Source organism: Rissa tridactyla, chromosome 3 (assembly GCF_028500815.1).
Source record: "Rissa tridactyla isolate bRisTri1 chromosome 3, bRisTri1.patW.cur.20221130, whole genome shotgun sequence".
NCBI lineage: Eukaryota > Metazoa > Chordata > Aves > Charadriiformes > Laridae > Rissa > Rissa tridactyla.
In genome coordinates, this window is record NC_071468.1 from 69226607 (window position 1) to 69370785 (window position 144179).

A 144179-nucleotide genomic window follows, 5' to 3' on the forward strand; every position below is an offset into this window, starting at 1 on the left:
TGAAGTAGCTGATTCTTTTTCTACTTCCAGTACAGCAGGGACCCATTGTCATATTGTTCCACATATATCACTGATTTCGGTGAGATTCGTCATAGAATTTACCCTGTGAGAGATTTTCTTCCACTTTTCTCTCTGAAGAGATTGACATAATTCAGACTTTGTTTTCTGGCTTAAAAGGTCTTGATCAAGTGGTAGCAGCTTAGTTGTTGCCTGAGAAAGGTCATTGTCTCTCCCTTCTCATGCTGGAATTAGAGACAGTTGGGTTTTGTTTGGTTTTTTTAAGAGGTCAGACAGAATCAAACAAAAGCCAAATTATTCAATTTTTGAAATACTTATGCGTTACTGTACACTGCAGATTACACCATTTTCACAATACAACAGTAAAAGGCATCAAATGCATTTATTACGTTTATGGCGTTACACTGACTGTTTTTTGTCCTCCAATGCAAAAGTGACACCATTCAATCTAGCGTCAGACTTCAGTGCATCTCTCCGTGCTTGTAGGGAGCGACCGCAGGCATTTTGCAGATAGAGATTAAGGCAGGATTCTACATGGTGCTGACTATCCTTAGCTCTTATTAAATTTCCATGGAAAATAAGGAGGAAAAACTGCTGAATAATTCACAAAATAATAATTCAGTCTAAGAACTGCAAAATACCAATGGAAATTGTTGGTATTACTCAGTTGTTGGTGTTAGTATTGTTGGTACTGAGGTATTACTGAGATCTTGAATAGCTGAGTACAGGTGTTTTCTATATGTTTAACAATTACAGGTACCAAATATAAAACCAAATTATTTTCCATTTGGGGGGCAAAAAACGGCGAAGAGGAAACCATAACTTTGAGATACTTTGAGATACTGAGATACTATATCTGGATGTCATATGCTGAAGGGACACATGCTTTTTTCAGAGGAGCCTGAGATCTTCAAAAGGGAAAGACTTTTGGGGCTGTACACACACAGTGTAACTGCATGTGCAACACCAGTGAGGGGAATAACATCATCCCTCCATTTCTTTGCTAACTTGTGGTCTCAAATTAAGGATGACTTTGAAAGAGACTTGCTGGAGAATGAATTGCAGGATCTCTACACACTTCAAGTCTTTCTTCAGTTTATATTTGTCTAGCCAGTCCTTCAATTCAATTGTTTAACTATATATTTATGTCAAGAAGTGTTTCCTTCTTCCAATATATGGAGCTATTGGAACTGCTGGCGCAGTAACATTTCACTTCAGTCTGCTTTAGATGACAGACCAAAAGGGCTTTTTCACATGGAGCATGGGACTGTGAAGGCTTAGTTGCTGTTTACCATCAAGGCATACTGGCTCACAGTGAAGAGAATCAGTCCATGGCAAAATAGATGAGGCTGGAAACGTAGAGAGTTAAAATCCACCATTTGACAGAGCTGTTGTACAGGCTGGCCAAGAGGCTACTATTTTAGAAAAAAGGGCTGAATTTAATTTAAAGAGAAGTATTTCAAGGGAGTGGGGGAGGAGGTTATGAAATTAATTTTAGTGAGCTAGGTTAGGCATGGGTTTGAAAATAACTATCTCATTGCCATGGAGGTTAGAGGAAATTAGGGACAATTGTCACAGAATCACAGAATAGTAGGGGTTGGAAGGGGCCTCTGGAGATCATCTAGTCCAACCCCCCCTGCCAGAGCAGGGTCACCTAGAGCAGGTTGCACAGGAACACGTCCAGGCGGGTTTTGAATGTCTCCAGAGACGGAGACTCCACCACCTCTCTGGGCAGCCTGGTACTCTTTATGTCTTCAGTTCTGTCTGTATTTACATGCCGCAAATGACCCTCAGAATGCATGCACAGCCCAGCCATTGTGGCTCTGCAAATAAATATCTTGCCCAAACCTGGGAGTCTTCCCCCACTCTATTACCAGATGATTTCCCATTACCATTCCACCTCAGCATCTTGAAATGAAATATATTAACGGTGCCTCTTTTGAAAGACATTTTCATTTTAGAAATGGGAAAATGCTCCTCAGGGAGACCAAGTAAATTCCTCGTGGTCAAAGTGAAAGGCGGCACAAAGCAGGCTCTTAACACTAATCACTGGTCGAACCTTCTTGTTGTTTTCAGGGATGGGCAGGTGTCATGGGCAAAACAGTCTCGACTCAGGGAATTTCAGTTAATTTAATGTATTGCCAATTAACATAAATTTATTGATTTGGGTATTGAGAAAAAAAAAATCTCCTGTGAAGATAACTAGACAAACACTCAGCAAAACACATTTCCTTCTCTTTCCCCAGACTCACTTTCAGTCCAACACCACACAGCACACTCAGTCCCCTTGGTGAGGCAATGAATGGTGCAGGAGGTTGGGGTCAGCACATAATGGTTTCTTTCTGCTACTGCTTGCTTCTTAGTCTTTCCCTCCAATTCTCCTCACTTCTTGTTTGCTCTACTCTGGTGTGGTTTCTTCCAGGGGCTGCAATCCCCTGGGAGTGTCCCCACTCTGGTGTGAGTTACCCACAGCTACCAGTGAGTCCCCGGCCTGGCATAGGTCACCCGTGGCCACAGTGCTTTGAGGGTCTCCTTGCCTCAGCATGGGTCAGGTCACCCACAGCTGCAGTACCTCAGACCAGAGAGGCCCTCAGAGAGTATCCTCCAGCACAGAGTATCTCCTCCCAGGAGTGCATCTCCATCAGTACCTCCAACAATGCTCCCTTCCACAAGTCCTCTCACGTGCCTCCTAGCTCTAATGACTACCACCCTTTCCTACATGCCTGGAGCATGTAAGAGCACCATGTGCTCCTCTGACTGACGACTCTGACCATGACTCTGGTATGCGGTGGGTGTGTTTACGTCAGTGCCAACCCACCACAGTAACTAAGTACTAATTCATAGAACCATACAAGCATAGGATAGCCCAGGTTGGAAGGGACCTCGTAAGATCATCTTGTCCAACCTTTCACGGGGAAGGGAGCCTAGACTAGGTTACCTAGCACCCTATCCAATCACATCTTGAAAACCTCCAGTGACATGGACTCTTACCACATTCCTGGGGAGTTCCAGTGATTAATTGCTCTCACTGTAAAAAATTTCTTTCTTACATCAAGATGAAACCTGTCCCAAAACCTCTCTCCTCTTCCTTCCTCAGTAAACAAGGAAATCATGTGTAGCAGAAGACAGGTCTGGGGCTGATGAGACAGTGGAAATAAGAAGCACTACATTAATTTTCTCACACTGGTGTGTCTACTTTGGGACAATATTTTCCTTTACACATGTTCCTGATTCATAAGATTCTATTAAGGGATCACAATTCTGCAAAATGGAATTTTCTTATGGGTCTAGCAGATGTTCTTAAGGTTTCTTCCAGGCTGTAAGGATGCATGAGATGTACTAGGAACACGCAAAATCATATGGAATGCATTCTATGTAATTTTTTTTACCTTTATGTGAGCCACAGTAACTGGAACTGGGTGTCACGCCAGGCCTGCAGCGGATGACAACAATTATAACCGATAAAAAGGGCTGAAGAGTTTGCTCATTAGTGATTTAATCTGACTTTGAAATCTCACATTTCCACTTTTACAAGCAGTTTTTCGTGATATTTCTAATGGTTCTGAAACTACTTTCCAAATTATCTTAATGGTCTGATGATAAAGTATTGAATAATTTCTCTTTTTTCCTACCATGACCTGTTTTTTCTCTAGCTGCAGCTAACAGAACGTAAGAACAAAGATACAAACCTCATGTGGTTTTTGAAGTTATGTTTCAATACTTATCATTGTATGAAACACGCTCTGTGATGGAATCACGTGCAGAAAATTATTTTCTTCTTAATAATATGAATGAAAAATGCCTGCCTGATTCTTCCGCAGCTCAGTTTTCCTTCAAACATCCTGACTTCCTCATAACAGGGATGTGCGGAACTGAACTTCACATCAGCTATCTGGCACTGATCACTGTGCTCCTATTGTCGGGAGAAAGTTAGTAGCTGCTCCCAACTCTGTAAATGATGCAGAGAGAATCTAGATCAAGATCTTTATCTGATGCCAACTGCCATCTCTGTAATAAAGTTCTGGTTAGCCACTGAGGTAATCTTTGATAAATATATGACAGTCAGTGACAGAGTATTATGAAAACTCACAGAGAGCATCTAGATTATTTAGAAGTGAAATAATTTTTTTTCTCCATTACTGAACAGATTTCCGACTGTACTATCCATGGAAAGTGTCTCTTCCCTTCCCTCTCAATTTTTTTCCCAGTTTGTCTGAGGTGGAAAGGGATAATGTACAATGAGTGAACAATGAGGCTGAGCAAGTGGCAAGGCACACCAGACAGTTCACCAGAATCCAATAAAACAGAGAGAGAGAATATGCAGGTTTGCTCAGACTTGAACTTACAGATGAAGTGATTGCATAGAAGCGAATTGTAATCTTCATTTGTAGTTTTGGGCCGGAAACTGGGAAGTTTATTGTAATATATTCCTGAAATACTCAGGGGCAACACGAGAAGCTTGGGAGACTTTTGGGAAGAAAACCTATCACCCACAAAAGCTGTCATTTTTGTCATCAGGCACCAAAGTGCCTATAATTCGTTGGAAAAGGGAAGCTCAGGAATCTTGCAGGGCTGTGGAAAATTGTATTAAAAATGTTTATACTGATATGAATGGAGAGTGAATGTGAATGGATAAGAGCAAAATACCAGTAGGATAAGGGCTAATAAAATGGTATGGGTTGCTGACACCTAAAGGTGGAAGATCTGAAATGGAGACAGTGACTAAATCCTGGGGACTCACAGAAGTTGGACAAGCTAGAGAGATAAATCAGTCATATCCTGAAGGGTGTGATAAGAAATATCCCCAAATCAGCACGTCCTAAGAAGAGCCCAGGAAGTGTGGGGAGGGGCTCCAAACCTGATGCCCCTCGTCCCCCATGTCATTGCAAGCGATCCCGGACGGGCTGCCTGGACATGGTGCCTTAGCGCCTGAATGCTCGGCCAACTGCTTACACGCACCCTGGTGTTTGTGGATATCACAGCGTGCTGGAATGAAATCAGTCTATTTTAAAATAAATTAATCTTTCCTTCCTATGAGCTGCTGCTATGTTGTTGTTACAGCGTTGAGAATCTTTCCTACAGGGCAAGTCGGTGGTCATTATGCTTTTAGGACTTTCTAAAGAATACGTATACCACAATAAGCAATTCAACATTCATTCATATAATTATAACTTGTGAGATTAAATACTCTATTTGTCAAAATAAAAGGTCATCTCTCATGTTAAAGTAACAAAGAAACCCAATATTTCTCACGGTGGGTTCATGCCATCTGGACACAGAGCTCTAGAGTGGTTCAGATGAACTGCAACCACCCGAGCTCAGAGTCAAATCCCTCATGGTATCTTTCAGCACCCGATGGCGTATGACTAAACTTAGATGTCTACATGTAGGAAGGCAATTAAAATGCCTAAACATGCAGATGTAGAACAATTTTAGGTGTCCCGGAAGACCTGATATACCCCCATGAGCTGGCATGTATGACAGAATCTGTGGGAGATCTGTGGAGTGTCATCTTGGGACAGGCAGAATACCCTAGGATATCTAAAATACTACCAGACATTTAAGTATTTGAATTATTCTATACGGAGAACATTCAGTTAACTACAGACAAACATCCAGACAAACCTGGGAGTTCCTTGTGGGTCTGAGACATCTTAATAGAGCAGAAGGGTGCAGTATAGCCCTGATGTCATGTCTGCACTGCTCTGGAGCAGCAGCTCCAGGACAGGTGAGACTCCTTGCGATACCTGAAGTGACAGAAAACTGAATCCTGCTCTGTGCAGCTAGAAGTGAGCTAAACGCCTGTAGGTTGAGTCACTGTTAAAGTGTACTTAACACCATGTTATGTTTGGAGACCTGTTGCATATTCATCAAGTCTGCTTGCCGTTGTTCATCCTTCTCTGCTACAATCACCGTGCTTTTAAAGGAAATTCTTGCCACCTCATGTAAACTGTAAGTGTCCTGGTTTATAAGTCAGGTTGCCACTAGGCTTTTGTTCAGACCAGCAATTAACCTTTTAACAGCTTCAAAAAGCAGATTTATACCCCCAAAGCTTCCTACCTCCTAGTAAATACCTTTCCACAGAAGTGGTGGCATAGACATGTCTCCTGACACGTTGAAACTACACACATCAGAAATGACACACTGGACAATCGATTTAACTCACGCAAATGAAAACTTTGTACAAGGCCGTTGACACAAGGATAAGGAAACAGACACAGCCCCAGCCTGTACCTTGAAATAGACTCCCAGGTAGCTGTAAGTTCCCCTACAGCTGTGGGCAGAGGGACACCAGCTGTGTCCTCCAGCCATCCTCTGTGAAACTTAGAAGTGCAATTTCTGATTCACAGGCTCATCAGCTGTTTCTTCTGGTTCACCTGGTCTGCTTTTGTAAACCCTTTGGAGCTCCTCTGTGTTGACCCAATGCATATGTTCTTCAATGACATTTTGTTCGGGTTTTCCATTTTTACAGAGAGCGTTGCCTGTGTCCCAAAGCACCACGCAAAGCATGGAGGCTGCCCCAGTAATACTGCAAGCACCAGGCATTTGTACCCTGTGACAAGATCCCTCCTGAGCCTCCAGGCTGAACAGTCTCAGCCTTCTCAGCCTTACCTCAAATAACAACCCCTCAGTCATCTTCATGGACCATTACTGGACTTGCTCCAGTATGTCCATGTTTGCCCAGAACTGGACCCAGCACTCCAGGTGCGGCCTCACCAGTGCTGAGCGGAGGAGAAGGATCACTTCCTTCAACCTGCTGGCACCGCTCTGCCTCATGCAGCCCAGGGCACCACTAGTAACCGGCCTCCAGCTGGGCTTCGTGCTGCTGAACACAGCTCTTTGAGCCCGGTAATTCAGACAGTTTTCAGTCCACCTCTCTGCCCATTCATCCAGTGATGTGCCAATCCTGTTGTACAACATATTTTTGAAAAATACCGCAAAATGATGCTTTATTGAGAAAGTCAGCTTTCTTAAGAAAGTTAATCATCATAATATAGATTCCTAGGGAATCTATATTATGATGATTAACATTTTAATGGACCAAAACCAATCTCTGACACAGCTAAAATAATCATGAGAGATCCAGTGTGACTTAATTTTAACTCAGCAGAACCGATGCAGTTACTTGTGTCTTTCTAGAATGCTTTCTTTGCATCCAAAAGGTAAGATGCTATCTTAAAAGCAAGGATACAATTTATTTTTTGCATGTAGCTCACAAGTGTAACTCTTGACTGGGACTGTTTAGCCTCTGTTGGATTAGAAAGCATTCATGTACGTATGTATGAACTGGGAAGCTGGTGCACAAGCTGTTGCTGAGAAGCATTTAATTCAACCTCTTAAAGGAGTTCTTTCTTTGAAGTGCTCTTGATACTGATGGAAGGCCTAGCACGTTTAATTATTGCTGTATTGCTGGATATAATGGACATTTCTGGGGCTTAAATCCTATACCTCCAGACCGAAATGGAAGTGCATCCTGCCATGAGACTGTGAGTGACTGAACCAACCTGAAAACATTCCTGGCTGTTTATTATCTGGATCGCCAAAACCAAACTGTAATTCTTTGACAAATAACTGTAACCAACAGGAAGAAAAAGATTATATATGAACTCTGGTTTATGTCTTTACTTATGCATTCATTTAGCATCATGATGCAAATATACGAATCACACTTCCCTGAAACATTAGATTTTCTAAGATTTCCCAACTTAGGCAAAACGCTTGAGATGATTGATTTTTCTAAAAAATTGAAAAAAATAAGATTTCTTTAACAGTACAAAGGATGCCTCTGCAGAATCAATCACAGAATCAGCAAACATCAGAATAAAGTCTCATTATTTTTTTTCTTTAAGAAAAAGGGAATAAGGAAGATCTGTCATCAATCCACCACGACGAGCAGAGTGCATTCAGAGAACTGAGTGCCCAGTTAGAGCAAGTTCAGCCTCCCTGAGGAGCACAACCCACAACTGAAAATAGAATGGATCTAGAATTGACTCACATACCCTCAAGATCCCAACTACCATAAACCAAATCACCGGCTACTGCTTGCTACCTGCTCTTGCACCATTGCTATTTTATAAAATATTTTCCATGTCAGGCCCAGCCATTTGCCATTTCAGAACCTCTCTTTTCTTTTTAGAAAGTGAAGTACTCCACAGCTGTTTGCTGTTCTGCACACTGCTTTAGCTTGCTAATGGTACACATAGAAGGAGACAAAATAACATCAACAAGAGGATTCAAGTTTTGGTTAACTGACAGCTTACCTGTAAAACATACCACTAATTTGGGATGCCAATACTCTGGGATAAAAGGCAGCTTGCTTATTAAAAATCTGCCACACATTCTGATGTCATCTTTTGCTTAATAATTAGTGGTTAGAAAGAGAACAAGTCTAGTGGTTCCCCATTTTTCACCCAATTTATAAGTAACATTAAAACACAGGCTACGTATTCCTTTTGGACACGTTGGTGTACTTTTGCATTTTTCTTAGAGCAAGTTCCACTTGTTAAGCCATGGTTTTATCCATGTGATAAAGCGACATCCTTGCTTGCTCTTTTGGCATTGCAAATTCTAAATTCAGTAAGAGTCAAGATGAGACATGAGATCAAACGGGAGGCTGTGTGATCTACAGAGCAAACTCCTCTCGGACGCCTGAAATTAAACACTCCATTACTCAGAGCGTTCCCACAAAAGCTTCCCGAGGCAGACGTGAAGAGCACTTTGCTGTTCAGTGCACTCTGCCTGTGCTCCAGCTTGGAGGGACAGGAGCCAGCCCGACACAGAGCCGGAGAGCCCAGCTGAGGGCAGAGCACGGGAGCTGGGATTCAGTGCTGTGTTATTGCAGGGACGCACGGCTCCTGCTGGGGACCTGGCTTGGCACTTGGGTGGAGATGAGACACCTCTGCCTGCAGAGCACTCTGCTGCCATTCCCCAGAGCATCTTCACTGCTGACAACAAAGCCTGCAGCAGCCCCTCCTCTTCCCCGCGCCCCCCCACCAAGTGCTGTGTTTTGGAGGATGACAGCACACTGCTGCTATCAATCATTCTCTTACAATGACTGGCTGAGATCTATACAAGGGAATTACACAAAAGAATGGTTGTAGGCTTTATAAAACTCAGGATATCTCCCTTGTCTCTGTCCCCAGTGTTCTTTGAAACGTTCCTTCCTTCCTTCTTTCCCTCCTTCCTACTTTAACAGAGGCACCCTTAAATATTTTCATCTTGATTAATCATTAAGGAGTGCCATTCTATCAAAAAACACAAATATCTTCACATTTGTATTTGGGATTCTAGCATCTAACACTGGAACAAACTGAGAGAGGGGTTTTGTGCACTTCTCCCTACTGCTGGAATCACTGGCCTTTCTCTCTCTGAGCACGTTCTCCTTTCCTGATGTTGGACAAGTTACTGCAGTCAAGCATATCCGGTATTAAAAAAATAATTTTGATACTTTTTTTCTGCATATAACTTCCTAAAATTTGGTCAAGATCTCACAAAACGCCCTTCAAATTTTCCTGCCCCTTTTTGGGAATCCAAGAGAGATATAAAAAGTATAACATTACGGGCTGTGGATGTAGAAAGATGCTGAGCATCCTGACTTTCAAGGAGCCTAGTAGAGTCTGCAAACGCTCCCCACTTCAATTTATCAGAATCCTAGACTCAGTTAACACTGATTTCAAACAAACAGTAGAGAATTAAGTCTTCATCTGTTACCAAAATATTGTGCTTATGTGGCTGAAGAGTAGATTTAAAGAAAGGAATTTAACAGTAATCATTTCCTTTTCTGATAAGCTGAATTCCGTCTCCTGTATCCACAGCAAAATGGAGAAATGTTTTCTGCATCAGATATTTCTCCTCAGATAAACATGAGGAGTCAATCCAAATAAATGCTTTGAGTTATTCAGTGATAGCAGGAAAAATACCTTTGACTGTAACATAAGGATTTTCTGTTCACTGTTATTCAGGTTGGTTTGCTGTTCTTTTAATTCCTGCCTGGCACAAATTATCTCCGTTTCCTTCTCAGAGATCAACTCATTTGCCTGTCTCTTCTCTTCAGCTGTATGATCTCATACACTAGAGGCTGCTTCTCATTAAAATAAATTTTTAAATAATGAAAAAGATTATTTTAATGGGAGCAAGTTTTTTTCTATTTTTTTTTGTTGTTGTTGAACAAAAAGGTCTTTTTTATCCCTATTTGATAAGCACACACTGACAAAATTACAAACATTTATGTAACAATTAACTAGGAAATTATATCTCATTTTACCCCACAGGTAGGTCAATTATTTCTTTAATCAAGTTATGCATATATTAAGTGTTATCTGTACCAAGGCTGGTACTAATTGAAATGATGCATGATTACTGCATAATTTAAAATCTCTTCAGATTGCAGAATTGGGTTTGGCCCAGCAAAGGACTTTGTTGTTGTTGTTGTTGTTATTTTACAGCCAAATTAATTGTGCTCTTTTAAATTCTGTATTTCATTTCTATTCATTTTGTCTTCCTACAGTTGTCTCTCTGCAGAATGCCTTTACCAGCGGCTGTCCCCAGTCAAGCCCATTCAATGGCCAGCAAGGACAAGTTAAGCAAGCCTAGTAACAATGCAGGCTACTGGTTCTGCTCCCATTTTATAGAATTAACATTTTTAAGGCACTACAAAGAAAGGACAATAACAAAAAACCCTGTACCAGCTTTTAAACTAAAATGAACATTACTTGCATGTTGATCGTCTGTAAATAAACTCAACCTCAGTACTTCAGACTGAAAAATACCGATGTTCATAACTATGATAACATTCAAGCTGAAACAATGATTGATTCCAATTTGGTGGAAACACAAGCATTTAAATGAGGTACTTTTCCTGAGAAAACCTCATGAATCTTTTCAAACAAGCTCAGTAAAATGTATTCAAAGATTTCTTTAGGCACCTTTCTAATAAGCAACTATGTAATTGCCCCCTTTTATTATCGAGACTGCTATGAATAAGCAGTACACCGTTTTACCACTTGATGGTGCCAAATGCTTTACACACTTAACCAAAGCTAAAAACACTTTAAAACCAGGTCACCTTTTGAAATACAGTTTAAGTTTAAGCCTGAATCGTATTTCATTTTCATAGGAAACATACATTTATCATTTGATATCATGGATATTTGAAGATTAGGTATTACCGTTCACCTGCTGTAACTTCAGCACTGAAAACTGTTCTAAACGTGTGTATCTGTGAGGGATTCATGTGGCTTCCCCCTCGCAAATCCCTACCCACTTGGTGTTTACACCCTGTAGGTAAGGACAACCAGGTGCGTACAGGTCCCTGATGTGCTCCTTTTGCTCATACACATCCCTGTCAGTGTGTCCTACCCCACAGTCACTTCCTTTCCAAAATCAACATCACGGCCTCACCATTCTCAAGACTCTCACTTATATTTGAGTACAGGATAAAATTAGCTTATCTGAGCAGGTTGACTCAGCAGTGGAATGAGATTGACTCTTCGTCCATGGCTTAGTATCACCATGAGCAGAGTTAGGCGAGAGCAAGCTCAAGAATTTTCAGGGGGCTCTTAGATTAGGTTAGCATGGTGTAATTGGTAGGATTGATTTGTTTTGGGACAGAGAGCAATACGAGGGCTTAGGGGCAATTCAGCATTAGAAGAGGAACAGTGTTGGTAATTAGAAAGGATGTGGGTCGGGATCCATGCTTAGGACTTAGGACTTGGGCATGGTGAAGAGCAATGATGGGGTGACAGAAGGAGCTTGTATTTACTTGTGTTAAGGAGGCTGGAGGCAGAATTTACAGGCAAGCTGACGTTCTGCTGTAGTGTGGCTGCTCTTTGGAGAAGTTACAGGAAGGAGACTGCCCAGGTGCTGCTTCTCCTAACCTTTTGCATATTGCACTTTTTAGGCCTTGGAGAAAAGGTGGCTTGCTCTGCTTCAGGATAGAATGAACGACATTATATGCCTTTAAAAAAATCACTGGAATGCTCCTAATCATCCCTCTAAGGGCTGACATGTGAGTTGCAGTAAGTATCCTGCACAGGTCTTCTTTTAAGCCCACAGAGAGTTTGTAGGCTGTATGCTTAACGAAGTCTGTAGATGCCTTCTGAGAGTATGGAATAATTCCCCAAAGACCTGGTGAATCTGACTGCGTGAAGTTTTATCATTCATCTCTTTGTTGTAGCATGCATGGGGCTCTTGTGCCTCAGAAAGACCACTGGGTCCATACCCTGCAGTGGAATCCATTCCTGCTCCCTGGAACATATGTCCAGCCTCCACCGACCTCCTGAGGCATCACCGGTGCTTGGTGTTTCTAGCCAAGGGAGGACAGATGCATGCTCCTGGTTCTTACAAAAGATGTTGAGCAACCGCATGCACAGTATGAGCATTTTGCCAGCCTTCAGCATGGAGTCAGGCAGGATGACATACGGATGCACGGGAACTCCAGAGCTGGAGAAGCAAAAGAGATTGCAGCCTGACGCCTTCTCAGACCAGGCCACACTGTCACCCTTCTGCCACAGCACCAGGGGAACAACCCAGTGGACAACCACCTCCTCCCTTTGCACACCAGCACACATGGCCTCGTTGGCTCCACTTTGTCTTCAGAGGCAGGGAATAAAATGCGCACCAAGGTAGATTTGTGAAGGGAAAATGTGAAAGTTATGCTGAGTGTGAGTGCAGAAGGGAAACAACATAAGGAGGGGAAGTGCAAAACGCACCTGTCTTGAGGACACCTTGAAGATATTAGGATGTTGTCTAGCTGCAATAGAGTTACACTGAGGTGCAGGCCTTGGTGTTGAGTGTGCACCACTCTGTGCACATGGGAAATTATCTACCAGTCCTGTGAAAGATGCCGTGTGACCTACTGCAATTTGGGAAGGGATTTAACTACGCTTTTTGATATCTGTGCTATGGTAGATGTGTCTCAGCCATGTGTCTGCAATCATATTTACTCCTGATTACCTTCTGATCAGGGTGGGATGTTGGTATCAGAAACCATGTTCAAAAATGCCAATACCGTGCATAACAAAGCATTCATTGGCACAGTTGTCTCGCTACTATTATGCACAGTGTCTATCTGCTACTTGTGTATTTTTAAACTGCTTCACAGAAGTGTAACCAAATCATATTAAACAGTCCCTGTCCTCAGCCACTGCCCCAACCCAAGAGCTTGAAGATACCAGCCTGTCAGAGCACAACTACCATCAAACTGCAAAATCACCCGGCTGGCTCCCCAGCTCCAACGTGCACACGAAGCACTTTTCAAGGCAGGTTTTTCTTGGAAAACACTTCTTGCTTCCAACTGCTCAGTTAGCTCCAGTTTTTCATCTGCTGTGCTGAAAGCAGCACATAGCATTGAAAAGCCCGACCTGAGGCTTTGCTACTCCGTCTTTTGTTTGAAAGAATGTTGCCATCTGTTCTGTGGAAGACCTCAACCCTTACTGCTTTCCTCCCAAATTCTCCCTTTTCGCACCCACCTGCTTCTCCGGGGTGGGATCCTTGGTCAGCATACATGCCTCAGCATAATTGCACGTACAGTTCAGTACAGCATTGGTGCCCACGCTGTTGCTTAAGCACACGTGTGAGAATTAACGTAACTATGTAGGAACCTAGTGCAATCAGATGAAGAGGACTAAAAAGAGTTCAATAATTAACAGGATTCAAATTACGTACATACATATGTAATATGTACATATGAACATATCCTTTAATATAATAATGAATACTGCGATATGTAATAATGCATATATATATGTAAGCTAGAGGGAAAAGCAATCTGCATATAAAAAATACACTATTTCATTATTTTACAATTTTACATAACCATCAAAGCAAAACAAATCGCTCAGTCTAAAAATTTGGCTATACATATATGTCCACAATGTCCATAAGCATGCTGGAAGTTTTTCCGATGAGTTAACTTCCTAATGTGGGTGGAGAAAACGACAAGCAGGGAATTTTCCTTCTGGAGAAAAATCTGCCCTTTAGTTCTAAGGCTGCAAAAGAAGTCGGAGGATAGGTAAAAGGGGAACATTTTGAATCATTTAACAAAACATTGGTTATCCCTGTAGGTAAGAGACAAGTAGGGTTTCAAAACTGGATGAATATAAAAGAATTGTGAATTACCAGATGAATTACAAGAGCTGTCAAAAAGAACTGTGAAGAACCCAAGCCCTTTGCCATGCAGGCATACATCAGTATTTTACTTATTGGTATTTAGAAGGAAGATTTTTTTTCCTGTTGCCAGATTATTTAGCATCTGCCCAGTGCATAGTTTCTTGCAGCTCTTTTGGAAGCAACAATTGAGCGGGCTCTTCACTGCTGGAGATGGTATTCTAAAATAGAAAGAATAACTCCTATAATCTATTAGGGCTGTTCTTCAGATTGTACTATTGAGGAGACAGGGTGTATATATAGGCTTATAAAGTGAAAAAAAAAATCTACACTTGAGGAAACATGGAGTAACAAATAACTTCATAAAAAAAAATGGTGTCAGAACTGATTTTTTTCTTTTTCTACAAGGGAAAAAAAAAAGCTAATCAAGAAGGAAACTGAAACAACCTCCTACCTCTAGTGTCTCGTCACTGTGTTAAACAGCCTGCCCAGTTCTCAATCTAGTACAGACTGACTAGGCTTCAGGAATGAGACCTTGGTGTTACAGCAGATATTTTCAAAGAACTTTCACATCCTTGTTAGCAGTCAAAAAAGCCAATCATACAAGAAGAATGATTAAGCCATTAAAAAATTCCCTATTTTCCCAGATATTCAGGACTATGTGCACGTCTTGTCTACCTTCTGCACTACACTACCCATCTCAAAAAAGACCTGACAGAAATGGAAAAGGAACAAAGAACAGCAACAAGGACAGTTGTTGGATTTGGAAGAACTTGGAAGAACTTGGAAGAATTTATGTTGTGTGAGCAGGCTGGGGCTCCTCATCTTGGAAAAGACAAGTTGGGCGAGGGAGGACGGGGAGAATTTTACATAAGGGTATATACAGCAGGGGCACAGAAGTCTCATGAGTGACATAGAGGCAGTGAGCAGGGGCTGATAGCTCCCTGTCTGTTCCCATACAACATATTATTGGCATCTAGCGTTAATTCCAAATTCCAAACAATCATGAGGACGTACTGATTCGAGTAACGTGTGATAAATTGTGACTAACGAAAATTTGCATTTGTTACAAAATGATTGAGAAATTTCATTTAAAAATACCTGTAAAGGCCGAGGCAATATGAAAATACCACTCCTCTTCCAGAAGACCCTGCAGCCTCCAAGAGTGCTTACCAAGTTCTTACACTACTCAAGCCATATGTTATCAGGCTCTGTCTGATCCAGCACAACTGTTCATACAAGCTCCGAAATGCAGAAGTTATTGATTCAGGTAGACTGTTGTGAGTGAGTAGGTAAGCCATTGCTTGGCTGAGCACTGGAGGATCAGAAACCAGCCTCGGACTGGCCGTTCCCATTCTGTTCTGCCCATGCTGTCCCAATGTCCACAGTCTGGTGTGAAATATTGATCACTTCCTATTAAAATGTAGAAAGGGACTGAAAATGTAGAAGAAAAATTACCTGTGAGTGACCAAGGACTGGAATCAAATATGTTGCCCTCCGGGAAGAAGATGACATTTATGATCAGAGGACAGATTCGTTTAGAGTCTAAGTGATCTGTCAAATTGCAGGGGGGGGAGAGGTCATGAAAAAATGTATTTGTTGATATTGAAAAAAATAATTATCATATACAATATCAATCCAGTTATTAAGTCATCCTCTTTCTTTCTGCAGAATATTTAAGCAACTTCTTTTTGCTTTAGTTCCAAATGGAAGCCACCAGCTTGAGATCATAATGCCCGTCAGGAAATACTTAGGGCGTTTTCTGGTGAAAGTTTCATTCATCTCTTTAACTAAGTGTTTCCAAGCAAGCAGTCAGTCATCTGCCTTATTGTCTCTCAGGTCAAACTAATAAATCTTCAAAAAATATTAAAAAAAAATCCATATGAAAATCTGCATTCAAACAGAAACTTGCATGCTCAGTGCCTGGTAGCATTCCACAGATTCAACATCAACTTGCTGTCACCTTCTTGCTGAAAGCAGTATGTCCAGACATGCTAAAACTATGAATTATGAGTATATAACATCGGTCTCAGCCTGTGTAGTACTTTCAGTAATGTTTCAGCTGAAGTAATTTTAACTAGTTAGATTGATAAAATGTGACATGTAAGCAAAGATCACTATTTGTAACAGTTATCTAAAAATAGAATTTTAGACATAACATCTGAACACATCAGTCTAAAAAACACTGGCTACCAAGGGAATTTCTAGAATAAATAATGGAGTGATACGTAATTTTTTTCTGATGTTTTAAGAACACTGGACCATATTCATCTGATCTTGACTCTTATACTTGTTTATTCCCAGGGGATGCCACATGGCTCCCAGCTAAGAGCCCTTCCTGGCTCCTACGAGTTGCTCTAGAAAGATCCTGGTTTTTCAGGGTGAGTAAGGATGGGACTTGTTTAGATTTCCAACCACTTGAACACATCTGGTGTGGCTCATCACGACTTAACACGTGGAGCAACTTTTGTTTGTACACACCATACCAAACGACATCAATGGATATCTGAGGCTTCTCAAGGTGCAGTATTTATGCCCTGGCTCTGTCTTAGAAATGTGTCCAGAGGCCAGAAGTGAACCAGGCAAAATATTCTGTTTGTGATGGACTAGGTCAAGTCTGCAGAGAGCCAGAGCCTCCGTGCTGAGGCAGTGACATATTGAGGACCGTGCGTGACATGGTATGTTGCCTCTGATAAAAATCTCTGCGGGGTCAACAGAGTCCTGTGGTGGTGGGTAAATACATCTTTCTTGTGCAGTTACACACGAAAAAGGGAGGTAATTCTAAACTTCAGCTATCTTTGAACTCTGCACAATAAAATGCAGAGCATGCATCTGGCTAAAATCTATTTTGAAAACATAATTATAGTCCATTATTTTGCAAAAATCTTTCGAAGATATATGCTTTTACCACCCATTTTTTTCAAGCAGTTCCTTCCCCTTTAAAATATGAGTTTGGGCAGCATTCTTCAAACAGATAAGGCTGACGCTAGGCTCCCAAGTACATGGCACCTTCTCAAAAATACCTCGCATCCATCAAATCCACTGAGGCTGGTCATATAGTGACCCTATCTCATTTCAGTGCATTTCTGAACAGTACTCCAGTGATTATGTCTACTCCAGTTTAGTTTTCTGTTCATGAGCAAAGAGCACAATATTCTTATTCAGTGAAATGGCTCCATTTTTTTCCTTTTCATTACATGCAAAACGTCTCATAAAAATGCCTTAATTTGATTTATAATAACGAATACGCTTGATGTGCTGTTCTTCTACTGGGTCATTTTTAACGTACGTTAACTCCTGCACAAATTCATTAAGTGCCTGGTTACAGAAAAGCGTGTCATACAATATTACTTAAACATGATGTAAACCACTAACACACAATAAATCTAATGTCAATCTCTGAACCCACTTGATCATTTCCTTTTTCTGGCACGGTGGGCTGTCAATAAAATAGGTGGGCACGAACATGAGAGATTTAGCAGAATGAAGTGCTTTGTCTCCTAAGGCTTCATATCTTTGCCAACATAACCAGACTGAATAAGAAAGCTTTTTCCATATATACAATGAAATATTAGGGTTTTGAAAGCAAACTCTTTACTGGTTTTAGTGTCCATCTAGGCAAGGAGACAGACTTTGGTGGACTGCATGGCTCCTGCTGAACCAAAATTTTGTGGATACTTGTCTACCAGGCCAAAACGACAGGCAAGGTTATAGTCAACTACTCATTCCACTACCACCAGGAGGGAAAGGAACGTGTGGGTAAGCACTTGCTTCTAGACTGGTATTCCAAAAAAGCAAATACAGGGATTTTTCCTAGATAAAGTAACTTTACTCCAGAACAGAATGGCCGTAAGAACCGTAACTATCACAGCATAACTGCTCTGTTTTAGCTAGGCTGGTCTATTGCTTTGTCCTGAGTTTAAAAGTCCCTAGTTTCTATCTCTGGCTGGTTCTTTTAATTAGAGCAAGGCCTTAACTGACCACAATTGGGGGAGATAGCTGAAAACTGCCTCTTTCGCCAATGTGGGAAAATTTGTTATGATAGTAGAAAAATAATTTTAAGAAAGTTGAATAATACATATTGGTAAGATTAATTGTAGCATTTAAGTTTACGACAACAGAAATACTCCAGGAGAAAAAATGGTGAAGGCAGACCCCTTAATACATTTGACATCACTTTTGGTATAGTCTTTACTTGCATATTTAATTATTACTTGCACACAATAGCTGTATACAGATGTTTACCTGTATGCTGATACAGAGCACAACATCATAGGTAACCCAAGTGCTCAGGTATCTTTGCAGATCAATGCCTTATTCATCCAGAAGTCCCTGCTTCTGACCTAAATAAAATGATACACTGAATGATGAAAACACACAGTTAAGCATAGCGGGAGAGCGATAACTTGAAACTGTTTTAACAGGTTCTTGGAATTTGACAGCATCTTTTTAAAACAGCTTCTTTCAATTCAGAAAAAAAAACAAAACACCACGATTCTGAAATATCGAAGGCAGAGCATTTACAGAATAAACCTAGTCAATGGAGTTATTTACAATGAATAAATTCAAACGACTGAGAAAAAGTTATCTGGAGATTTTGAATCATTTGTGCAGTTTCAGAAATGATCGATGGCTGAAGATCCATGGCTTTTTTAGTCTGCAAAACAGTGACGACTGAAAGTTAACTTTGTTAAGTAATTTCTCATTTGTTATATATATGTCACATTTTTTTAAACTTAAAACTAAAGAAAATCTAGTTTTATTTAATAAAAAATGGAAAGCAACAGAATTCATTAGCAGTTTCTCTTTGATATCCTTCTCTAGCAATTGTTTGGCTGGTGACACACACAGCACCACAAAGGAATTAGAAAATTCCAGTTCCGGGAAATTTTTGCTGGAGATTCTTGACATAGTCAGACTTGCTGCTTGAAGAAATAGTCTCCATAGCCAGGGAAGATCAGGTTTAAACTATCCGTAGCTTTCAACTTCTATTCCTAGCTCCAGAATTTATTCTGTGTTTGCCTATGTAACTCTTCTCCTCATCTTTATAAATTTTCATACCCCCTGCTTGTAGCAGTATCCAACACACAGCCGGCACACTTTCAATCATCTACTTACCAGTGCTGTGCTTTAATACTAAGGTTCAAAAAATGAAATCTCACACTGAAGTTAAAGGAAGGACTTTACATACGCACATGTGAAAATCTGCACTTTATTCTGGGATTCTACAGCAATGAGGCTTATAGCACCACATTGCATAGTGGCCTCAAGTAACGATGCTCAAAGATGTCAAGTTCCTATACAATTTTTGAAAATCAGTACCTGGGCAAGAGTGACTAAAGTAGAAGTGCTCCAGTTGGGAAAAAAGTGAAGCACCAGGTCACCATTACCTGGTGGGAGGCCGGCCAGCCCCGAAAATCGGTCTGGCAACCAGGACAGCTCTAGCAAATGATCAACTGGTACCTACATATTTCAGAAAAAGGCAGATTGTGTGCTACTTCTTGCTGAGCTACAGAGGAGGAGAAGGCATCAGACGACAATTTAGCGAACATAGGGCAGAACTGGAGCTATTTAATGGGAAGGAGTGTGCTCATATAGGATGCACTACGTGAAAACAGGTTATGGTGGAGGGGCACAGAAAATAAATCCACAAGAAACCAGACTTTGTTAATCTTCCTTTCCATGGAACAACTAATTTTAAACATTTTAAGCCTTAACAAACACAGGAACTGGCAGAAACAACGACTGGACTCTGCTTTTCATCAGTGAGTTCTGTTAAGGTTTTCAAGTACATCAATCTAACATTGATATCTCTAACCTAAAAAACAACATAAAATTCTCACCAGATGTGCCTTCACAACAGTCATTTTCCTTTCTTGCTAATCGTATGTTGTCATCTTTACAACTTCAAAGCATTTTCTTGGTTCTAATTTCACTTTTCAATATACATGTTCACATCTACAGCAATCTCACAGTTCCTTGTTCTTATCTTAAAGATAGCGGGTAATAATTATATAAAAAGGCAATTACTGAAATAAATACATACATTTCCACACTGGAATGTAGATAACTCAGTGCCAAAGAATGCCATGGAGATAAGCAAATTAGCAAAATAATAATAATAAAGAATATTGTACATGGACAAGAAACCAGGCAGCACTTAAAATTATTTTGCTGTAATTCTTTTGTTCTGTAATGTGACAAACCAGCAAGGAATGATTAATGCTATTAGTTTGCTGTTGTTATCTATCTATGCATATATAGGACATATTTATAATATATTATTACATTATAGTATATAAATTATTGTTACGTATTACATAGCTATTTTAAAAAATTAAGAGAGCAAAAGCTTTCACACCATAGTAATACAATCACGCATATGCACCATATACTGCATCATGTGAATGTATTCTTCTAAAATCCACGTGTTGCAGCTTAGGAGCTATTTTAGCTAACTTCACAGCAGACCGAGAAACTCTGTGCTGAAGGATGCCCTTTTTTTCATATCCACATAGTGCTCTGAAAAGATGACAGTCCGAAACACAATACCCGGTAATGCATTACCCTTTTGCCTATTGACAGGAGGAGGTTCCGCACCTTCTTCCAGCAGCAAGGCTGGGATGTGCAGGGCTCTGCTATGACTCGGCTGGACCCACCGCCCAGGGGGAGCAGGAGCCCTGCGCACACACACCGAGTCCAGGGCTCCGTCCACACACCCCACGCTTACCCCTCAAGCAGCTGGGGAAAACGGCAGCTCAGGACAGGTTGCCACAACCAAAGCAATCACTGCAGCTCACACTCAGCCGCCTTTTCCAGAGCACTCCTCATCCGCCGGGCTGTCAGCTGAAGGGATAGCTTTGGCAGAGACAGCTGCTCCATTTGTCCCCCATCAGGCTGACCGGGGATCCCCACGTGGGTTGGTTTCTACGAGGTACAATTCTGACAATCATGTTTAGTCCTTGAATGCTCATTTGTGGGAGAGGAAAAGTCAGCCTTTCTCCAGCTTGTCTCCTTTTTACTGCTACGTGAAAGATAACATCACTACGTTCATTTCTCAAGTGAAGACACAAAATAGCTAATTCAAGATTACAATAAATAAATAAACGATAGATAAATGGAGACTATATGTTGCCTGTAATCCAAGTAAACTGTTTTTTAAAATTAGCGTCATAAGAGGAGTGGTCTCATAAAGCACTTGCTGTAAAGGAGTTTGAGAAAAAGGCAACAGCAGACACTGAAGGTCCGAAACATTGAAGGTGTTATTGGAAAGCTCTGCTGAATTAACGTTTGTTTGATTTGGCAAAGGTTTTGCCACTGCCCCTCTATTATTAGCTTGGACTTGTCCATCACCTCATAAGAGTCAGATGAAATTAAGATGAAGCTGCATTTTTGAAATAATTTTTGATAAATAATAAACATACGGTCAAACTAAAGGTTAAATTAGACATTGTAAGTAAAGAAGTTAAAACCAAAACGGGTTGGGGGAAGTTGTGAGAGGCCAGGATGGCGGGTGGGTGCTGATTGGGCCCACACGCTGCATCCTCCTCGCAGTGCCCTCTCCCAGACAAACAACTTCTGCTCCACAGAGTCGTTCTGGTGCGATGCACCGACGACTTGAGCCTGCCATCGCTTTCAGTTGACAGGATACCAGCTAAGAGACCCTGCAGCTCAGCTGTTAAGCAGGAAGCACCAAGCACAGAACAGCTAGAGGCAACCACTTTGACCATGGGCTGGCCCCAGCAGAGAAGCCATTATCCTCGCCAGCTCCTCTGCACCCCAGGAAGCTGCCTGTCACAGGTATCATTGCTAAAACCCACCCTCAGCGAGGCTTCAGACTTGATGCCACCCCTCACTAACCAACGCATTCATACAGATTCCTAAAAAAAAAACAAAAACCAAAAACCAAACAACAAAAAAGAGCCCTCCAAAAAAGAGGCTAGGTGGAATTTAGGTTGAGGCAAGAACATTGCTCAGATCAGGCGGAACAAAATTAGGTGATGGTGAGAATAGCACACAACAAAGGGAACAGGTTTGCACTACTTCTCAACTTTGCAAATCCGAATCTTACCTATCAGCATCTCCACCACAGGAGAAGTGGGGTAGTGTCTTCTACAGCCAAATAGGATGGGAGAGGCCATCTTCCCCCATCCCCAATGGATCACTGCTGGGATCTACTATGACGTTCTCCCTACCTAGCAACCTTCAATAAAAAGAGGATGACCTAGAAATACTGGGATAGAATGATGCTTCAGGAGCCTGTCTCTGACAGTAATCAAAAATGGATGTCTGGGGAAGGATGCAAGATACAGCAAAAAAATACGCCCATCTACTACTGTCTAGGCCTCCGAACATTTTTGACTCGAAGACTTCCTGAGCCACATAGGGCATCTATACACCTGGTGCCTTGCCACAGATATCTCTACTGTAAAATGTTCTAATTTCCCTTCAGCCCTTGGCATCTACAATGTCCTTCAGCAGGAGATTCCACCAGTCTTTTCCTGTTTGCATAAAGATTCCCCCTTTTTTTTGGTAGAGCTCCCACTAGCCTCATTTGATGTTCCCTGGTCCATCATCTCTTCAGATAAAAGAATACTCGGTCTCTACTTTGTCTTTTCTGCATCATTCAAATATAGAGACCTTCGTCACAAACAAGATAACCATTACGTATCAGTCATACCATTCCCATGCTGAAGAGTCTTCCTCTATTTTGTTGTTTGTTGTCCAAAAAAACATTCATTTCATCATCGTTACTAGCTCTCATCTTTACCGTTCTGGGTAACTATCCATCATCATCATCATTTGTTACTCCATCGCTTACCTTTTTCTCTTCACATCATTTGCAAATACATTCAAGAGCAAAGTCCAAGCACGGATCTCTGCAGAGTTCGACTGGCTTCCTCCCTTCACTGCAAAAGGTATTTACTCCAACTGTTTTGTATCTTCCAGTCACACAATGTCCGCGTTGTCCATGTGAGATCCTCTGTCTTAGATCATGTCTACTTAGTTTCATTTGAGGCTATCGTAAGGAATTCCAACAAAGATTTCTAGAAATGCAAACAGACTATATAAACAAGGTGACTTGCTGACCTGACAAATAAACTTTGTGGTTGGTAAGGCAAGAAGACTCGTTTATAAAAGCCACACTGACTTCTCCAAAGCGTGACAGCTTTACCCACGTGGCTGCTAATTCTAATTCTGTTCTCATTAGCCAGTATTTCACATATCCCACCGTCCAACAGATTAGCGTCTCATTTTGTGGCTGAAGCCAAACTACTATGGAAACAAGAAATTCAAATATTCATTCATAAATTTTGGAATGTTAATTTTTTTAATTATTAATGGTTAAATGTAATTTCTTATAAGCAGAAACAAATGCATAAATGATTTAGGGAAAACACCTATCTTCATTTCCTATAATCACTATTTCAAGTACCTGCAAAAGCACATGTCAATGATCTGAAGGGAGGAACCTAAAGGTTGTGGTTATGTATCTGTAATCCCCATGGAGCACATTAGTGCTATTTACTCAGAGAAATACCACGTTTATAATCAAAGTCTGCTTTTCTGTGTTTCGTGAAAGAGTTTGAGATTGCAAGTGAGAAGTTCGCCTTTAACTTCAGTTTCAGCTTTAGGGATATCGATTTCTTTGGCCTCCTGACCGTTCTTCCACTGCTGCAGGCTGCACGCTAGAATTCCCACAGATAAGGAACCTCTGGTATGATGCCCTTGACATTTGGTTGCAAATCCTGACTGTTTTGGAGGGGGCTGGGGTGAGGGCTGAAAGGTTTGTCCTTGACCAGCGGCACCTAGCGCAGACCTCAAGATTTTGCTGCGTATTTCACCGCAGTGAACTGTTTTTCAGCGTTATTTCCTACGGAAAGGAACTGTAGGCGAGCGTGCTACCCTGTCTGCCTGTGCATGAACATGCAAATGCAACTTCACAATTAGGCATAGAATTTAAAAATCCCCAACACATCAGACAAAACATTCCATCAATATTGTCAGTTCACAAAGTATGGACACTGAAAACAGTTTCTTTCCAGAGAAAGAGGCACCTGGTTGAATTAACGGATTACATATTTCAAGTTTACAGCTAGAGACAGCCTTCTCTACAAACTGTCTTTGGAAGAGTTGGAGCTTCAGGAAGTAGTCTGACAAGGGAATGGGAAAATTGGATCCCAGCGTATTTTCCATTTTGTATTGGGTTATTTTAAGCTAACATTTTAACATTTCACGAGAAGGTAAAATTTTGTGTTGCATATTAGGATGCTTTTAAAACTGAAAGCAGTAGCCCAGAAATTACACCATATGGCAGGGAGTATTTTTAAATAAAAATATTCATCATAGTAAACTGGCTTTTTACATCTGGTTTAATTTTCAGTGTCAAAGCAGTTAAAGACTGAAGTGACTGTAATACAGTGTTTGTGAACACAAAGATTCTGAAGTTTAAATCATTCAGCAGGATTTTTTTTGGATTGCATAAGAATCATAAAAAAGATCACAGATTTAAAAGCAAGACTCCTTGAAGATGGTCAACTATCATGCATGCATGTAACTGTTTAAAGAAAAAGAGTTAAACATTCAGACAAGTTTTCTTTTTCAAAACTTTATTAGGTAGACTTTACTAGATGACATTGTAAAACCCCTTGTGTGCAAGTGAACGAATCCCACAATTCATTAAATCCACAACATCCCCCTATTTCTGCATATTGATTCTAAGACAGGTGGAGTGCATTCAAACGCTACTTTACATTCTTCCATTTCGTCATGGGGAAGCACTTTTTCAGTCTGTTGGTTAACAGGGGCTTGGGATATCAGTGTTAAGTGAAAGGAATGCCTTTAAAGGAAACGAAATACCGTAAGTTTTGACTTACGAACTTCACTCTCAATACAGACACCAGATTCATCGCAAAGTCTTTTAAATTAAACTGCCTACCATGAATGTGATTGTATTTAGCAAAGTGAAGCAGTACAGAGACATACCTACTACTGAATACTAGTGAGGTAACATTTTGAAAATAAAACTGTTAAAAAATTCACTTACTTTCAAAAGGTCCTGTCCAGCAGGACAAACATTGGCAGAACACCTTCCCTTGTATCCATGCATGTACATGTGCATATATAACCTGTGTCTATTATAGCTTTTTAAAGAACATGATTTTAGTTTTACATTCATCAGGACAAGGTTAAAAAAAATAATCAGGTATTACTATGATAGATTCAACAGAAAACTTCAGTGAACCGTCTCTAGGCCTCCTAAATTAAAAGGCACTCTGAAGAGGGTAGCAAGAAATAGTCCTTACAAAACATCGACACAAACTAAAGCAGCCACAAAGGTAGCACTCAACGGTGATTACTGGTATACATTTAAAATACCAACTTGAAGATGGATTCTTTGTAAAATATTGCCCAAGACTAACAAATATTTTTGTCAAGTTATTACAGCATGAAGACCATTGTTGCAAAACTATGCAGCAACAACAAAAAAAATAGTTATCAGCTAAACGCAAGAGAAAGATAATGGAAAAGCCTTATCAGCATTTTGGTTGTGCGCCTGCTGGTTGTAGGAGAAAAAAATGTCATTTAAGGAAGTAACTTTTAAAAATAAACAGTAACTCCTAAGATTGAAGAAGTATTTTGATATATGGTGCCTCCTATTCAATGGGTTATAGAATGACTTAGTAAACGCCTAAAAACTGGAGGTAATACTGAAATAGAAGTTATTAAGATATCTGTAAGAGGGATAATTCTCTTATAATTTATTGCAGTATGTCTCTAAATCAAATTCCCTATCACCAAAAACTTCAGGCATGCAAGCTGAATCCTGATTAAACACTCATGTGTGATGCTTCAGGAAAAAAAATAACGCTGCAAGTGACAGTTATTACTAATTAAGAACTCGGGGCGGGGGGGGAGCAGAGAGGAAGCCTTTCCTACAGTTCTGAAAATATATAACTTCAATATTTTTATATATAACTTTATATAACTTCAGTATTTTTTAAAAGATCGTTTCTAACAGAAGTTCATCTAATTCAAGATAATTTTAGACAAGTAGCTTATTTTTGGCACCTGACTTTCAATAGATGGACAAAAGTGGGAGCAATATTAGTAAGAAAAAACAGGTCCTTCGGAAAATCTATTTCAGAAAAGGTAAGATTTCTGCTGTCTTCTGGGAAAGGAAGTAATCCCAGAAAAAGAAATAAACCCTACAGTATCCATTTTGAAGCTATCTGAAGAGGGTAAAATGAATACTAGTTTTTCAGATCATACCTCCGACCATGCAATGAAGGGCTGGGCAGAGATCCCAGAGCTGCTCCACCAAGCTTGTTTGACGCCCCCCCCCCCCGAGGAATTACCAATTTATATTAATAAGATATGTTAGTTCAAGTTGGATTGCACTGAAGTGCTGTTAAACTGCTCTAAGTCCCAACCTAGCTAGAGCGCACCTCTGTGCACCACGGTCCTCAGGGCTTCCGTCTTCACACATTAGTGCCAACAGGGCCCATTTGAGCCCTGGAGTTTGAGGGTACACACACCACTGGCTGGCGTCTAACCTAACTTCAGCTGAATTCTCTTCTCCAAAAAGTTGCATTGCTTTAAGTGGTTTCAAACTCCTAGGTGGTTATGCTGGAAGACCAAACCCATTCTGACAACACATATAAGATACATTTCTGCAGAAGTCTGAAAGAAGAGATGGGAAGAGGAGTGAACAGCTAGTTAAAAAAAAAACCAAACCCTCAGAAATGGGATCATCAGAATTAAAATAGGCATGCCAGATTATTTTTATAATTTGCAAAAACATAACTTCTTCACTAACGTAACATTTTTCAACTTTCTGAGCAAACCGGTATTGGTTACTTCGGCTTAACATGTCTGTCTGTAGGAGTCCACGTAACAGAAATCCCCATATTGCTCTATGGAGGAGAATGAACACCTTTCATTTGTTTCAAGCAATAAGGCACTTACACATTTAAAATTTCTCATAATACAAAACACACTGAATACCGGAATTCAAGCATTGATTACACTGGTATTGCCTACCTCCAGTTTTTATAACTTCTTAGTCACCAAATATACTACAGAAAGTTCTAATCACTGATGCATCTAGTTTGAATATAGCTCCAACGTGGAGTTAGAAATTGCTTTTTTAATGAATCCACAGTGTTTTGGCCAGCACTTTAGTTGTGCCAAAAGCCTGTATACTAAAAAGGATGTGATCTGTCATCTCACTACCCTCACCTCCTGCCACTCAAATTAACCCTATTTTAAAAGGAATTCTTTACCTTAAAATATGTAAAAGAAAAGAAATGGGGTCAGGGGAAGATTTCTCACTGAACTGTCATGGAATTAAAATAAAGTTCAGCTTGGACAACCTCCTCAGAAACAGAGATCACGTTTTCTTTTTCAAAGCACCTATTATCCTCATCTCTGCCATAGTCTAAAGAATTAACAAATACCTTAAAAAGTTATCTGGACTCAGATGGTTAGTTATGTAACAAAGACTGTGCTGTTTAATCATATTTTAAAAAATGCAAAATTAAAAGCCCTGAAGAAAAAACAGATTTCAGCATTTTGCATTTAAGTAATTTAAATACAACAGAATTAATCTTTTGCTGGTGTAGCTCAGCAAAGCATTACTGAAATGACTTCTTATGAGATCACATTTTCTAGGTCCAATTTCATCTTCAGTCATTTTCACAAGTCATTTTGAAATTATGAAATGTGGAAGGAAAAGAAGAAATAAAGTGTATAACAAATGGAAATATGGTAAACATTTTATTATAAGATCGTAAACATAGTGAAATGTAAATCTACCCCTGTCCTTGCCATTTCTGGACACGAAGCAGCAGAATGCAAATGTGCTATGAAGAACTCTTAAGAGTGCATTTTTATACAAAGAGATCATCCATGACTAAAGACTGAATCCATCTGCTTACCCAGAACTTGCATAAGGCATGGAAGTGTTTCTTGACTGCATCAGCACTTTTATAGGACAGGTTTAAAATATCTGAACAGCTTGGTTGGATTCTGTAAGTAGGTTTTCCTCCTAAAAGAGGTAAATGTGGCATCGTATGAGTAGCATGATGCTCAGTGACAGCAGGTTAAAATTTCAACAATACTGTTTTCATTCTGACAAGTTTTCAACAAGATAAACACTGAATGGGGTTACCGTGCAACTGTGTTTAAGCAGGTATGTGCAAAATCCATGCTTATTGTAAAAATATAAAATATTTTTACACAATAAATTTCTCTTCTGACTCTGATCCATCCAAAACACTTCAGACTAATTTTTCAAGTTTTGATAAACCAAACAAGCTCCAAAAAGGCTTTCTTTTGCACAATACACCTTTTTTTTAATAAAATAATTGCTATTATAACTACTCCTTTTTTTTAAAAAGAACATATATTTGGAAATAAACAGCTGGAATTATGCTGAGAAATCTGTGTGTTTCTTTTTTACTAGGGAGTAAATAATTAAAGCTTATTACACATTTTTACCTTTGAAATCAGAGCATGTACCTGAAGATCAGTTTTCATTTCCCTACCTTATGGTATTTCACCATCAGGCTCAGAGGAGCATCAGTGATTAATTGTCTAATATAAGCAATGGAGAGGGAACGTATAGATCCTGAGCCCTTCTGCACAGAATGATAAGGAAGAACCAGCCAGGAAGGGACAGTCCTGTGTAACTGCAACAAGCTGCACTTGTTACTTTTATTAAGAAAGAAATTCGGGGATGTTGTGTTATAGCTTGAGCAGTACTTAAATGAAAACACTGCTTGTCCTGCAGTTGAATCAAGGCTCAGCTGGTCTTCACATAACAGTAGCAAGACAAGCCACCAAATGTATCAGCAACATAACTTTTTAAATACCGTGTGCCCTCTTTTTCAAGTTTATGTAAGTCCAGAAAATATTGAACAGCTGTAATTCCCATTCTTACACTGTGCTACACTGTTACACTGAAGAAAGCAGAATTTTAAGATATGTTATTTAACACTGCCTAAGGATGTTCTTTCTAACTTTATTGGTGACTCAAAGCACTGAGAAGGTCTCTTTATTATATTCAAAGCTAGTATTCCTTCCCCTGACAATTTGCTCTAATAAGAATGTTGTTTGGATATTCTTCCCTACTCCCCGGCCTCTCCTGCACTCATTAAACAGCACCAGTATCACCCTGCGAGTGAGAGGACCAGCTCCATAGTAGTTTGCACTTCTTCAGAAGCGAACCAGATTTTCAAGTTGCTGCACACTGGCTCTCAACACGCTTCCACATATATTTATCAAAGTATCTGGGGCCAAACTCCATGTTGGCATAAAAACGGGTACAACTTCTCTGGTTTAATGGGGCTATGGCTGATGTCAGGAATGGAGCTGGCCCACTGCAACTATAATGCTGCAAAATTAAATTAAGATATTATCTCTGCCATAATTTCCTCAGGTAGGATTCTTTCCATCAGCAAAATCAGAGATCTAATATATATTGTAAGAGTAACAGTAATCCATGGTTCTGATCCACAACTTGGACCTACCCAATTATAATACCAAGCATTATGAATGATGCAAGCCTTGCTCAAGAAATGAAACCCCACAACTAAATTTTGAAAAACTCAAGAGTAGATGTCAAACTATATGGCCATTGAATATGAAACAGTTTGTCAGACCTAACCAGCAAGAGAAATCATTCTATCACTGGAGAAAATTTGTATCCTCTGACAGAATTACTGCCCTACCTACAGACCATTTAACATCTCACGAGCTACGTCAGTCTTTGGAAAAGCAGAAAGCCCCTTGGCTAAAAAGAATACCTGATAGTGATCCAAAACATCTTCTAGTCAAATTGGCAATAGTCCCTGCAAATTAATATTTTTAATAAAGCAAAACTTCACGCTGATCAAACTTCAGAACCAATAAACAGATGTAAATAAAAAAAACCCAAACCCTAACACACCAGGAAGAGTTATGAAGTCAGCATTAGTACAATCAAAATCCTTCCTTCCTTACACATTCGCACTGCCCCAAAGGAAGATAACAGATCACTCAAAGTGCACTGTATTTTAATGACATCTGAAAGATATGAATATGCTGTTTGTTATAGAGGAGGTGAGAACTGAAGACTAGCAGATTTATTTGTATGGAACTAAAACCGATGGGTCAACTACAGCTAAGGCTACTCAGAATTGTATCTTGCTTATATTCTTACTTGGTTTCTTCTTCTCACTGGCTAATAGATTGACACAAGGAAAAGCACAACTATTTTCCAGTTGAAGCTCCTGGATAAGCTCTGCAAATACACCTAACGATGCTCTGAAAGCAGACTCATCCTGCCACTCACATGCTTGAGCAGCCCTGAAACTTGACCCAATTAATGAAATACAACTAATTACTCTTAGTGGAGAAAGGGAAAGCAGCTCCCCGGGCCTCCCCAGCGGGCGCAGGACGGGGCACACACAGCGCAGCGCTGCTGGGAGGGTGCCTGCAAGGAGACCTGAGCACCTGGGCAAATCCACTGCCAGGCAAGCCGGAAATAGAAAGCTAATGTAGAATGGATTTAAGCATTTCCTAGTCTGAATACAGGTATCGCTAAGGAACAGCTTTGCACAAGGATAAATAATCTTAAATATTAAATGTGGTGAAAGCAATCCTGATAATCAGCATACAGTAGCATGAAATCTGCCTTGGCAGGTTAATTCAGCTGCCTGATGAAGTCTTCTGGTAATAAAGATGGACTAGAACCGTCTGATGGTTTCTTTAGAACACAGTTACAAAAAACAAAACACATTTACATAATGAAAGAAAAACAACCTTGAATTTCCTTAAAACAAAGTTCATTCCACTTCTTTCAAACTGAAAAATTAACTCTTGTAAAACAAATGACTTCGATGTATGTAAGATTTCCTATGATATGAGAAGAGCTGTTTAAAAGCTAACATTTCATTGAATGAAGTTTTGTACCAAACTTCTTTTCATATTTCAGTTGGTTATGTTACATAATATTGATGAAAAACTGTATTCAAGTGGGAATATTTTTATATGGATGGAAAAAGACTTCCATACCCCTACTCTGCCTGGCTCTTGAAAATTTTTCCTGTTCTACAGAAAAGCAAAAGCAAGTATTATTGTCATTCCCTTTTTTTCCCCCCCCTTACAGAGAAAGCAAGATTAGACTCACTTGTCTGTACAAGGTCAAAGATGCCTTGTTTTGCTATGTGTAGAAAATGAAGAACCATTTCCCTTTGATTTAATCTGTTCCGATATAACCAAAATGGCCTAGATGAAATGATAATGTCGGAGTTGAGATGTGTGTTCCTTTCCTCCACCCACAATGACATGCTTTCTGAATATAAATAAGTGCAGATCTATTATCTTCCCTTTTATGCTCTTTATTCTAGCACCTTAATTTCAGATCTTACTGAACTCCCATCAGAAACTGAAAATGGCAAACATGGCAGAGTGAAAACAGCTACAAAGACTGTAAGAATATCCCACATATTTAGAAAGAACCAGGAAAAGAAAGGAAATTAATCCACTGTATAGTTAATTACAGATAATCTCAAGTACTAAAATATTCTCAAGTGGAATAGTTTGACACCATATTACAGACTGCATTGCAAACCCAGATCGCTCTCTCTCTCTGAGGTCTGAAGGTTTTTCTAAATAATACAAAAATATCTTCATTATTTGACAATTAAAGAAAGGAATAAAAATCCCTGAGTAAGCCAAAAAGACAACTGATATGTACAGCCTCAGAAAACACACTCAAAAACTAGACCGATTTTAAGGCAGCTTCCAACCTCTGACAGAACACAAATAGAAAACTGATGTGTCACAGAAGAAATCTAATTAACAGGTGGATTTGCATTGATAATAGGCTTTGAACTTTACTTCTAAATGTCATTGTTTCCCTGCTTAATTTGCAAATCTTAGAAAGGTACTCTTTCTACTGTTACGACGACAGGGCCAACATGCCCTTAAATTCAAATGGAAATATTAAGTACTTGTTGACTACTATGGTGTGCTTGTACACACTGTTTCAACAAGAAAAAAAAAACCCCAAGAAAACAAAACCAGAAGCTGACAGAAAATAAGCATACTAGCCAACTATGGTAAGTTGATATTTCTGTTTCCAGGTAAACAAAATTCAGCAGTTTCTTCCACTGAGGTTTTGAAGTCAAAGCAAAGTATCTTGTAACAACAGTATTACGCTGATGGGTGGAATACTATTTACTTAAAAATTACAACTAGATTTAGACTTAGTAACAATTTTCAAAGAACGTGGTGCAAAGTACATCCTCTCAAATCATATGCTATTTGTGGGCCTAAATTCTGAAGTCTGTAGACTCTCTAGGACGTTGCCCATCTCCCTACTTCCCCCTCTCCCCATATATATATATATTTATACACACACACACACACATATGTATCTTCAAACACACGTACTGGAAAAAAAAAGTACCTTCACAGTACAAATTCAATCTTCTTCTCTTTAAGATCAGCTTGTATTTTTAAAGTATAAAGTAGATATTTCTCTTATTCAGTTCCTTTCTTTATTGTTTCAGTGTTCTGCTTACACAAATTTATTTTATTATCTTTTTTCTTTTAAGTTATATTTGTACGATAAATTTGGATTATAACTAAAAGTGAAAAAATTCTCAGTAGCTGATTCCTAACGCTGAATTACATTGCTGTTGTGGCGATGCGCTGAGAAAGAGGTCTGGTGGCAAACAGTGGTACTCTGAAGTTAGGAAAAAAGAGCAAGGATCGCTATTCTCTTCAGATCATCTCAGGAGGACAAACACTGGAAGCAGAGAATAAGAATGAAATGGTCTCATAAGAATTCACGACCCCTCCCCTTACCCAAAATCCACAGATTTTCCTCGTGAGACATCAGCGGATGCTCTAAGACTTATATAGCTGAACGAACAAACAAAACGTGCTTTTTAGGTTATAAAATTTCATCAAGTCAATCTTCACACAACTAGTGTGTAGCATGTGTATTATATGCCAAGTCCGAACAGAAAGGCAGGTTTCCAACTTCCCTGCAAACACATTTCCTTGTACGTTCTGCATCACACTTCAGGGACATCTTGGGACAGAACAGGCCACTGACACTTCCTTGTTAACTAAACCCTTTGAATTTTTTCTGTACTGGGAGAGTTTTAAAATGCTGTACTCTCTAACAAATCTGTCACCCCCCCAGTCAATATTAACAGACTGTCATAACTTAAATACTAAAGTGAAACCCATCAGCATATCTCTAAGTATCACGGAGCTTCAGTACTAAGGCTATTTCCCTCTGAGGCACTGCAGTTTGGCGGTGGCAATCTATACTCTTGCCCACTAGCAGGAGGACTCAGAAGATAACCAGCTGTCGTGCTCTCTGGCATGTGACGGGGTTTTGGTATGCTGAACAGAATGCTGTGTGATGGAAGTTATTTACAGAAGTAGTTTTTAATACCAAAAGTAGTATGCTCAGTATACAGTAAGAGTCCAAACACTTCTAAGCATTTCCCCCGTAAAGGCCGACGCTGAAGTTAAACGGAGCACATGTTAGCAGTTAAATGCTTTCTTCACAGGCCAAATCGGTAGTAGAGTTCTGGCTACAATACAGACTTTGATTGTCTAGTTCAGAAACTTAGACTCAAAAAAACCCCTCCAAAGTAATAATAATAAAAAAAAAAACCAAACCCCAAAACATTTAAAAAGCAGCAGTCAGGGGGCCCATCTTGTTCGGAGTGCACCAGAGCAAAGAGGCTTTCTGGTCTGCAGTAGTGTTTTCGGCTGAGGGAAGATGGCAGGAGATCCCCCCCCCTTCTTCTTCCAGGGCGGTGGCTTTGATGCTGTTACCAGCACTGTATTGCTCTGTTGCACAAAGCGCGGATAGCCCTTGAAGGACCAGCTCAGTTCAGGCGAATAAGGTCCATCCTTACCAGGGCATACCTGTCCGTGACCTTTTCCTCTGCTTTTTACAAAGGCAATAGATAGGAAACACAAATAAACCTGCCAAAAGAGAAAAGTAAGAAGAAAACAATAATTAAATGCCATCCTTTGTGCATGCATTGTGTTCTTTCAAGGTACGTAGAGGATTTAAATGCAGCTTTCCATGTCTCAAGAGGATTTGGACAAGCAGAAAAAAATACTAGTCTGCAACAGTCTCTTCGGTAATGTGTTAAGCTACACTTTCTGTCTACTTTACAACAAATGCCCACTCACCCTACTCCTACTCATTAATTTGTCTCTGACAAATTAATTCCTGCACCATACTGTTGTGTAAGATACAAACTTAAACTTTTGGCAATCGTTAGATCTAAATTCAAGGCTGATTTAACAAAACTAGTTCTCAACCAGTTTCACAGGCAATGGAGGCAGCATGTTATAGCTTTACTTTTTTCTTTTTTAAAGTAGTATTTATTTTTACAAACATCCTTATCTACTGTGAAGTAATACCAAATGTTTATCCTTGCCTGGGAAGGGAACTATTTATTCTTAAAAGTCTTTTGAGGGAAAGGAAGCCGTGAAAGGAAAAATAAATAAATCAGATTTATTCGAGTGAAAAATAGCTTGTCATGAGGTACTCTTTCAAACCCAAATAAGAAGCATCCGCTCCCTTCTCTTGCAATCAGCTGACTGAAAACGGTGAAAGACTTCTTTTTCAGACACAACTACAGTAATAACATATAACAAAAGACTGCTACACTCACCAGGGTCCTGGCTTTGCTCAACAGCCTTGTAAATGGTGTAAAATAGTTCTTAGCTATGATAGTGAGATGACTTTAATAGTTGTGTTGGCAGTAAATATTGCTGTATTTACCCAAAACTTTCCCATAAATAATCAATGTTTTTGGAACTGCTCATAGACCTCTTCTTGATTGTATCTTACCTGGCCATACCTAGCACGGGACTTCAGTGGCTCACTGGGTATTATTACTATTACTGCTATTGTATTACTGCAAAACGCTCTTAGTTTCGAATGTAAGCAAAAGAGTGGAGTTTTTCCATCATAAATCATACCAGGTTGCTAAGAAAAAATAAGCTTTACTGACATTAAGAAGTCTTTATTGCCTATATTTTTGGCATAAAAATGCCACTAAAAAGAATATAGATATCTTCAGTGAATCCAACTCAGAATATTGATACAGAAAAAAAAAATGTATTCTTAGCCTAAATACTTAAATTAATAGCAATATTCCTTATTTAGACAGATGTAGTCTAGAAAAGCTGTAATGGTATTTTGGTTATGTACAATATTATTAATGTAACTATCCTGATAGATTTTGGCTTTACTGTATCAAAATAAAGGTGCCACACACCAACATGCCTCAGGGCTGCGCACACACTGCAAATTTTCAACACAGTAAGTAGTTTGGTGAAGAGTTGTGAAGTAGCATGATCCCCGACTGACATATTACTGCCAACATAAATAGTGGATATGCACTTATATGAGTAAAATTATATATTTATAGTTACGGCTTATTTCATTTCTGTGGGAGCATTCAGTTCAGCCAGGCAAAGAGCAGATTTGCTAGAACAACTGCATCCACATTAATACCACTACATTAACAGAGTTTTGATACTCTATCAAATGAGTTCACAGTACCGGTTTTTGTGATGGAATCCAATTTGTCAGCCTACGCGCTGAATCAGATTTTGAGACTGACTCATCCCAATTTGCCACTTTATTGTTGGTGTTTTGCATCTTCAAGCTGGAGGGCTCTTGGGACTATGGCTAGTGCCCCAAAAATCTTGCCATGCACATGACCAAGAACTTAAAACTGTGATCCACGGGGGGGATTAAAGGGAAGGTCTAAGTCAGCCTGTCCCCAGCACTATGTTAAGTTACGCTGGCCTTTTTACTAGTTTATCTATACTAGTTAAAGATTTTGGTTCAGAAAAGCCTTAACAACCAAATAATTGGGAAAAAAAAATAAAGCTAATTAGCATAAAATGCAAGTAAGAAAAATATTCTAAAGACTTTTTTTTTTTTTTTTTTTAGAAAAAAGTCATGTGCTTTATACTAAAACGGTATCTACGAAATTTGTACTTTGTGTCCATCACTTCAAGATGAAAATACTGAGGTGTCATACTGGAAGTCACTGCAAAATCAGAATCAGGCTCATTTACATACAGAACTCTTACCTATTACAACAGCTATGGCTCCCAGTGCCAGTCCCAGAACCAGTATTAGGGGTGTAATGAGTAGTTTTCCAGCTGAAATGCAAAATGCATTAAACAATTTAAAGTTGGCATTTTATTTTTCCCTTTCCAACCATCCATAAATATTTCAATATCGGACTCCCAAAAGCTGGTGGGTTTTTTTGGTTTTCTTTTTTTTTGTTTTTTTTTTTTTTTTGTTTGTTTGTTTGTTTTTTTTTTAAATACTTTACCAGGATTGTTATTTGCATGTTCATCCTACAAAGCCAGCTAGGAGCTATCGCCACTCAGCCAGCTCCCTGCACACACTTCTCTCTGCCCTCTTCACCCACCCCAATTCTCCGAGCACAGCTCATTTTGTACATTAACAGTTAGCTTGCATTCCCTTCTGTTTCCATTCTGAAATCCCTCCGGCATCGAAAGGAATGTGATAGCTATAAGACTACTATCATTTGGCTTCTCCGGAATCCTACTGTACAGCAACCACCCTGGAAAGCTGCCAAGCAAACCAGTGTCTTGGAGAGTTTAGGTTAGCTCAAGGAGATGAGACCATCACCTCTAAATACGCTTCTGCTTGCTTTAAAAGGCTAGGGTGAAGTCCTCGTGTACAGTTGCGATTTCAGTCTAAATCAAACCACAGCCAAGTCTATTTTGGATCAACATTTAAAAGAATACGTTGCTGCTCTCACATGAGTAAGGCAGCAAGGCCGTGCAGCACTGTCTAGAGCGTAAGACACTAAGAACAAATAAAACGTGCTCACATTCTTTACTTCCGATGAGTTTATCATATGTAGAAGTGCACAGAAGGAAGGCAGGGCTCCTTTTGAAACACTTAAGCTGAAACTCAACTTTTAATCTAAGTTATCTGTTTTGCATTACGTGCTTTCAACTAAATGGCAGAACCTCCCTGGCTGCGTTGGCTGAGCGGCCGGGTCAAAGACGTCACTTACCTCAGCTGTTTGAAAATGCAGCAGGGCAGGCATTTTTACTGATCCACCAGCAGTTTGATCAGGGATTTGAAATTAAGCAATTCTCTAAGTTAAGCATGGGTTTGAAAAATCACCTCTAGAAAGGGAGGAAAAGTGAGTTTGTTACCTCCCTCTTCCCTGCCCTTCCCTCTCTCAAGTCACTTGTATCAGATTTCAGTAAATGGATTACTTCATTCAATAATGATGCAAACCTCTCCATAACCTGAGCCACTAATTTGGGCAGCCTGAAGGAAAAATGAGATATTTTGGAAATATTTACAGCAGCTAAATGAATTGGTCCTTTTTATGCTCTGTTTTGATAGCTTTTAAATTTCATAGGAGTGCTGTGGGTGGGAAAGATTAATTCCTAGAAGAAAAAAATTGGCAAATATTATTGGTATTACTCTAGTTGCTAGGCATCCTAATGGTAAACCTTCTTGGGACTCCACTGCACTGCATTCTGTACACACAGAGCTTGTCGAATAAATTATTCAAGTGTAGACAGGAGAAGGAATGTAGAATGATGGAAAAACCTCAAGAAAACCTCAAAAAATAAGTGATTAAAAACATATACAAAATTACCAGAGCCTTTAACAATTTCGAAGTAAAGCTTTTAAAATATCGTTTTAAGGTATGAACTCTCTACTTTATTAATCGCTATCTAATCAGAAAGTTAGAAAATTATGACGTTTGGTACCAAAATTATTAAAAACCTTAAAACACTGAACTGGTGACTAAGTACACAGAAACAGGGTCTGCAGAAAGGGCTAAGCTCACTTTTGACTGGAGTAATGTCTTTGCAGACAAAAAGAATGGTTTCTAAGCTAATTCAGTTTAAGAACTTGTTTACTTACATTTGACTAACTCAGAGCTGAAATAAAGCATGAGTGTCTTTTTCCTTCTGCCTGTGAATATGAAGCTATGAGTACTGTATAGTTCCAAGATCTTATAGGATAAAATGACCTTTCATTGTCATGGGACAATAACTTCCTTTGGTTATCAATGCATTCTTTCTAAAGACTAAACCTTAAAAACAAAACAAAATACATTTTCTCCTTATATATCTACCACCTTTAAATCCTTTATCTTTCTTTACCTTTGTAAACTAAAATTAAGGAACAAGTTAACACAAGGCGCACAAGACTTGCACAAGTGACCATCAGGTAACTTGTACCAACAGCAGCAATCACTGCAAAGCAGCAGATATGTACCTTCTACTCCAGTCATTTTTATCAGCATTGTATGAAACAATTGTAAATGCTCCATTTTACATGTCTGAATTGAACATTACTTTAGATCCAATTCCAGTCTGACACACATCGTTTGTCAGAGCATGAAGGATTATGAGGCTCTCAATCATAGAGGGAATGGTGATACACCAAGAAATGCTGCTGAGATCAAGGACGTTTAGTGCAGGCACTAAACTTCCCAAAGATCCACTGTTTGTTAGCCCCGAGACTGCTAGCAGAGAGAGAAAATGTAAAACAAAACTTGCCCTAGAGCTGAATAAAATCTCATGTCATTAGTCCTTGCGTCATGTGGTGAACTCCGCAATAGGTTATGATAGCCAGTCTAGTCACGTTCAAAGCTGGCTTTTAAAGATAACTTAAAAAGAAATGGTTGCAAATGGAACAAGCCTAAAAGGGAACCTTTTTAAAATTCTACTGAAATTAATGGTAAACAGTTTCTTTACTGAGTTACTCAGCATGAAGATTTAGACATCTGTGGCTATGTAATAACTGTATTTGCAGGTGTCTCAGAGGGGTTGCACTGCTTGCGATATAGAGAATGATGTTTTTCTGCAAAATGAGGAAACGTTTAGAGAAACATGAGGGAATATTTTCCCTTTGCATAACTTTGGGTTTGGTCATGGGTTTTAGGGTAATATATACAAAACCACATAAATCCTTAGAGAATTCTTTGCCATGTAAAAAATTAATATACTAGCTTTAGAAAACAAATTTAATCAGTAGCATATGAGAAATAAAAAGTTTTGTCTTCCAAGTCATTATATGTTTAAGCAACAGAGCCACTAAAAGTATCTACTTACAAATCAAAACAGTTATATCTATGTAGATTTAAGTTCTAATCCAAGATTGCATCTGTTTTTAAAGACTCCTACTAAGTGTATATCGGAGACTTTTTACAAATCAGACTGACTTAAATCCTAAAGTTGCTAATGAAGGTTGGATCCTAGAAATGCATGCTTCCTTCTGCAGTGCTCAAAGCCATGCACACAAAATGAATCTTGCACTCTGTCTTGGGACAGGAGTGCACATCAGTCCGATCTGAAAACAGACTTTCAGAAGCCTATTTGTAATGCTGTTTACTTTGCAAAAAAACTTCATTTGCTTTAATAGCATCATTACATGTTGTGTCCTGTTACATATCCATGAAGTAACTGGCAATTGACTTTGAATATAATTCACCCAACTGAATTCAAGTGGTACTTAAGTGGCATCTTAAGTACATTTAAGACAGCTGAACATGTTTTTCCTTTCCGTGCAATTCATCACTAACTCCAGTTACAACCAAACATCCTGCTTTCAATAACTTAGCCAAATAATTGCTAGGGGAATGAAATTTTTAAGTCCACTGGGACTGAAGGATAAAAGCCATTTCACCTTACCGTACTGGTCACAGACTAAGTTTCTCTAAAAAATGGGCTGGCTAAAGAAGGGAGAGAAGTTTTCAATTCAGAGGCCACTTCTGTTCCCAGTTTATTTTCTTCTCCCTGTGGTTTCTATTACCTTTACAAAACCATTGATTTATGAAGAAACATACGTTTGAATTTATGCTGCCATAAATGCGTTTCTGTTATTTTTATTACGGAACAGTTTGTGATCAGAGGCACAAACGTTCACTTCTCAACAGAAACCACTATAGCATGCCAGCCTGCCATGAAGTGTTCTTTCGTTTCTAAACACCCCACCCACCCAGGTTTGGCAGAAACAAGCCAAATAACCTTCATTACAAAATCACCACATTTGCTTAAATAAGGATTTCCTCTCCATAGCAAGAGAATAAACTAAAGTCACAGAAGAAAACGTATCTAGCAACACCTCAGCCCTCTCCCACTGACAGCCAAGATAACGTCCTCTTAATTTCCACTACTTAGCTAAGTAGCAGAGGCATTTTTCTACAGGAAATCCAACCTTCACTTCTTGCTACATGTTACTTAAATTTAGAGACCACGCTTCTAATGGCCTATTTCTCTGCCACCACCTCCTCTTTCTAATGCCTTCTGCTGACCCTCCGAATGTGCAGTAACACCTCGTGATGATAACGCTCCACTCTTGCCTGGTAAAGCCTTGATGTATTGATGTTTACAGTTCTGGCTACCAGGACATCGGTGAGCCTAGGCGTGATCCCTAACTGGAATTAATCATTTCTCAGTTTTCAACTTGATCTTAAACAATTATGATTAGGAAGCTCAGTTCAAAACAAAGCAACAAAAAAATATCAAAGATCATGACAAGGAAGAATCTGATGGAGGGTCTATAAGAGAAAGATATGAGAGGGTAAGCAAGCTATTATTATTTACTCAATTTTATGATAAAAGAAGTAGCCAATGAAATTATCAGCTATCTATTAAAAAAACAAATCACACAAACACACAACAGAAGGATGAAAGTACTTTCTCTGCACAACATAGTGAAATCCTACAGCATCTGTCAAAGATAATGTGGAAGCCAAAGCTATAAATAATTTAAGAACTGTATAAGTTGGTGAAGGATACATCTATTGATAGTTATTAAGCAAAGGTTCAGATACAAACCTTACCTAAGAAAGCATCTAAAACCATGATTACTGGAAATTCACAGTGAGAGAGATCTTATTTCTAATTGATGGCTGTTGGGGACGAATTCAGACCTTTACACTTGGCAATTAATTTGGGAGGCTTTGATTTTTTTTTTGGTTGTTTGTGGTTTTGTTTGTTTGGTTTTTTTACTCCCCTCCCCATCCCAATTCTACATGTGCCCAATTTGCACTGATCAATTCTGTTGAAGTTTTAAAAAGACAGCAGATCTTGTCAAATTTCCACCATTCAAGATGGCAGAATCCACAAACAGTATCAGTTTGGGATTATACTGTCTGGAAACAACAATGTCAAGAGATAAGCCCTTACAACATCATGCCTTCTTAAAAAAAGTGTGTGAGTGCCCACATGTGTGTTTGTGTGGAAAAAAAGTTTAAAAAAAAAAAATCAAGACTGGCTCACATATGCTAACCATAACCAAAATCTAATCCAATAGAGGAAGAGAAGCGAGATGAATTCCTGAATCTGACGTAAATTGTTTGAACTTTTTTTTTTAATTTTATTTTCAAGCATTAATTCTGTTAAGGGTCCGGAGTGTTAAGGGTCCTGGACCCGGACCCTGACTGGGTCCAGGTCAATATTAAAATATAAATATAGAGCTCTAGAGATGACTGAGGGATTTAGGCTCACGGGTATCAATGAGGAATTCTTTGAAACATTGTCAATCTGGGCATTAAACCATTGTAAAAATGAGGGCAATTACTACACATGCTGGCAGGTTCAGCTAGCTCTGTCTCTATTCCAATGACGACCATTCCTGTGGAAAATAACGTTGTATGACAGAGGTAATCCTGGAGAGAAATTTTTAACCAAAAACCCTATGAGAAATTTCAGATGAGGCCATAAGTTGTGCTAATCTTTCTTGGTTTACTAATTAAGGCAAACCACAAGTACATTTGCAAACAGGAAATGAAAGTGAAATCTTACACCTTCTCTATGCGTGTTTTTATAAATATGAATGTATATATCTTCAACCACTGAACTTTAACTGACATATGCACTTCCACATTTCTTTACTGCCTCTAAGTCACTATTTGCAAATAAACTAATTTTCTTTCTTACTCCTAAAAGCTGTTTCTTTTTAAAAGGACAAGGTTGTGCATTATTGGTCCTAAAAACCAAACAAGGATAGTAGTTATGCAGTACCTGCACCTATATTTTGGACTTTGCACGTGACATTAAAACATGCCAACGGCTTATTCAGATACCTGTCATGTAAACCATTGAAAGAAATGGCAGGTCTATCTTTTGATAAGAAACACTTATTTTGTATTTGTGTATCGATTGTGCATAGAAGGTTTAATCTTTGGATAACCCATGACTCTGCATGTGAGCAGCGCAGAACTGGTGATGAATCTGAGCACAATCCTATGCTATCACAGATACTACTAATTCCACCAAATGTACCACAATTAATTTTAAAATAGCTTACGTTGTCGGCCATTGTGGCTTTTATGGAAAGCTGTTCTGAAACCTTACTTTGAAACGGCCCCTGAAATTTTAAGCTTAAGTTTATTCATGAACAGTTTATACCCATGTGCTCTAGCGCCAGCATTGTTATTTAATCTAGACTCGATCTTCCCATGTGTTGGAATTTTCCTCTACAAAACGTATCAGAGTAGGGACATCCAATCCATTTTGAATTTTTATCCACTTTCCTATTTATTTCTGCACCTTTAATTCACCTCTCTCAAAATTTGTTCTAAAGCTTTGCAAGTTCCTCAGGTCAAACTAATGGGCCTGGATGAGTTAATGTCATTTGTTAAACAAGCGTTCCAGGCTTGCGAGCCTCCCACAACTCTGCAGATCAGCAAGATTGGCATTCTTATTACCAGGCCTATAAGTCTGTGTGCCAACTCTTGTGTTACTCTAAAATGGAAATCACCTAGCTTTCTTACTGGAACACGTTTGGCCCAGAAGTCCTGTTTTCACCACAGGTCTACTGATTGCTTTTTCCACACGTTCAGTATCTTACCTTTGCCTCTACGTTCAGCATTACCAATTGATAAGCTCAAAGCATTTCTTCATCCTAGGTGAATTCCAAGTCATCTCTTATTTCTATGCTTTTATTCAAAGTACCAAAGGTCCTGCTTCCCTTTACAGGCTCCCGTTTTTTGCCATCTAATACAATAAATTCCTATAATGTTATAGATAGCTTTACACGCTGTAAAATCACTACAACGACTGAAATTAATGCATATGCAACATATGACATAAGGTGATCTACTTTGTTATCCGTTTTTCTTGTGCTTCTGTAGGTTGAGACAGATATACACATGGTTCAAAAGCAAATTAGAAATGCATTTTTTTTTTTTTTAAATAAAAAGTCAAGCTTTCGGCATTATACTCCTGTGAAATAAATCAATGTATACAGTTGTATTTTGTTTTAAGCTGGATTTTATCTGAAGCAAAGCTAACAGTTAAAAGGTAAATGCCCTCCTATTTAAATGGCCTGAGTAGTTTGTTTTTTCAAAACCAGGTCAGATTCTAATGCAAACAACGCTTTATTCAAACAAATGCTTGACACAGAGGTTCATTTAAAAAAGGTTCCTGCTCTGATCTATTTCTCCTATATGCTTTTAGAATAATGATCACAGCCAGCAATACGCATATGGCCAGTATTTTTCCAGTTTGCTTAGATATTATTAAAAAGGGTTAGGAAACAGAAAGTATCAGAAGAGGACGTGATACTTATTCATACACAGTCCAGGGAGGGCAAATGCTTTACATTTAAAAATATTTAATAAACCACCTTCTACATAATTAAACAAAAGGCTGCCCATCTGATACTTTAAGCCAATAATTTTTAACTATTATCGCCCCCCATCACCTCATTGTACAGCTCTCCAGGAGGAACATATATCCACTCACCACAGACAGAGCCTCGCACTAATCTCCTTAAATGTGGTCTCTCGGGGAGGTAGCGGTATTTGCATCCAAAGATACTGAGGTTTGAGGTGTGATCTCCGAAGAACCGGAGCTGGCGGTATCGCTCCCCACAACGGTAACAGAAATTAGTGTTACACTGTGAACAGGTCATGTGGTCACACCCTTCTGTTCTCTGGATGTGGATCTGTATGAGCAGAAATAAAAGAGAAAAGATTTTTTTTTCCCCTCTCCCTAAGCACAGGGAAGCAGGCAGGCACTATCCCGTGCAGTCCATGCGCCAGATGAAAAGACACCACAAGCAACCCCCTGCTTAACTCAGCATTTGCATTAATTAATACTGCAGCTGTCCTAAGACAACAATGGTTTTCTAAGGCATGTTTCACAGCATCAAACATAAGGTATAGTTATTTCCAGATTTCGATACATCATTTTCTATATAATCCTCCCTCTTCGTTTAAACACTCTTTGTATCAGATGAGAATCTGAGTGATCCTTGCCCTTAATGAAAACTTGCTTTTATTACTGAGGCAGATACATTAGCATCAAACTTTTTAAAAATAAAAGCAGCAGAGTAAATATAGTTATGAACTCTGTTTGACCCCTCCATGGATGGGTTTCCTTCTTATGCCACCTGTGGCCCCACTCCCTTTCCCATTACCATCGCAAATTGATTTGGCATTTTGTAATGAACACCAGAAAGATTCTGCTGTTAGAGTGAATGATTTAAAAAGTATGGGATTTTTTTTTTTTTGGTGAAAAAAGAAATATTCCATAAACCGTATGAAAGAATTACGCCAAGCTTTCATAATGCCCACAGTACAGCATGAAGCTGGGCTGCCTAAGTTCTGCCTAGGCATCTTTCTGCTGATTGCCTGCATAAATAGCTCCATTCCTGTATTTCATGTACTCTTCTGCAAAACCGGTACATTTACCTACTTTGCACAGATCTGGTAAAGCTTCAATTTTAGTTAATAGTTCTGAGAGTCTTGGGAGAGTGAGTAGTCCTGGAACTGAGTATTTCACTAAATCACCTGCAGTTACTCAGCTACTTCTAAATCTTGCCAACTAAAAATATAGCTAACAGGGTGGTAAACACACACCTTTCCAGCTCACAAAAATTGCTAAAGACTCCCTGTCCCGAGACCATGCTCCACAGTAGAATGGCAGATAAAATGACCTAGTAATTGAGATTGGAAGTGACCCTCAGAGGTCATCTATTTTAACCCCTAGCTCCAAGCTGGGCTAACTGCAAAGTCAGATCACATCACTCCAGGGCTCATCCCACTAGATTTTAAAAATTTCCAAGTATGGGTATGTCAAAGTCTCTTTGACCAACCTGTCCCATGCTTTACCACTCTCCCTGGGAATATTTTTTTCCCCTTACATCCAACTGGAATTTTATTTGTTGAAACTTGCAACAGATTCTTAATCCATATCCACATGTATTGATTTTGCAAGGAGGTACAGGTAAAGACAAGGCATCACCACCTCAGTGGCCCTGCAAGCACCAGAGACACTGAAAGCTCAGGTACAACTGAGGCTTTTCACCTCAAGACAGGGTTGTGACTCCCGGCGTATCCAACGTTCTTGAGAGCGTCAAGCATGTTTGTTCTCTGGTGCTGATCAAGGTTCATCTGCGACCTGAGAAATCTCGCTCACCCAAAGAGATACTGAAACTGGCACTTTATACGTGTAACATCACAATGCTTTCCACTAGCAATACTTCTGGTAAAAGACTCCAGGGCAGATGTAGTTAACAGTAGCTCCAGGTACACCTACCAGCATCCCTGGGCCAACAGTAGTGATCTCAGAATTCATATTTCTACACTTTCAAATGCTTCTTTTCCACAGACATTCATGAAAGAGAGGACTGGGCTATAAAACATTATTTTCTACTGGGCTAGTATTCTACTGGACTTGCATTCATCCCACAGAAGGGATGCAAACACACTGACCAAGCAATTGATCCCCCTCTGCCCTGAGGCAGCCTGCTGTATCACACCTGTCCTGCTTCCCAGAAGCACCTGAAAAAAATACCATTGCTGATGAGCTTTTTCAGCTACTTGAGTTCAAAAGTTTCACATTTAAGCATTGTGGAAGCTAAGTCGAATGAAAACTCTACCCAGTATTGTACCAATTTAAGCAAAACTTCTGAAGTTATACACTATTTTCTTCTAAAAAAGGGGTACTGACAGTTTGACTTTTGCTTTTACTTTTCAGGTCTTATATCAAAAATGTTGATGCTAGTCACGGAGCCATAGGTTATTTAATTTAATTCCTAAGAGATTAACTTGTACTGAAATTGTGACTTAATCTATTTTAACGAATTAACTTTAAAATTTAATTCCAATCAGTTTTTCAGTGGACTGAAATTCAGAGAGCAACTATACAGCGTTTCGCAATTTTAAAGGTACCTTTCCTTATATGCTGACCCAGTGACATATCTCCATCTTAAAAATGTAAGTGAGGGAATTAGATCTTATGACACTAATGAGAATTAACTGGTTGCTTTCTTTTCATTTTGAATCAAGCTTGTTGAATTCTCCTTTCTCTTCTCCAACTTACCAACCCAATCTAGTTGGTAAGTTACCATCCATCCTAATTGAAAATCTGTACATGTGTAGAGCTTATCAAGACCTGAGATGCAAACCAAAACTACTTCACATTTCAAAAATAAATTAATTTTCTATGGTAGTAAGAATTTCAAGGAGCTGCTGGCAATAGCCTTATACATTCTACCATCAATACCTTTCATAAATACCCTCCTCTTGGATACTGTCTGACATCCTTCTACCCACACTTTCCTAGAAGTATCCCAGCTCCAGTTATCTAGGCACTACTTATAAATCACTTCTGAACCTACTTGTTTCTGCTCTAAAACTGTCAGACATACTGTCCTCTTAAAACACAAAAGAAGTTCATATAGGATTTATTGTCTTAGGGACACATATTGCAATTACGTGTAATTTATCTTGGCTTCTTCAAAAAGTAAAGTATTAGAAAATTTTTAGTGAATACTTACCTGCAGATACATAACTGTCTTCAAAAGCTGCAAATTTGCAACAACTGGTTGTACTTGCCTATATTTTTATTGCAAAAAACTTCCCCTTTTTAGTGAGGAGAGAATTCATTAAAAAAAAAAAAGAAATTAAAAAACCCCTAACCTTAGATGCGGGGCTTGGACTCCCTATCATATACACACAGACTGACAATGCCAGATGAACTTTGTATGATTTGGTCCAGCTGCTTTCAAGCCTGAGACATGACATCTCACCAGATCAGCTTCAGCTCTCGTTCACACGGACATGCCTCCCTCCCCTCAGGACAATCCACTGAGAGAGATGGATTACAAATCTATAGGTTGGGAAGGCGATCACCGATGGGTCAGATATCACCACAAGTGTTCCTGCTCCGTTGGCGATACCCCGGCACGCAGCAGGGAGCGGGGGGAATGTACAGGGCCGGGAATGTGGCTTGCTATAGTTAGCTGTAGCTGTGCAGGGTCTGGTGCCTTCTAAGTGCGGGGTCCCCATCAGCACGGTGGGGATGGAGGAGCCAAGGCGAGAGCACGATGACCGCAAGGCCCAGTTTCTGCCTCCAAGCATTCAGTCAGTCTTACCAGCTTCATCCTGCACCCAGAGCCTGCTCAGACCCAGACACACCCTTGCCTTGCAGGGAAAGGTTTCGTCATTCAGAAACCCACGAATCGCTCCCAGAACAAGAGGGGTGAAAACTATACATCAGCAGCAAAACACACAGAGGTCAGAGTCTTAAGGAAACAACTGAAGTAGCACAGTGGCTATTTCAGACCCTCACTTTACACCCTCTGCATGTTACATGCCCTCTCACAGAAATCTTCCAGGGAAATTGCTTCCAAGAGATCTGAGGAAGACAGTGGCCGTTTCTCCTCCACGCCTGCTGAAGAAAGCCTGGTGCACAGCTTTATCCCTTCATATAAAAGCAAGGACCCTCCTCCCTCCAGAGGATGGGAAGTAATTTGCAGAGCACCTTCAAAAACTATGCCCCAGTTTATTTGATAACACTCATATTAATCAGAACAGCAAATCATAGAATGGTTTGGGTTGGAAGGGACCTTAAAGATCATCTAGTTCCAACCCCCCTGCCATGGGCAGGGACACCTTGCAGGTTGCTCAAAGCCCAATCCACAGATAAGAAGTATATACTCCGTGATTTGCATTGACATCCTTGTTTACTTGAATTTCTGCTGCCGTTCAAAGCTTTCTAAGCTAGAGCTGCTGTTTGGTGTTTCCTCAGACAGGTGTGTTTGATATCTGTGGTAAGGTAACACCAACATGAAGTATTTCCTTGGTTTGCTGTGCTGTAAAACCACTAGTGGAAAAAAGGCATTTTGCTGCAAACACACTGTCGCAAGAAATCGTAAAAAATAAAACCCTAAAAGAGTAGTGGGAAAGACAAACAAGGTTACAGGTTTGATGAAAAGGCATCTAATAGCATGTAGCAAGCTTTCCCTCATTAGCCAGCTCCCTCTAGAACAAGATCAGCACTTTTCCAACAAGTCTTGTTGAGAAAAATGGTCTAATGCAGCGTTTCGCAAAAGAGCGTATAATAGATTTGGAAAAGGCTCTATTAAAAACAAAAAATATGTCAAAATTAATTCAAGATATAGTTTTTTAAAAAGTAGCATTTTGTAATATTACCATGCTGATATATAATCACAAAATGAATCCACAATTACGTATTTTGACAGTGTGTAACATCTATTAATGCTGTGATGAAGATAAAGAATGCTGTATGTGTTTTTTTATAACTACTCAATAACAGATTATGGGGAAGAAAAAAAGAAAAAGAACAGTACCAGTAACCACTGGCTAAGTGGTTCTCTTGATTACTTGCTGGTTATAGATTTGATTTAAAAAACAACATGTTGATATAAACATTTTTAAGGTTGTAGGCAAGAAGAACTTCTTTCAGCTCTGGAGAAAAATATCAGGAGTATGGGTAGTGATACAGTTTATGAAAAGGCTAAACTCTTCAATATTCACTTCGATCCCTCTTCGATATTCACTTATAATAGCACAGTACCAGAAAGGACTTAATACAGGTTCTTTTTCTGCATTAGTTTAATAGTTTAGTTTAATAACTTTAGTTATTATTTAGTTATTATTTAGTTATTATTTAGTTATTATTTAGTTATTATTTAGTTATTATTTAGTTATTATTTAGTTTAATTAGTTTAATAACTTTACATACTGCCTCCCACCACAGTGGAGGCTTTATATTCTTTTCTTATGAAAAGAAACCTATAGTCTTTTTGGAATTAATAGCCAAACTCATGCAACTTCAGGTTTCAAAATTAGTGACGTGACCTGCACAAGCTTCAAGCATCCAGCCTTTTCTTTTGCAGACAGTGAAGACAGCTGTATGTTTGGTGTTTTAAATTTAAAAATAAAGGATAAGCACATTAGGATTAGCACTTTTAGTTCCTTTCTCTTTCCAGCTAGCAGACCTCTTTCCCCTGGTTTTCCACATTCATAGTTTTTTACTTCGTGCATTTTCTTCTTCTTTTTTTGGATAACTTATTTCAGTAGTTACATCATCCACATTGTCATAAAATCTCAATCTGGACACAAGTCAAAGAATTAAAACCAAAGCAGATACTCCTTCCCACTGCAAAAGGAACAAAGTTTCTCAAAAGATATTACTGTAAGACTTCCCAGAAAATGAACATTTTTAGAACTGGCTCTAACCTATCAACTCTTACCAAACGGCAGGCTGTTAAAACTCTGTTCAAATGTCACGTGTGCATGGGAGAAGGGTAAACAACTGACTGCTGATTTCAGAGCTTTCCAAATTTTGCTCAGTACTTTAAAATCTTTCAATTTCAAGCTATGACATCACAGACATTTTTTCCTCAAGACCAAAATAACTGATAAACATTCTCCTATTTGCAGAAGGTAGGGCTCAAACTGTGAAAAAAAGTATACTTTGGACTTTTAGAAGTTAATCTTCCCATTCAACATTTATTTCCTACCAAATGCTCCCATTTTCTTAATTTGTCCTCTCCATGAAGTAGATGTAGAGCAACAGATAGGTCCAGGTTAGACACTCCCTTTCAAAAAAGACAGACTCCCAAGACTCTCAAGATTTTGACTTACTACTCTGTCAGAAGCTGGAGATAAGTGCTGTGAAAAGAATAGTGAACAAAACATAATGGCCACCTTCATTAAAGGCACCCAGGGCAGGGGTGTGACGGGCTGTTGCACCTCATTTGAGTAGTGGGAAATATTTCCTATCCTGGAAGAGATTAATGACGTTTTTAGGGCACAGGACTGTACTTCAGTTTGTTGAAAATGAAACTAATTTATGGGAAAGGCTTGTGAAGAACTGACATTTAACGCCAAAAAACCTCTGATTTTACTAAATCTTGAAGTCTCCCTTAGTTAACTTGTTGATAGATTACTTTCTGCCTTCTCAGGAACTCAATTCACCCAAGCTCTGGAAAACTTGACAAAGGGTACCATATTTCTCTTAAAGCTTTACAGCTGTATTTTAGGAAAAATTTGTACTGTAACACACATTCATTATAAGCATACATTAAGGCCTCCTCTTAGGATTCCCCTAGTGTTTCTTTTACGTGCATAGATTCTGCAGAATCAGTGTGGGAGCCTGCAAGTAAAACACCTGACCGGTTTTCCTCAATCGGTCATTGACAAGGATCTGCACAGCAAGCGTGAATTCTATTTCCAAGGCTGACCAGAAGCTACAAATATTTACTTGAAATACATATTTAAACAGTTTGAAGACACTACCTGCAAGCCAAGGGAGAGCAGCTCACCTTGCATTTTGGACACTTCTGGGCATTCCTCTGCCCGTGTTCGATTTCGTTGGCCCAGTGACGCAACAACTTGTCTCCCTTCTTGTATTCTTTGCAGTTAACGCCTTCATGCCAGGGAGAGTGGCACTTGAAACACCAGACAAATTGGCAAGATGGACACTGGATCTGTATAAATGAGAAAACACCACATGTTTGCAAGATAGGCGCTGACCCAACTGGAAAGCCCATTTTGAAACCACTGCTCTTAAATTAAGAGAGTAGCTGCCCAGCAAAGGTCTAACACCTTTTGAGATGTCTGTTTTAGAATCATAGAATCATAGACTCATTTAGGTTGGAAAAGACCCCTGGGATCATCGAGTCCAACCATCAACTCCACTCTACAAAGTTCTCCCTTACACCATATCCCTTAACACCACATCTAAATGAGTCTTAAACACATTCAGGGATGGTGACTCCACCACCTCCCTGGGCAGCCTATTCCAGTGTCTGACCACTCTTTCTGTGAAGAATTTTTTCCTAATGTCCAGCCTAAACCTACCCTGTTGCAGCTTGAACCCATTCCCTCTTGTTCTATCGCTAATTACCTGTGAGAAGAGACCAGCACCAACCTCTCTACAATGGCCTTTCAAGTAGTTGTAGAGAGCGATGAGGTCTCCCCTCAGCCTCCTCTTCCTCAAACTAAACAGTCCCAGCTCCTTCAATCGCTCCTCATAAGATTTATTCTCCAGGCCCTTCAACAGCTTCATTGCCCTCCTCTGCACTCGCTCCAGCACCTCGATATCTCTCTTGTATTGAGGTGCCCAAAACTGGACACAATACTCAAGGTGTGGCCTCACCAGTGCTGAGTACAGGGGGACAATCACCTCCCTACTTCTGCAGGTCACACTATTTCTAATACAAGCCAGGATGGCATTGGCTTTCTTGGCCACCTGGGCACACTGCTGGCTCATGTTCAGCCACTTGTCAGTTAGAACCCCCAGGTCCCTTTCTGCCAGGCAGCTCTCCAGCCACACTTCCCAAAGCCTGTAGCGATGCATGGGGTTGTTGTGGCCCAAGTGCAGGACCTGGCACTTGGCCTTGTTGAAGCACGTTCCATTAGCATTGGCCCATCGATCCAATCTATCCAAGTCTCTCTGTAGAGCCTCCCTATCCTCATGCAGATCAACACTCCCGCTTAGCTTCGTGTCATCTGCAAACTTGCTGATGATACACTCTATGTCCTTATCAAGGTCATCAATAAAGATGTGAACAGAAATGGTCCCAACACCGAGCCCTGTTTTAAAAACACAAGAAGCTGTGGAAGATAACTTGTTCTTTTTCTTTTTTAAAAGAGAGAAAATACAGAACTAATTGCTGAACCCAGGAAAGGTCCCAATCAAGCGAACACAAGTAGCTCGGCTTAAGCATAGGAACTGCTGCCCAAATTCACCATGTGGCTCAAATGCCAAAAGCCAAAATCCAGGACACTTATTCAATTGCCTCCAATATATGCATGAGACCACCTAAAAATTAGCAGCCAGTTTTCAGTGCGGTGGATCTCAGTCTTCTAGTTATAAACTTCACTGCCGAGGCCATCACCAGGGACTACATGGTCTTCTGAAGCAGCTCTACAGAGCCCAGAATGGGTTATGGAGCTTATATTAGAAATGGTCCTGGGAAAAGGGTCCCAGAGCAAGGGTCTCAACCAAGGCCACAACTACCACCTGGCATTCAGGCACCTTCTTTTGCACTTGACTGCATAAGGGCAAGCTGAAGCTGTGCCAAACAGTCCGCCTGGTACAGACCACACAGAACGGCAAAAACCACAAGCCAAGCTCCTTAAATTGAGAATGGATCTACTCTTCCCACTCCCTGGGTCTTAAATCATTGCGTCAAACAGGTACCATTGTCATCATGTCTTCCTCCAGAGCCTGGCTATTTTTTTTGAAAAAAGCTACAGCAGCTGCTGTGTTTGTAGAAGTAATAAATAGAGGCACATTGCAGGTGCTTATCTGATGAAAGCCAGGCCTCCTACCTGGATCGTGACTAAGGAAAGCAAGAATTAGAAGCCACATTAGACACAGGCACATCTAGGCTCCTGCAATGTCTTCACTTCTGCTGTGTTTGGCAGCAAAATGTCTCAGCCTGGATGACGGGAAGGCAACTGTCAAGCCCAGTCCACCAGTTCCAGTTGCAGCCCATGCCTGGCACTGCCCTGTCTTCGTACCAGCTGATGGACGGGACTGAAGAATTCAGCCAGCCAAAAAATAACTTTTTGCTTGTATCTGAGTCCAGATCTGGATCACCGCCAACACATGGACGTGTCTGTGCTGGCCATGTGTGGCGCGGGGGTGCTGTTCAGGAAACTAGGGTGTAGGGTAGACTAGGTGTAATCTACATCCTAGGGTGTAGTCACATTTGAAGTCCCCATAACGTATTTCCAAAGTCCTCACTCCCACCAGTTGCCGTACCCTCTGCTCAGACATGTTGACTGGTGGTGTGCTGCCTCGGCTCCAGTGCAAGTCCAAAGTAGGCGCCCTGATCTCCCTTTAAGTATTTTGCTGGGGGACAGCCAAAATTATTATTTATATGTGCAATTCCTACAGCCGTCACTACCAGCACGCTATTACAAAGCTGATCTGATCTCTGATGCATGACCGAGAAATGAAGCCGTCTGCTACCCTTAATGCTATTCCCCAAGCTCTATATGCAGAGATAGCTTTTAGTTTTTTGCCTTTAATGTTTCCCATTAAAAACCTAATTGACACAATGGCTCAAGCTGAGCATTTTTATGACCCTAGATGACCCATTTTTCAGCAGTTATCTTTAACTTCACCTGTAGAGAATAAAGTTTGGGTTTTTGTTGGTGTGAGGTTTTTTAGGTTTTGTGCTTGTTTGTTTAGGTTTTGGGGTTTTTTTGGGTTTGTTTTTTTTTTTTTTTTTTTAAAAACACACTGCAGCAGTGTATAACAGCCATAGCTTCATTTGTACAAAGTGATGCACCTCTGACTGTGCGGCACTATTTAACCGAGTATTTTACCTTTAATGGCAGACTGATGTGGTGCTCAGTGCATCACTTCAGCTTACTTCTTTATGCCAATCCACATTTACGGATCAGCAAATGCAACAATGGGAGTTAGCGGTCAAGAGAATTACTAATTTTCTCAGTACCCATAAGACAGCATGTCCCTCTCTAAGATCCTTTGCCTGGGCATAAGGCTAAGGTGCAAAGACGGGAAGCACCATCAAGAAGTTGACAGATTTCCACCACCTTTGGCCACGAGGATGATCAGTGGGCTGGAGCACCTCTCCTATGAGGACAGGCTGAGAGAGTTGGGGTTGTTCAGTCTGGAGAAAAGAAGGCTCCGAGGAGACCTTATAGTGGCCTACCAGTATCTTAAGGGGGCCTACAAGAAAGCTGGTGAGGGACTTTTTAGGATGTCGGGTAATGGCAGGACCAGAGGGAATGGATTAAAACTAGAGGTGGGTCGATTCAGATTGGACGTTAGGAAGAAGTTCTTCACCATGAGGGTGGTGAGACACTGGAACAGGTTGCCCAGAGAAGCTGTGGAAGCCCCATCCCTGGAAGTGTTCAAGGCCAGGCTGGATGGGGCTTTGAGCAACCTGGTCTAGTGGGAGGTGTCCCTGCCCATGGCAGGGGGTTGGAACTAGATGATCTTTAAGGTCCCTTCCAACCCTAACAATTCTATGATTCTATTTTCTCCTTATTCATACAAATTAACATTTTAGTCAGTTACCATCTACTAGTCATTACCCTTGTAAAAAAAATAAATCATACATGAATTTAAGTGTTAGAATACATGTTTCCTTCATATCAAGCAGACTCAAAGAGAGTGTAATATTAAAATAGATTAAATTCTAATATCCTGTACCCAGTGCAAGTATGACTGACTGATTTCTATAGCTACAAAGTGACATTTTTGCTAGGGCACACAGTAAGACACCTCACACGGAAGAAAACCGCACTTATCACACGCTTCCTGTCAATGAAATATATTACTGAAGACACAGGTAGGCAGCACAAAACGAAGCAAAACCAACAACTGTAGGGAAACAATACATTAAAGTTGCAATGTGTGGATTACAAATATTATTACTTTTTGCATGAAAACACAGTAATGTTTAAGGCCGACTTGAAGTATAAAACAAATGTAATACAAAATATAACCGGTGCCCTGTCTCTGATTTCTTGGTCTACTGGCCCAGATACTAAACCAAAGGAAATACACTATCCTGCATCTCTGATTCCCAAATTAATTCTCCTAATAAAAACAGCTTAAGAGAAAAGAAGAAAATTCCCACTCTGAAGAACCTAAAGCATAGCATATTTATTGCTACTAAACAAACTAACAGAAAGCACTGGTCTATGCTTCTACAATCCTTTAGAAACCAATATGCACAAAATAGATTAGATTACTAGCGACTAACCTGCCCAGTATCTCCGGATCTTTTTTTTTTCCCCACTTCCCCCCTAGCTCCCCCCCAAGCTTTGAATTTACGTTTTTCAATAATACATGTCACAGTGACCTACTGCTGAGAAGACAGATTGTAGTAGGCATCACAGCGTATTACTCAGTATTTCTTATGCCTCAGCCAAAGATGAAGCTTGTAGCCACAATTAAGCGTTCTGCAACCTGAAAGCTTTTATCAGTTGCAGTATTCAGACATTTGAGATGGAACATGAATGTTAAAACACACAAACCCACACCGACAGGACTAGGAAGCTGCAAGTTAAAGCTTCTTTCTTAAACAAAATGTCAACATAATTTAAAACATAGGTTTTGTGGGTTTGGTTTTAGGTGGGTTTTTTTTTGTGAAAATCTGACACAAATTCATTGCAGGCTCCATCTTTCTATTATAGCATGTATATAATTGCAAGAAATATAGCAGCCACCAGGATATATATTTAATCTTATACACGCACAGTGACATCAGATGTTTCCAAACACGTTACTTAGAAAGTACTGAAATACAGGATGAGGCTGTAATCACATGAACTCAGAATAACGTTTGTTACCATGAATGGCCCTGGCTAACTGAAGTAAACAAGTGGGAACGGTCTATTCATTACCGGGTTTGGAGTTCCTAGTTTCCTCTTCCACCTGCCACCCGTCACAGGGCCTTCCACAAAACTGAACTGGTAAATAGTTTTTACATTTTGAATATGCCACTTCATGTCTCTGCTGTTCAATACTGTCTGGACATACATTAAGCAGGCAAAAAAAGCAGTTTAAGTACTTGTGAACCTTATTTTTCTTGGAACTAGTGGCCACAAAACAAAACCCTAAACCTATTCAAACTTGGATGCAGTGTGCCACCAGCGTGCTTAAGAAACAGCAACACAATCGGGCAATTGCAATTACAGCAGTCTTTCACATTCTTATTCCATTCTTTCTCTGCAAGAAAAAAAGTCAAGTATGATTTGCTTTATGCTTCAGTTTTAGTGCGTGAAATCATAACGAGGACACAGAAATGCTATCTACATATAATTTAAAGCAGTAAAATATATAGTCCAGCAAAGCAGATAAATTGTATCCAGAAGAAAACCCCAAAACGTTAATCTAGTCTGTTTTCAAATATGTTTTTCCTCACACAAACATTTTCCCATTTCTTTTACGACTTCCATTTCAGTCGATCAGAATTGAGAGGATGGATATATACACAAACTTCCATGCCATCTGGAGGTCAGTCTCCCTTGAAATAGAAAAGATTACACAACTTCTCATACTAACCTTTTTGGTTCTCAGCTTTCTGAAACACTGACCTTTGAGGCTAATATTTTTCCATTTTCTTAGCTAGCCTCTTTACTGCAAACTATTCAAGCTATCATTTTCCTCACCTCCCAGGAAAAGACCTTTCAAAATTGGCAGGTAAAACACAAAACACTGCTCTATGTGAGATGACAACAGCAAAACTGACCGCACATTAAAAATATTCTGAGCGCCTCAAGCTGCAAAAGGCTTAGTGGGATTTTCTGCTGCTTAGTGGAACACTAGCTATATAACGGGATGGCAGAATTAATTGTGCAACTAACTGATTACATGAATTACAATCTCTAGCTACAGCTACCCAGTCACGTAATTCTAAAATAAATATGGGCTCCTGCCAAAACAGCTGCCTCCTCCTCATCACCACCCATCCCCTCTCTTGTACAAGCTGAAAATAAGCAACAACAAAACAAACAAATCTTGTATCCCATTGGAGCTGATCTTTGATCCAGCTCTCAGTGTGACACCAAAACATCAACGAGAGCAAAAGCAAGCTGGCAGGGATGAACAGCTGAGAGCAAAGAGGGAGAGCATGGCAAAATCACCATGTCTGCAGCAGTTCAGGCTCAAGGCAGAATGAAGTGATGTGTGGCCATGAAGATATCTGCTACTCAAGGTTAAAATCTGATCCAAAAAATGGGGGGGGGAATAGATTGATATGAACTACAGAGATCCACTCTATCACAGCATCTTTGTAGGTACAGATTCCTACTAGTTCTAGAGCAACAAGTTTCAGAAACTCTTGAGTAGTTCAAACAAAAGATAGTTTATATAACAACAGCATTAAAAAAACACATTTCCAAAGACAAGCACTCAAACCCTTCTTTTATGTGATGTGTGTCTCTTGACAGAAGTGAACAAGAAATCTTCATTATGAACCTCACAGGTTGATAAGGCAGAAATAGAGTCCTAGAATCAAGAACTGCTTCTTCGTGGCAGGTCAAAGAACTAACATTAAAACCACAGGTGAAATACAGGGCTTAGGGGGGAAAAAAAACCTCCAACCCTCCTCCCTCCCCTCCACCAAAAAAAAAAAAACCCAAAAAAACAACCTCACAGAACAAGCCAACATACTCACTCTTGTAGAACTTGTATCTGTTCCCATGCACAGAAACTGAACTACCCATTTTTCAGTTTTTGACCATTTCCTTTGCACTTTGGCATACCAGCTTTGACCAAAGGTTTATTAGGACCTTGCCTACAACCAAGTCTCACACTCCCAATTTAGGTCATAAGAGACAGGATGGGGGTATGTCCTTACTTAAAGCTTTTGTGATACAAGTATTTGATACAGGAAACTGAATAGTCACACTGATGTACTGTGCTGTCCTAAGTGTCACTAACGGGAGAAGAGAGGTTTGAAGAGCAAGGTTCCCTTTTCTTCCCCTCCTTCTAACAACTTACATGCACCAGCTAACTTTCGAGGCTCAGCACACCGAGACTTTGATCTCAAAAGTGAAAAACAGCAGCAGCAAACTGAACTGCTGGGCTTCGATTAGTTTAGCTGACACAAACCAGCTACAGTAAGGAAAATCAATCTACCTAATCACTTCGCTGTCTCTTTACATTTAGGTGTTCAGTTCATTTACAATTTTAAATACTGTATCAAATTTTAAGAATGCCATTAACAAAATTTCAAAAGTATGTGTTCAAATGTGCTCTTGGATTTTCCAGTGTTTTCCTGTCGCAGTGTGCAGGAGAGCCAAGGTACTGGCACAGAGGCCTCATGTGCAGTGAGCCCACTAGCAGGCTCGTGCGTAGACTTTCCCCACGCATGACTCAGTTCTTCTGAAGGCAGCACTTCCACTGCTGGCACAGAATTCCTCTGGTGCAATTACTGTTTATATTGCTCGTATGGGAATATTCGACTCTCCTAGTCTCCAGCCAGATGCCTCCTATGCCATATGCAGAAGAAAATGAGTCTGTACCTCCAAAGAGCCTATATTTCAAGGCACAGACAAGTTATGATACAAACAAACAATCACCTAAGAATCTCAGAAAACTGAGGTAATAATGGTCCCCAGCTACATGTGCATGTAATTGTTCATATATGCAAAATCTTATACATGGTCTCTCTTTTAAATCTTATCCCTGCAGCAAAACTCTTTCCTGTGCTAAGCTTAAAATAAGTCACTAAAACCGTACCTATGCCAGAAAACAACACAGGTTCAGGGAGTAGGCTGAAGCCCTGGACTATGACCATCCATGCTGCTTGCTAGCACTGTCCTAATTATATTTCTGACCAGCATCAACTAGACATTCTTCCAGGCAACAACTGGCTACAGCTCAAAGGACACGTTTTGCCAGAATCTGTTCCCAGAAGGAGACGTGAGCTCTGCAGATCAGAGCTACACATACTGCATCACCACAGGAGCAGGGAACTGCTGCTGGCTTGCACTATTTCATGCGCCACACAGTCTCCCATTCCTTCTGATTATGATTTGTAGGGAAGTGGTGGGAACATTTTAACTACAGCACTTTAACTCGTAAAAGAGCACCGGTGGGCAGAACGACCCATTTTGTGCCTTGGGGAACATTCTCAGAGTTGGCATCCCATGATACAACAGCTGCACCACCTGCGACCCACATCAGTGGGACAGTAACAGCCTCTGGCACCTTAAGGGAGGCTGCTGCAGAAGCATTACAACATCTGATGTACCCTGAACCGTGCATCCTGTCTACACCTGAGGGAATGCTAAGCGGATGGGTGAAGGAGAATGGCTGTGGGCAGAAGGAATTTTACCTGCGGTTTTGAATTTCTCCACCTCTGTGTAGGATGCCAAAAAACCTGAAAATGTTGAGTCCAACAGACATTGTGGCACATAATTCATGCGCTGCACAGATATACATAAGTAGCTCATAACTCAAGAGTTAGCTTTACCAAAGTTTCAACTCACTGGATACGCAACCTTCCACCTTTTAATCTCTATACTGGGCTGAATCTTATGTTGTGTAATTAGGGCTATCTAAACAGTCATCTAAACTCATACTGAGGAGAACTGGTTTGTCCAGGAAAGGCCAGCTCAATCATGAAATTAACCACAATATATCTAATAACCGGATGGAAAACTAACACAGAGCATGACACTGCAGACAGAACCTTTGTCTTCTGGATCTGAGATGGACCTTCAGCAGCTCAAAGCTATTTCTAACTGTAATCTCTTGCTTTTTATCTTTGATTGAAGTAACAGTACAAGCAAATCTTCTACTAAAAGAAATGCTGTAAAAGTGGGGTTTTTTCTGTTTCTCAAGTTTTCTGTATTGTGAGTGACGAGTCTACAGTAATGTATAACCTCTGGGAAGGGACCAAAGAAACTAAAACCAAGAAGCGGGACAGACAAAACCTCTAGTTCTAAGGAAGGAACAAGCCAACAGCATAACACCATAAATGCCCAGAATTCACTTGCTCAGAGTTTCAGGGAAAACTTATCTTTGCTGGAGTTGTGTGTCTAACATTATCAGTTATAGCGAAAACTTCCCCAGTCTCTTCTGATCGTGACCATATTGTTTGCACGTCAGAGAAGACACTCTTTAAACTGTGTGTCAGGACAAAACTATGCCACCTGCCAAAGAAAGAAGGACTGAAATTCAACTGTTTGAACTGTTAGAAATCAATTAAGTAGTTAATCAATGATGTACTACAGATTCGCATTCTTAATCACACCTCGCTCACAGCCCCAGTGATGTAAGAAATCTCATTTAATGCCCACCAAATGCCGTCCTACTTTTGCAGCGCCATTTAACCCTGGCAAGCATGCTCACTTTGTATTTGTTCTCCAATTTGGCAGGGGTAGGAATGTGGCCTCTCCTCCGGAAGGTTGTAAAGTGCTTGCACTGAGGGCATGGCTTGGTGCTGGAGTCAATGCGGCTGAGTTCCAGGAAATATTTATACTTGATGATGTCGTCGTGGGGCAGGTTATAGAGGACAGTTGTTTCATCCAGGTGTTCGCTGCATTCTGTGATCGGGCATTTTATATCCGCTTGTCCCAGCTGCACCTGCATATGAAAAAACCCAGAAGAGCTGTATGACCTTTTGCTTGGAAAAGATAAGCAACCATTTATGAATTTTGTGAGGAAGTATAATTTCAAGTCCTGTAACGATCCACAGACTATCAAACATATTGTCTTAAAATTATTTTGACTTAGTCCAAGCACACTGCATTTTTTCCAGAGAGTATTTTCAAATCCAAACAGAAAAGCTAATTACCCACATGACAACTGCAGTTATTAAACGCCTCAATGTACATATCACATCTATGCACTCCATGAAACCAAAACACAAGTCCTAACTAGCAGCACCCACCCAGCACTCCTTGCTTGCGGTGTAATGGTCAGCGCACCACCATCACGGCTCATACAGGCTGTGAGAAAGCAGGCGGGGGAAACGTTTGTATACTGCTTCACTCCAAAACGGGCTGGGAATCACAGCACAGAGAAATTAAGTCAACTTCGGATCATCAGTCTAGCAGCTCTGACTCAGTGCTAGCCTTGAGCTGGTTCCTGCTCAGCAAGCTCAGTGCCTCTGCAGTCTGCTTACAAGCAGCTCCTTATATGCCACACCGCATACGGAGAAAGCGTTAGCTGAGCCTGGGGCTGACCAAGCTAATAAGTTTTCCCAGAACTCAGAGGTAGAGTTTAAAAACAACCTCCCAAAAAACCATAAAACCCCCCAAAAAAGCCTTAAAAACAACAACTAAAAAGACAACGAAACCAAAAACACACACAGAAGCAAGCTCAGGTTTAACAGGGCTGAAAACGTTGTTGATCTAATGAGCCCTGACGGTCCCAAGCTGATCCATACGGTCAGATATCCACACCGCCTTTCCAGAGCACCTGGGTTCGAGAACAGCACTGGACCCAGGTCTGCACCCTTCACGCTTGGCAAGCTTTAACAGCTTAGACTCCATGCCAAAACAGCAGATCCTACTTGGTCTGGGAGCAGCAGAGTTGCATTTGCTTGGCACTGAGCCTGAGTTAATAAACCCTGCTGGATCTTGAGAGTCTGCAAGGACCCGGCTCGAGCATGTTTGTGTCTGCCTCAAGTAATCTCGAACGAATGAGTGTTGACTGTACAAGTGGAGCTGACCACCAGCCCAATTCCTTCCTTAGCGAGCATCTCCATGCAGCGAAAAAGGGGTTTAATGGTGTAACCAGCAATCTCTTTCTAGGAATTACTGCCTCAAGGTTGGCAAGTTTCATTTCCCTAGACTGCTTATATTTTAAACATGCTCCATTATGGGAATCTGCCAAACAATACACTAAATACAACAGGAACACCTCAGATTTGGATGCAGATCTTGCTGCTGCATAGTGGTACCAGAAGACATGTCAGAGACTCCATTAATGCAGTACTTAAGCTGAGAAAGAAGGAAAAAAATAACTTCTACAACCAGCACAACCCTGTCACTGCTGCCTCAGCAATGCAGCCATATGGGCTCTAACTGGATGATAATTAATTTAGTCAGGAGCCAGAGGATTAGAAGAGTCATAACAAAATGGTATAAAACCCAAGGCTCATACATAGTGATTTCAAGAAAATTGCTACTGCACTACCTTTGTTCTCTCAGCAACGTAGCTAAACCCAAGCAGAGCAAAGAGGTTAGGTGTGTATTAGAGAGAGAAAAGCAGGGTGAGGATGTCGGCAGCCTGTCCCAGACCAGAGTGCAGCCCAGAGAAAACCTCAGGGAGCAACGGCTGCCACGGTGCCCTGCGCAGCCTTGGCTCAGGGTGCCGGCAGACCTGCCTGCGGTACAGGGGAGAGGCAGCTCCCCCAGCAAGATACCCACTCTCAGAAGGGAGCTTCCCTGAACTTCATTTCCAGCTCTAAAAAGTGAGCAGAGCGCTACCACATGCAAACAAGTCTAGGCTCAAACAGTTGGGCTTTTACATGGACCACTGTAAGTCCAGGAGCAGGCACTCAAAGGCGTTTAAAAAAAAAAAAAAAGCCCCAAGCCCCACAAACTACATGCTGGGGAATGTCCACATTTTATACCTATAGGACACTAATTCGGCTGCAGCAGCATGCAAAAATTGAACTTGAGCCTATTACATCACTAGAGCGACTCTTCTCAGAGGAATCGCCCAGTACACCATGGGGCTGTCCTCAAAAAAAGCAGATGATGATCAATCCAGCACTATAGCACTCAAAAATGCTAAACTAGGAAAACAATTTGCCACAGGAATATAAAAAGCTATTGCACTACTGCACAGATTAGCATAAGCTTCTGTTTAAAGAAGTATTTAAAACCAAATAGTCAAATTAACCCCCCCTACAACACCTTCAGGGGTTTGGGTGGTTTTTATTTTTAAGCATTAGGGAAATGTTAAGAGGCAAACCCTTTTGCTAAGAGTAAACTAAGCTAGAATGGAGTAACAACTCACAGTGAGAAGGAAGGCACATTGTATCTGGCATCTAAGCTGGTACTTAAGAAGCACTGCTTATATTAAATGCTAGTTAGAACAAACCTGCATTAATAAAACAAAGGAATACAAAGATGAACATTTTCTGTATTTTGTGCCCACACAGAATATGATTAATATATGTGGTAAGAGTCAAGTGTGGTTTCAGTGTTTATTTTGAAAATATGTTTTACACCCACTTGAAGCAAATAATTTTTGTCCTCTGTAATAGTTTCAGCATTTCAAGTTTGGCCAAGATTGATCCTTTTCCTGTGTTTCGAATGGGACTGAAGTGAACAGAGCTGGTTTGCTTATTAGCAGTAACTTCAATGGAGCCTTGTCTTACCAAAACAGTCCATCTTTGTTTGTGAACTAGCATCGGCAATTGATTTAAGTACAGCTTTAGAGGTAGCCTGTCAGGCTACCTGCTGCTGCGGACCCAGAAGGTGCTACAGAATGGGAAAGAAAAAAAAAAAAATCTCTTATGGGTAAAAATAACTGGTTTTATTCTTTTCCTTGATTTTTTTTAAAGAAATTCTGAAGAGCCTTATGCTTCAACATCAGCTTACCACAATGTCAAACACCGAAGTTTTAAGAAATCTTTGAATTTCAAAATACGACTGTGTATTAAGAACTTAAGACCTCTCAGTGTACACAACAGTATGGTGTATTTTCACAGCATGAGGAACGGACTCGGATACGTCTAAAACCAGCTGAGCTGCAATACAGTGTTAAATGTCAGGCAGCATCCAGTTCCTACACCCAGCTGTGCCTCACTTCTGTAAAGCACCTCAGCAGGGGCTAGCTCTGCTTACAATTCGTAAGGAGAAAGCAGCCTCTTGTGACTTTCATCCTACAAAAAGGTTAACATTTAAACTATGAGGAAAGCAATATGTACCTCCCCCTAATTCTTGACATTTTACTTGAAATGACTGGGGAGGGATGAGAGGGGGACACTCACCCAGACTCTACACTGGTCCACTAACTGCCCCAAAATGCAGCGATACCAGCAGCAGAAAACAGAAACAGATGGCGTGGTACTTTAAATCAGAAAATTATTTCCACCCCCTGAGTTTCTTTTTTAAAGGAAATCTTTGTTAGCTACACAGAAAACAAAGTTCAAACTACAGTGGAAGCACTGATTTATACCTGTCATTTAGCCTGGCCCAAGCTGGATGTAACATAACCTGCGCAGGCTTTCTACTTTAAAATAGACAAATACAAATTAGCATTTTCTAACTGAAATTCTACTCGTAGTTCAGAGATGCATATGCTAAATAAACCAGTAAATTGTTCTTACTTCTCACCTACTAATGGTGAAAGAAAAGTGAACAGTGCCATGTCTAATCTGCACTTCTGTAGAGAAATTCAATTTCTACCAGTGTGCCAATTTCTCACCTCTAAACTACCAAGGATGTTATGCATAAAAAATATTATTTTGGAAATGCACAAATGCAAGCGAAGAGACAGTCTGGTCTACAGGACCTTCATATTCTACAGGGAAAGAAACAAATGGGTTAAAGTTCCCTTTATTTATAAGCAAGGTTCCATCGCTTTCCAGTTCACTGGAAACATTGCTATTTTTACTGGTAAGTTGCAAATCAGTGAATGATTACTTTTCTTGTAGGTTTGGGAAGCTGAGAGGGTAATTTTGAATTTGTTTTCTTTATTAAAAAAAAAAAAAAAAACTTGTGGAAAATACTTGAAGGGCTCACCATGGTTCAGGACTCCATAGTGGTAGGTATTAACCAAATGGAATCCAAGTAGACACGATTCAACAAGTGAAAACTTTTACTAAGCATTTTGCACCTGCCTTTAAGGTTGTGGTTCCATGACCATTTCTGTGGTTTGATTAACTTCAGCAGTCCAAATCCCCTGCCTCTGATTTGTGCCAGTGATACTCTGGCATTCTCCATCAAACTCTTTTTACCAAAAAAAAAAAATATCCTATAAAAAAGATTCTCTTTTTCGGTCCACTTGTCCTCCTTCCTTACTGTCAAACAGTACAAATCCTCAGGGCTGCAGAACAAGCAAGAATGAACAGCTAGAACTAACAGTAATTAGATTCAGGGCTACTTAAGTTGTATCACTACCAAACAGGATAACAGACCGGTTTCTTGTGTGCCACCTCCTCACTGGACATCTTCACCCATGTTCTTGCCTGTCATTCACTTGTTCACAAACCATACTCCATGGGTATGTTTCACTTTTATTCCCCCTTTTATTCACTTCTCAATACAGCAGACTTGCTATAAATTACTTTCTGAATCCCTTTCTCATTAAGTCATCCCACCATCTTCTCTGTCAACGACCACCTGTAACCTCACTCTAGTTGAGAGCCATTGCTCCCCTTCCTAGGAGGGAAGTGCTTCTCTAGCCTTAGTGGGGCATATATTGCTGACCTCAAAATGAGCCAAAGAGAGTTCAAAGTGGTGAGGATCTCTTGCACGCTGGCACTGAAATCATAATTGTTAATTTTTAGTTTTAATTCATATTTTCTGCTATGCCAGGAAATATCTGAGTGACCACCAAAACAACTAGAATGACCAGTCTTTCTTCACAGTCAGTGGAGAATGAGGAAGGTGACTGAGGCAATTCAAAGAAGGTGGCAAATGTCAACAGCACCTCTATGATGCCTAGGAGGGGAAAAAAAACCAAACAAACAAAAAAAAAAACCACCCAAAAAAACCGCCCACTTTTGCTCACCTCAGGGACCTAACTTCTCCCAGCACCAATGTCTGACAGGTTTTCAAAGACAGAAAACCCAAAGAATTTCTTTATATTTGTGACAGATGCGCATTTTAAGTTGTATTGAAAATGGACATTTATTATTAACAAAAGTACAACCAGAGACCTTGCACTCAAAAAAATAAATAATCAGACTTCTATTGTGTCACAAACTCACGCAGACCAACCCTAAAACAGTCCCTCAGGATGTTCACCTTCACTTGTCCTCTGAGGACACAAAGTCTTTGTTCTCCTTTCACATTGGTACTACACACCTGGATGAAGCAGTGACAATGACGTGGTGGTTCCTGCTCCATGTGACATTTAGAAAGAGAAAGTCACTCACAGGCATGAGCAGACAACATGTCTTCTAGACACAGCGTTACACAATCTGCATTAACTATCACATCGCCAACTAAAAAAGACACAAAAAGAAGAAAAATCTCAGGGCCTTTTAAGAACATGTTGATACCTCATCCTTCAGGAGGAAAGGCCTGCAAAAGCAAGAAGCTGGGAGGGAATCACAGTGTAGGTAACTGCAACCCAACCACCACCAGTACATCAAAGGTTTGACCTTTCTGCTCCTAAAGCATGTCTTCTGAATGCTTTACAATGTATATTTAAAGGCAGCATCAATTTAAATTCTCAAAGCTCATCTAGTTTTCACAACGTCAGCCACAGGCTGGGAGGATTCCAGCTTCATCCATGACACTCTGAGGACCGCTTTAGGGAGTGCACTTACACAAACCCACGTCCCCGGGGCGCTGCGGGATGCTGCAGCCACACACCAGCCAGGGCCACAGCTGGCATCACCTGCGCAGGCAGCCACCAGAGCGGCTTTAGCCCCAGAAACCAACCAAAACCTTAACTGGCAAAACCTGCCCCTGCAGCCTGGAGGGAAACACCAAACCACGGTGTCCGTTTCTCATCCAAACTCTTCTTTTTACTCCAGTCACATACAGGACTCGCCTAAAGAACTGTGAGGATAAGCTAGCAAGATATTCTTCAGAATACACCTAAACTCAACCAAAAACCTTTTTCTTCGAGGCCTCTTGATTTGCTTTGTCATTTGACAGCAGGCTGGCTTGAGGTCTACTCCTTTTCCCTTCCTTCTACAGGACCAGGCGTTACCTGCTCACATGGATTTGATGTCAACAGGAACACTCGGCTTCCATTTGTTCTGTTCACACAGGAATAGCATTTAGAGAAAATTACTTATAGAAAAACGAATTAACACTAAAATTCTCCCTCACAAGGTGTAAACAAGTAATTATCAGCCTGCTTCAGCATGAGCTTCCCCTCCACCCTTTTGTCTCCTGTTACTTTCTCTAGCACCAAGTTAATCAAAAAAGGAAAAGAAGATTTTACCTCAGTAATGCATTTAGAAAAAATGCGCTGAATTAAGTCATGTTTCCGCCTGCTACTACTCATCAAGCCTAGTGTGTGTCATCGGCAACCATGGAGTTTACACGCTTTCTGCTCTGTTTTTTGTGCATCCACCATGAGCCAAAACCCATAGCAGAGGCAGTGGTTAGTCCCGTGGCCAGACAAAACCAGGGCTGGTAAACCTGGACGGCTGACACTGAGCTGGGACACTCTCTGACAAAGCAGCATACCAGAGTTAGACCGAGATCGGCTGACAGAAAGCTTTCACGACCTCTGGGAGCCCCGGAGCATGCAAGATAAAGCAATCTTTCATCTCTCCTCCGGGGATGAATGCAGGGGCAGACGGAGGGGGAAATCCCAGTGGAGGAACGTAACCTAGGAAGAAGCGTGGCAGAAACTGCCAACCTTGGAGGAATCTGACCGAAACCCACAGGTCTCTCAGCATTCATTAAAGGGAACAAGGAAATGCATGAGAGCTTTCTTATTTTGACCAGGTGTGCATACTAGCAATGCTAGCTAAGTATGGGCATGGTAGTTTTTCCATTCCTTAGAACACACATTCACTTTTAGTAAAAGATCCAAAGATGCTCATGAAAGAAGAGCTTGGAGGACAGCAGACTGAGACAAGTACCCACCCTTTTGGGGTGGAAAACAGAAGCAAATATATCCAAGCACTGAGAACAGTTGCTTCTGCCAAGGAACATGACCAAAAAGACCCACACCTGCTTGGTTTTAGTGCAGAAGACATTCCAGAAACAAAGCAAGGGCCAGGAGACCATCCACATACCGCGACACGCTCCAATAACCCAGCGATCTCATGAGTGAGCCCTGCTCACAGGGGCTCAGCAGCATTAGGAAATGCAAGTAGGGAAGCAGCATAAGGTAATGGTTTGTCAGACTTCCAGCATCAGAATAAAAACATCACAGCCAAATAGCAGAGAACCAAAACAAACCAACTACAGTAAAACAACTTTTACTAAAGTAAAACAACTACTATAAAAATCAGTCGGTTAACTCTTTAATCAGCTGGCTTAAATTCACATCCTTATTCTACAGCCAGCATAAGACTTGTAGAAACTGTCATCTGTGTTTGAATTTTTTTACCAGCCAAGCCTAACCCATGTCTATTCTGCTCATCTGAGTGCTCTAGCAAGGAACAGACAAACTGCAAGAGCCAAGACTGAAATACCGGGAAGGAGAGGAATAAACAGGTCAAGCGGGACGGGAGGCAGGCATGACAGCAGCCACCAACCATGCAGCGCAGGAGCCTTCCCCTGCCACGTGGCAGCATTTAGGGGCCTGACCTCCCAAAAACAGGTAAGTCATGATGTGAGTGTTTACAGTAATTCATTTAAATACTTACCTCGGAAAACAATAAATTAGAAGAAAAAAATACACAAAAAACCCCCCATCAAAATCCCATTCTCCCTTTTCAATTAAGATTAAACCAAAGTGTGCTCAGTTACTTGAGTGGGTAATTTTTATCTATGTACCGGTCTCTTACAGGAGCAATGCTTAAAAAGGAACATAGCTGTTTCCTCATCTCATGTACAACGAAGTCCAGAACAGTCAAAACTCTGACCTCCACTGGGTTCAGACTGGATTAACCCAGATTCAGATCAATTCCAAGGAAATAACACTGTTAACTATTAACAATAATTAGTATCACAACCGAATCCTTTCCCATGCATTTCTTAAAGAGGGACAAAAAGCGAGCACTCATAACAGCATTATAGAAGAGTGAAAAATACATGGTCTCAATCTTCATTGAGAAATAGCACTTTAGTCTTCAGGGGGAGCCAAGCAAAATCCATCAACAACAGTGACAATTTATTCTACAACCATTTATGTTGAAAAAGGAGGTCAATAGCTCATTTTCCTACTATTTAGTAGGCAGGGTCCCAACCAGACACAAAAGCTGGAAAAGGCTCCCAAGTTCACATTTGCCAACCAGTGTTCCCCTTTCAAATAAAATAGGGTCCAAACCTCTGTACATTCGCACAACCTATTCGGTTATCTGTACTACTGAGCCTCTAATACAGATTAGTCCCGCTGGTATCACGAGCGATAGCTAATTCAACTTGTTATGTTTTACTGTTGTACCTGAGGAAACGTTTCAGGGTTTAGCAAGAACTTCAAACAGAAATCTCTCAACTATTCTGTTAACCACCATGATCATCTGCATTCCCTGGTCTGTAGAAAAAAGGACAAATGTTTTGTAGCCATTCTTAAGCCATCCTGCTTTCCTTAAGAAAGCTACCTACAACTATTTATTTTCCATGTCTTTGCTAGGTCTGAGGTTGCAGGTGAGTTTTCTTGTGCATATATTAACAGCCAATGTTTTAATTCTTCAGTATCAGACACGAAACCAGTTGCACCCTCTTTACTTGGTAAATTTCATATAGGAACAGCAGAGTTGCAGAGGTGAAACCAAAAGCAGATGAAAGCCTGAAAAGTACTTTTTAACTGGCAGGTGATTGTCAGGAATGATAGTAACATACCTCACTGATCAGATTCAAGGTAGAGTATATGAACTTAAACTATCATTACTTGGCTTCCCCTACAAACAAGGTAATTTAAAGAAATTTGTTTATGCACTGAAGTTGTTATAAAATAGCTGCAATTTGAATTCTAAATAGTTATTTTGCTCTCCCTTCCTGAAAAGAGACCTATGTCAGCATACCAGTACCTAGCCACAATAAACAAAGCTGCTTTTAGTGAAAAGCTACTCTACGAAAACTACCACAAGGTGAAACAAATTGGTAACTTCTACATCACTTAAGTGATAAGCGGACTAGTGACACATTTTTAGGGATAAATACTTCCTGGGAAACGTTAATGCAGGAGGGGCTTCCAAGCTTCTCCCCACATACCATCATTTGGACAAACCCCAGAAGCTCCAGTTTCACATGAGTTTCTGAAGCTATTTCTCATAATGCATTTTAAGTTTAAACCACATTTCAATACACATTTAATGCAGTGATGGATACAGCCACAACAGGGAGCAAATGTCCAAGATCAAGATGTCCAAACAGCACAGCCTTCTCCAGGGAACAGTTCAAGGAAAAAGCTTACGCAGTGGCTCTGATCCATACTTGGAGAAGCAAAAGTGAAAGCAAAGCAAAAGTGTCGCCCCGCTAGGAGCAAATTACCCATCAGCAAACAGTTAAACTATTACCTAAGATACCTCAGCAGAAAACTGTGGCACAGAAGAAAAATCCTCTTACACAAGTTCAAAGAACAATTCTGCCCCAGAATCCAGTAGAGAGCTGCACTAGTCTAGCACACAGTGATTTCTAAATAGTGTATTTAACAGCCCAGCTATCAGAGTTGATTCTCCTGCTGGTCAAACTGTCAGTAGTTCGGGGGGTTTTACCATGTCAGGTTAGTCTCCCTGACAGTTTGCCAGAATTAGGTCCCAACAGAAGCTGGAAGACAGCCTTCAGCTGGAATAACGGAGAATGTTTGTGTATTGATTGCTGCAGACTTTGTTTGTCACAAGCACCTACAATCTCTAAAATGGCACAAAATCATTAGAAACCGCAAAACAAGGGGAGAAGCAGACAACACAGACGTTTTACACTGGGAAAAACAAACCCTAACTGTGTTCAGAACAATATATTCTGCTTACCACTTTTTCATAAAGCAAAGAAAACATGAAGCAAACTCATTTAAATTCCTAAAGGTAGCTCTATCAGCTGATTAGGTCGTTAAAACACTCATTTTCACATCAGGTTTGCCAGAAGAGAAGAAATTGCAGTTTCCCATTTGTTCCAAGTTATCTTTTAAAAAAAACTCAAAAGCCAAAAAACCCTAAACATTACTGCTTATTCATCTGCTGTTTATACATGTAAATCTATGTCCAAAAAAAGTATAACAAGATAGTGTGACCTTTATTATAAACCCTTTAGGAGTTCAAAACGTTGATGTGAATTTCATGAACCCTTTGCATTGTAGTGAGAGCCTGCTTTTGCTGCCAGGCAGAAGAGAAGAACAGAGGAAGAATAAGTCAAAATGCCCCAGGTTAGACTCTTATCTAAAATTTCAAAGTTAACAGTGAGAAAAAGATTTGATTCTTGCAAAAATATTGTTGTGATCAGATAAGACTGTGGAAGTACTTGCTTGTAAGAGAAAAAAAAAACAAACAAGGTAAAATTAAGGCTTCCCTTTCCTGTCTTACCACGTTTTCAATCCCTTCTGCTCACCCTGTATCACTGGGAGTTTAGCCCAAGATCTCCAGTTATGTGACCAATAGGCCTGAAAGGTTTGATGTGCAGGTCCAGCCAGACCACTCACATATCGGTTGGTCCGGGTACCTCTCCCCAGGTCTCAGACCCCTTCAGCCATTCTAGCAGGTCACAGTCAGCCAAGACTGCTGTTATCTCAGATTGCACCCTGCCTAATGGCTAAAAAATTATGGAAGAAGTCAATATAGCTTTCCCTCCTCCATGTCTGTTAGAGAGCAATTGCGAGGCTGCAAGAAGAGAAGCTTCAGCTGGCTAACAGAGAAGACTGAAGTGTTTTTAAATTAGTTTTCCAATTGATCAGGCAGCTGAATTAATTCTCCCCGTGACATACGATCACTAGTTCGCAACCCAAGAGAAAAGTGGGAAACACACAGACAAGGAGACGGACTCTTGCAGAGGTAGCTGGCCACCAGTTGTCTTACCTGCCTTGTCAGTCTACACCTTCAGATCATGTACCAGGTACTTCTCGTGTTAACTTTGCTTACCTTTAGGAAGCTACAAGCCTGAAATATGCTCAGAAGCTCCCCTCAGTAAAAACTGTGAACGGCAACTATGGTATCAGGGTTAGAGGACTGCACACAATTCCTTCTCTGTGTCAATCTATGCATCAGTGTTTTCCGCACACGTGTCCTAAAATTACTGTTGTTCAGAAAACAGCCTGTATTTTGGCATAGGTAGGTGATTATTTGTTTTTTGAGTACTAACGTATATTTTCCCATTCTGTACAAGTACTTAAAATGCTCAACAGCATGCATGGAAATCCTTCACTGGGCTTCAGGTCTGAACCCGGCATCTGCCCTAACACCCACCCTGTGGCCTTTTAGACGGTCTTCACACTTTCTGCTTTTCTGTTGGCACTATTTCTGTTCTCTTAACTGTCTCGGGAGGATACAAGAGTCTTATCTGTGAAGGTAAAGCAATGGGAATAGTTATGAAGGAACTAGTTTTTTTAAGATGAAGAAAAGCATTACTTGTAAGGAAACAACTAAGTTAATAGGTATCCTCGGCAGCTTCTGAACAAGAAGCAGGGAGGAACTCTATTAACAACTGTCACACAGGCTACAACACACTGTGAAGCAGTTGACTGTAAGAATAAAACAATGATTATAAAAGATAATACTATGAAATACGAACAGGACACCTCACTAACTTGACATACACTGCACAGAATTTTTGCTAAATACAATTCATTGTTCTGTTCCAAGGTTAAAGACATCACCTCCACAGACTCCAACTTAAAAACAGTTATGGTGGGGAAAAAATGCCTACAATTGGAAGAAAGCCACTGTTTACCATTTCTGTAGATACTGCCTATCTATTTACAAACAAAATTACTTCAAACTTGTCTAACACACACCCACCTCCTCAAAAAAAAAAAATAAAAAAAATCAAGGATTATTGACTACGAGGGTTTGGAAAGTGATGAACAGCCTGTTAGATACCTTGAAACATCACTTCTGCCAGAATTAAACTTTTGCAGGGCTCCAGAAACTGGGTTGCCACACTGAATGTTTAAAGAAGTGGCTTTGTTCCTACCGGTAGGTATCAGAGTTTTCAAACCACCACCAGTAAGGACTGCAGCTTGGGGACCAGGGGGTGAGCAGGTGAATTGAGGTGAGGGAGGTATCAAGACAACTGTACCCATCTCCACTTCTGAGACCACAGACTCCATCAGTAATTGAATTCAATACTAGCTGAGGAAACTCTAGTTTCATTAATTATTTCCAAAGCATATATACAGCCCTCAGTGAGAGAGAGGTTAACAAGTAGGAACTAAAGCAGCTCAGGAGGAGAATGGAATTGTTATGTAGCATGGTAACAGAGAACGGAAGAGAGGGCTTCTACACAAGGACATGCATCACTCCACTACAGATTTTGCCAAGACCAAAAAGAAAGGATCGATAGCTTTCACGACAGACAAGAAAATAAACAGAATATTTATTAGCAAGGAGACAAAAACTGTTCAAAAGTATCTGACTTAGCATTTCATTGGTATTTTCATTGGAATGGAAGCACACCACATGACGTTAAACACCACTGACCTGTCTATCCAAATATGACCTCTCTCAAAATATTAGTTTTGTTTCAGATTTTTAATGGGATAAGAACTACTTCCCTTCCGCCCCCCAAAAAATAACCCAACTGTTCTTCCAGAGCAAATACTACTACCTAGTAGTTGCAAACAGCAATTACCCTCTATGGTTAAGCAATCACTAATGATCATTTGCCACTGATACAAGCTTCTGTAGAGGCCTGGCTAGCTGCAGTAGTTTACTTCAGAAAGGGGAAAGCAGTCACAGCTGCTCTAGCTTGTCTGGGGAGAGGATGACAACCAGAAGAGAAAATTCAGGGAAAAGAAAGAAGATGTACCCACTTCAGCCTTTCCTAGGAAGGCTCTGCCTTTCCCACAAGCCACACCTTTTCTCTCCTGTAGTTTTTCCCTGGAACATAATGTCCTCTTGCCTGACACACAAGGGGGGAAAAACGATAGCTCTTCAAAATTTTCTGAATCCATCTAATTTTCCACACTATAACCACAAACACACAGAGGCTGGCAACCCTCTGAACTGCTCCAGCTGCCCCACACCTTCATCCAGGGAAGGCTCTGCACTTTTAAAGTCTCCTTTTAACCTGCACCTGTACCAGACAGCAGGAGCTGCTGCTGCAAACTGCTGTTGCTGCTGCCCAGGAATCTGCTGCCCCAAAGCACACTGATTTTCTGTGCAAAAGAAAGGCAGTAATATTTGCATTTGTGACTTTTGTGGTTTTGGAAGCACATCCAAACACCAAGATAAGCGATGGGTTTCTTATGCACTTTTCACCAAAATGCTGCCTGCAGCGAGGGAAATGGGTGGCATCCTGCTGCAGAGCTAAGCTCTGAGTTGTACTGACATTTCTCTAAAAGAATCAAAACAGCCCTGCAGAAGAACAAACATGACTGATTATTTCCTAGTAAAACTCATCCATTTTGGAATTTCTGTCCACATGTGCCTGCTTTTGATTCCCCACCACCACCCCAATTATGCTATAGGCTTTTGAACCAGAAGTATCATAAAAGCTGAAAATTTCTGGCAGCAACAGTAGGGTAGAAAACCAGCCTGACAGTTCCCAATAAAGGACTTTCTTCAAGATTTCCAGTACTTGTTAAAACATGTCTCAGCAGTTTCCTTGGTAGCAAGAGATCAGGCTCACTGACGTTCTCATTCCCTTATTCCCAGTTGGATAGGCAGGGAAGGCAGCAGCATCTCTCCAGGGCTAGTCCCTGGCGCCCCTCCCTGCCCAGTACGATCAGCTGGTATCCCACTGGTGCCCGTGGGGTGCCCATGCAACTCCATTTCCTACAAACACACAGACTTACTAAACTGTTAGTACCAAGTAACTAATGATACTAACATTAAGACGGCACCTCTGAAATTCAGTGGATAACTGAACGAAAACCACTCTTTGGCTTTCCTCCCTCCCATACTCTATGTTTTCCCTATATAAATTGAAGGTGACAGTTGAAACAGTTGAAAGAGTCTATAGAAGACTATTTTTTTGGTCAAATTTAATTTCAGAACAGGGTAATCTACCTCAAGAGCAAGAAAAAAGTTAACTAAACAAATCAGTTAAAATTTATATTAAAAGATAATCCTTTAAAACTGGGTCACTCAGGTAAAATTGACAAATCTGAAAAAGCCAAAGAATGCTTACACTTAAATCCACAAGCCACTTGCTGCCAAGCAATAGTAAGGGGAAAGTTTAAGAACATTTTATGAAATCATTTAGTTTTAATGAAACATCTTTTATTAAATGCAAAATTAATCCTTTGTTGTATTCTGGTGCATAGGGTATCCCATTTATAAAGCCATTTTTAATAATGATGTCTCTGGAGTCTGCTTTCAACTAAAATAGATGCTTAGTACAAATACTGTAGTGTAAGTATGCTAAGAATTATAGGAGATTGAAGAAAAGACTCACATATAGTTTAAATGGAATAGAAAAGTGCCCGAGTCTTCCAACTGATCAATGATTCCCCCAAACGATCCGTTACATCTCACGCTTTCACATGGAGAGCAGCCTGTCGAAATCAGGAAAAAAGGAACCCCACACCAGTGCTAATTTCCATATAGTATGCACATTTTGGGTGCCAAGTCTTCAAAGTACAAATGGCTATGCTTATGGCTAAGTGCAAATGCTTAAAACTAAGTGCAAATTACAGTGCCATTTGATTTCTCATTTGCAAAACTGTAATCAGTAAGAAAGAACAGGCTAGCAAGTCTTTCACCACACAGGAAGAACGCTAAAATAAACAGAGATCATAAAAGCATTTTTTAATGTGCATCCTCAGCTATTTCTGCACACCAAACCTCTAAAGAAGTTATTAATTTCTCATTAATAGCATATGAACGTCTTGCAAATAAGAATGTCTTTTTCCTAACGTGACCTTGATTTACCTCAAAGCATAGCTCCTTCTGACTCTGAGTGCCAAAGGCGAGTTCACAAACTAAGCCACTGCACTAAGTGGTCATCTTGGAGAAGTGTGGATTTGGGGAATTGGCTAGGATCACCCTGGAAGGCTCTGATACTGCCAGGAAAAAGCAACGATGCATTTCTCCTACCTTAACTATTACATTATTCTCTCTCATCTCACGGCTCTCAGACTCATGAAAGCTGTAATCACCCTCCTCAAAACCAGCTGTATGGGAGAATATCAGGTTCTACGCACTTTGTCAGCAAGCCAGAAGCCAGTCATCACATATAGAGAGAAAAAAAAACCTGACGCTTGAACTTATGGAATAACCACTAGCAGTACTAGGCAGTCATTTTATGCTGATCAGCTGCTAGAGAGAGATTTGCCAGGAGAGATCCCATCCGAGGCAGAAACGCAGAGAGCAAGCAGATCCCCGCACCCTGCCCCAGCCAGCAGACACCCTGCCTCCCCGCCTCTGCTTCCCACCTCTCTTCTGGTCTCTCTGTGCCAGACCTCCCCACACCAAATTGCTCTTTGTCTTCGCCAAGCCAGCCCCGATTAGCCTTCATCCTCCACATCTGAAGCCTTACAAGGACTGCCATCGGTTTGTAGCTCCCATGTCATAGCCCTGCATCCAGACGCAAGGCTTCCTATCCCATTCAATTTAATTCCTCTGCCACCTCCATCATGCTGTTCTTGCTGCGTTTTGGTTTGCCTGCTCCTCCTGGATGGCAGGAAAGGAACATGTACGCACACCAGGAAAGTGCCACTCTGCTCCAGGATCCTCCGTAGGATATTACAGGGGTCTAAAACAGCCAGGATGGATGGAGAGTGAATCTTGCACAAGTCCCACAAGACTGGGACAGCTTGATGCTGTCAGAATTACTAGTGAGTTACGCCACCTAATGAAAAATCTGCATGTTTAATTGCAGTTTTTCTATCCTGTATCATTTGATTCCCTGTGGAGTTTTTCATATTTTATATTTCAAACTCTTCTTATTTCTAAATATGAAGACAGATATCCTGCAATGTTGAGTTCCCCACTCAATCACTGAAACACTGAAGATTTTTAGTGAAATAGTCTAAATGTGATTTTTTTTTTTAATTATTTTTTTTTAATATGCTGGCAGGAACAACAAAATAAGTGGATTTCTCCCAAGTTCACTCCCTGAGGTATCCAAACCAACTCTTTGCTAGGATTTTCCCCACAGATTCCAGTGGGATGGAACATTTCCATTTGGAAGAAACAAAGAAAATCTAGAAATTCGGGTTAGGATTGCTCAATTCTAACAGCAGACAATAAATTGCAACTGTGATACACAGAAGATACTTTTACTTGTGAAAAAAAATGCACTTGCTGAAGTCACATGGGACTTCAATGATTTTCCTCATTAGCTATGACAGCAGATAAACATCTTATGATGGAAGGTGGCGGATTCATGTCCTACATGGGACTAGACAAACTGTATACAGGCAGCATTGACTATAGTGCACCAGAAGGACTTTAAGAGACACTTAGAAAGTCAAACCCGCTGAGCCGCAAATTTGAGTGCAGTATAGCAACCTGGCCAACCATCAGAAACTGCTCAAGAGATCTAACCAGAGAAGTGGAACAAAAAAACCAACCAAACAAAAAAAAGTGGAGGGGAAAGCCCAGAGGAAGAGACCAGGACTGTTTTATTTAACTGCCACTAAGATGGGAGCATCACGATTCTGCCTATATGCCAGAAGTATTACAATTTCCTGCGGCATGCAAGTTCAGAAGGAAACTAATAGCAAGAGCCCAAACATAAAAATCAAAAAGGCAACATAAAAGGAGAAAGGAAGCTATGCAAAATGTATACTTCCTCTTTCATGGAATAATCTGTAATTTAACTTCAGTATGAAGTTTCAATTATCATAGATATTTCTATTGTTACAGTAGTCAGTGTCATTGCACACAATATTTACAGGTTCAAGGAAATTTCAACAGTTATATACTGCTCCCCCGAAATTTACAGTTTTCAAGCAGAACAGCATTTTTAGAATTTTACAAGTTTGCAACTAGTTCCAGATGAAACCATACCAAAGCCCACCACCCTTTCCCCCAAAAGTTGAAGCAAAACTGTTTTTCAAGGTAGTTTAAACTGGAGTTACTAGTAGGCATGATTCCAAGGTTTTTCCACTGCGGACACTATAGGACAGCATTAGGATCAGCTATCCTAATTCTGTATTTTTTCCAGTTTAAGAAAAAAAAGCTATGAGTAATTTCTTGTTTGCTCAATTAACCTATCTGTTGTACAGGTCAAGACATGATACATGCAGATAACTTCTCTAAATCCTAAAGCCCAGAAAATATCATTTCTAAAATGTGAATAGTATGCTAAGTGAACAGTATATAGTATGCTAAACTTCCTGTTGCCTTGTGATATGTTCTCTAGATTGTATAGTGACAGCTGCTCTTTTTTTAAATAAAGCTCATTTTCTTTCTGGTCTCATTAGTGCAGCCCTACCTGCCCAGCCGTCTTAGTCACTTCCTGCACCAGTGCTTGATCACCTACACCGAATCAAAACACCTCTTATTACATCCAACGCAGTATACAGGTTTAACTGAAACATTAAAGCTGTAATTGAGCAAACCTGTCCCCTGTGCCACCACACATAAGGGTATCACCTGCAAAACACTCTGGAGAGAAGCTCTATTGCTCCAGAGAAAGACTAACTCCTTCTCCCAACATCCTCCCACCACATACAAAGTTATGCTCAAAGAGAGGAGGAAAAAAAAAAAGGCGGAACAGCAGACAAATGAAATCTTAATCTCATGGTTACCCCATCCTCTTCTCCTCATTTCTAGAGCTTGAGAGACAGGAAAGAAAAGGGAGAATAAAAACAATAATTCTGCTACTTGGGGATGGGGTGGGGTGTCTTCAAAAACTTTTTTGTAATGAGCTTTCACAATTTTATACTTCCAAATTTCACAACTGCTCCACTTTACCACCAAAAATATCTGCTTAATAGAATTACAAGGCTAACGAGCTTGATCTTCAAAATCAGTGTGCTGAAAACACAGGCAGCTGTTGAGTAACACAGTAGCATCAGCTTGTCCAGAAGAGACAAATCCCAAGTCCTCCAAACTGCAAGTAACAACACTTCTCATGACCTTGCAGTAAGGGGGGGGGGGGAGGGGGAAGCTGTAATTTGGCTGACGTGAACATAGTTCAGCTCCCGCTCCAGAGGTGTACAGGGATACCAAGGAACGGTGAAGAGCTGCTTAAACCAGATGTGACTAATGCGTCATGAAGGGTCAGCCCTGGCTTAAGCATCTTCATTTAACACTACAGTGTGAAACCACCAGTACAAAGAATGGCCAGCTCCAGGACAAATCTGCTACATGGATCATAGTTGCTCAAAATCAGCTGGACAGACAAGAGGACGTGACATTTGATTACAATGATCCTCCTGCAAGGAGGTCTTTCTCTTCTGGTCAATTATACATTGTCAGGAAGAAAAAAAAGACTCCAAAGATGTGAAAGAGGTAAGAAGCATCTGTGGCCAAATAACAATTCCTTCCCCCAAAATCACGCAGCAACAGATGTTTGAGTTCTTCCGATATACATCTTTCATTTTAATGGCATTGATGAATAATCTACAGTGTGATCAAGTTAGTTTTAAGTTGTATAAATCTCGACCTTTTCAGAGCATGACTGCAAATACTATAAGCAAAAGGATCGCTACGGAAAGGAAATACCATTTTAAAAAGCTCCTGACCATGGAAAGGAAGCTCATCCAGGAAAGGGAAGAAGAAAGAGAGCAAAAGTTGGAAGCTGGTGAGAACAGAGGTCACTCTCCAGGATCTCTACCGCACTCATTAGATAAGCTTATACCTTTTGAAGAAGCTCCACTTCCTGCCATAAATAAAGGTTTTATAACCCACTCAAAATACATATTAGCCAGCCAATTACTTCATCTGCCTTTTCTTATTCCTTGGGCAGTACTTCTGCATTTTTCAAGAGACTCAATAGGCCATTACCCAAGATACACTATTAGTTGATACATTCCAGATACAGTTCTCATCAGTTTTTCCACCACAGCTTACACATATGAAGTAATCCATTAAAAATCATAAGCCTACATCTTTCAGAAATGTTTTTAATGTTTCAGTGCTTGTTGGTGTCAGCACGCATCACTCTTCATGTTTGTATAAGGTATGTTCAAATCCAGAAGTAGGCTTGTTGTGATCAGATTAGCGCCTGATACCGATTTCAGAGCCAAAAAAAAATGAATCAATTAGTTTTTCCAGACTTCACTGGTGAACTCAGAGGAACTACATGAAACTAAAACCCTGCAGGAGACCAATTTAGTGTGGTATAAACCTAACTTAACAAGAATTGAATAAAAATATCCTTTAATGCTATAGAGTCTTCAAAGATGCAAACGCATGCAGGACATTAAAGATGTAAGAGGTGTGCTTGGCTACCCAGCCTCTACCTTTGTACAAGATTTGTTGATTTTCCTTGCAGATCTAATTTCTGCATGTAGCAGCTATAGAGCGCACAACAGCTTCAACAAGTTCATTTAGGCAGCTTGCAGATGTATTTTTGGATGAATACAGAAACTCAATGTTTACTGCATCTCAGCCTTCTCAGCAGCAAAGCCCTCTCTATGTACACCAGGCCAGGCACAGAGCCGGGACGGATTGCAGAATCCCAGATAAGTCACCCTGCAACCACCTCAAGCTACCAAAAGACTACCTGCCAGTCACATATAAGTACTTTAAGGATGCTAAAATCCTTCCACAAAACATGTCAGAGAATGGTATAAAAAACTGTAAGGGAAAAAAACCTCAGAACAGAACATCAAGAGATAAATCCAGAATTAAGATGCTGCAGCCTCTCAAGTGAAGCACACAGCTAAACTGAAGACTAACAGAAAGACAAGGAAGTTCAACAACAAGCAGCTACCACCTTCCAGTAATTTGCAACACATTTGGCCAGATGGTAACTATAGTTTCACAAAAAAAAAAAAAATCAAAACAAATCCCACACCCAAACCACCCCATTTTCAGAGATTGTTTTTCAGTGTTACATAGCTCTTCTTTGGTACCTTAACCATCTGTTCTGTTCATTGTTTTCATGTAAAAGCAATCTGTGGAAACTAAAACAATCAATCACTGGTCTTTGCTAATTGTTCTTTCTCTCCTAAGTTTCTTTATACAACAGCCTGCCGCACTAATTCCCTTGGAGAGTTAATTCACAAAGGCATCCTATATCACCTAGGTTAAGTCAGGTAACAGCAATACAGTCCCTTCTCTGTCAGAGGGAGGGGACAGATCAGCCAGATCAGTCCAACCAAAAACACATCTTGAAAACACAGTTTTGAAATTTATTTAAAAGCCATTTCTCATAAAAACAGTGTGAAATATTTGATTTCAGATTCCTTACAGACCAAAAAATGCTGGACACAAGGCGCGGTTTGAAGTGCACTGCTTGCAGGTGCATGTTGAACATTAGAAAATCCTTTGCTGTGTTCAATGGTTAAAAAAAAAAAAAAACAAACTAATGCCAGACAATAAGAACTCTTCCATCATTTCCTCACTGGACTCAATCTTCTCCTCAACAGAGCACACTCTCAGATGCGCAGGCAGCCTTCCCACCCAACTGGGACAAATTCAGCACATAATGGTGCCACATAGTGAGTCCCCTTTTTGCTGGCATCAAAGGTGCTGGCTTTGAGAATCGCTCAGATACTGCACCCTTCTTCCACAATGCACAGAGACTGGAGGGGCTGTCCCAGATGCTTCCCTTCTTTCCTAAATGTGCAAGCTCACACTAATTTCTAGCCTAACTTAATTCACTGCAATTTCTATAGCTTATGTTGTGCCAAAACTTCTTTAGAAGTGCCTACCCAACTTACCTTCTCGTGCATTTAGAGAGTGCAGTCATTTCTCCTCCCAGATCTCATTATGCTAAAACAAACAGTTCTGCATCCATGTGACAGCACTTTTCTCCTTGCAGTCCTTCTTGGTTCCTGACATTTTTCTTAAACAGTAGTGCCCAAGATTCCAAATAAGCCCTCCCCACACACAGTGGCCTCATTGCTCTCCTCTCTTTACTACATCCTCAAATATCATTATTATCCTCTTGCATCATCTGTCATCATTAACCCAGATTCCTTGCCTCCTGCCAACATTCCAGTCAGGTGGGCTTCTACTTGAAAAATTAAAATCATCACATAAGAAAATCAGTAAATGAGTTTCTTAAGCCAAGATCTCAAGATGATGCGTACCAGTTCATGACAGTGCTGTACCTTGTTCTGTTGTGCATTTTTAAATAACGTGACATTTAATAACAGTCTTCAAGCATTTTGTGTCTTCACAAACAAAAAAACAACTGAACCCACACAAAACCCCCAAAATCCTTCAATCATTTTGAGCTCTGCATCTTCTCACTTGTTATTCAAGCAGGTAACTAGCAACAAGGAGCTTCTCCTCAGAGATCTTTGGTGCGGGAAAAATTTCTCAAGAAAATGATCATACTTGGCATTGCTTGGCTGCAGCAAACTAAAACTGTTGAAACAAACAAGATAAAAAAAAAAAAGAGGTGTCCCATTTGCAAGAATATTCACATGAAAAACTTCACTTATAAAACTGCCTTAGGAATAATCTGTTCTATGTTACAAAACACTTGGGGATGCTTTAAAATTCTAGCTCATTGAAAGTTTCTTATTTAATGACACCACAGGCAGCAGAGACAGGACCGGTGAGTACCAGCCTGGGCTGGACTGAGAACCTCAGTGCCGTGAGCAGCTCAGAGAAACACTCCGGACTGTGCCACCACACCTGTCCAAGATCTGTGAGTGCAGATGCACCTTCAGGCAGTGGACAGGCCATGACTTCCGTCTGGATTGTGAAAGAGGAAACGATGCAGCAACAAGACCAAATTGCAGGTTTGATTTCATCAAGCTCCAATGCAAACCTCCACGTGCAGTCCTCTTGGACATGTTTTATTCCCCTTCCCTCGTGTTGCTTTTTCAATTGTTTTGTTCTGACAGGCTGTCACAATTGCCAAAATAAATGACCCTGCTTAGCCACAGATGCTTTATTTGGTACCACATTGTGATGGAATAAACATTTGCATGCTTTGCGTGAGATAATTAGGAACCGGATAAGACAGTAATGGTTATAAAAGGTTAATTTTAACCCAGATCGGTTTTTCTGCAGGCGGATCAGATGATGCAGAAACAGTAAAGACCAAGTTGAAGGAAGGGTGAGCAGTGCTGCTAGCTAAAATGACTGCAGACCTTCAGCTTCAGACAAGAGGTCTGCTTCTCTTGATATAGAAAGAAAAAGAATGAGATCTAGAACTCATTTTAGATCCTTAATTTACTAGAAGTGGTGGATTGGCCTTGTCTGGCTATGTCTCCATCTGCATTGGCCTAGGTGAGGTCCTCATGAAGCATTACACTCTGGGATATTTCAGGCAGGATTTGCCAAGTTACTCTCAGAAAAAGAACAGCAATCAAGCTTTCACATAAAACACATACTGAGGCAAAAGCACTCAGTAATGTCCAACAGCAGTAGTCGCAGCTAGCTAAAAAGAAGGTTTAAATCTTAGACACTGGGAAGCTGCTAGTAATTTAAAATAAAGTTACAGCTCCTGATAATGCCTTGAAAGAATGGACATCTTCAGAAGTTTGAAAACTGCTCTCATGTGTTACTGCGAAATACAACAAAAGCAAGTCTGAATCTATTTTCCACTATACAAATAGGTGAAAAATTCTGAGATTGCCTTATTTCCACTGTCCATATGTAAGGAAAATGGGGACCACAGATAAGTACATACTTTGACATACTCAGATTTTACTAATGTATTTCACTTCAGCCTTGAGGTTTAGATAGCCACATATACATCAATACCCATAAGTCTCTAACAGCAACAACATTCAGGCAGAACTCCAGTGTTCTACGACTGATTTTCTATTTCTAGCTTTACTCTGAGCAGGATTAGTCCACCACAATGAAAAACATTACCACCACCGTAATTCCCTGTGGAGTCCTAACATCTACATTTTGTAGTCGGTATGCAACACTTGGTGTCAAATACCATATGGGGCATGTTTGCTCTTTTCTGGATCTCTCCATTCCAAAAAGACTTTAAAGTTGCACATTCTTTCCTCTTTTCAAGCTGCATGTTAATACCATAAAGTTAACTAAGCAGAGTTTCCAAGCTATTGCACAACTGAGCTGCACATGCACTTGAAAAAGCACTGAGCAGTTTACATATTTGCTTCCGTAAGGCCTTTAAAGGAGTAATTCTAAGCAGACAGATTATACCTGGCACTGCACAGGTGCGCTGGAATGGAAAGGCATAAGGTGTCCTCTCCCCAAAGTGCACTCGCACAGCAAGCAACATCAAAATAGCTGAAAGTGCAAAGACGACCATCTTCACCATTTCTTTGCCCTCAAACAGCAGTGATGGTACTGATAATAGTGATATACTTTTTTCGCCTGCTCAGGAAAGCAGCACTTCTCACAGCGCCTCCGTAATCATGTCACAGATGGCATGCTGCACCTACCTACTCCACCCCTCTCTGCTGCCTATAGGGTATAAAAGCCTTCCAGCAGCCCAGCAAAACACCAATCCACTATTTTCTTAGAAGTCCTGTACTCAAGTTACATACTTTAAACCATGTTTAAAATACTGGGGGTGGGGTGGTGTTTGTTAGTTGTTTTGTTTTTTGAGGTCAGATTTATTCCTTGCCCAACCCCATCCAATAGGAAACCAGAGAGAGCTAGTCCCATTTCACTTTCTCACCACCACTTACCAGAATAACCGGCCAGTATTCAGCTGCAGGTTTAATCAGAGGCCAAGCACTCACCTTATATATGAAGGCCACCGGTCTTCATGATTCCCTTTTGTTTCATGAAAGCTTACCCTGAGCAAGCCCACCTTCTGGGGCAAACCAATTCTTACAACATCTCCAAGCCCTTCCCATCCTGGCAACCTTCTTCTCGCTCTTCTTCCTTCCTTGTATTGTGTGAGCAGCCCCACAGAGTCACATCACAGCTGAAACAGTTTGGATAGGACTTCCCTTTCCTACAAGCTACAGGGACAGAGTCATTCAGATCCCCATCCTACACCCCTGAGCTGATACACCACCATTCCTATGAGATCAGGGAGACAAACCAATTAAACTAGAGATTTTGGCCTTTGCTGCCATTTGTATCATGTCAGTGGTAGAAAGCAATACACACTGGCATCAGCATGACTAGGCTTGAGAAAGTCAAACTTTGCCCCTTATATTTTCCACTACAACACCCAATATAGTTTGTACTGTTCTTAAAAACACCACTGGGGAAAGAAAAACATGGAAGGATAAAGATACTTTTATTATTTCAATGTGATATTCTTTATAAGAGAGACATTTGCCGTTTTATAACTGCACTACACGGTCTACTAGAAAGCTCGTAAGGAAAAGGAAGTGGGGTAGCATTAGAAATTTCTTTATCTTTTCATGAAATTGTAATCTAGGAAACGCACCGCCTTTCTCACAATTAAGTATATAAACAGGAGCAACCATACATCCCAACAAGCTTGTCTATGACACTGTTCTTAAATGGAAGCACTGAGGTGGCTACTAAGGTAAGCGCAGACTCTAAGTCATTTCAGTTCCCAAACTGGGTTAAACTACTGACCTTCTGTACTGAAATCCATAAAGTCTTCTTCTCTGGGACTAAAGTCTTGAATTTGTTTTTCATCCTAATTTTTTCCCTATTTCACTTACATTAAGCAACTGCTCTCACAAGGCTTATTTACCAATACAATAAATGTATGTGTGCCACAGCAGAAAAATATGTATTTAAAAATTGGCTATTCAATAGAAATACTGTTATTTTTATGTTCATGTTAACTTCCAAATAAAATTAATTTCTTTGCTTTACCAAAATTTTCTCAAGTACTTAAAAATGGACTCAAGAGTTAAATAACCTCTTCATCACCAGACAAATCTGTCACTTTTTCTATACTAGAAAAAGTCATAGGTACTTAGCTAATGAGAACTTATAGACAAGGACTTTTTTTAAAATATAATTTATAAAGAAAGTATTAAAAAAGAACAAGATAAACATAAGTGCAAGCAGCTAAAAAATACTGAAAGACAGATAAGCCAGGGTAACCGGGTGGGTAAGTAATGCCCTTCTTCACCAGTTTAAATTCTTCTGAAGAAATTACATCCCTTACAACTCTCAATCATTTTGACAATGCGCTTACATCCTGGCCATGTAAGATACGTACTTTCCTCGAGCCCGGCTGGTTTAGACAGCAGGAAGCAAGATATTTGTACAAGAAGAAGAGAGGAATGAAGGGCCAAGAGGCCCCACAGCAGTTGGAAGAACAGTTGTTCTGGGTGGAGAAACAGAGGAATGGGGCAGAGGTGAGATGAAGGCCTTCCCAGTCCCCATTTAACTCCTTCTTTCCTCTTTGTTTGGGCAATTAAAATCCAACAGTTCAGTTTTCAACTCATTTCACTTTAAAATCCCTGGACTGAGTCCATACCTGTGCCTGGTAGCTCCTGGGAACAGCTGGTGGGAGCAGTGGGAGGGAAGGCACACGGCAGACCATCTCCTGATGGCTCGGCCTGTCTGTGGTCCTCAGTGCCAACACCACTGACAGACCAGCGAGGTGCAACACACTGGCTATGGAGGCAGCTGACAAGCAGGGCTCCTGCTTCACAGAAGTTCTGCATTTTCAAAATTAGATTTCAACCCAAGCTAAACAAAACCAGTTCTCCTTCATCTCCCACCGCAATTTCACAAGCATACAAAGTTTTTACCCTTCAAAAATCACCTTTGCTATCAACACCAACAAATTCATGGCACCACTGCAGGACTTGCCATTTATCCTCATCCCTTTTGCTACCAACATCAACAATTTCACGACACCATTTATCCTCACCCCAGGAATTCAAGCTTTCCCCCATCAGGAAAAGCCTTCCTGCAACTGTTCAAAGGTGACACCATCTTTTCTATTCACAACATCTCCAATCCTACAGATCAGAGTTTTAATAGAAATTTTCTGTCACTCTTTTTCCCCTTCCCAGCATAATAGTGTGGCAAAGAAACAATGACCACATATTCCAGCTCTAGATCTGGCAAAGACCTATCCAAACGAGGAAATCATAGCTATCCATGCAGACTAGGTTTGCAGCTACTTCTACTCAGGGAACAAACTTACCACACAAAGTGGTGTTTTGTTGACAGAGCATCTAGGCCTCACACACCAGGACAACCAGGCAGTATAATCATTCAAAAACGTTGCTCAGAACTAGTTTTCTTTAAAAAGAATTTAAAAGCATTTCCAGCAATGCTTGATTTTATAAAACTTTGTTCCAAACTTAAGTTTTGGCCCAAACTGGATCCATCAAAAAGCAGTCAAGAGGGACTGAAAGCCAGCTATATGGCTAGTCAAATTTAAAGACTAATGCTTACAGTCTTAAAGGTACTTGGGTGTCATCCTGAACTGCAACAATTACCCTTGGGCAGCTGGCTACGCAGCAGCATTTTGGCACTGGCACTGCATACACCACCTCAGGAGAACAGGACAGACCTTCTGAAGCTGTTTGCTGAAAATTATAGTGAAAAAGTTTAGGTGCTCCTGCAGCCTACAGGCTGCTCACAGGTGATGGACCAGGTCTATCTGCCTCCTCCTCCTCATCCTTCTACTCAGAAACACAGCCACCTTTACAGTGGTTGAAGTGGCCGGTTTGGCTTAGAAAGCTTGTAATCTAGCAGGTAATATATTCTCTTCTCCTCCTGCACCTCTCTTCCTCCTCTGGAAACTTCTGTGTTCTTGCAACGTCAGCTGGACGGTGGTGGCTAACCCTGCCATCACCTCCTGGTAGCCAGTCCGCAGCTGTCCTAGCAACTTGTTAGCTAGCATTACAGCATGTTTTTGGATTAATAACCCTTGCAAACACAGAGCTTCTCCCCCACTGAATGACAGTGGCCCTTCTGCGTTCTGGTTTTACTCAGGGCACAGGCAACTCATTAACCATCAGATGATTCAGCACTTGGTGCCTGCAGTTCTGCTGGCTGGTTTTCATCAGCAACCAGACTACAGCTTTGAAGGTGTATCATTTACATGATACAATCAGACACCTGAAGAGGCACACAGGTGTCAAGTCCCTCTGGCTCCAAGCTGGTACTAGTTTTAGGCAATACAGCCTGCTCCTAAATTCTCCTCTCCACTAGCTGGCTTTATAATCACATTCCCCACAAAATCCTGACTGTAACAGTCTGCTGCTTTTTTCCCCCAGGTCTTTCAGAAAGAGAACATGCACGGAAAGTCGTCGAAAACAAGATCTCAGGCCATGGTGAGAGGAAGACTGGTAACGACAGGTCCTGGGCAGTGGGAAGACAATCTCAACATTTCATGCTCAGGAGAGCAGGATTTTAGTCCCACCAAAACCATCCATGCACAATAAGCTGTTGGATGCAGCCCCTCCCCACCCCCAACAATCCCTTCTGATTTACTCACAGCCACTAATCTCATTAGAGTCCCTATAATTAAAGCACCATAATATCTGATCAAGAATATAGTATGCTCTTTAAATTAACTCACCCAAAGTCCTTTAATATAAGAATGACAGCTCCAGGAGAATTACAAGATTTACAAAATAAAGCATCACTAATGAGCATAGGATCAAAAACTGGATTATCAAGTTTCCTAATTTGCATGTAGAAAAAGCAGGCAGTCAAATCACCAAGGTTTCTATATAACTTTTACAGCCACTTTATAGGAAAAGTGAAACAAGTATAGATACAATTATACAGAGAGAGCTTCAAATATTTATTAGAGAACATATTGTACTTTATAGACATTAGGAAACAGCAAATGTTATTTTGTTCTAGTCAATACTTGCTAAAAAGTGACAAGTGAGACTTGTTCTGAATAGCACTTGTCACGTTTACAGATTAGGGAGATGAGAAAACACATACAAACCTTAGCCCTTTTACCAGTCCAGGATAAGTTAAATATAAAAACCTGGTTAAACTTTAGGTCTTCCCTCTCTCAAGTCAAAATCCTTCCTCCTACCTATTTGTTTATTTTTAAATAAAATTTACAAACAACACTGCCCAACACAGAAAAAAAAGCAAAATCAGGCGCAAATACTCCCTCTGACTCAGACGTACAAGTAGCTGGGAGAGGTTAGGAAGTGAATCACTCATTTAGCAAACCTATGTGTGCACATAGCTTCTGGAATAACCCACGTTTGGTGCCATGTTAAATGGAGAGGAAGATGGGAAGTGAAGGAGACGTGAACTGCAGTATTACATGTGTGAGACCGAGTGCCTTGGTTCACCCCCTCCCTGTCCCCAGTTTGTACGTTGGATGCGTGAGTGTAGAAGCCCGCTGCTCCCAGACAAAGGGGAAACGGTTCTTCCACCCTTCTGACCCTGACCTCACTCAGCACATACCTGAGAGCCCACGGAGATGGCCTCTGCAAGCACCATGGTCCTGGAAGAGCACTGACATTTCAAACATTCACACTCTTCAACCTCATCTGTTTTACATTCATGATTAAGCATAACAACAAAGAACAGCTTTGGGCCGCATCGACTCCTGGAGACGGGGCTGGCTGGGACCCAACCCAGGCTCTGTGAGACCCACACCAGGTCCTTAGGTGCAAGAGCCACAACCTCTTCCAGGCTAACCCATCACCCATACCTACCCCTCCCTCAATTTCTCTGGGTCCAAGAGAATAAAGTCACAGAACTTCTTTTGTGAATGGTAGATAAACTGGTTGTAGTCAGGCTCTGAAAAACCCTGAGGGTCTGTGAGTATTAGGCCAGGAGAAAGAACAGCTAAATTGAGGCAGAGGTAAAGTTACGCAATTTACCAAAAGTCAGGCTCCAGATCAGCCTGGGCGCTCCAGGCTCGCCTGCTAAGCTTCTGCACCAGCCATTAAATCTTTGAAAGGGATTATGCAGCAAGGTGCTGGTGATAAGAGAGGCTGGATTTGACCTCTAAGCACCTTCCAACGCGACATTCCTAAATCAATTACCCTCATTTTCCGGCATGCCGGTAACACTGCGAGCAAACTCTGCAGTTGGAGCATTTTCATCTGGATAATCTTCTTTTCGACAATGCCTAAAACTTCGGTTGATTCTCTGATCTATAAAGAGCTCCAAGGCAGAAGTTTTGACGCTGTTATATGTTTGCATAGAAAAGGGCAGAGTGCATTAAGAGGGTTTTTACTTTGCCACTCCATTAAGCATCATTTCAGAAATCATGATGAAACCTTATCAGGAGTCCAGTTTTCTTCAGTGGGAAGACACACACAGACATTAAAGGAAACAAAATTATTTTAAGCGTTATACTTCTGCCAACATACTCCACACTTTCAACGTGAAAGACCACTTCTCCAGAGACTTAAGAGTCAGACAGTGTCCTCTCAAAGGGCACAGACTGCTACTTCTCTGACAAGGAAAGCAGATCTAAACAATGCATATTAATGCTTGGGGGGTTGTTTTTTCGTTGTTTTTGTTTGTTTCAGGTACATTCCTAAATCAAGCTGACTGTATCCAAACTGAAAATCTGTGAAAATTTTCAAACAGAAACAGCTTTTCAACATTTACTCCTTTTGGTACATTTTCTTTGCTACAGGAAGTGCTAAGTCTCAAAGATGAAAGGCGACTTTTTTTCTATCCTATACTGCCTTTCTACTCATCCTTCCCAGAAACTCCCCTACTATAATCGACATGGAGAAACCTTCTCTCACTCCTCAGGATGAGTCACAGGGTCCTTTCCACAGCACAAAGTAAAAATACATCACTTCTTGTTCTTCTCAAAGAAATATCACTTTCTTGTTCTTTTCAAAAAAGGAAGATAGGGGAAGAAGACTGGTCTGTTACTTGAGGGTATTTTGTTTCCTTTTTCTCTGAACAAATTTATCAAGCAACTAAAATTCTGCCTGGTCATAACAGCATTTGTGATGTGCCCACAGAAGTAATCTGTGGATCTCCCTCCTCAAGGATCAGTATCCTTGCTGTAGACATCCTCCCCTCTGCATCTGTATCCCTGCCCCATCTTTTATGCACAGGAGTAAGTACCCGTATGGCTACCTGCCAAGCAGACCTTTTAGTAGCTGCTGGGACAAGCTCTGCAGAGCGCTCAGCAGTAGTAGCGGCTTCCTTGAAGAGGGCATCCTTGCATACACATCCAACAGCTGGCCAATGTTAAACCTACTTCATGGAGTGTATACCTGGTTCCCAGGACAGACAGCTGTTTCAGCCACCGAGCTGCTGGATCATCCTCCAAGAGTCCAGGCTAAACCAGGCAGAACAGTTCTTCGGTATGGCGTTAGCTACCAGATCACATAACTTCCATGAGATCACTGTAAGCTGCAGGCACCTGCAGAAGCTAGAGAAGACCACCCTGACATCACACCACTTTGCAATTCCCAGCTTCAAAGCAAGACAATATTCTGACACATGACCTCGGTGGCAAATACAGAGGTGGCACAAATGTGCGCTGGCAATATACTCTAAAAACTTACTGGGAGTTTCCAGTCCACCACTTAACTACAAACCAACCATTCTGGGCTCCGTGCACAAAGTCTCCAGAAGGCTTGTTAGGTGTTCCTGACTTTCAGTGTTACCAGAGACACATAAAACACAACTCCGCTTCTTCCATCCATGAGCTCCCGCGTTAAGCCCTTCCCTGTTATCTAAACTTAATGAAGATGGTCCATAAAAACGCTAGTGAGCTTAGTATAAGCTAGAACAAACACTACCAGGACTAGTAAATGCTATGTAGGCTACCAATACCTGTAGAGAAGCACATGCCTCACTTCAGCCAGCACGTGCAATTTCCAAGCAGTGAAATGTTCCCGGGTCAGAACAGCCCAACAACTATTTATAGTGCACAGGGGTAGCTGTAGCCATCCATCCTGTCCCTACACAGGCAGCCCAGCGGGAGCACAGGCTGCCCCAGCACAGCTCCCAGCCCCAACAGGTGTAAAAATTCATTCCACCACCACACCAGCATGTCTCCACTGAGCATATCCCAAAAGTTTCTGTTGAATAAAAACATAAAGGTGGTAAGCAAAGGGTTTATTTGGTTTTGTTTTTCCCACATACTCATACTTCTCCCATTGCTCTTTGGGTTTAGGGCATGCCTACACTAGCGGCAGGAACAATGCGCAAGTGTTTTGTGATGCTAAACTAGCTACTAAAAACACTAGGGAAGACAGAGCTTTGCTTTCAAGCAGCTGATTTCGGTTTGAAACAGCAGTTCTGACTGACAAAACAGCGATGAAGATATAAGCAGCCAGCACCCGAGTACCTATCTACCCAGGATGGAAAAGTTGTTACGTTTTGGTTTCTTTCCCCCAAAAAAGTTCTTTTTTACTGGGATTCCTCACAAAGACCCACACAGACCCCCCCATTATTTTAATCTTACATAACTGGCATAATACTAAATGTGATGTATTCCCAGAGGAACAGGCCGAGGGGCTGCAGAGTCCATCAAGCGCACGCTGAACGCCCACTGCCACAAGCGGCAGCCCAGGCACAGAAAGGTGCGAGGGGCTGTGGGACAGGGGCCGAAACCCCCGGCCCCTCACCCAGCAGCGGCTGCTCATGCTCCCAAACTCTGCTCCTCATCATTCTCTGCACTCCTCTTTCAAGGAAGCTGGTGCCAGCAAGAGTTTGAGAATTCAAAGAGAAAATCCTTTAAGAGATGGGCAAGAGCCTAAAAACATACAAGCGAACAACCCGCCACGCTGCGTAACGACGCGCAAACACTTGGGGAACAAATGGTCATTAAATCAGCCGCTCGCAGGCGGGCGGCTGCCAAACGCATTCCGTAGGGGATGGGACAGGTTTCCTACGCCACCCCACCCCATCCCACCCCCACCGGGGCTCAGCCCGTCGGGCCGGACCCGGCGCGATGCTCAGGCCCGCGACCTCACGGCGGGGCGCGTGTGTGTGTGGATGGAGATACCACCGCCCCGGCCGGCACTGTCGTCCCGTCCCCCCTCCCCCCCAGCACACCCCAGCGCCTGCCGGGCCGTACCTGGGAGCTGAGGTACCGCTTGAGGCACTCCTCGCACACCGCCTTCTTGCAGCAGGACAGGGGCTTGATGGGCTTCTCCTCCAGGCACACCCGGCAGCTCAGCACCAGCAGCGGCCCAAACTCCCCCGCGATCAGCCCGGAGAAGGGCTCGGGCAGCAGGTACAAGTCCACCACCTCGATGCTGCCGCCCGCCGACAGCGGGTCGCCGCCCGCCGCCACCCCGCGCCGCGACGGGGGCTGCCCCACGCCCGGGCCGTCGCCGGGGCCGGGGCCGCCGCGGGGGGAGGCGGGGGCCGCCGCCGGCCGGTCGTTCTCCACGCAGTAGACGGTGCAGTACACGTGCCGTCGGGGAGGACGGCGGCGGCCGTTGCCCCCCTCCAGCCCCGGCCCCTCCTCCGCCAGGGCCGCCGGTTCCCCCGCCGCCTGCTCCGGCCCGGCCGCCGCCTCCGCCTCCTCCTCTTCGGCCTCTCGCCGCTCGGAGCTGGCGGCGGACGGCGGCGGCGGCTCTCCGATTCGCCCCTGCCCGGCCGCCCCACCGCCCGCGGCCGCCTCTCTCGGCAGAGGCGGCTCGTCTGGGCCGGGCTCCCGCAGGCCCCCGGTCGGGCTCGGCGGCGCGGCGGCGGCGGCCGCCGGCGGGGCGCTCAACGAGCTCTGCTGCTCCCCCATCGCCGCCCGCCGCCGCCGCCGCTCCTTCCCATCCAGCCGCCTCCCGACCCCCGCTTCTGCTTCCGGGTCCCGAGCCCCAAGCGCCGCGGCCCGCCGCGCCGAGCCCCGCGCCGCCCGCCCGCGGGCGCCGGTCTCCTCCGCCGCCGCCCAGCCTCCTCCCCGCGGGGCTGCGGGAGAGGAGAACGGCAGGTGCCGCTCCGGTCAGCGTCGCCCGCGGGGTCTCGCCCGGAGCCCGACCCCCATGCCGGGCAGGAGGACGCGGGCAAGCCGCCCCTAGTGCCGCGGGGCAGCGCGCCCGGCCGCGCCTCGCAGCCGCCCCGGCCCCGCCCCGCTCTGACGCAGCGCTCCGTGGCCTCGCCCCTCATTCAACCGTAAACACCGTGTGCCCGCGCGCACCCCGCAGCCACGCACCCGGCCCCGAACCCGGACACGGCTCCGCCGTGTGCCCGTCCTTCCCCCGCCCCCCCCCCCCCGCGCCTTCCGTCTCCTCCCGCCGCCGGGGCAGCCTTTGTCGGAGCTCCCCTGAAGTCGTCTGCGTCTCGACAGAGAAGGGCGAGGGGGCGTTGGGAAGCAAGCGCCCGTCTCACCGCCATAAGGCCTCCCTGCTGCGAGGATAACGTCTTCCGAACAGACTCCCGGCAGCCAACCTGGAAACCAGCCCACACAGAAAACAAACCGGAGCGAGCAGGAGCGGCGCCATCGTTGCCGTGCGCCTTCAGGAATAAGCTGGGCCAGTGAGAGCCGTGCACTGAAAACACGCAGTTGCGGCAACATTCACAAAAATAACTTAAACGGTTAAAAACGGGTGGATCCGCGTCGGTCCAAAACAGTGTCTGGTCGTTTGGGTACTCGCAGTTTGGGGGATTAGAGGAGCCTCTGCGCGTTTTGCTCTGAGACTCGGATAGTACGCTAGTGCTTCCGCTTGATGCTCGCGAGGGGTCTAGGACACAAGTCTTACGAGGAGCGGCTGAGGGAGCTGGGGTTGTGTAGGCTGGAGAAAAGGAGGCTGAGGGGAGACCTTATCACTCTCTACAACTACCTGAATGGAGCTTGTATTGAGGTGGGGGTCAGTCTCTTCTCCCAAGTAACAGGCGACAGAACAAGAGGAAATGGCCTCGAGTTGTGGCAAGGGAGGTTTAGGGTGGATATTAGGAAAAATTTCTTCACTGAAAGGGTTATCAAACATTGAAACAGGCTGCCCAGGGAAGTGGTTGAGTCACCATCCCTGGAGGTATTTAGAAGATGGGTAGACGTGGTGCTTGAGGGTATGTGGTTTAGTGGTGGACTTGGCAGTGTTAGGTTGATGGTTGGAACTCAGTGATCTTAAAGGCAATTCTGTGATTCTGTGAAGGTGGTATCTCCAGACCTTAACATCATCAATTACATCGCCACATAGGGCAGATGTCACGGAGCTGATCCTGCAGCAACTGAGTAACTTAACAGGGTCTGTGCAGTTCCCATCCCAAACTTTGTCTAGAGTGTTAATCAGAAGTTAGTCAGTTGCTCTGCTTGATAGGGCATGGGGCTGGACTAACTAGAGTAAGAAGAGAAGGAGAGTGGGGGACACCAGGGATGTCTGCGTGCTGTCAGCTCAACCCCAGTGAGCTCATGAGCTGCAGCTCACGCAGGCCCCGTAGGACCCAGAGCAGCGTCATGCATCTCTCTGGCTCCGTGCTGGAGCTCAGCAGCCCTCCAGCCCTGCCAGGGCGCGGGGTGTCGAGGACACTGCATGGGGCCAGCCCAGCTTTGAAGGACCCTTCATAGCACCAAAGTGTGTGTGTGCTCTGGAGAGGAGCTGAGCCTCCCAGAAAGCCACATGGGGAGCCTGTCCTGCCCTGCTGAAGGCTGGAAATGGAGACACTCGAGGCTCTCTGTGTGGTAACTGACAACATCTGCTGGGGACTCTTCGGCTTGAAAATGCTGTATTTCTTCCAGACCCAAGCTGACCTGAAAGTCAGCATGAATGAATTTGCGCATTGTCAGACTGTAGTTACTCCTGCAGGAAAATCATATAGAGCAATTACTTCTTTTAAACAATACGTTTATTTAGCTTTTCTTATTTGAGCTTTTAGAGTTTATGCTCCCAAAGCTTACTTTGAAGATATGAAGTGTAAAACTTCTAATGAATGAATAAACATCAGAATTTCCTACAACTCTGCCATTCAAGAAGCTGGAGCTTAAAGAAAAAAGCTAGAAAGACAACATCATTGCAAGAGCAAGCAATATTGCTCAGCTGTTAATTCAGAAATGCGTGTGCTAAAGCACAGCAGGGGAAAAATGGTCCTGGGGAACTGAGAACGGCAATGCTAATTGTGCTTGGCTAAGGGGAAGTGTTAGGCAAATATGAGTTATGGAATTGCCCGTGCCCTACCAGACTATGGACTGAGGATAGTTCAGTGGCCTGTGCCCGCCTGTGGGTCCTGCTGGTCCTGACCGTGAACAGTTGGCAAACGTGCTGTCCTCACTTGCCCCCTGTACCCCCCATCCTGCCCTGCTTCTGGGTGGGGTGGTGGGACCAGCCCTGGCTGGTGAGGTCCTGCCTGGCAGCCCCCGAGGGGGCCCTGCCACTCCCTGCCACATGGCCCCTTGACAGATGTACGCTTTGCTACAAGTCTTAGCTGTATTCTGCATATATTCTCTGAGGCATATTTTAAAAGTATGAAGTTATACAATAGTAGACCGAAGGAAACATTGGGCTGAGGTAAAGATAACGTGACCTGCTAGTACATACCGATTGTGTTTCCCACCATGCCTTCACACAGATTCATATTCGAATGACCTCAAAGAAGATGACATTTCAAAAAGAGACCACCCTAACCCCCCCACAAGCCCCCAGTAATCTGACAAAACAGGATGCCGTGTTGCACGGCACTCGCTTATTCCCCAAGGGAGCTGGTGAGGGAGCAACCGGTCAGCGAGGGATGCTGGTTCTGTTGCTCGGTGCACCACTGGTGGGTGCCTGGGTGCGTGAAGCAGGAGCCCATCCAGGGCTGGATGCGAGGTTCCCAAACAGGCTGCTCTGCTGCTGACTGGCAGCTTAATGGGATCTATCTTGGGCTGGCTGTTGCCCAGATTTTGAGGAACCATGAGTCAGATTTGCATCCAGAATGACTCTGTTGCTAAAACCTTCTTGTTTTAAAATGCAATTTTAGGTCCACGCATTTTACACTCTCTGTGCAGCATGTCTCGACTTTAAATAGAACCTTATGGAGGCTATTAAAAAGATAGCAACACTACCAGATTTGCATAAAATAACAGATTCAAATAAATTATCCTACAGAGATAAACCTTTTTCTCGCCAAACTGTTTGGTTTACGATAACGTAATTGAGTTTGAGCACAGTTGTGTGGAACCGAGTCTTGTTGCTTGAAAGATGACTTTTCTTCCTTTGATATACCGCCAAGTCAAACTCCACAGAGATTCACACATTTGAGCTCTGCAAATGAAGTATGAGGAAGCAGCTGGCAGGGCATTCATTCTCTGTGATGGATCCCCAATTTTGCAAAGCTCTATCCACTGTTGTCCACCAGAGCCTGGATTTGCTTACCTCTGGGAACGCAGCAGATCTCTCATTTTTTTTCTTCTTTATTAAGGGGGGTTATTTATTGGGTGGTTTGGTTTGAATAGGTATTTTTATGGGTTTTGTTCATGCCTGATTTTTAAATTCCACAGCTGAGATGCAGAGCAGGCACTTGTATTTTCAAACAATAAATGTAATTGACTGCCTCAGTTCTAGTAATGTCTGAATTTGGGTGGGGTTTTTTTATTCACAATGAACAAAGGAGCTGTGGTGGCTATTGCATCAATGAATTTAATTTTTACCGATTTGTAAAATTTTGCAAAGTGTTGCCTGAGAATTTCCACCCTTCCTTATTTTCCCTCCATTCCTTCTTTCCTCCCTTCTTTTCTTTCCTTTAATCAAAGAGCACAAGCTTACATAAAACTTCAGCAAAAGAAAGCGCTAGGGTATGCAGCATATAAGCAAACTGCAGAATTCATTACCGTGCACAATCACTGAAACAGCCCAGTAGTGAATTTAAAAACTGATTGGACACTTTTAGCAATGCAGCAGAGCTAAAGCAGGCTGTGCTGTCTGTACCAGCTATGTATATATCTGTCTATCTATATATATATCAATCTGTGTGTGTATATACATATATAAAAGGAGGACTCAATTTCCCAAGGCTGTAGTTCTGGAGACTTCGTGAAAATTACTTTTACTAAAAATAATTAATATTTTTAGGATGAGTAATTAACATCCATTCTTCTGGGCTTATGTTGATGGCCTCTGAGGAAATTTGAAGATTTCTTTTCCTATGTACAGCAGTAAGTAACTGACAGCCATGTACTGGGTCATTGGGTATAGAACTTACTTACTTTTTTGGGGGGAGATTCTTTTTTACCTTGCTATTAAGTGTTTTTTCCAAGTATTTAAAATTTTCATTTTCTGTTTTGCCTACCATTGCAAATGTGTTCTGTGTATTTTATGAAATGTCTTTACCAAATATTTATATTTATTTTGAAAGTAAAGTAAAAATTCAGGTTCTCAAGTTTACCCCTCAACATTTGTAGTTCTCTCTGTTCTGTACACTTCACATATAATATATTGCCTTACATTCTCCAGAATACATCCCATATATGCCACTTACTCTGTGGACATGGTCCTGCTTTCAGAAGTTATAAACTGGCTATGGTGGCTTGAGAGTTTTCACCAAAAAATATCTTTAAGCTTCTGTGACAAAAGCTTGTGGCAATGGTGTAGCAGTCATGACAAGAGTTTTCTGGGACCGCCTGGTGAGAACAGAACTCTTAAAGCTTCTCCTTCATCTGCAGTTCTGAGTTTAGGTGGGATACATGGGCACAACTTGTTTGGTGGTAAGGAAGATTCAGTCATACAACTTACCTAGAAAAGTCCTTCTAGCATCTGAATTATAGTATGCAAAAGAAAGTGTCCTTGACAGTACTCAGTTTTAATAGTTATGCAGTATGTTTCTGCAGTTAGAAGGAAAATAGTTACCTGCTTGGGCTTCTCTTCATCTTGTGAGGTGAAAGAGTCACGCATGTTCTACAGAAAGTGAAGGTTAGAAAAAGGCATGCACTAGAATAATTTCTTATGAACATCCTAATTAAATCAGGAAGAATGACTGTGCCTAGTTTAATTGTTTCAGTATTTATTTGGAAAACAGTCTGTGCCATTATTTTTATCTAGCACTATGGAAACAAACTTCAAAATATAACTATGTATCTTGAAAGTATCTCCAGAAATTCCAATAGATAGCTTTTGCATATGCGTTCATTAGAAACCTTGGGGAGAACATAGTGATCGGCGCATCACTGGAATTGCAAGGTAGGTGTATTCATGTATGTGAGTTTCTTCAAGCAGAGAAGGCATTGCCTAAATGAATCAAACCTTTTGGACGACATACGTGCTTACTGCCCACATCTGGAGAGAAAATGCTTTTCTGAAATTTATGTATCTTTCCAAACAGATCTTATCGATGTCTCAAGTCATCTTTTAAAGGGCACCTGCAACCTCAATGCATCTTCCTTAATGCTTCTCTTGTTTTGGAACGATGTACCCTACACACTTCTTCAAAATCCTACTTTACGCCTGTGACACTGTTTTTTTTTCTTAATTCCTTGCCTGCATCACTTAGTTTTTAGTATCTTTCTCTTCTTTCCTATCACATATTTCTCTTCCTAAAAATTCCACAAAGCTCTGTGTTTAGCCTGAAGCTTTGTAGATGGACTCATGAATGTGTTTCTGTTCCTGATCTTGCTGAATCCAATTTACCATTGAGGGCTAGATTCACCAGAAGCTTAAGCTGATGGGAACTTCCTCCTTCTCACCCAAATCTTTTATTCTTCCTCGACTTTCTTACCACATTATCATCCCTCATGTCACCTGGGTTCATAACTTGGGAATCACATTCATCTTCAGCAAATGCAAAGAACCGCTTGAGTGAAGCAAGGTACTTAAGCATCAGTATATATTTTTTAAGCAGCAGTATATATTTTTAAGTTCTTGAGTTTAAAACTGAGACTGAGCTGGGAATCTCATGACCACAGATTGCTTCCCCAGGTGGGCTTGTTTGGTGTTAGTCCCAGAACCACACCTGAATCCAGCTATGCTCCATGTATCCCACAATCGCCGATTTTCTCCTTAACAGCAGACAGCACCCGAATCATTTATCAGCATTAATCTGGAATGAAATGCCTTAATGCCCAGCCTGCATGCGATGCAGTCATTTCGAGGAAGCTGAATTTATTTACCACCGTCAGCAGCAGTACAGGCATGAGACCATTCCAAACTACATCAGCATTTTTAGACTCTCCTGAAGAAAGAAACCTTCATTACTGCATTATTTTTATTAATATGCCTTTGAAGTTATTTTTATAGTAATAGCTGGCCACAGGATTACCTGAAAGCAGCACAGTGAGAGTAAATTCTGCTGAAGGGCAAATATATTTTGTAGCTATTATTGTTTTAATTAACTATGCAGAATGAGACACAAATAGAATGTTTTGTAAAATAAAGACTTAGCAGCTACATTTTCGAAAATATTGTGAGTAATTCTCTGATGTGCAAATTGCTATCTTTTCCTTCTTAGCTTCAGGCCTGAAAAGCAGTTGAACATTTGTTAAAACAATTGTCTACCCTTATTACAGGATTATCAAATTATGCTTTTATCATTTTGTACTAGGTTTGTGTTTTTTTTACAATGTTAATAATTTAAAAGGATTTCAGAAATAATCAAATTAAGTAATTAACCTGATCAGACAGTGGGGATACACAGAGCTATTCAAATGAGCTATTTTTTAATTATGCTGCTTTACTTCTAAAAGCCAAATTTCAGAATGACTTTGAAGGCTTCCTTGTGCTCATCTCTGTAATTCAACAAACCCCGCTGTTATCGGCGGGGGCTCCCATTACAGGCTTTGTGACTCCGTGGAGACTTATCGCTTCTTCAAGGAGCCGGTGTAACAAATGGAGCTGCCTTCGCCAGCCGAGCGGGGACGGGCAGCTCGGTCTCACGGTGAAGGCACTGGAGTGGGGACCCGGGGGCCCCCTTCCTAATCTCAGCTCTGTGACTGACCAGCCGTGTGACCTTGGACGAGATACTCCTGTATCTCTGTTTCCCCTTTTACCCTTTGCCTGTCTCAATTATTTAGACTGTAAGCTGTGTGTGACAAAGAGCGTTCGCAGCTGCGGCATCGCCTGGCCCGGTGAATGCCCCAATCTCGCCTGAGGCCTCAAGGTATTGCCATACCACGGACAAAATGCAGTCATTTCAACATCCAGCGTGTCATGGGAAATTAGCTAATTAATAGCACATTTTATAGCTAAAAGTAAAATTATGTATGTTCAGATACTTCTCCCTATTTTTACTTCGTTATCTGGGGAACACCACATTCATGAGAATTGTGATGCTGGGCTGTAGTCATTACTGAGTCACACGTGTGCTGTGAGGGTTTTACACGCATAAGCTAACACCAGGAGCTTAACCCACCTTCAACCTCACAGTCTCTTTGTGTAAGAAGGCAGGAATCCAAACGTTTTCCCTTGCTCAGATAATGTGTCCGGATTTCCAGTGGGATTTCACTTGGTGGGCCAAAGAAAATCTTTGGTAGGACACGTGTGACCATTCTACCAAGGAAGGCAAGGCCAGAATAAAATCTAGTTCACTAGCAGGAGCAAAATACCGTAATTCCTCTTCATAAACTTATTTTTATTGCTGCCACAAGGAGTAATGTCTGCTTACACTTGGTAAGTCATTCTGCAGAAGAAGATGATGTCAGTTTCATACCATCATAGGTCAAAATAAAGGTTCATTTAATGGCTTTGGCCCTAATTTGCAAATCCCCTGTGTTTTCCAGCCTGTAAGGCTAGCTTCACTGTAGAGGTGCCATGCTCAGAAAATCTTCACAGCCAGATGGAAAAAGGAGGCTGAATTATGCTTCTGCAAAATTAAAGTAGTGGTATATTGATTATTCTATATGTTGTATTGATCATTCTATAGATAGTTTGACTATGGTGCGCTGCAGTGAGGATTGAGAAGCATCAGAAATGGGAACAGTGAATTGCCTTGACCAAAACTTAACGGTTTACTTGATGCAATACACATCCAATATGTGATGCAAAGCAGTGTCAGGTCACACATCTTTTCTGAAGGGCTGTGACACAGCAATTAACAGGGAATCAGTTAGATTATTTCCTTGGAAGGTAATTTCACTATTTTTGCTATGTGCTGTTGGTTTGCTTGGCACATTCTTCGCTCCCCCCATAGTAAAGGCTGATTCTTAAATACTTCATAGCATACGTCGGAAAAAATGCCAGTAAATGGCATGCATTTTGCCTTAGGAATTACTATATACAGCTGAAAACACCTGTAAATTTGTACTTATGCCAGTAATAAGTCTGTACACAACATCGTGTGTCTTTTTGCATGTAGTACTCAGCAACCTTGGAAGAGCTGTTCCTAAAAGTCTTTTCCAATATGCTCTTATCTAACACGTCTTGTTTTAAAACAGGCCAAAAGTGAGAATATTAAGAAGTGCAGGGCAGATAAGGCAATCTACAGGCTGCAGTAGAAAGCTGTTTTTACTGAAAAGAAAAGTTCAGCTAGGAACTTGGTAAATATAGGTGAGAAATGGTTTGTACTCTCCCTACAAAAGCTGTTTTTTAGTAGCCATTTTAGGAACAACATTAGTACATCTTGCCCTAACGATAAGGTTAGTCGCTTGGTTTGCACAGTAAGTCCTGGATGGAGTTATAAAAAGACATGTTGAAACAATTCCTGGGGTAATGAAAGGGCATCAATAAACTTCTTATCCTAGGGAAGCATAACTGGGGGAAAAAAATGTAACATTTGAAGATACTGTCTGGACAGAAAACAAAATCTTTAGGCTGTCAGAGTGGAATCTGAGCCTGCCGGCAAACCAAGGTTGCAGCGAAAGCCCTGCAGTTTGTTTTGTGGATCTGGTATGCTTATCAGCAACATAAAAAAAAAATCTTAAAAACGCCAAGCTGTCACAGGAGCCTTCCCAAGGAGCCACTCACGTGTCTGTCTGCTGGGAAGCCAACAGTTGTGGTGGGTTCTTGCTACATGAAACTCTGTTCATGAGGACGAGAACCAAGACTAACTTACTTGTAGCTTCAGAGCACCAAGATAAAAAGCATTGGTATAACTTTAAACCTCAAACAAACTTGAATTAGTCTCACGGAGAAAACTCTCACCATCATATTCTTCAGTGCTAAGTCAGAAGTTTCACTTTTACATCAACAGTGGCTCTTAAGAGAGAGCATAAAAATAAAGAGAGCACCATATAACCATGTCATTGCCATCAGATTTGTCTTTTAAGTTTTTATCACCAGAGAACTTTTCACATCTAAAAAGATCTACTGGTTAAGCAATTCATATGTGAAACAGCTGTAGGCTGTCTTTATGCTGCCGATACTAATGAAGTGCATTTATTGAGTACTTCTTATTTTCCAGTGAAAACATTTATCTGTGGTTCCTTCGGGACACAACTGTGAGGTTTACAATAAATTTTTGTAAGCTAAGAATTGATCTGAACATGGCCCTAACAGCACGATTTTAAATCAGTGAAATTAAATTGATGCAATTCAGAGCCACTGAAGGTAAACTGGTATAACCTGAGTCAATGACAATGAAACAATATCCAAACCAAGACACTTTTATTTAAATAAATCAGTTATCAGTGTATGTTAACATCACGTACCTCTAGATAATGTCGTCCCAGCTTCATTAGTCACATCAGCAGGACAAGAAATTGGTCTAAAATGTCTAAAATTGACTAAGTGTGCATGTATTTAAAAATGGGTGAAGTGTTTATCTTAATGCTGCATGCTGTTCTTGTTTTAAAACACATCACATTGCAAATGAAGTAGCACGTATGTAAAGTAGATGAAAAACTGGTAACTTAAATCAAGAAGTAATTATCAGTAGGAAAGGATCATCAAGCGGGGCTGTTTCCAGTAGAGTTCAATAGGGATTAGTGTGAGTCCTGCCATTGCTCAATAATTTCATGAGAAGGGTGGTAATAAATACAGTGACTAACAATAAGGACAGAGCAGTTACACAAAGGAGTTTTGTGTGTGTTATTCTTTTTCAGATAAAATGTCTTAATATAATAAAAAATAATCTACTGTCTCAACAGAGGTAATAGATTTTGTAGTGCTTGATGTATGCTTTTCTAGAAGTTACCTTCCTGTCAAACAAGGATTATGTGTACTCTGTACATATTACATAGGTAGGAAATAAGACTCAAACCTATTAGAAGAGTCCTTTCTGGTCTTGGCTTTTATGAATCCATTTGTAACCAGCGAAACATTGCACATTGACCAGACCTAAAACAAAGCAGCTGTTGATGTCTCCTGAGCGCTTAGGCATGGTGCTGCTGCAGGAGTCTGGGCTTTTTCTCTGTGACTGTGTTAAGCATGAATTGGGGTCCCAGCTCTGCTGGGACACTGAGACACACGGAAGGGTTACGGGGAAGAATCACAGCAATTCCTGCAAACAGACCATTAAGGAAGCCTACGTGCTTCTTCCAGGTTAACAGCTTTGCTTGCCTTGCAATTTTTTGCCTGGGAGTTATACTGATGCAGCTCCTAGAGTGGATGAAGATATGTTGGATGCTTTTATACTGGGGCAGTCTTTTTCCTTTCCTATTTGGGAATAAACCAGAGCAGCTTAAGCCTTTAAACTGACAAAACTATGTCCATGTGAATGGGGTTACAGGACTTAAATCATTGCAGCACAGCTGTTGCCTTGCTTTTATTTAGGCAAGGTCCACGCTTCTTACACTGCTGAAAATAGATGCCTTGAACTTTCAGCTCAGAAAGTGAAAAGATGACCTAGGCGTGCAATCATACCATTTTAATTCTCCTTGGTTGTGGGGTGCAATATGCAGTAATGCTGAAGCTAGACTATCTAATCTACGCGATATTTAAATATATGAAGCAGAGAGAACACAGATAAGACTATGCCAATAAATTTACCATCATTTAAAATACCTGATTTACAATGTTTCTTTACTTGGGGTGGAGATATGCACAGAAGTATTTGAAAACTTGGGCAGATAAATTTTTACCTTTACACTTGTGGATACTAAGAAAATTCCAGGTCATGAGCTTGTTCTAGGTACATTTTGAAATCTTTGTACCCTGCATTAAGCACCAATTAGAAATTGAAAGTGAAGAATAGTAAAGATTAATTTTTTCCACATATTTCTTATGATTGATATAAAAAGGCTATGTGACAGAAAAGAATTACAGACCAATAGCACCACTTCCCCTGTAATCTTTATCCCTTTCCTGACTAAGTGCTATCTGCTAATACAAATCCCCAAGATCCTGACCTCTCTTTTTTACTTTCCTTCCCTGCAAGCATGGTGGAGGAAATGATTCCTGTCACGTAGCCAAAGGGGGCATATTTACATGGCTCCGCATGATGTGATGAGGAAATCCTGTTGCAGAGAATTCAGGAGGAAAACAAGTAGGTTGCCTGTTCTGCCCCTCTTTTCTGGAAGTCCTGCCTCTGCTCCTCTACAGGTTTGCTTCCTGAATCGCCACTTCTGTGACTTTATCAGTACAGATCTCTTTGTTTCTCAATTTTCTTTCTCCATTTTTGAAAGTGGAGGTTTCCAGGACATTATTTTCCTTCCTGCTACCTTGCCATATATTAAGTGATCGTGTTGTTGTCTGCTACGGATTTTTGCTTTGCAGATTTTGCTTGTAGTACTGTTTTTTTTTGTTCCTCCACTGATCACCTTTAAGCTCTGCACCAAAGTAAGGAACAACTGTAAGTGCTTTAATTCTGTTCTCTTCTGGGCTGGGGGAAAAAGCCTCCACTGTAGACAGGAGGATATTATAATTTCAAATCCTAAAGCATTCAAATAGCTTTGGCTGTAACCTAGAGGAAACTAAACTTAGAGGCATTTAACGTTTGGTTTAAAATCCATTTAGTACATATATAGTACTGTGGTTAGTATTTTCTAGATTATATTATAAACAATATATGAAAACTGAGTGTGAGAGCTTTCCTTCCGCTACCAAGTCAATACCTACAAGGTATTGTAGGTACAAGAATTCCCTTCCCTACCGGCTTTGAGATCTGTAATCAAAATCATCAGTGAAATGCATCAATTGACTGGAAAGGAAACCTTTTATGAATGTAGGACCGTGTGTAAAATCAACACAGAGCTTACGCAAAAAAGCAATTTTTTTTAAATGCATGTGACAGTAAAAGCTACAGAGCGGTTATTAAGAAAGTACGATGCATGTGAGTGTCATTCTGCAGTTTCAAACCAGGAATATGCTCCTTCAAGGGCTAACTGTTCCTTCAGCTGGCGGCCAGGTCGCATGGGTTTAGAGCTGGATCTGATCAGAGACCACAGCTTAAGAACAAAAGCACTTTTCCATTGTAGCATTAGTTTTGGTCCTCAATGCTGTTCATTAAAAGCTTTATGCTTTGAGAACATTTAGGTCTAGATCCCGCTTCATGCCTCAGAGCCATTGCTACTTTGGTACAATGCACCATAGACTATTTTAAAAAATCTCTGCTTTCAGAGGGAGTTTATCTAAACAGCAAGATTTTATGTATTATTCCAAACCCATAATCCTACATTTATCTTTCGGTCTGTGTTTCCCATTTGTACAGTCTTTCAGAAGGGCATAGAAGGGACAGAGCAGGCCTCCAGTGATGGGATAAAATTTACCAAGATCAAATGATGGTGCCGTGTTCTGCCTTTTGCCAGTCTCAGGATATGGAGAGCCAGATCCAATTTCCTAGTCTGGCATCTCCAGCGTAGCAGTAATGTAGAAACACAAAGAACTAATGGTCAAAGCTTTGTCATACCAGTCAAAGAGATTGTGCAATCATTATTTGCTTACTTTTTTAGTGTTTTTCTTCATTCCAGTAATACTGGAATTTATCCAATGCAAAAACCATTTTTGACCTGCTTTAAGATATTTGGGCTGAAAACATGACATCTTGTGTTTAAGGTACGAACTACTAGAAGGATACTGTTGTGGAGAAACCAAGTCAGTCTTCCACGGTATAAAAGTGTACAACCCTATGGAATAGAAAGCTGTAGAATATGATAAACCTTTCAGGAGAAAATGCAAATTTCTCCTTAAAAATAATAAAAACATTTCAGTTTTCAGATTAGGAAGAGTCAAAAATACTAATGACCTCTCATTCTGTACTGCAGCTCTTTCCTCCTCTCTTCTTCAGGGTGCAATGTAAAAAGAGGTAGAAGTGCAGTACAAGGGCAAAGGCAAGAAATATTAAATACCTAAACATTCTTTAGTCTTTTCTTATTTTATTTAAAAACACCAAGACAAAATAAATTTAAAATTACATTGCAATTTTTTGTTTTATGAACAGATCTCTGTATTTCAGAAGGTGTATGAAGCTTACAGATGAGGAGACAATTAAAAAAGTCAAGAGATATGGTTCTAGTCCTGCCTTAACCACTTTGAAGGGAAAAAAAGCACAGTATAATTATGGAATGTCAAGTTCTCAAAGATCATGAGATCGGGGGTTTTTCCCTTCACAATTTACTTATAATAAGTATTTAGGGAATAGTGAACACCCTGAAAAGACCTGACTTGAATAAGAAGCCAGCACTATGAAAAGGTTGACTGACACTGCTCGTAAATACAGGAGCTTGGCTATTGGGTCTGTGATTTGGGGTGGTTTTCCACATGCCGCTGGGACATGGGAGTGGGGCTGTGTGGCTGCCCACCTCTGGGCATTGTCCATATGTCCCCTTGCCCCACGCGTGGCCCTTGGCTCGCTCAGCAACACTGTGGGATGGCAGCGTCTGCGCTGACTCTGCTCTGGCAGACGGGACGCTGCAGGATACAACACCTAGATGTAGCGGGATGAGAGGTGGCAGTGCGTGCTGATGGTGTTTTAAAGCTACATAGGTTATCTTTTATAGATTTGCTCAGTTAAACTATGAAAAAGACAATTTCTGCATGTTTAACTGCTACTTTATGAGACCATCAATTTTTAAGAGGGTTATATGACGTCTTGATCTGGGCAAACATCATTATTAGATAACTTCTACCTAGTTTTAAAAAGAAAATAACAACTACAAATAAAGTAATAAAAATGTGCAATAATAAAAACCCTTAAGGATTTTGTGTGTGTGAGGGGAAGATTTAGGTTCAGTTTTGACTGACAGGAGAAGAGGGAACTGTAGATCTCCAACATAAATCATTTTCCCTTGCTCATCATAAAGTTTAATTTTCAAGTAGTTCAGCCTCAGATTACTGGAAATAATTTCTGTCTCCCCTCTAGATAACGTTGATGAGACAGCTGTAGATTTAAGGGTCATTAAAGAATTCTTATTCACAAAATTACGCACTTACCTTTAATCACATATTTAATTCTCATTGAAGGTAATGGGGCTTAGAAATGTTCTTCAGTCCTTTTGCTTTCAATAGAACTCTAACATTTTCGTCGACTGTACATTTCCTTAAATGTTTTTCTTAACTGGGGACTTTCCCATCTTCCTGCTCCGCAGGATCAGCCTCCAGGTCATTTCCCTGTGGCGGGTTCCAACTTCCCAGGTACAGGGGGCAGAGAGGCAGGATCAGTATGGGGAGCAGGGTGAAGCTTTACTGCCTCGCTTTACTCTGTAATGGGAGAGACACTATATGCACCACTGGGGATAATGTATACACATATGGGAGAAGGTCTGGAGCTTCCCTGGGACGTCAGTTTCTGAATCACCGCTCATGTGGCACAGGTAACAAGGTACATGTATTGTGCCTTGTTTTTCCTGCTGCAGATACAATTAAATGTTTTTTCCCCCTGCTTTTCTACAGATTTGGACAGAAGGAGGATGATTTCCATTATTATTTTTCTGCTATAAATGCCTTTTATGTATAAGTATTAGTTAGCATCTGATAAATGATTTTCAGTTGTTTGTCTTCAGCATCCCTTTGGTCCTGGTGTGTTTTCTGCTCCCAGGGAAATTTTCCATTTTGTACATCAAGCTAAATGTCCTCAAAAGCACACAAGATAGTAAAATCCTGATATGTCATTTTAGAAGGTTTTACGAAGAGTTGTAATGATTATTGTTTACTATTTTATTTAAAAAAGAAGCGCCATCCAGGGACAAAGGAAACAACTCTTTCGGTTTAACCGGTCAAATGACATTCCAGGAGAATTAACGTCACTGGGGGTCCCTAGTGACTGAAACTTCAAAACGTTTGGCTTCTCTCTGTTTATTTAGTGACAGAAAATGTGGAATGCTTTTGTCAAATTTTTTGGAAGACACTTAATGGTGAGTAATCTGAGTTTTCTGTCTGTTTTTCCATTCCCTGTGAAATTCAGTAGTAGTACCTAAATGCATGTGTGGTGTACTTCTAGCCACACAATAAGAAGAATAAATGAGTCTGTAGTGAAAATATCTGAATATAAGGCCAAGATTCAGAGCCATGGGGTAGCCAAAGGGAAACACGGGTAAATGGATTTTATCTACTTCAATGTGGAGCAATAAATAAATTATTTATTTATTGCTACCTATCAAATAGGCAAGTTTACCTAAGTTTTCATTTACCAAATAACCAGTTTGTCTTGTTTTAAAAAAAAATTATCACTACATCACTGGAAGGAAATAACATAGTTTAATTTTGTTTTTCTTTGCTACCATGTAGAAATGTCCTAACTTGGTTTCTTTCAATTTGTAAAGGAAGAACCATAGTACTAACAATTCTTAATTGTTATATTGCTTAAAGATTGGAAAGAACCATAGCTGTCACCCTGGTTCACGGAAGTTCTGTTAGCACAGAGAAACACTTCTATGCACCAAGGTCAGGCCGTAGCTGAATGTGCCACCTACAGAATGGCTCTGCCTGACCTCTGCCAGGACCAGCCTTTCCTTGGTGCTGGTAGAAGAAACTTGGGGTTTCCTCAGGACCTTCGAGGAGGGTTTGTTCTTCATGAGTTTTCCTCTGGACCTGCGTGTACTTCCGCATGGTGAGTGCTCGCTTTGCAAACCTAACCATCCCCCTGAAAGCTCCAGAACGAGAGACCTGTGGGATCCCTCTCTTATATCCCAAGGGACCCCACCTGGTACCACTCTTAAAAGTATACCCAGGCCTGGGTTAGCCAGAGCTTTCCAGCGCCAGGAACATGGCTGTGAACACCTCCCTTGGGTTTACATGCAGGGTAAGCATGGGATGGCTGGGGCTCCAGGTGCGAGTCCTGTCCTCAGGGTAGCAAGTCAGGAGACAAATGCTGCACACTATTTCTGTCAAGAGACAAAACCTGTTGTTGTTATTCAGTTCCAAGAATAACTTCGTTCTTTTCTCCCACAGAGGCTGAGGTGAAGAAGATGTCCCTGATGCTGCAGGCAGGAGCCTCCCTGCGGGCTCCATGCCCCAAGGCAGTGCAGAAGTCACACCAGCTTCTTTTGACAAAAGAGTTGCTGAGCAACTCTAGAATAGCCTGAAGCACCTCATTTAAAAACAAAATAGAGCAGGCCTTAGGCTTAGCACTTATCCACGTTTGGCCCTCTGAAGAAACCTACCTCAGCTGCAGCTGCTGTGCTTCTCTGTTCCAGCCCACCCAGTCAGCCCCATGAGACGTGAGTGAGCTCTGCCCAGGTAACTACCCCCCCAGTTGCCTTCAGCAGCACTGCATGGTCCAGAAACCAGGAACCGTTGCCCCTCCTGAAGGGTCTCCCCAGCCCACCCTGTCTTCTCCTCTGGTCCAGTAGGAGCTCTAAACCCTCGGTTTCATGGAGCATGTAGAGGGATGCCATCCTTAAGGCATTCCAGGGCAACAGCTCTGCTCTGTGTTGCAGCAGTGTGTATGGAATCAACAAAGAAATACTGGTCCAAAATCTGCTCCCCCGCATCCTGTATATTTTCTATATATCTTCTATATGTCCTTGCTCTCCAGAACAAGACTGATTGCCTGAGGGGGGCACTCCTTTTCTCCCAGGAATGCCACAGCTCAGGAGAAGAGGACTTTGCCATGACTAGGACCCTTGCCAAAGGCCAGTGGAGGAAGAGGAGGGTGGTGAGGATGAGGAGGACAGAGCATTTGATATTAGGTGGCGCTTACACTAGTGGCAGTGGAGTGGGGCAGCGTGGTAGGTACAACACAATATTTTGTATTCAGATAAAAAACATGGATGTTAGAGTTGTCTCTGTCTGAGTATTCATGCATCTGTGCTACAAACAGGGCTGGTGCCTGTTTAAGGTGGCCAGCTGGCTAGAATAAGGTCCGATTACTTTTATTTTCTTTTGGACTGGGGGTGGGAAGGAAAGGAAAACAAGGACCTGCCCTGGGACGAAATTAGAATCAGACGCACACACTTGTGGGATGCCAGCCAGTGAGGTACGATGTTATTGTCTTGAGTTTTTCCAGCTCCACTGAAACTGGCTGTGAGGGAGATTTTTGTCAGCTGCTAATCACCAGTAATGGAGAAGAGCTCAGGATGGAGAAGGGAGGGGAGATACTCTACATCTGAGGCAAGGAGCCGGGGGTAGTCCAGCCATCGCAACCACATTACCCAGGCAGGTCTCTGCTGGGGTGGTGTGGGGAAGGCATGTTCTGACTCTGCCCATAGCCCATTCCTGGTGAGAAGAGCATGTTGGCTCAGCTCTGGTGAGCAGGACATCTCCGCACAGCTGTTCTGCAACTGGATGTGGCAGTGAGGTGGGACTCTGCTGTCATACAGAGCGTATGAAGAGGCTCAGCAGTTCAGCTGAGTGAGCAGTGGCAGTGCTGGGGTGCAGACACAGGCTGACCAGTCTGTGCTGCTTCATGAATCCTTCAGTGGACTTGGGCTTCTGTTACTCCTTAAGCCTAGAGGGTGTGCAGACCACCTTGGAAGTTGGAGGACTAGGTGCCCTCAAGATTTTTTTCCCAATAACCAAGCTAGAAAGCTCTTTTTCTGACTCCAGGTGGCTAGATGCAGTCAGAAGTTGCAGAAGCTATCCTTGAAAGCACTGGGAGAGACAGCCTGTGAGATCATACCAGCCTTGTCATCTCACCTTGGTCCCATGCTTGCACACCTGCTTGTATACTCTTTGCTGTCTTTACATTGACTGCCATATATATTCTGGTTTAGCAGCAGACAAAACACGTAAAATACAGTAACTAGGGAGCCACCATAGAAGAGAAAAGATAAAAAACTTGTTTAGGAATAGGAAACAGAACTGGAAGAAACAGTCAGTCTTTGAAGGCAAGAGGACTTTACCGATGTAGTTCAGATCCGTCCAGAGATCTGTACTGTTCAATGTATTCATAGGCAACCATAGTTCAGTCAGTGGCAAAGAAAGATTGCGTATGATCCTAATTTGTTTGTGTATGATCCTAATTTCTTTAAGGTAGTAAGGCTAACTGTGGGATGCAGGAAGAGTTCACAAGACTGAGTGAGCTGGCAGCAAAATGGCGGATGAAATTCAATGTATGTACACGTAAAGTAAGGAGGTGATTCTTTCCACTGTGAGATGTGGATCTAACTTGTCAATCAAAAGAGGCAGATGTTAAAAGAGGATCTGGAACAAGTTCATAGAGGAGATATTAAATGCATAGAAGCTATATCTAGCCCTGAAAATCCCCAAGCTGGAAATAATTGATGGCTGGAAGAGCATTAGACGTATGCATTGCACATACTTGTCGTGTTCTTACTTTTCCCTGAGCAATCTTTTATGACTAGTTTTGGCAAGAGCACAACGGGCTAGATGGACTGCTCCACAGCAAGCATTATACAAAATAAACCGTGAGCACGGGTGGCATAGTGCTTGCTGTTCCTTCCTGTCTTCCTGCCTTCCTTCTTTCCTCCTCTCCTTAATGCAAGAACTGTGTAAAAATGCTGAAGGTTAAACAGACCTTTAAAATTTTCAGCAGCTGCTATTTGGAGGAGGGAAGAAAACAAACCCTGCACAATCACTGAAAGTAGGTATTTCCAAAAGGAAACTTTTAATTTCCTGTGATGCTCCCTTAGCATCCATTTGTTGCAGACGTGGGCAAGAGGAGACAGGGTTACATTCACTGAAAGACAAAAGGCGACCAGGGCAGAGAACAAATTGCTCCCTGTTAGTGGGATGATTTAGGGTTTTATTTTATATAAATGGCAACACTGTTGTAATTGTGATAGTCTAAGAATGCAGATGCAGCAATTTTTGAAGAAGAAATAATACCTATTGTTAGGCTGACTGATACTGCAGCAAAACCCATTGGGCTGTGCTGGAGCAAAGGCACCGTGGCCTTGGGCACACACAACCCTTCCTCCAGGCTCGGACAGACGCCTCTGTCTGGGACACACAGGCCTTTCTTTACTCTGAATCAGGAGCTTTTCCCTGAGATGGAAAGCAGGACTTCTGTGCCTGAAAGCTTGCTTGTTTTCTGCAGCTCTATGAGCTGGTCTAATACGGGAAATCATGCCTCACTTAGCTTGCTTGTATCTGTTAGGGATCTCATAGATGAGGTGCCGGGAGACTGCGTGCAAGAGATTTCAGCACTGTTTTTGGATACCGTGAGGCTATTTAAATTTTTCTGCAAACAACTTTTGTGCACTGTTTACATTGAGGCTTTGTGAATGGGACTTGATAAAAATAAAGAATACGGAACCTAAGATGAGAAACTGTCATCAAAAAACGTTGATACACTCAGTAGCAGTCTTAGATTATTGAGTCTCCCCTTCAGACTGAGCCCTGGCCAGCTTGGGCTCAGAGCAGCCAGCATGTATCATTTGGAGCCCCTTGGGATGAACAGTCTGTGGGCTTCATCTGTGCTGCTGGCTGTCTTGGGAGGTGGGGATGTAGTGCAAGACGTGGGCAAGGAGACACAGCTTGTCCTGTTGTCAGTTGTCTGAAATTACTCTTTCAAGGAGTATATACGGAGCCAGGATAGTCCCATTTTGCAAATCGAGGAATGCAGGCAGGGAGCTTTGCCTGTCTGCTTTTCTGTTTCCCACTGAATCGCTTTGATGTGGATCCTCCACATCTTGAGTGAGCTATCTAATAAGTCACCTACTGTGTAAAAGCTGGGTACAGTTCCTCCTCCCACTGTATTTTTTAATGAAAATAACCATGGCATCTGCTTTAGTCAAGCCTTCAGGGACATAGCTTGTCTCTTCTCATAATAGGGCTTGGGAGGAAAATAAGAGCGAAAATTTACCTAGGTTACCGAAAAAATATGTAGGGAATTTTTCAGTTCAGACAACGTTTGATTCAGCCCTGACCAGGAGTTTCATTTCATCTAACATTGGTCATCTAAAAGGGAAGCATCTGGTCTAGTCCTGACTTTCTCCCAAGCAATGGAGAAAGTACCTTGCAACAGGAAGGCGAGTCATCCCCTCTCATTTAAGTCCCCGTTTAGGGGTGGGGTAGGAGAAGCCCACTTTTCTTCACTTCTGCCAGTCTGTAGAGCAGGTCCAGGACTACCTTTCTATGCACAGAATTTCACTGATGCTAAATACCCATTATTCAGATGGTCTCACAATTATGCATTGTGAGTTATAAGTATGCACAGGCTAAAAAATATAATGGTCAGGTAAAAAGCAACCACAACTCATTACTGGTCTCTAGGAAAAAATGCAAAAAATCCTCAGGTACTCACTCTGAGGTAGAAAAAAATCCAAAACACTTCTGTGAATTATTTGTTAGCCAAGGCCTTCAATCAAGAGCACCTTCTCATTACCATAGAAGATAAATAGAAGTGATAAACCCTGCAAAAAATACAATTCCACAAGGTCAATTTTCTATGGGAAAAAACATTTAAATTTCTGTCTTTTATTTTAAAGACAGAATGTCTGTGATTCCAAGCACATCATAAAATTAGCAAAAGAGATCTGTAATATGTGGTTTAACTCTGATAATGGCATCAGAGACACCTGAAATGTGATGCCAAGGCTGCATTAGAGTCTGTAAGTCAGACACTACAGAAGGCATAGCCTCCAAAAGCTCAGTTTGAGAAAAGAAACTGTGTCTGACCACGACAAAGTACCCTGTGTGTGGGAAATGAAACATCAGCACATATGTTACAGTTTTGGACAATAGGTACTCCTGGTAAATGTTGCTGGGAGCTTTCTTTTACTAGTTCTTTTATACTTGAGGGAGCATTTGTGGTGGATTCCTGTATTAAAATCTGCTGAAGCTATCTTCTTGGTTCATTTTTTAGAATATCTTTCAGAAAGTTATCTCATGGTGCAACGTTTGAGCCACTTTAATCAGGTCGGAGATAATCTTACAAAAGCGGCAACTTTTGGGGGATGCAACCATTATTGCTACACTATTTGCAAATTAAGTTTAAAAAGGTCAAAAGAGAAGCATCCTGTAACAGACCTTGTGCACACGAAGAAGTGACAAGAACAGACATGTTAAGGTAGCAAAGTTATTTTTCTTTTTTATGTCTAAACTCCATGCCTCTACTGGACGAATGTAAAATTATCCTGATTGCTCTCCAATTCCCGTCTTTCAAGCTGACCTATCCCAGCAGTCCTAGTAGCCTGTTTTCCACTTGGCTGCCCCCTCTGCACTCACCAGCACTTATGCCACGCTGATCTCATAATCCTAGAAGGTGTTTATGTCACACAAAGCAGTCAGAAATCTTTTATTTAAGACATATTTCTGCAGTTGGAACGTACAGGTAAGATTAAGAACATTGTTTGATGTTAAAGTCCTTATATCTTGCCTACATATAACACAAAATTATTCAGAAACGTTTAAAAAAAAATGGCTGACATTAAAGTTCAAGCTATTTTCTCATTATTTCTATCATCCTTTAGCCATCCTCATGTGTTCAGCTTTGCAAGACTTCTTCAGAGAAAATCAATCTGGTCCTACAGCCCCCTCTCCTGTGCATTTATCATCAGTGCAAGAAACTCAGCAATTTGGTCGGCTCTGTAACATTTGTTTCCTGCATACTTACGAAGGGACTTAAAAGTTTGCTCATTATTCCAGGCTTGAACAGTTTGTACCCAGTAGTGAATTTATAGTCATTGCACCTCAGTGCATTAGGGGTGTACTATTAAAGTGAGCAGCTGAAAAGAAGGCAGAAGCAGCTACATTTTTTCAAAAACTTATGAAGATCAGCACCTGCTGGGTTATTCAGAAATGCCTGAGCAGGCTAAGTATCTAATTTTCAAAGGGAGTTCATTAGAACCTGTTTATGCTTATTTGTCTGTCTGCTAAATGCCAGCCTTCACCCTGGGGCTTCTGAACACCTTTGAAACTCTGCTGGAGAAGAGCTGCGTGTTTCGGCTCCGCTGGAGGCATTAAACTAGTTGAGAGCAGGATTTCATTTTTCAGTGTCACCCCAAGGTCAAGCAGAACTTGCCTAGTAGAATCGGAGATTAAACCAGGGATTTAATCAGGAAGCTATCATTCCTTAGGTAAAAGATGAAGCTAATTTTATATTCATATTTACTGTGCTGATGGCTCTCCCTCAAAGCGGCCTCTGCCAGGCAGTCTGACCTCTGTCACACGCAGTTCAGTCATTAGTGTCACCACAGCTTCCTTCACCCAGGCAGCACAAGAGTGGCAAACTCCTGGCCAGATGATAACCAGTAGAGCCTTTTGTTCCCTGGCTGAAGCTTCACTTCTGTAACAAATTCATCCCAATTTCCTGCATTACTTATTCTCCCATTGTTTTCATGGGATGTTTATGTGTGTGACATACAGATACAACAGAGCCGCTGCCATCTGCCTTCTCAGGTCTGGAGCTGTCCCAGCTTACAAACAACTGCTAGAAGTGGGCGATATCTGTAACGCTAATGCAACTACTGCTTGGGTCAACAGCGTGACCTTAACTTAGCTTGGCAGCAGCAACATTACTTAGCAGTGTTCAGTGTTACTCAGCCTAAAATAGGCTCCAGCCAGACTGACAGACTTCTAACACATTGTTACATGGACTCCTTGTAATAAAGTTAAATCCAGGATTCCCACAGAAAGACCCATTTTGTTGATACAAAACTGGAAAAAGAGAGTGAGAAACAGGGTACCAATGCATGAGGTGATGTGTGGTTGGAAGAAGAAAGTGTCAGAGGTTACCATTTGGTGTTTCTGCAAGCCTGGACCTGGTTGTCTCATGTTGGCTAACCAGAAGAGAAAGATGTTAGGCACAGTGAGTGCCCAGCAGTGAGCAACTGGGTTTAAATGCCTTGGTCAGGATCATATAAACTCCATGATGGACGGTGGTACAGAATCTATTTCCCAGCTTTGATGCTGACAGAACTGGGGCAATGTTCAGTTCCCTTTCCTGTGAGACCACCCTGTCCCTTCCTGCAACTGCCAGCCTCATTCACTACACACTGTTCCAGTTCTGCAGCAGGAGATTTGTAAGGACACTGCCCTCCTTCACTGCACTGTCCCTCAGAGGTCTATCCTTATAGTGAACTCTGCGGAAAGAAAAAAGAGTGGAGGAACAAATATGGAAAACAGAGGTGAAATAATGTCTTTTTTTTACATCCTACAAAACCCTAGCAGAAGAACTGCAGAGAAACTATGGAGAAAATATAATACGGTTGTCATAGCCCAAAATGGAAAAAGATTTTTCATGCTGAGAACCTGGCATATCAAATCAGATAAGTAAGGAAAAGCCACAAGGAGATACAACATTACCACTGCAGGTGGAATATACAAATTATTTGGCTAAAAATTCAACAGTCTCTGCTGCACTTGCGGGATGGTGATGGACGTATAATTTGGCCAATTTTGGAGGAATTTTTCACATGAGTTATCAAAGATACCATGTTGAGACCAGTCCTCACTTGAGACCTCAGCATCACTATAGTGTCTCAATAAAGTGTTATAAAGACATTTCTAATACCAATAAACACATTGTCACCTGACTTCATTTTTTCAACGCATTAAAAAAAGTTTTCTCTGGGTGGAGAATTTATACAGAAATTGTCTTAAGGCTTTAATCAGCTGAAATAAGCTCTCTCCAATAGGATGATTTGGGTACATCTCGCTACACCAATATCACCAGCTCTGATTATCCAGCTTCACAAACCAACAAACTGTATCAACAGAGCTGCATCCATGTACTTACCTACTGCCAAAGAAAGTGGACTTTGTACCTACCAATCAAGCAGACTGGCATATCCTACTACACATTTTCTGCAGAATCGCATACTTTGTAGATATACTTATTCTAGTCTAAAACAAGATCGTGTCTTAGACATCGTGTTACACATTTTGCAATTCAAATAATCTTGCCTTTCTGAATTACCCTTGTGCAAAACACTATGACTGTAGAGCACAGTTGTTAAAAAAGAAGTCACCTTTGGAAAATAGTCACTCTGATGGGGGAAAAAAGGGAAACAGAAGTCCATAAGGAATTTGGGTTCTGACTGTATCACAGTTTAAAATAGAGGCTCCAGCTGCACTCCTAAATACGGCTTTTCCTTGCAATACATGGTTTACAACCTTTGGTCTCCCTTCTTGTTTTCTGTTGCTGGAGTAGGGCAGTACCGTTCTGCCAGGGCTGCAGCACCGCACGTGACTGCAAAGAACAGACTTTCATGCTTGGAAGGAGGGAAGTCTTCACGTACGTTGAGCCTGGGCGTGGGACATTCTGACAGTGACTTCACTGTTTGTGTCGATCTATATGAAGAGCTGCAAAATGACATTTCAGTTTAAGAAAGCACCAAGGTGGAGAAAAGCCTTGTTGCAGGCATGAAAAAGTTGTGATTTACTGCCTGTTGTTGGTAAATGGTTTATCACTGCTACTGTTCACCCATGCGTGGCCCTAAGTGCCAACGAGGACAAATGATGGTCAGTGCTAAGATAGCTCATTTGGTGCGAACAGCCAGTGCCAGCAGCCAGGAGGAAGCTGCTGTGACCTGGAAGTTCCTGCTGTGGTTCTTCTCCCTGACACCAAGGCCTTGTTACTTCTGTTGCTCAGAGCCACAGAGAAAGTGTCCCCAAACTCAGCTTAGCCAGGTAGCTGTCAGGACAGCCAGCCATGAGGCTGCTGGACTGGGGTCCTCCTGCTGCTCCCTCCCAGGCCCCAGCCCTCTCCTGTACCGTGTACCCCAGGGACCCCAACTGTGTCTCAGAGATGTTCTGTTTATTATTTTGAGTCAAAACTACTGTGGAGAACATTATTTAAGTCAATAAATTTTAAGGAAAAACTAGACATGAACTATTGAGTTTTGCGGAATGGTGCTTTTCATTTCCCACCTCATCCATCATCCTCAGGAAACCCCCAAACTCAGTGCTCCTCTGCATGCCTGCCCTAGTGAAGCTAATCTGAAGGTGATCTCCAGTGAGGCTGCAGAGGAAGTACACTGGTTAGTCCCCTTTTACCTTAAAATAAAATGAAAAGAGAACACCCTCTTTTATTTAGTACTAAAAGGATGACTTGGGACACAAAAGCGTGCCCTCTTCTGCCTGCAGCAACACACTCTTTCCCCCTCCAGAAACATCTGGCCCAGGTTGTGGAGTGGTAGCATACCAGTGAGAACAACTTAAATCCCTCTTGTTGAAGTTATGCTGCTTCCCATGAAATAACAAGCGCTTCACAGGAATCGGAAGACAAAGAGAGCACTGTTGCAGCTGAATAGCTGGGATAACCCCAAGCTTTCCCTTCTTGGCTCCAAGGGCTGCTCACTGACTTCACACTGTGTAACATACAGGCATGAGTGACATGAATAGAGAGCGCTCAGAGGAGAGACGGGAACCCAGGGATTCCTCTGTCAACATCAATCCCTATCATATTTCTTCTGGTTTTCCTTCCCCTCCTCCCCCAATGTTTTCTTCTCCTTTTCTATGCTGCGACTGAAGGAAAAATTGATAGGGGACAAATTTCAGTTCTAGTGAAAGCACTGGATTTTGGGAGGCTGGAGACGTTCAATTATTGCTTTTAAAAATCACTGCTTGGGAGAAAAGCCATTATAAAACCAAAAATCATTGTACCATTTAAACATTTCTGACCAATTAGACTAGTAATTCATGTGTATAAAGAAAACAATATCTCTATACATTATACATTATGGATATCATGGTATTCATTAGCAGGGGAAAAAAGCATATAGCAATGAAATGCAGCATTAGAAACATTTTAAAGACTTTTTCATTTGCCAAATAAGTACTGCAGGGTTTTTGTGGAGGGTACAATTTAAGGACACCCTCCTGATCTTTACTGAGATTTGGGAGGGGGGGAAGAGCAAATGTGTATTTTTGTCCTTCTTAGGGTTTTTGTTTGGTTGGTTGGTTTTTGTTGGTTTGGGGTTTTTTTTGGAGTCATTACTCTCTTAGTGCTTCTTTTGAGAGTCTACATGAGCTGTACATAATAGTATCTTAGCTTATTTATGGATGCATTAAGTATCTTTTAAAGTTCAGTGCATTCTCTTCCCTCCAAGCTACTCAAGCCCTTTTATTACTTTGTTCTTCTGAATCACTAACAATATTTTACCCTACTCTGATCATTACACAAAAGTAGCTATTATACGGAAACAAAGATATGAGGGATCACATTCTCTTATTTTCCTGGAATGAAAGCCTCATTAACCAGGCTAATTCTGCCTTGCCAACTGCTCATTTTGACCCTGGTCTGGAAATATATAATGATGTCATGCGTAGCACATCACTAAAACTTGGAGACTGAGTTTTGTTATGTATGATCCCAGTGGGATATCTAGCTCAATGGGACTCTCATACCTGCTGAGAGTCTCTAATGTAATTCAAAGACAGAAGCAGAGTTAAAAGCTCGGAAAAGAAGTATCTGTTGTATTTTATCACTGCACACAATCAGATTGGGTGGGAATAAGCTAGCCATGAATCAATTAACATTTTCAATTAGTAGAAAGGGCCTAACTATGGGAGTGGGAAGGTTCAGAGGCAGCATGATTTGGCAGCAAAACAATCTGACCAGTTTTAAAGGAGTTTGATAACTATTCGATCACTTGGGTTAGTGGAGGACTAGGAGAGCCCACCCTCTGCTCTGTTCCCACTCCGTGGGTGCTTGGTGCGTGGCTATTGCAGAAAGAGTTTCAGCTGACTCTGTGCCCTTGCCTTGTTTCCTCTGCGTCCACGGTGATTTTCTACATGGGTCTAGGTACTGCAGTGGTGAGGTTAAACTGTTCTGATCTTTCTTCGTCACTCAGAGTGCATTCCCAGTTCAATGTCTATCGATATCTTTCTCTCACAGGGGGCTTGCAGCGCTCTCAGATCATGCCCTGGACTGCTGCCTCCTGTGCCTCTGTGGTTACCTAAGAGGTCTAACTTATTTGTCATGCCTGCAACACTCTGGGAGCAATAACTTTGCTTCAGAAATAAAAGTTATTACATAATTATTTATTATACAAAATCACAGAACTTAAAGCAATACAGTTACGCACATTCACTTCTAGTTCACAACTTTCACGTCCCAAAGCCTTCAGTCCTTGAACGCTGCCTTACGTAATGGCAAAATTGTCTTTGCTCTGGAATTTATCATCTAAAATCTAGACCGGTCCTTTGATGTCTTCACTTAGATAAAGCCACTGCTGCTTAGCTGTCTATAGCCTTCTGCTGTGAATGACTACTTCCATCCAGCACCAGCAAACAAATCCTGCGACATGATGGAGACAGAATGGAAGAGCTGTGAATTGAATAGCTCCTACCGTCATTTTACAAATGTACATCAGAAATCCCACAGCCTTTATGCTTATCTTTCCAAAACTCTTTTTTCTCCCTTGTTAATAGGTAAATAAAACCTTTTAGATGGAAGCTTTAACAGTTCAGTGAAGGTGTTTGTTATGTCTGACCAGAGCCAGGGCAGCAATCGCACTGACCTGTGAAGGAAAGAATTAAATGGAGGTGTTGAACAAGTAGCATTGTATAGAGTGGCTGGATGGTTTTCAGACACATGAGCTCAGGTTCAGCTCCAGAAGACATCTAAATTCAAATGTCTACATATAAGTTTGGTGTCTGGACTTCCACTATTGTGAGAGGCATTTAGGGTGTCATTCAACAGAGCAAATGGGTGTCTTATTTGGGGCAAAGAATGAACCAAAAAACTCCACAGACAGTATTGTCTGGTGCCTTGACTCAGTTGCCTGAACACAGAAGTCTGATGATCCTTGAGATGTCTGCAATGGTTTGGCTGATATGACACACCAGCTGCAGAGACCCATGCCCTTCTGGAAGAACAGCTGGAGGCCAGTGGGGCACTCCTGGGTGTATTCCTTGTCTCTGTGCATGAATGTTTCAACAAAAGTACGGAATCCTTGAATTCCACTGGTAGCTAGCTCACGTGCAGAGGCTTAAATAGATTTCTTAATCTGGAACTGATTCATACCTGTAATGTTTCTTTCCTGGGTATGAGAATACTTGATGAGAAATGAAGCACAGCTAGATGGCTGCAGCTGTCTCTTGCGTGGAATGGGAAAAGCCTCCTGCTATCTGACATAGATCCTGGGGAGTACCGACCACTCCATTCCCTACTGAGACTGAGCATAAGGGAGAAGTGCTACCAGGAATTGGGTGGATACCGAGCCCGTACAAAGGCATACGGTGAGCACAAGAACAGGTCCTGCCTCTTGCAGCTCCCAGGAGATCTTCTGAGTCTGGGAAGAGGAACGGGCATAAAGCCCAACCTCAGCAGAAGTACCGTGGAGGCTCTGCAGCCAGTCCCCCCCTCCTGTGCTGTCTAGCTGAAGGTCACTGCCTGCATACATTTTGCAGCAAATGCCTTCAACTTTTATTCTTTCATCAATAGATGGCACTAGGCAGTTAGCAAGAACCATGCCTGTTTATGATATTTTTGATTGGTAAGTAAGTAGACTATCTGTTTCAGTACTCAGTACCATGTACTTTATATGGTTTAAGATCATATTTTCACAGATTCTACCATGCTTTCGAAGTTTTCTTAGTTATAAAGGACAAAAGATGTAACAAGAAGCTGGCAGTTCTGACAAACAGCCTCAGTAATGGTACGCATGAAGATTCTTTAATTAAGAGTGTAAGCATGGCCTGTAATGGTAGTTTTCTCTGTGAAAAATCTGACCCAATCTTGATTTGCCTGAGTTTTCTTTATATCTATAATTTCAGATCAAGCTCCTTAGCACTATTCTGAGCTGCAAGAAACACTTTGAGGCTATTGACAGGCTAAATTTTCCAGTTGAATGGTGTATACTGGAAGAAGAATACTTCCTTGTGAAGAAGGAGAGGGGTAAAGGGAAATGTGATAATGGGGGAATCCTATGAATTACTGATCCCGTGAATAATGTGAATCTATCACGTGCGATCAGGAGGGTAGGCAGATGTGATATCGCTAGGTTTCTGAGAAGAGACAGAAAATCTCACCTGTAACTCTACAGCTTTTTCCATCAGGTCGAAGTCGTTAATCTCTCTGCAGCATGTCTCATTCACTGTGTAACTGTGTGATTGTTAAAGAATAGCAAGGGGAGAGCTGATAAGCTACTTTTAGCTCTTGTAAAAAACATTTGTGGACCAGGATTAAGATTTCTTGATGGGATCAAGATAAGGTATATCAAAAACCCGAAAGAAGGTACAATAAGACCAAGGGGAGAAGACCCTTCTATTTGTGTCCGATATACAAGGTACAAAGTGCTGTTTAGTCTGTCTGGCCTGGGTCTGGTAACAGACCCAGCTGTTGTCTCAGCAGACTGTATACGCAGCACTCTGTTAATGATCCAAAGCTATTTTATCCACGCAAGTTTGTTTTATGTATAAAAAATATTAAGGCAAATTTAATTTTACTTTTCTCCCAAACTAGATTAACATATAATCCTTGGAGCAGCTGCTGTTGTTGTGCTTTTTTTTTTTTTTTTTTTTTATGAGGCTGTCCCATATGTTTTACTCTTTAGGGCAGTCTAATCTGAGCGTTGGAACCTGCCTGAATGTCATCTCGCAGGCACAATGCTGAGTGCAAGAGAACCTGGAATCAAATAGCGAAGAGCTCAATGGAAGGTGTAGGTTTCCCATTTCTTTATTTCACCTACTACATTATTAAGGCAAGGCGTTTTGGTCTGTCTAAATGCATCCAGTGCTGGGCTGAGAGATAACTCTTCCTTGTTCCAGCTACTGCTATCTACAGTATGTGCTGGGACTGTTCCTGCGTTATGATTTAACACTGATGATGCTCTGGTGCTATCATGAATGATGGAGATCAAAAAGGCATCAGGAGGTGCCTTCTTTTGCTTATACTTGCTGGGTCTGGCTCCCCTCCTCTTCTTGTATTAAAGAGCTACAAGCAACAAGCGGCCTTAGTTTGGAAGGAATACACCTTGCCACAGTCATTAACTGCTTTTAAAAATAGAATCACAGCATTCACGAGTGAAGAAAAAGCTGTAGATGCTCTGTGTTTGGATTGCACTCCCGCCTTTAATTAGGGTGTTGCACAAAATTGTAATCTCGAAATTAATTCAAATTGACTTGGAAAGGGAAACTTGTCACCCAGATTGAAAGCTGACTGCAACACCATAAACAAAGGGCGATAGCAAATACAGATGTACCCCATTCAAAGCCAAAGGCTTGTGGCCATTCTGAGAACTGGTACCATTTAACAATTTAGCGAATAATCTAAAGCGAGGAGCAAAGGTTTTAATTGCCTCTTGGCTGAAACTCAGGGCTGGAACAGAGCGTCTCTAGGGTTAAAACATGAGGTTGCTACACGTCCTGAGCTGTAGATGGGGGCTGGAAACTGCTCGTCTGCTCTACAAGTTGAAGTTTTAGGGGAGTCTTTAGCTTCCATGCAGCAACGGTTGCATGGAATACAGCAGGTCACATTGATACTATACATACTGCTGAGATATATAGGTACCGGGAATAAGTGCAAACACCCAGGAAGACAAAGAAAAAAATACAAACAGTAATAACTGCCTGACTTCAAATCTCTTAAAAAATAAAGGAGATGATAACAGTTTGCTTTTTTGCCTGTTGTTTGTTTGTTTAGGTTTTTTTTTTATTTTTTTTTAGACATCCTTTAGTTGGATCAAGCTAAGAAAACAAGGAAGCGTGATTCACTAAAATTTTTAGCAAGACACTGGGGAAGCAGCATTTGCAATTTAAAGCATGTTCAGCGGGACACAAGAATGTGGGAAGCACCACAACTGAAGAGACCCATGGGTGATGGCAGACAGCAAAATTGTACTGCCCTCAGGGCCTCACAGGTTCAGGCTACTTATATGAGAGTGCACCTGTGAAACAAATAATTGTATAAAATCACTAATGTGTATTCTACTCAGAGTGTCAATTATTTCAATACACTTATTTTTTTCTTTTTAAATTTCTAAAACATTCAGATATTTTATGAAGAGACTGATTTTATTGTTACAGTCGGGTTGTTCATCCTGATACTCTGAGTATCTTGTGGGGCTCCTGCTGTGGAGAGTCAGGTCATCATTGGGAAACAGTGTGCTCAACAACTTTTTACTGAAATAAACACACAAGGTAAATTCTTGACAATGTACAAAACTTGCGTAGTATCTTTTGCAACACGTGCTTACTACCCTTGTATCACAACGTCTCCAGCTGTATCCTTCAGGCACCACATAATGTCTATTGCCACGGGGGCCCAAGCAGTTTTTCTCTGAGCGCTGATGAAACCTGATTTTACTGTCTGTCTTCATTGCAGATGCCAAATTGAAAGGTGATATTAGCCACTCCCTCAATTTCTTTTCAAGCCTACCCAGCTGTCTATCTAGAAATGTCTCCCACCCAAACCCCACCTTTATAGGACCCATCTCGAACGGTGATTACTCCACCTCTGGCCAGTTTATTATTTCAAACAAAACCCAAAGTTTTCACTTAAACACAGGTCGCTGAATTGCTTAAGGATTGGTTTCTGAGGTAAGCAGGCTAAAGGTGTTCACAAATTGCAAAAATAAACTATGCACATGTCTCAGATGATTCTGCAGGCAGACAGAAGTTGACGGAGACAAATTAGCTGAAGTACCAGTAGATGACAACCATGTAGCCTTTGTTCAGTTTGCAGCATGGACAGATTTTGCTTATGAATGCCTGTAAAATGCCCTGAAAATTCAGAAATCATGCAGAGCAAAGGAGTATGACAGAGGTCTATTTGGTCAGAGACCTGACTGATTGGCATTACTTAACCTGAGCCACAACATTACATGACAACCCTTTCCAACTGATTTATGCCAGAGCCCTTCAAACACAGAGTTCTCCAAAGGCTGTATTAAACTGTAGAGTAATCTTGTATAAAATAGCAGAGTAGCCATTGATAGAAAATGTGTTACGGGACAGAGTATTAGGAGATACTAATTGCAAAGTACACAAACACGGTGCATTTGTAAGCAGGCTCTTGGATTACTCCAAAAATAGCAAACTCTTCTCCCAGCTATTTTGCAACTTGCAGACGTACGTGCCAGAGCAAACGTGGCATTGCACTGTAAATCCAGCAGCCTGAGTTCGGACTTGCCCCTGAACTTGTGTCCAAAATGTCTTACCCTTAGCCAGGAGAAAAGAGGTGACTGGGTGATTGCAGCTGGCTGCGAGGTGACCCTGGGCACGGAGGTGGCTGTGGCTGTTCCCCACCGGTGCTGAGCTCCCGGCCCCTTTGGCCACGGGCGGCTGCTGCCAGCCCAGAGCTTATGGGAGCTGCTCCTCCAGAGACTGGTGGTGGGGTGGCACTGAGCCAACCTGTCCTGCATTCACCTGCGCTTGCCGTGTAGGTGGATGATTCAGAAAAGCCCAAGAAAGCCCTCTTCTCCCTCCCACGATATCCAAAGAGGTTGAATAAATGCGGTATCAAACTGATGAACACGTCTTGAAGTGGTGGCCTGTCTTCTCGTGCTAAATAGATTTACAGATAAGCACCAACTGCTTCTTTTGTGAATCAAACTCCTTGACACTAAGCAAAGGAATTGTAGTGGGTCTTCTGGGAATTAAATGTATGTACTGCTGATGTTGTTTTTAAAATAGTTGTTTACAGGGTGTCAGATAGTAAGACTGTGTATGATTCATAGCAAATTGCAGCATACCAGAACTTTAAACTCTCCTTGCATGGTAATTTGCCTGCTGGCTTGGTTGGATGGAAAGAGAATATTTAGCTTTCTGCTGTAAATATACTTTACGATTAGCACTCTTAAAACAGAAAATGGGAAATACAGCATAGCAACTTCTGTTGAATATATATAAACAGCATTAATCAAGTGCCTTCTCTTTTGTATTTTCCTTGCATTTGTGCCCCAAATTGACCATTCTTTTCATCCTAGAAAATATTTTCTGCTACAGTATCTACCCTGTGCTGGTTTCTTGGGGTTTTTTTTGTTTGGTTTTGGTTTTTTTTTTTGCTTGTGGTTTTTGTTGTGTTTTTTGTTTGTTTGTTTGTTTGGTTTGGTTTGGGTTATTGTTTTGGGTTTTTTTGTTTGTTTTTTTTTTTTAATTTATATAGTTTTAACTCCATTTCAATGACCTTGATAGACATCTAAGACATTTTGAAATATGTACAACCAGTTACTTCGTTATTTATTGCGCTGTAACTGCCCAGAAGTGAACGGAGGAGTCTGCTGTATTTGCCATGGTACTGTTGATGTAGAACCTGATTAAACCTGCTAGCATGATGCATGCCTGGCTGGACAGCTGCATTGAACTTTTTTTATGTCCTTACAGAAACCTCTCATGCACAGTGTGGCAGCTGTTTTGAGCAGCTTAGACAAGAGAGGTATACACTCACATTTTGTAGGTAATTTTTTCTTACCTAATAGAATAAAAGATGTCTTCTGCATGGGGCAAACATGCCATATACTCTTTGTAGAGCTATTTAGCTGCTCCCAAGAACGCTTTCTATCCTGAACTCAGATCAACAATGGTAGAGATGGTCTAGGAAGGTCTGCGAGAAGGTATCTGTACCTACTTCCTGGTCAGTGGCATCGTCAAGGTACCAGAAAAGCAGGGGTGAAGAAACTGGTGTAGTTATCCTAAGCCTTCCTGTAGACAAAATCTATTTTAGATATTGTACCAAGAGCTAGAATAAAGACTGTGGATCTATATTCTATTCCATGCTGAGGGTAAGTTTCTTAATTTTGCTGATGTTTTAAAAGATCTGTATGTTTGGCTGGCTATTGGACAGCACTGAGATAAGAGATGAATTTTACTCTTGATAGATGGGTCATCTACAGTGCTTTTATTAATTGTCTTTCCCCTGCAACATGCATACACGTGCAGAAATGGACAAACACACACATTCACTCAATTTCATAGAATCATAGAATCATAGAATCATCTAGGTTGGAAAAGACCCTTGGGATCATCGAGTCCAACCATCATCTCCACTCTACAAAGTTCTCCCTTACACCATATCCCTTAACACCACATCTAAATGAGTCTTAAACACATTCAGGGATGGTGACTCCACCATCTCCCTGGGCAGCCTATTCCAGTGTCTGACCACTCTTTCTGTGAAGAATTTTTTCCTAATGTCCAGCCTAAACCTACCCTGTTGCAGCTTGAACCCATTCCCTCTTGTTCTATCGCTAATTACCTGTGAGAAGAGACCAGCACCAACCTCTCTACAATGGCCTTTCAAGTAACTGTAGAGAGTGATGAGGTCTCCCCTCAGCCTCCTCTTCCTCAAACTAAACAGTCCGAGCTCCTTCAATCGCTCCTCATAAGATTTATTCTCCAGGCCCTTTACCAGCTTCGTTGCCCTCCTCTGCACTCACTCCAGCACCTCGATATCTCTCTTGTATTGAGGTGCCCAGAACTGGACACAATACTCAAGGTGTGGCCTTGAGTATTTCTGCAGAAAATTTCAAAATTTCAAAATTTCAGAAGATATTTTCAAAATCTTTTTCTGTAGGCGTTGTTTTTACTTCATATCATTCACTGAACATCTTTATTCACCTTCTGAGGTGAAAATACCTCCATGAAGCCATAAGTGGATTTAACTAAATTTTGCTTTTAATTTTCTACTGCAAATCAGAGCTGAGGTTTGTGCTTGTACCCACGAGAATCTTTGACCTCAAGACAGATCTCCAAAACACACATCACCATAACAAAATTAAAGTACTGTGGGTTATGCTGGAACTCAGAATAATGGCAACATTTATCTAAAATGCATCCAGTGAAATGTTTGGTCTGTCATTCTATTTAACACTTACAGTTTGCAGAAGTTAATTTGTTTACTTTTTTTTTTCCTAGTGAAAGAAAAATAAAAGCAGAAAGACAGCTTTAAAATTGGTGCATAAACCACTAAGGGGAATACATTGCAGACTAGTTTTTCTGCTATTCCAGTTCTAAACATTAGAGCAATGAAAAGTATTTCTTTTTCATTAAATTAATTTATTTCCATGTTTTTCTCTCTTTTCCTCTCTCATCCCAATTATTCTTTCCTTTTTATAATGCTCTTGTTAAGTACTTACAATCCAGCTGTAATCTGTTGCCACAGCATTTGTACAGCTGAAAGGAAAACATTACTGAATTGTCAGCATGTTTTCAACTTCATTAAAGATGACAACCTGGTAATCAGCTGTGCAGACTGTATTACCACAGTCACAGGGAAATCGGAGCTATTTTCCTGCCATTAAGTCATCCTAACAGCAACCAGAATACTCCAGGGATGAGTTGCTCAGCTCACTTTTTCATGTTTCCTGATAAGTTGCTTTGAGAGAATTTGGAATTTGCTTTTGTACGGCTCTCTGGAACAAGGGCTGCTCCCAAACCGCTGTTTGAACGAGTGGTAGAGTGTCAGTGTAGTTTACTGAGTACAACTGGTTTTGAGGTGACGTTTGAGCTGCTCTTCCACTGAATTGAAGCACTGAAATCTGTCAGGGGCCAAAAGTCCTGTTCAAAGAGAACTGACTTTGCTTAATGCTGATTAAATTTCATCTTCATTTTACTAAATAGTGGTCTTTTTGGAAATTTCATGTGTGCACAGGTAGGTCATTTTGATTTTTCTGTAATTCGACCAACACAAAGCATAATGCTTCCTTACAAAATGTTTTGAAAGAGTGCAGAGACTAAAGTAGGCAGAAGTGAAAAGCAGTGCAGTCAAGGAGAAGGAAGAAAAATTGGAGAATGACAATAGCATAAGGGGACGCCTACATAAGTCAGAAGAAACAGTTTAATTTTTTTCCTTAAAAAAGAAGAAGAATCTACCTGACCATTCCTGACTAGACCTTTCAGACTAGGACAAAAGTATTTTAGGCAGGGTTTGGTAGAAGAAAAGAAATGACTTGATGCCAAGTTTGGAGATGTCCATACAAAACATAAGGGTTAGGATGGAAGTAAGTACAAGTGCTGACAAGTGCTGACAAGAGAAAAGTCTAGTCAGAGTCAAGACAAGTGTAGGTGACAGAGCAGAATTGAACCATGGGAAAGGAGACCATTGTTGGTCACATACAAGCAAGGCGATATTTTCTATAGGAAATAGAAAGGAAATAATCTGATGGTGATGCAAAGAGACTTCTTGGAACAATTTAAGAGATAGACTCAAAAAGATATGCAAAAGAAGTGGTTCTCAGGCATCAGATAAATTTAAATTGGAAAACATGTATAGAAGGAACAAAGTGACATCAGCCGCAGTAGTCAGATGAAGCATCTCTAAGAGAAAACAGAGCGCTTTCAGACAGGGAAGGACACAATGAATATTTGAATGGAGGAAGACGGGAAAGGAGCCCAAGATGACTTCTTGGGTCGTAAGACTAATTCATGAAAAAATATACGATGGAGAGCTGTATAGCCAGAAACCAGAAGTATAAATGAAAAAAAACCCAAACTATGAAGACAGCATCAAGGAATGAAAAGCAGTTGAAGGAAAGCATGTGGCAGAGCACAATCACAGGAGGCAAGCAGTGTCTGTCAGACCACATCATTCAAAGAAAAATGCTCCGAGCAGGGCTTCTTGCCAAACAGTTGACATTCCAAGACCAGATAAATTTGCTGTTGGCTAGGGTCCTCGTATTTTTCTGATCAAAGTCCACAGACAAGGAGCGTACAAATGCAGTACATCAACAGCAAGCATCTGACAGGTTGTGCATGTGCTGGGCAATGGCTGTGCATGCACTGGTTGCCCAGATTTGCAGTGCATGCGCAGTTCAATTGGACGGCACTTGCCCAGTGGTTTTAATGAACTTCAGCTATGTTGGACTTGCTCTAAGGAGGAGACAAAGCTACCCTGTGTGTGGACAGTGACCATTTGTCTAGGATTTCAGGACATCTGCCAGGCCAAAGTCATCCTTTTCTGGAAGGTGGAAGAGGCAATAGGGGAGGAAAGCTGTGCCAGTATTGTCAGAGAAGGATATTCACGAAGTGTGTAAAAGTAAAGCGTTCTGCACAGAGTTGGCACAGAGAAAAATACAGTCCGGGTCCTTGCAGAGCAGGGGTGGAGAATTTAGCAACAGCCCAGCCACTTTCGCTTTTGCTGCAATGCAGTGTGAGGAAATGTACTTACGCCACCTGGTTACATTACCTGAGCTGGTCTGCTGGAATAGGCAGAACAACTCGGAATGTCAAGTCTAAGCCACAACATTCATAGAGTTTGTAGCAGCAAGGCTGATAATGTCATGAAGGCGTACTGGGGAAATGCAGGTTTAGATGTAAGTATTTGGACAAATCTTGATGCCCGTGTGATAGCTATGACAGCAAAGCCACTCCTAAGAACATTTGCCTTAGCATCAGGAAGCATGATATCAATTTTATACTCTGTGGGATGCCTATAAACTTGTCTCCCAGCAAAAAAGATCGAGGAAGCTTTTCTTGGTGTGTTTAAAGGATATCTGCTGCCTCCCAGACTCCAAGGATTCAGCTACTTCCACGTGCAGAGTGACTAGTACACGTGCCATAATGACTGCCATTAGTGAGAGGAGACGGCAACATAACGCTGAGCATAACTGAAAAAGGGGAAAAGCTCAGTGGTTGAGATTACCAACACTGGCACGAGATAAGTGATCATGGACCTTCTGTAGCTACCAAAATCAAGCATCAAAACTAAGGAGACTCTGCTGAGCCTAAGCTACCATGCAGCTCCCACTCTTCTCCCTTTTTCTGCTAGACTATGTGATCACATGGGACATGACCCTTAGGGCAAGTTTCTCACTTGCCTTTTCTTCCCCTCTAAAGCCCAGTCTAACCACCCTAGAGGACATCACCTACAGGCCCTCTTCAGCAATTACAGTCTGCTTCTGGACACTGTCAGATTGGACAAAGAAGGAGTCGCAGTGCACTCACTTGTCGGTCTAGAAGACAGCTCTTGCAGGCTATGCCTTCTGGTATATTCATATAACACCTGCACAAGTCCAGAAAGGGCATGGTGAAATATTAGGTGGAGTAGGAGTCCTTGCTGTTGACAATCTAGTATATACAGACGCTCAACAAAATCCTAATAGCACTACTCATAAGATGGAGTGCCATCTAAAACTGACTCATAGCAAAATAAAAATTGGTATTGTGTGAGTTACTTTGATCAGACCTTGGGAAAAAATACCTTTGGACCTGTTCAAACAAAGTAAAAATGATAAAGCATTTTCAACTCTCCAGCTTCCGGGTGGAAAAATCAGAATCCATAATAAGCCTGCTGGTTTACCTAGCATAGATTAGTACAGATCCCTGCTACGAAGCCCAAAGTAAAAAGCAAAAAGCAGATTTTATTGGGAAAATTTGATGAGAACTTTGAGAACACAGGGGCTGTATCATTTTTAAACCACAATAAATGACAACAATAAATGGCAGCAACAAAGTCACTGGATGAGTTCCAGGGTATGTTCCTAGAAATTCAGGTCACAGCACTGAAAAGGTAGATATGCTGTAAATAGTGGACGAAGCAGTATTTTGCAGGAGACACTTTGGGGGCATAAGGATTGAGAGTGTAGAACTATCACAGGAAAATTATACTCAAATAGAAAAGAATTTACCACCGTCACTGGATGTCAGTACATACTGTGCAGTATAGCTGAAATAGATCACAAACCTCTAGGGGATATTCTTGACAAATCTTAAGCTTCTGCACCATCTAGACTTCACACATGATCATAAACCTACAAAGGCATGACTTCAAAGAGAAATACAAGCCCAGAAGAGAAATTCCTGCAGCAACATGTACTAGTGTCTGCAAAAAAGGAGCAGAAATTCTGAGGAAAAATAGAGAGCATCAATGTGATGAATTTTTTAAAAGAATAGGTCAGGATGGCTTGCCCAAAACCAAGTTCTCCTGGCCTATCAGGACTTCTGGAGTGTGAAAAAATCAAAGTTAACTGGAAAATGAAAGGAAAGAAAGCAGCGACACTGAAGAAAACTCCTTCCAGGCATCTGAAAAGATTTATGAATCTGACAACGATGTTATGGGAAGTCTGAGGATCAAACATACTTCATCGGTCCCAAATGTGTGTGAAAGACTACACATGGTTAGGACATGCTGATGTTTTGTATCTTTTTCTTTCATATGGCTATAAAAAGTGTATGGCAACATTTGAAACATTTGAATAAGCTAATCTGCATTAATGAATTAATAGATACTTCCAGTATGGAAATGACTAAACAGATGATGTACTTTAGAGAGCCCAGGAGCAATGGATAACCGATCCAGATGATACCCTTAACCTGACGCTCGATTATAATTACAAAAATATTTTTGAAGTAGCTCCAATAGGCAATGCATCGCTGATCTCTGGACTGGGTGGAACAAAGGCGACGTTCACTGGCTAAAGCAGCAGTAGCGACCCCGCTTCACGCAGCGAGCCACAGGGCACCTCTGAAAAATTTCAAAGCACTGGTGTTTCATTTACGCGCAGGCACACACAGAGGAGCAGAGGCAGAGGCAAATGCAGCCACCGCCACTGCCCGTTGTCGCACGGGCTGGCTGAAGTGCACACAAATCAGCAAGCGGACTCCGATACTGTTCGAGGTGGTCAAGAGTGCTACTTCTTTGTTTATTAAGCTGCTAAAATGCACCTCGGGAGTCAAACATTTGACCTTCTCAGGCTCTGGCAAGCAGAAAGCGCAAAGCTGTAAACCCCGGTGAAAAGAGTGTCTTTCCCGTTCCAAAACCTCATGTCAGGGTGAAATAAAACAGCTGAGTGAACAGAAAGGGAAAAAAAGTAGAAATACTATTAAAGATAAAAATGCCAGTGTACAAAATCCCTTCCAAAACCGTATTATAAAGACCAGAGCCGCTCCAGTGAGATAACTGATCACCCTGGGCTGGGTGTTAGTGAGCCAAAGAAGGGGTTCCTCTTTGGGTGAAATCACAGATGTTTAGGGGCTGCTTGCATCAGTATGAGCACAGCAGGTGGTGACCACACAAGCTCTGGGACAAGCGGAAGGTGATTCCCAGCAAGCCACCTACCTCTGGGAGAAAACAGGCAACACAGCTCACAGCCTGCACACTCCATGGCTGACCTAGCGGCAATACGTATGAATACACAGAACAGGCTTTGATACATTTGTGGGAGAAAATCCCAACTTAAAAGTCAGAGGGACTACATCAGCATCTGCTGAGGCGCCTCCCCTCTGTGGCTTAACCATACTAATTCCTAGCATCCTAACCCTGGTTCAGACCTTGTGGTTTCTTTGAGCTTCATCTTCCCTATGAAAGCATGCACACAGAGCTTTTGCTCAGAGACCCCAAAGATGCATATATTTACATGAGATATTTACTCTACACAGCAAGCTTCCTAAGTGTCCCATTGCCTGGACTTGCATTACTGTCCTGGGTTGTCTCTTCTAATGCTGGGGAAAACTCCACTTTTGTAAGACTCTAGTGTCTGAATTTGTGAAAATATTTACTTTATAGCCAGCTAGGCTATGTGGGATTCAAGGTCTCAGTGTTTTCAAGCCTTGCCATGTGCAGGGATGAGGAGGAGCGAGGCCTGGGCATTTGACCCAGGCTGGCCAACAGGATTATTTCATACCATGAACATCATATTCTATACAAATTGGAAAGTTTGCTGCGTAGTTTCTCTCTCCCTTGATGGCAGTGGTCCAGAGAACTTCTTGCCCTGGTGCTGGACCCGTGAGCCCTTCCCTTCCGCCTGAAGCCGTTGTGCTCACAGTGTCCAACATTTGCTGTCCACTGCTGGGAGTGCACAGCTTCCTGCTGATAGAATTGGCTGGGTATAATTCTTGTATATCTTACATTAGTATCGGGATTAATACTGGTTCTTTAGTATTATTGTTAATTATTTAGTCTTATCCTATTAAATCTATTTATATTTCAACCCTTGTGTTTCCTCGCTTTCCCCGATTCCCCTTTCTGGGTGGGGCGGTGTCATCAGGTGATAGAATAATTGTCTAAATGACAATAAATTGTTATGGGTTTTCTCAAACCATAACAGCTACCCATGGAAGGAGTGAACTTCACTGTCACATCAACTGAAGTGGAAGTTGTGTCCACCTGCATCTGGGTAAGTAAACTCATGGTTTGGTCTTGTAAAAGCTGACCGGGCTCTCTCTTGGTATGAAATATACACATCTGGTTCATGACCTGCTCTAAAGCTCCTTCATTCTTTGTGGATCTTCCTGTGCCATGCACATATCTCCTTTCTAACACTTGCCTGCCTTGTTTAGCTGTTGATGACCTTCTGATACCCTTCTAAAGAAAGAAGTGGAATAGCACCATCCACCTCCTCAGAGTGTCTAGGAGAATTCAACCTACACAGGAGCTCAAGATCTAGGAACTCGCTGTGATAAGGTCCTCCAAATCTTCCAGGCAGGATTTGGGGTACTATCTATTGCAAACACCTTACTGCCTTAAAGCTTGAATTGTTTCCTATCACCATTTGTGCATTCAAGGCAGGTACTGAGCTGTGTTCCGATTTAAATCTTCTGCAAGCAGTGATTCTGGCACAGCACATTTTACAATTTTGTATGCTTACACTTATGTAACAGAGAAGTATATAGACCCTGAATTTGTAAGAAGGGTCTTATATGAAAAGCTGTGCTCACTGGCTGCCAAGGATGCCTGCTGCTGCTGAGAGGGAAGACACGTTTCCTTGAATTACGGAACGGAACGGAACGGCTGAGGTGAGAAGGCATCATTGGAGATGGGCTAGTCCAACCCCCAGCTGAGCAGGGACACGGAGAACAGGTCGCCAGGGCTGTTTCTCATTGAGTTTCTGAAGTTCCTTTGCACATTAGAGGTTTACCTTGTCACAGACAGCATTTCATTAATGAGAAACTTCAGAGCTGGTATCACAATTTTCTATTAAGTACGAAAATTACAAGTGATGGCGTGAAGGAAGGGGTGTATTTCCTGTCCAAATGTTGCTTTGCAAATAAGATACAGCAGCAGATTTTTTACATCAGCTTAGGGTCTTGTTTGGAAAGACAATACCCAAGAGAGGTGATCTGTCTAAGGAATTAGGCCCTAATTCTGACGAGTGTGAAACTGTCATGTCAGCTTTGCCAGCTGAGCAAATCGGACAACATAGCCCAAGACTCAGACAGCGCATGACGCAGTTTTAAGGTGTGCTGTCGTTTCATTTCTTTCAGCTCACTTCCAAAGCCAATAAATAGTTCCCTGATGTTACTCCAGCTCTTCTAGAGTGAATATCTCTCCTTTAAAATTATGTTTTCTTCCATTTCAGGAACTATTTCAGGCTGCCCAGATAAATATTAAACATTTTACTCTTCATGTTGCGAAAAGTGCCTGGAAGGTGCCGATTGTACCCCGGGCACTTCTCTACTAACCAACAAGAACTGGTAACATGGGCTGCCAAGCTGGTGGCTAGAAATATCCCTTGCTACCAGCCAAAGGCAGGGAGCAGGCGGCAGAGAGATGCAGAGAAGCCCTGAGACCTGAGTGTCGTCCTGACTCTGGCACATAACATTACTCCTGGCTGACAGCGTGACTCACTGGGGTGACTCAGACCTGCAAAACCATCACGGATGTGTAAAGGAATACTTTGTCAGTGAGCAAATTCCTCAGCGACAAGTTTCCCGAGTGCCCCAAACTCCCAGCTTCAGCACCGAGACTCTCTAAATCCCCGCGTAATACGTGCCACCGCAGTTCATCTGCAGCAGCGCGAGGGGCTGGCGTCTGCAGATCTCATGTTTATGGCAGAGTGTGACAGAACACGGTTGGATTGCAGTAATTCATGATGTTTCTGTAACACCACTTCAAGACAGGCATAGGGAGCGACCCCTAAATAATGTTTCTTGGTTGCTATCAGCGTGTGCCAAGCCTGAGTTGCTGATAACAGACTGGTTTTTACGTCTTTATTAATTTGAAAGACTGTAACATTTATTTCAGGCTGGTCTGATGCTAGATCACTGCTCCCACGAGCCAGTGCAGTAGGAAGGACAGTGACACTGTCAGCTGTCACAGCCAGCAGGGTTTGGAAGAAGACCTTTGTTCTGAGCCTGTCTTTACATGGATTGATAATTTGTTCCTATGTAATGCCATTGGTTTCCATTCTTTTCAGTGTAGTTAATACTAAAGCCTAGGTGGAAGTTAGGGTGAAGTCAGGCTCTTCAAGATGAGAAAATAAGAGAAGAGACTCTCGACTTTTAATCCAGACAGTTATTAAGTGACCTGGTACCTGATATTAAATGGTACCTGCTACTTGGCGGAAGGGAATATTATACATGCAGTTGGAGGCTTCTGAAGTTATTTTTTGAAAATCTGATTATACAAAGGTTGGCACATCTTCTTTGAGAAAGAAAAAAAATCCTTTTGTTTTGAAAGCAGTTTAAGCTCACAATCTTCTGTTTTAACTGCCCATACCATACTATGGCTCCTGTAAATACTACCTGATACCTTGAAATCATCTTCTCCAGGACACCATGCTCAAGTGCACGTGGCATGCCCGTAGCTTTATGTCCCGTTGCCAAGCCTGTGAGTAATCTATGCCTTCTCACAATTTTTCTCTCTTTAACAGAAAGTGTCAGCAGCAAACCCCACACGTGCCGGTGGCATTTCTGTAGATAGCTGCACACAAAAGCCAAAGCCTGACGGTTACCATGGGATTCTCTCATTAAGCTTTTACCGAATATACTGCATTCTTCCCTGTCTGCTAATCTTTGCTACTCTTCCCCCCCGCTCCCCCTAATTCTCTTGCCCTCTGCGCGGGAACATGAACCGCATCAAACCCCAGTGAGGGTACGGGAGCTGCTGTGCTCCGGCACCCGGCAGCAAGGTTCCATGGTCGTGTTCGGCTTGAGAAATCCCACCTTTCAAACCCTCACCAAATCGGCATTGCTGTGTATTTTGGAAAAATAAAATAAATCAGCTACTGCACCTGTTGTTATTTATGAATAACAGTCAAAAGCTTTGAAGAAGGAGGGGCCTTAATCTGCCCTCCTGCTGAGTGTTGGACTGGGTTCTTGTTTTCATGAAGGGAGCTCCCTTCGTGCTCCTTTAGCAAGTGCAGGAACCTTCAGAGGGGTGTGTTTTACTCTCTCACTGCCCTGAATGCACATTTATACTTCCAGAGAGGTATGAGAGAGTCCCAGTAATAAAGATTTCACGTGAAGCTGTCCTTTCTGGTTTACATGCATGTCCTGTGTGCCCAGGCTTACAGGAACGGTCCCTGGGGAAGACTTGGCTCTGCAGAAACATCAGCTGTACCCAGGCGTCTCAGAAGACAGATTTCTGTCCTTTTGGATCCTACAAAGAACACGATATAACCAGCTATACCGAACCCCCTAGGGAGGACAGCGCGACGCTTTAATGCACACCCTGTTTTACTTAAGAGAGCTGGACTAGGAAGGGTTTTTTTTCCCACTTAGCTTCTCAGGTAAAGGAGCTCAAGTGACAGATTTTTTCCCTCTGTTGCCCAAATCACCAGTATGCTCCAGATACCTCCAAAAAAAAAATCATCAGCTATCGCACTGCTCGCCTGCTACGGATGTGCCCCTTTCGAGACAGCTGCTAGCCTGCATCAGGCCGCCCGCGCCGGCTCCAGGTGCTTCGTGGGCTGTGGCCCAAAGCGGTGGCTGCTGTAAGCCCGCAGTAGGTTTTAGAAAGCCAGGAAGGGAATTATAGGGACTTGCTGCTGGCACATTCCTGTTAATGTGTTTGCTCACTTTCTTCAGGATCTTGTGAGAATTACCAGTGAATTCGGATAACTGACAGGATCTTAGTTATAATTAGTAGCAGCTTCCCTTCTGACACACGGGAAGGGCTAACAACATTTTTCTTAAGGCAGTGTTGTTATGCCATCCTCCAGAGAGGTACTTTTAAAAAAACGCATTTTTCTGGCAAAAAGCCTCTCCCACTTGTTTAGGACAGATGGGAGAGGAAGGGATTCTGAAGTGATGGAGTGAGAGGGTAACAAAGTATTGTACAAACTCTTGCAGTGCGTGGGCTGCTGCAGATCAGCTATTTTTGTTGTTACTGACATGCATCTGTTACATCGTGAGCTCAAAAAAAAAAGTCACCAGTGGCAAAATAAAAATATCAGCGCAGATGTGGATGAAGTTTCTGTTTCTCTCTCCATACAAACTGTTAAAAATCTCAGGGAAATTACAGAGTCTAATACGCGTAGAGCCCTGAAACTCAAGGGCTGAATCAGGTTATTGCATTTATTTAGGCTGACGAGCGAAGTGCACCTGTCCGCAGGGTCTAATCACAGAACACTGATTTTCAAAGGTCCTTCTGTTCCATTTCAGAGGAATTTGAAAATGAAAATAAACATTACAGGGGCTTTCAAAAAGGCCTAAGAAGCTAAATACCCAAGAAGAGTTTAAGATCTGCTGACTTTCAGTGAAACTGGGAGTCTGGTTTGAGGTTAACTCTCCTCATGGTCACCAGAGAAATAAGGTACCTGAAGGGGCGACTTGGGCTGCTGAATCCAGTTCTTTACAACTGCAAACAGCCCCATCATGTTTGAGAAGGCTCAGCCTGAGGGACCCTTCCCCCATCTGTATTTACCCCAAAACTCCTGTAGTTTTACATGACAACTGGTCCTTCTAGGAATTCATCTGATCTCTCTCTCCAGGTTCTGTTACGGACAATACAGATGAAAAGCAAAATGCAGAAAAGGAATAATTCAGGGACAAAAACTGAATGATGAACTTCCATTTCACAACTGGGACTGGGAGACGATCTGGAGGAGTCACCAGTCAACCCAGTTAAACAGAATTTAACAACCTGAGTTAAACAGAGCTTCCGGCCATAATTTTGATGGCTTCCAAGACTGAGGAGTTTTTTTCAGTGTAGATGGTTTGTAGGTCTGAGTCTGGGGATGGCTTTTGGGATTGATCCTGATGGTTAACACAGCTGTCATCTAGTCTTGTATAACACTTTCATGTCATTTTTTTTCCTGATATTTCCTTTGATTTTTCTAAATGTAAAATGTACTTCTAAACGTAAACTGTTCCCCACTGAAATGGGGAATTATAAAATAATAAATAAGTAGAGCAAATAAGTACATCAATAAGCAATAATAAAAATAATGACACTAAATAATTTTGCACGTGACTCAAGATGTCTTCACAGCCATAAAAAAGGTCTGAATATGTTCAAGTTCAAACAGCGACATAGCTTTTTTTCACCTAGAGTTTATTTTTCATAAGTGCATCTGAGCTATACCTTTTCTAATGCAAAAGTTTTGGAGTGTTGTCCCTGCTTGCCAAAACTCCCTCCTCTAATTTTACTAACTATTTAGCAAGTGCAAAGTCTCTGAGGAGTGAAGCAAGGCAGGTCTTTGTCACCTCAAATATAAAAGCTGTAGCCAGACAAAAGTCTGACTGCTTCTCCTACAAGAAAGGCACGATCCAAGTTAAAACAGAGACCTGGGAAGAGATTCTGGCAGACCCAGACTTGCTTTTCCTGATGGTATCAGGAGGATGTGGCCTCTTGGATGATCCCGTGGTCACCTCTGAGAACTGCTGATGGGTGTTTGGGGCTCTGGCAGGAGCAGGGAGGTAGATCTGGCTGCCCCTGCTTGAAGGGCTTCTCTGCTCCACGTGTGCCTAGAGCTGGCCCTGCTCAGGTGGCACAACAGCACTGACACACTGGATGGTTTGTCACTCAGGACGTAGAGAACCTGCTTAATTTTAATTGGCGCTCACCAATTTAGTTACCCAACGTGCCCATGAGAACTGAGACTGTCATGGGGCAACAGTCTCAAGAGTCCAGGCATGAGACAGAGAAGCTGAAGGGAACAGGCCTGAAGAAGCGCTGCTGTTTTCTCATGTATTTCCTTTCATGGAGCAGAATATGAGGTTGTACACATCAACGACTGTCAGGGTGAGGGTCTCACTTGGACAGAGTTTTGTCAGGAACTTCATTTCAGGCTGTGAATTAACGAATGAGAGCCATTTTTGCACAAGAGAGTCTCCAGGCTGAGTGATGCTTTTGGCAAAAGTATTGGATTTCCAGAAGCACTAGATATTATTAGCACATCTTTTGAGGTTGTGCTTTATCTGTTATAAGGATTAGTTTGGTCAATGGAAAACTTATCAAGTCTGAAGAGCTCTGTGCAATTGAGCAAGAAGCCAGAAGGATGTGAAATATATAGACTGAGAATTTTAGGTTACAACTAATATTTAACATTTATTTTTAAAGGGAAAAGAAGTCATGTAGCAAATTCCCACTATCACATTGGCCAAATAACTATGGAAATGTTTTTTGATTCCTCCTTAATACTCATGTTTTGCAGAAAGTCTCACAGGGTGCTAATCCCCTGGAGTTATATTCATTCACATGAAATGAAATACACGGAAGAGTGGGAACGCTAGAAAGATTTTACTGGCACAAATGTGGCAACGAGCAAGTTATGTAGGTCAGCACAAATGAGCATAGATAAAATTTTTATATCATCACACCGTGCATTTTGCAAATGCTGAGCATGAAAGTGGAACAAATCAGAACTTTTGTAGGGGCATTTAAAAATTATCGGGGGGAATTGCTGTGTGGTTTTGTTTTTCAAGGAAAGCAAATATTCAGGCATCTTAATTGCAAAGAGTGCAGTCCTGAATTCTCACTGAAATAAACAGCAAAATTCCTACTGACCTTAATGGAGCTGGGATTTTATCCAGGTAGCCAACTGCAGGAAACTCAAAGAAGGGAAAAATAATAACCCATACATTTTAGAAACCAATGTTTTTCCTGAAAGCTTTTTTTAATACATAAAATTCTTATTTTCACTACGAAGGTTAATTCTGAGACTCTCTTAGCCAAGCAAGCAAGATTTTTGCATCCCCTTGAGATGCTAGGAATATTTCCAATGAGAAACAAATACAGCTCAAATGAGAGGTGAATCACAGAATCAGAGAGTGGCTGAGGTTGGAAGGTGCCTCTGGTGATCATTTAGTCCAACCCCCCTGCTCAAGCAGGACCACCTACAGCAGGTTGCCCAGGACCATGTCCAGTCAGGATTTGACTGTCTCCAAGGGTGAAGGCTCCGCAGCCTCTCTGGGTAACCTGTGTCACTGCTCAGTCACCCACACAATATTCAGAGGGAACCTGCTGTGTTTCTGTGTGTGCCCATTGCCTCTGGTCCTATTGCTGGATACCACTGAGAATTGTCAGCCACTCTTCCCCAGTCCTGTAGCGCTGCACGGGGTTGTTGTGACGCCAAGTGCAGGACCTGGTACGTGGCCTTGTTGAACGTCATACCACTGGCCTCAGCCCATCGATCCAGCCTGTCCAGCCAGATCCCTACCCTCAAGCAAACCAAAACTCCCGCCCAACTTGGTGTCGTCTGCAAACTTACTGAGGCTACACTCGATCACCTCATCCAGATCCTTGATAAACAGAACTTGCTCCAATACTGAGCCTTGGGTAACACCACTTGTGACTGGCCACCAACTGGATTTAACTCCATTCACCACAACTCTTTGGGCCTGGTCGGCTAGCCAGTTTTTTACCCAGTGAAGCTTATGCCCATCCAAGCCATGAGCAGCCAGTTTCTCCAGAGAATGCTGTTGGAAACGGTGTCAAAGGCTTTACTGAAGTCTAGGTAGACAACATCCACAGCCTTTCCCTTGTCCACTAAGGGGGTCACCTTGTCATAGAAGGAGATCAGGTTAGTCAAGCCGGACCTGCCTTTCATAAATCCATGCTGACTGGGCCTGATCACCTGGTTGTCCTGTACGTGCCACATGATGGCACTCACGATGATCTGCTCCATAACCTTCCCCACCGTGGCGGTCAGACTGACAGGCCTGTAATTCCCTCGATCCTCCTTCCAGCCATTCTTGTAGATGGGTGTCATATTTGCTGATTTCCAGTCATCTGGGACCTCCCCAGTTAGCCAGGACTGCTGGTAAATGATGGAAAGTGGCTTGATGAGCACTTCCGCCTGCTCCCTCAATACTCTTGGGTGGATCCCATCCAGCCCCATAGACTTGTGTGTGTCTAAGTGGTGCAGCAGGTCTCTAACCACTTCCCCTTGGATTATGGGGGCTTCATTCTGCTCCCTGTCCCTGTCTTCCACCTCAGGGGGCTGGGTACCCTGAGAACAAGTGGTCTTACTATTAAAGACTATTAAAGACTGAGGCAAAAAGGTACCTCAGCGTTTTCCTCATACTTTGTCACTACATGGATAGATAGTGTAGAGTTTTCTAAATCCACTGGGGAAAGTTGTCACACAATGCAGGCTGCCACGGCTCTTTTGATTGGGACTGTGATCTTTTGCTTTTCCTGAGAAGTCATTCCTAGCCACCTAAAGTGGGGTCAGATTTTGGCCAGTGCTGAAAATGCCTGAAAATCACACCCACACTACACATGTATATGCAACGAACATGAGAAATGCTGGTTTGTTTTTTTTTTTTTTATTTAGAGTTCACTGTTCCTGATATTTTAAAATAAAAATATTTATCCAAGTGAGACTCAGCACTTTCAAAGCATGGTTTCCTTTCTGTTTCAGTTCTTCATCCTTCACAGACCTCTGTCGTGGCACGCATCTGCCATTTTGCAATCTGTGATTTGTCTAATTTTGCCATTTCTGTATATTGACTTTGAAGCACATACTATAATATTAAAATAGAAAAGCTATCTAATCCTATGGAAAACATAGTGAAACTGCTGACACTTGTAAAACATTCTTGCATTGTTTTCCTGGATTTGAACTACAAAATATAAGGTCAAATCAAAGATGTGACAGTTATTTTAGTTAGCTTCAAGAGTGTTCAAAATGTTTTTCATAGTTAAGTTTCTGTCTAAGGTTTAAGCAGGTGCCCACATGTTATGCTATACAAGACCTTACATCCCTGTCACATTCAGCAGACAGTGAAAGCAAAGATTAAATGGAAAACAAGTCTTTATATTAATTATAGATGGCTAGTATTTCTCAGGACCTGAGGGAAATAAACAAAAGTTCTTGGCTACTGGAAGCTCAGAGTGTATTGCTTTAAATCAGTAGATGTGGACAATTTACATGCACAACATGCCACATATCGGCATAAAAATATTTGTCAAAAATTGATGAATGAAAGAAGAAGAATAATGAAGAAAAATGACACTACACATACCCTCCAGAGAGCAAAATAAACAATGTAAGTGTTTGGTAAATAAATCCCTGCAGAACTCTTAGAAATGACTTACTGATTAATTGAATCAATCCATCAACCTTTTGTGACGGCATCAATTTGCAGTCCCTTCAATGTTGTTCTTCTTCCATAGCTACTGCTTTTGATGCCTTTAAAATGCAGGATATGATATAATACATCTATATGGAGCTATCATAAATTAATTGGATACTCTAGTGAGATATAATTGGCTGATTCTTTTCCTCAACTCTCATATGTACATGCTTAAACTAATCATATCACCTTATAATTCTACTTCTACCTTCCCTTTCTTCCCCACCCTCCTCCTTTTCCTGAAGGTTTTTGACACCCACTTTTTGATT

General features: G+C 41.6%; 1 protein-coding gene and 1 long non-coding RNA gene across 4 annotated transcripts; one reads left to right on the forward strand and one right to left on the reverse strand.

The window, feature by feature from the left end:
- Positions 1-24717: 24717 nt before the first annotated feature.
- Positions 24718-93757, reverse strand: RNF217 (ring finger protein 217). 2 transcript variants are annotated; one of them, XM_054195624.1, is made up of 7 exons: positions 92805-93757; positions 60301-60534; positions 50771-50935; positions 43936-44137; positions 36262-36333; positions 34056-34125; positions 24718-32923 (listed from the first exon to the last, which is right to left on the reverse strand). In XM_054195624.1, the coding sequence occupies exons 1-7, from the start codon at positions 93468-93470 to the stop codon at positions 32899-32901; spliced, it is 1434 nt and encodes a 477-aa protein (XP_054051599.1). In that variant the 5' UTR covers positions 93471-93757; the 3' UTR covers positions 24718-32898. The 2 variants fall into 2 exon arrangements, with proteins under 2 accessions (XP_054051599.1, XP_054051600.1); XM_054195625.1 differs by having other exon boundaries at positions 24718-34125.
- An 11426-nt stretch (positions 93758-105183) lies between these two features.
- On the forward strand, positions 105184-118528 carry LOC128907883 (uncharacterized). Of its 2 annotated transcripts, XR_008465777.1 has the most exons (4): positions 105184-105295; positions 108744-109489; positions 109831-110118; positions 115257-118528. It is a non-coding gene; the product is annotated as an uncharacterized LOC128907883 (long non-coding RNA). The 2 variants fall into 2 exon arrangements; XR_008465776.1 differs by lacking the exon at positions 105184-105295 and having other exon boundaries at positions 108371-109489.
- The last annotated feature ends 25651 nt before the right edge of the window (positions 118529-144179 follow it).

What these genes read in the sequence shown, in the direction of transcription:
- RNF217 (XM_054195624.1), bottom strand. Translation starts at nt 93,470, where the DNA reads ATGGGGGAGCAGCAGAGCTCGTTGAGCGCCCCGCCGGCGGCCGCCGCC. An exon ending in AATTGGAGAACAAATACAAA is followed by an intron (nt 50,936 to 60,300) that starts GTGAGCATGCTT and finishes TCATTTATACAG; the next exon opens with ATCCAGTGTCCATCTTGCCA. An exon ending in AGAAGTGTCCAAAATGCAAG is followed by an intron (nt 44,138 to 50,770) that starts GTGAGCTGCTCT and finishes CTGCTCATACAG; the next exon opens with ATCCACATCCAGAGAACAGA.